The sequence below is a fragment of the Emys orbicularis genome, chromosome 1, assembly GCF_028017835.1.
Source record: "Emys orbicularis isolate rEmyOrb1 chromosome 1, rEmyOrb1.hap1, whole genome shotgun sequence".
Lineage (NCBI taxonomy): Eukaryota > Metazoa > Chordata > Testudines > Emydidae > Emys > Emys orbicularis.
In genome coordinates, this window is record NC_088683.1 from 115,812,700 (window position 1) to 115,934,595 (window position 121,896).

Sequence of the window (121,896 nt, forward strand, 5' to 3'; positions counted from 1 at the left end):
GGCCCTTCTCCACTGCCTCCTGGGCGGCGGCCTCCGATGCTAGGAAGAAGACGACCTTTCCGTACATCTTGGAGGCCGCCACAATGGCCGTGGGCCCCACCACCCTCGCCAACGCCCGCACGTAGGTCTCCACGTGGGGCGAGGCGGGTACCAGGAGGCAACGGATGCCGTGCTTCCTAGTCAAGGTGGGGAAGGGGCCCCGGCCGTTATAGATGGTAGCAGAGGTGGTGGATGGGGGAGATGACGTAGCAGCAGGTGGGGGGGCCGCCGCCACCTGGGCGTATGCCCTGGGGGCCGGGGGAGGGACACCCACAGAGCTGGTGGAGGGAACAACAGGGAGGGACGCCGCGGCAGGTTGCGGGGCCGTGGCAGTGGGGGCACCCCCTGCCATGGAGGGCCTGGTTTTTTTAGCGGGGCCTTTACCCTTCTTTGTGCCCTGGCCCTTCCTGCTGGCTGGGGGGACTCCCCCAGAGTCAGAGGGGGCGAGGGACGTGACAGCAGCGGAGGTCACCTTGTTACCAGCCGCTGCTGGTGTTCCAGCAGGGGTGGTAGCAGGTGGCTCGGCAGCGGCGGTTGAGGTAGAGGCTATGGGGGGCGATGGTGGGGCGGGTGGAGGAGGGGCAGCAGGTCTGCCTGAGGGGTCCCACTTGCCTCGTCCCCTGCCATAATGAGGACAGGGGAGAACAAACACTGGAGGGGGGGTAAGGAAGGGGGAAGCAGGTCAACCACTCCTCCCCGCTAGGCTGCAGGCAGGGGAGGAGGGCGCCAAAAAAGGGGGTGAGCTGGATGGGGGTGGGCTATCAAGGGCTAGGGGTCAGTCACTGATTCGGAGAGGGTTTCCGGCTCCTCTAGTCGCACCAAGGAAGGGGGGATATAACAGTATAGGGGGGTGCAGTGAAACAGGGTCAGACTAAAATGGGGAGGGGCACAAGCGCATGGGAGGGGACATGGGCACACGAGGGGAGGGGCTAGTCAGGGCAAGGGGACACAGGGAGAAGGGAACAACCAGGCTGGGAATGGGGCAGGGGAACCACGGGGCTAGCTTCAGAGGCTGGGGCGGGTCAAACAAAGAAAGGCTGCAGAGGGAAAGGGCGGGGCAGGCAAACAAACTGGAGCTAGCGAGGGGCTGGGGCAAGGGAGAGGGGCAAAAGGCTGCAAGGGGCAAAAGGGTAGGTAGAAGGGGTAAAGCTGGGGGCTTTCTACAGGGGGGAGAGGGTCAGTCCAAAGGAGGGGGGCACGTGCACCCATGTGCGCTTGTAACAAAAAGGAAAGGCAGTTTAGGCTGGCTGCTGTATCAGCCAGGTGGCAACAGGGCGTGGCAAGCCTAGGTGAGCAGCTGAGTCCCAGAGGCAGGAGCTCGAGGCAGATGGTGAGTAGCCGGTGGGGGTGGTGGAGGGGGCAACGATGATGGTGGTGGTGGGGATCGGGGGGGGACACAGATGGGCCAGGGGGCAGGCTCAACACCACACCCCCTGTGTCCCCACAAACACAGTCTAGATCCCCACCACAAGAGCACAGTTCAAAAGTTACTCAGTCCGGGAGGGCCCCCTCCACGGTGGTCTGTAGAATTCCTACGCGCTCCCCCACTGGCAGATGGTCCTCTTCTTCTCCTCAGGGCTCCAGCAGCTCCCCAGCAGCAAACACAGCAGCTCCAGGCGGCAGTCTGGTGGCCAGCAGGAAGGACCCTTCTCAGGTGGAGATGGTGGTGGTGGTATCCCCAGCAGCAGGAGCAATGGCTGGGGTCTCTCCCTCCCCTCCTCTGGGGAGTGGGCCAGCAGGCCCCCCCCCAAGGGGCTGTAGCTGGAGCAGCAGCAACCAAGGGTGTGGGTGGGTCTAGCAGCCAGCCAGCAAGCAGGTAGCAGAGAAAGAGGAGGAGCAGCCCCCTACCTCCCTCCCTTCCTCCAGGTCAGAGGGCTACAGGAGAGTGATCTATTAGTCCCAGGTCAGACAGGGTTTCTGTTCCCTGACTGACCAGACCTATTGGGATCCAGGAAGTGGGCGGGCGAAGCCCGCCCACTGCTAAAGGATCCCCCCCAGCCTAAGGGGGGGGTCCACAGGACCTGGAGACCAAAAAATTACGGGGGACAACTAATAAAAGAACAGGGACAGGAGTGAGGTCAAAGGGTCAAAAGAAGCGAACCAGACGGGGACACCGAGCATAGAACCCCGGACAGCGCCCACTGCTCCTCGAAGGCGTCAAGGGAGCCAGTGGACGTCGCCCAGAGGAACTCTGCCCGGATACGTGAAAGAACGGAGGACCTGAAATACGCCCCACAGTCACAGGAAACTCCATCGGCCAACCTCCTCACTCTGGTTTTATAGATGGCCAGTTTTGCTAAGGCCAGAAGGAGGTTGACCAGGAGGTCCCGCAACTTTGTGGGGCGACGGATAGGGAGTGCATAAATAAAAAGGTGTGGAGAAAAGTGCAACCAAAATCTTAACAAAATATCTGTGAGGAGCCGGAATAGGGGCTGCAGCCTGGTGCACTCTAGGTAAACATGCGCCAGGGTCTCCCTCACGCCGCAAAAGGGGCAGGTGTCTGGGATAGGGGTAAACCGCGCCAAATACACGCCCGTGCTTACGGCTCCGTGAAGGAGCCGCCAACTGATGTCCCCGGTGGGCTTCGGGATCAGAGCAGAATAAAGGCTGGCCCACCGGGGCTCCTCACCCTCCAGAGGTGGCAGAAGGTCCCGCCACTTTGTATCGGGGCGGGACGCGAGGGTGAGGACATGAAGAACATGTAGCACGAGCGTGTATAGATGTTTCCTTGGCGCGGTCCGGAACAGAACCGGCTGCAAATGGTGCAGCCGGCTCATGGCGAATGGACGGGGAGGGGGCTGGTTGGGTCCACGGGGCAAGGGCCCGATGAAAAAGTCTGGAGGGCTCGGAGTGGAGGGTGGGCGGGGCGTGCCCTCTCGCAGGACCCGGTCGAGATAGTCCCGAGCAGCGGGCGGCAAAGCGGCCCTCACCTCCTGAAGCACGCGCCGGGGAGTACGAGGTCTGGAGAGTCCCATGCGCTGAGCGAGCGTCAGGGGATCCAGCCAGTCTCCTCGGTCGTAGTCCAGGAGGTCTCCGACTTTGGTGACTTCTGCTAGGACCAACCTCTGGCGCACCATGGGGGACTCCGCCACCTGCACACGAAGCTGGGGGTTGTGTAGCAGGGGCTCCGCGAGGAGATCTGCCCCCACGGTGGCCGCCACGGACCTGGTCACTGAAAACAGTTTCCAGGTCCGGAGGAGGTCCTGGTAGAAGACCGGCAGCTCGGAGAGGCCTCGCGGAAGACCTCTCGGATGGAGACAAAGGAGCTGCCGGTCATATCGGAGCCCTCGGAAGCGGCGCAGGAAGGCGTGCGCCAATACGCTCCATGCCGGACTACCTGCACCATAAAGGAGCCTCTGCAGGGCCTGGAGGCGGAAGACGTGGACCTGAGCATGCAGACACTTCAGGCCCTGCCCTCCCTCCTCCAGGGGTAGATGGAGAACCCCCGCAGAGACCCAGTGCAGTCCTGACCAAAAGAACTCCAGAATCAACGTCCGGAGGGTGGTCAGGAAGCCCGGGGCCGGGACCAGGGTGTTGAGCCGGTACCAGAGCATGGACAGGACTAGTTGATTGAGCACCAGTGCTCTCCCTCGAAGGGAGAGACACCGGAGCAGTCCCTTCCATTTCCGGAGCCGCTCCGACACCCTGCCCTCTAAACCTAGCCAGTTCTCCGGCGGAGACGGATGTGTGGCAGAAAGGTAAACGCCGAGATAGAGCAGCGGACCCGCGCTCCACCGGATGGCCTGAAGCGCGGGTGGGAGGGAGCTCGCCTGCCACCCGTCCCCTACCACCAGGCCAGAGCTCTTGACCCAGTTGACCCGGGCGGAGGAGGCCGCCGAATAGATGGTCTGGCAAGCCTCCACCCGCACCAAGTCGCCCGGGTCCTGGACCACGAGGAGCACGTCGTCGGCGTACGCCGACAGGACCAGCCGCAGCTCCGGCTCCCGCAGCACCAACCCTGCCAACCTCCTACGGAGGAGACAGAGGAAGGGCTCGATCGCCAGAGCATACAGCTGGCCCGAGAGGGGGCACCCTTGACGTACTCCTCGCCCGAAGCTGACCGGTTCAGTCAGGGTCCAGTTGAGCCTGACCAAACACTCTGCGGAGGCGTACAGCACCTGGAGAAAACTCACAAACTGGGGCCCGAAGCCAAACGCTCGCAGAGTGCCCAGGAGATACCCGTGGTCCACCCTGTCGAACGCCTTCTCCTGATCCAGGGACAGGAGGGCGAACGACAGACCATCCCTACACCCGAGTTCCAAGAGGTCCCGGACCAGATACAAGTTGTCGAAGATGGTGCGGCCCGGGACGGTGTAGGTCTGGTCTGGGTGGATCACGTCCGCCAGCACGGACCCTAGCCGCAGCGAGATGGCCTTTGCTACGATTTTATAGTCCGTGCTGAGGAGCGAGATGGGACGCCAATTCCGTAAATCGCGGAGGTCCCCCTTCTTCGGCAATAAGGCGAGCACGGCTCGCCTGCACGAAAGAGGGAGGACCCCGCCCTGCAAGGACTCGGCCCAGACGGTGACAAGGTCTGGGCCGAGGACATCCCAAAACACGCGGTAGAACTCCACGGTCAGCCCGTCCATGCCTGGAGATTTATTGGTGGGCATGCGACGGAGGGCTTCCGAGAACTCGGCCAGAGTGAGAGGTAGCTCCAGCCAGTCTCGGTCGCCCGCGCTGACCGTCGGGAGTTCATCCCAGAGCATTCTGCAAGCGTTAGGATCGGTCGGATCCGGGGAGAAAAGGCCCGCGTAGAAGGCCCTGGCCCTCCCGCACATTTCCGCCGGATCCGTGAGGGGGGTGCCGTCCTCTGCTAAAAGGCAGGTGACGTGCTTCTTGGCCCCCCTCTTTTTTTCCAGGGCGTAGAAGAAGCGGGAGCCGCGATCCATCTCCCGAAGGAGGCGGATGCGGGATCGAACAAAGGCACCTCGGGCCCGATGGTCCTCGAGGGTCCGGAGCTCTTCCCGCTTCTCCCGGCACGCTCCGCAGAGGGATGGATCACCGGGGCTGGCAGCCAGACGCCTCTCCAGCTCTAAGACCTCCCGTTCCAACTGCCCTATCGTCGCATCCCTCCGTCGGCTGGCGCCCCGGGTGTAGTCACGGCAGAAGAGCCGGGCGCGCACCTTCCCCAGGTCCCACCACCGCCGCGCCGAGGGAAAGGCACGCCGCTGCCCTCGCCAGGCCAGCCAGAACTCCCGGAAGGACGCCACAAAGCCCACATCCTCCAACAAGCTATTATTAAAATGCCAATAGGCCGGCCCCGGCCTCTCCGCGCAAAGAGAGGCTGTCACGGTGGCTAGATGGTGATCTGAAAAAGGGGCCGGCCGGACGCTGGAGGAGTGGGCCCGGGAAAGATGGAAGCGTGACATATAGATGCGGTCCAACCGGGAGTGGTACGACCGATGGACCTCCACCCGGACAAAAGTGAATGTTGAAACGTCATCCGGGTGGTGGTCGCGCCAGACGTCCACCAGGGAGTGATGTTCGACGATCTCCCGGAGGACATCCGCGGCGGCCTGGTGCTGCTCGGTCCCCGAGCGGTCCCATTCCTCAAGGGTGGCGTTAAAGTCCCCGCCCAGGACCAGGCACTCGCGAGGATCCAAGGTGCCGAGGAAGGCGGACGCCTGCTGATAAAAACACAACCTCTCCGGGCCCAATGTCGGGGCGTAAACGTTGACGAGATTAACCACAAGCCCCTCCATGCGGACCCGGAGGTGTAGCAGGCGGCCTGGCACAGCCTCGGCAACCCCCAGCACCTCGGGCCGTAGGTCGGGGGAGAACAGGGTCGCCACTCCAGCCGTACGAACTGTGAGGTGGCTAAAATAGACTCTGTCCCCCCACTCCAGCCGCCAGCTAGCTTCAGCGGCCGGATCCGTATGGGTCTCCTGCAGGAAAATCACAGAGTACCCCCCCTCCCGAAGAAAGGAGAGCACCTGGCTCCTGCGGAGACCCATCCTACAGCCCCGGGTGTTTAATGTTGCAAAGATGATCGGTGCCATGAGGAGGGCTGGGGGGGATCCTCGCCGGCAGAGACGCTCACGGCCTCCGTCGGGCCGCGCAACAATCCGTGACCTACCCCGTGGGCGATTAAGGAGTCACGGAAGAGGCGGACCCGTTGGTAGGCCGCAGCGGCCTGCCTCCCGGTCCTCTTACCCTCCCCCATGAGGGCCCTCGCGGCCCGGAGGATCTGATGAAAATCCCCCCATCGCTGGAGTGCAAGCTGTACCTTGTTGCGGGAGCCACGGACGTCCTCAAGGAACTCCCGTAGCTCCTCTCTCAGCGTATGGGGGGGTGGGGTTACTGATCTAAGGCTTTCCCCCAGTGGGGCCCCTGTCACAGCCCCGTGGCCCACCGAGACGGGCAAACAGGGGGCAGACCCTCGACGTGGCGTCCGATGGGCCGACGCCACGTGGCCTGCCTCAGATCCCGGCTCACTGGGGGGCGGCGGAGGGAAACTAGCAGCCCCTGGTGGGTCGGGACAGGGAAAAACGAAGGCCGCTCCTTGGGGGTCATCCTCTGGGATAAGGAAGGAGACAGCCCCAGGGGCGGCAAAAGCATCACGGGAAGTGGAGGGGACAGGGACAGGGTCGGTGTCAAGGGTAGGGCTGGAATCAGGAATAGGGACAGGGGAAGGGGTGATATTGGGATCGGGGGTCCCAGCAGCCAGGCCACTGGGTGGGGGGGGTAACACCCCGCAAATGGGCTCAGGAATTTGCGGGGAGGGAGGTGGGCCCTCTGCGATGCCAGGCTCGTGCTCCAAGGCAGATGGTAAGGCCACGGCATCTGTAGGTGGAGAAACAACGGTGGGGCCCCCACCCGGGAAGGAGGTCGGCTGCCCCTCAGCCATGAGGGAGTCCCCTTGTGACTCAGGTCCCGGTTGCATGGCACTGGCCGTCGCCTCAAGAGGCTCGGCGACCGCTAGCGGGGTGCCATCTGCAGCCGGGTTGGTGGAAGAGTCCAGGGGCTCCTCGGAGGCGGGAGTGGAAGCAGTGGGTAAGGGGACGGAACATGGGGAAAGGGGGGCTGAGGCGAGGTCGCTCAGATCGAGGCCCGCTGGCAGAGGGTCGTCCTCCCCCTGGGTAACCGGGGTCAGACCCAGGGCCTCGATCTCCTCATAAATGGAGGGGAGATCACCTTCCACCACCCCAGGGCTCTCCCCGTCTGTACCCAAAGCAACGCTCGCCTTGGTGCATACAGGGGCTACAGATTGTAAGGGGGCGAGAGGGGCTCCATCAGGGGCTTCCATAGGAAGGGACACCGGAGGAGGGGTAGTGCTTTCCTCCGATGCTGCCACGTCTTCCCTAGCCGGTAATGGTGGACAAAACCCACCCGGGGGCAAAGCGGAAGGCTCAGCATCGGTGCCCCCCTTCCTGGTCTTCCGGGGGGCTACCGCATCAGATGGGAGGAGCGGAGCTCGAGCCTTCCGCTTGCCCCGCTTCCCCTGTACTAAGGACCAGCCCTCCATGGCATCATCTGGGGGCTGGCTAACAGGTGTTGGGTCAGGGAGCAAGGACGAAAGCTTAGGGACTCGGGGAGGTAATGGTGGGGTAACATGTAGGAGGGAGGATTCTCCCTGGGGCATGCCCTCTTCTATGCCCGGAGGTATCCCTACCTCACCCTCCTCTACAGGCCCTGCCAGAACGCAGGAGGCAAAGGCGTGGCCTTCCCGCTCGTCTAGGCGCACTGGGGGAGATACCCCTTGGGCCCGAGCGGGAGCTTTGGTGGGCCGGAAAGGAGGAGGGGCGGCTTCGGGCGCCGGGTAGCTAGGGGCACCGGCGATGACGGGGCCGGCGCCCTGCCGGGGCTCGGGGGTCTCGGATGTCCCTCCGTGCCGGGCCAAGGGGCAGTCCCTCCGGACGTGTCCCATCGCCCGGCAGAGGTAGCACCGGGCCTCCCCCGTTGAATAATGCACCCGGTAGCGGGCCCCCTGGTAGGGGACCAAGAAGGACCCCTCAAGCGCCGCTCCGTCACGTGCCGCCGGCGGCAGTTGTAACTGTACCTGCCGGCGGAATGAGAGGACATGACGGAGGGCGGGGTCTTTGCAGCCCAATGGGAGAGGGCTGACCACAGAGATCGGCCTTCCCAGGGTAGAGAGGGCGGGTAACAGGGCGGCATTTGGAAGGAATGGAGGGACAGAAGTCAGGACCAGTCGGGCGCCCAGGTCTTCTAGCGGCTCCAGGGGGACGTACACGCCCCCTACCGCCAGGCCCTTCTCCACTGCCTCCTGGGCGGCGGCCTCCGATGCTAGGAAGAAGACGACCTTTCCGTACATCTTGGAGGCCGCCACAATGGCCGTGGGCCCCACCACCCTTGCCAACGCCCGCACGTAGGTCTCCACGTGGGGCGAGGCGGGTACCAGGAGGCAACGGACGCCGTGCTTCCTAGTCAAGGTGGGGAAGGGGCCCCGGCCGCTATAGATGGTAGCAGAGGCGGTGGATGGGGGAGATGACGTAGCGGCTGGCGGGGGGGGCCGCCGCCACCTGGGCGTATGCCCTGGGGGTCGAGGGAGGGACACCCACAGAGCTGGTGGAAGGAACAGCAGGGAGGGACGCCGCGGCCGGTTGCGGGGCCGTGGCAGTGGGGGCACCCCCTGCCATGGAGGGCCTGGCTTTTTTAGCGGGGCCTTTACCCTTCTTTGTGCCCTGGCCCTTCCTGCCGGTTGGAGGGACTCCCCCAGAGTCAGAGGGGGCGAGGGACGTGGCAGCAGCGGAGGTCACCTCGTTACCCACCGCTGCCGGCACTCCAGCAGGGGTGGTAGTAGGTGGTTCGGTAGCGGCGGTTGAGGTAGAGGCTAGGGAGGACGATGGTGGGGCGGGTGGAGGAGGGGCAGCAGGGTCCGCCCGAGGGGTCTCACTCTCCTCGTCCCCTGCCATAATGAGGATGGGGGGAGAGCAAACACTGGAGGGGGGGTAGGGAAAGGGGAAGCAGGTCGACCACTCCTCCCCACTAGGCTGTAGGTAGGGGAGGAGGGCGCCGAAAAAGGAGGGGGTGGATGGGGGTGGGCTATCAAGGGCTAGGGGTCAGTCACCGACCCAGGGAAGGTTTCCGGCTCCTCTTGTTGCACCAAGGAAGGGAGGATAGAACAGCATTGGGGGGTGCAGTGAGACAGAATCAAACTAAAACGGGGAGGGGTACAAGCGCAAGGGAGGGGACATGGGCGCACGAGGGGAGGGGCTAATCAGGGCAAGGGGACCGCAGGGGGAAGGGAGCAACCAGGCGGGAAATGGGGCAGAGGAACCACGGGGCTAGCTTTAGAGGCTGGGGCGGGTCAAACAGACAAAGGCTGCAGAGGGAAAGGGCGGGGCAGGCAAACAAACTGGAGCTAGCAAGGGGCTGGGGCAAGGGGGAGGGGCAAAAGGCAGCAAGGGGCAAATGGGTAGGTAACAGGGGCAAAGCTGGGGGCTTGCTGTAGGGGGGAAGGGGTCAGTCCAAAGGAGGGGGGGGCACGTGCACCCACGTGCGCTTGCAACAAAAAAGAAAGTCCTTGTAAGCTGGCTGCTGTATCAGGCCCAATGGTGGCAACAGGGCGTGGCAAGTCTTGGGGAGCAGCTAAGTCCCAGAGGCAGGAGCTCGAGGCAGATGGTGAGTAGCCAGTGGGGGTGGTGGAGGGGGCAACGATGATGGTGGGGGGGGTTGGGGGGGGGGACACAGATGGACCAGGGGGCAGGCTCCACACCACACCCCCTGTGTCTCCACAAACACAGTCTAGATCCCCACCACAAGAGCACAGTTCAAAAGTTACTCAGTCCGGGAGGGCCCCCTCCACGGTGGTCTGTAGAATTCCTACGTGCCTCCCCACTGGCAGATGGTTCTCTTCTCCTCCTCAGGGCTCCAGCAGCTCCCCAGCAGCAAACGCAGCAGCTCCAGGCGGCAGTCTGGTGGCCAGCAGGAAGGACCCTTCTCAGGTGGAGATGGTGATGGTAGTGTCCACAGCAGCAGGAGCAATGGCTGGGGTCTCTCCCTCCCCTCCTCTGGGGAGTGGGCCAGCAGGCCCCCCCCAAGGGGCTGTAGCAGCAGCAACCAAGGGTGTGGGTGGGTCTAGCAGCCAGCCAGCAAGCAGGTAGTAGAGAAAGAGGAGGAGCAGCCCCCTCCCTCCAGGCCAGAGGGCTACAGGAGAGTGATCTATTATCCCAGGTCAAGCAGGGTTTCTGTTCCCTGACTGACCAGAGCAGGGGCTGCACTAGAGTAATCAGGAACCTGCTAGAACCAGTTAAGGCAGGCAGGCTAATTAGGACACCTGGAGCCAATTAAGAGGCTGCTAGAATCAATTAAGGCAGGCTAATCAGGGCACCTGGGTTTTAAAAGGAGCTCACTTCAGTTTGTGGTGCGAGTGTGAGGAGCTGGGAGCAAGAGACGCAAGGAGCTGTGAGTGAGTGAGTGAGTGAGTGAGTGAGTGAGTGAGTGAGTGAGTGAGTGAGTGAGTGAGTGAGTGAGTGAGTGAGTGAGTGGCTGGCTGGCTGGCTGGCTGGCTGGCTGGCTGGCTGGCTGGCACAAGCGTTATCAGATACCAAGAGAAAGGTCTTGTGGTGAGAATAAGGAAGGTGTTTGGAGAAGGCCATGGGGAAGTAGCCCAGGGAGTTGTAGCTGTCATGCAGCTGTTACAGGAGGCACTATAGACAGCTGCAGTCCACAGAGCCCTGGGCTGGAACCCGGAGTAGAGGGTGGGCCTGGGTTCCCCCCAAACCTCCCAATTGACCTGGACTGTGGGTTCTTCCAGAGGAGAAGGTCTCTGGGCTGTTCCCCAACCCACATGGTGAATCTCTGAGGCAAGAAAATCTGCCAATAAGCGCAGGACCCACCAAGATAGAGGAGGAACTTTATCACACTGGAGAACCAGTAAGTTAATTACATCAGAGACACTGTGCAAGTGAAATTTCATCAGCTGAAAGAAAGTCAGATTGTTTAAAACTTGGTGGGTTTTTTGGTGGGTTTTGTTTCTTTTTCATTAACACCAATTTAACTCGTGTGCCTGAGAAACACTTGGGAGAAGAGATATCTTTGCTGAAGATTCAGTATCTTTCCCCTTTAGGTAAAGACTGAGAATGTTCCTAATCCACATCTGAGACCTCTAAGACTTCTCCAGCAAAACTAGAGAAGAAAACTAGACTTGACATTCCTGATATTTCTAGATGCAGGGGAGAGGGGAGACCGTTTTTCCCTTTCTTTACACAACTCTATCTTTCTTTTCTTTGAATGAAAGCCCATCCCCATCCTTTGGCACGATACTTCTGGATATGAGGTGAGTTCTTCTACCCTTACTCATTGCTGTTGACAATATGGGTGGGACACTCTGAAAGGAGGAAAACAGACATTGATACATGATCATTGCTGCAAAAGTAACAACTTGCAGCCTATGGACTCTATTAACTGTTGATGGAGGAGGAAAACATGGACGTCAGGAGGACCGAGACAATGTCCTTTTGCTAACGGGAGCATAACCTGGCAGAGTTGCATGTGAGGATGGCACTAAAGGAAGGATGTCCCAAGCTATTGGTACAATGTAGTTAGTGACTGAGAGGCTACTTGCCCAGTTTGCCATAAGAGCACTGTCAGATGCGTTGGTTTCATGCTGACCGAGGAAGGACCCATGTTGCATTTCAAAAGCAGCAAAGCCAAATAGCTGCAGCCAGCAAAGTGTGAGATTTCATTATCGATGCCTGCCCTCCATGAGCTGCCAGAAAGCTTTGTAAGTGTCACTTGGTTAATCCCAAGTAAGAGCTGGCAGCTGCAGGCCACCCGAGTGTGAGAATTTAACTTGTGCCAAGAAGGCTGTTTGTTAATGCAGCAGCCACAAGAGCGGGTGTGTCTGGGATACAGTGAGGTTTTAGCATCCCCATGGAGAATACTGCACTTGAGCATCCTACTACCTAGAGTACAGGGAGCCTGCAGATATGCTTTCTGTTTAACCCCTGTATATCCCCCACCTCCCCCCGCCATCCGTCCCTAGTGTCTGTCACAGCTGTGCATGACTTGGGACATTGGAGTATTGGGTATCTCTAATTGTACTGCTGTGATGGCTGCCATCTTGGCTGAATCACCGGGGATTGAATCAGCTGCCTCCAGAGCTAAAAGCACAAACTGCTACAGCTTGAGCTAAAGAGGCAAGGTTCCCTAGTAGAGGCTATAACAGACTCACATCCTCTGTGGATTGGGCACAGAGGCGGACCTATAACACACACTCACCAGTGGATTACATTACTCACAATCTTGTGTTAAACCAGATTAGTTAACACAGTACAAACCCCTGGTGTAGACACTTTTATTCTGCTTTAAGACTATTTCAGGGATGGTCTACACACCATCTGTGCATCGATTTATAGCAATATAATTAAATCAGTGCAATCCCTAGCGTGGGTGCAGTTATATCAGTATAAAGAAGTTGCTATCAGAATGGCTTGTTGTGGTAAATTTAGTTAAAGATTTGGAACCTCTGTTTATTGATATTAACTTTAACTAACCTTTTTTTAAAAGAAGTCTCCCTCTGAAACACCTTGGTGGGATAGGTTTTTGTTCAATCAAGAATGCCCCAAAAATACCCAGCATCCCATTGCAAACCATGCTGTCTGTAATGCCATGGACCGACGGAAGCTGTGATACCTTTAGTGGGATACAATAGAGGTTGTGCCAACTGAACTGTATCACTTTTAATTCATGTAAAAACCATTTGTATACCAGCCCGAAAATCAGTTTAGCTTAAATCTGATCCTGATCAACCTAAATTAAACTGAAATTAGCCTGGTTTAAACCAAAATAAGAGTGACCACACACCCTTCTGCAGCCGCTTAACTAGACCTCTTTAAAATTACTCTTAGGGCTTGGCTACACTTGCAAGTTAGAGCGCGTTAAAGCAGCCCCAGGCACCCTAACTCCCGACGCGTCCACACTGGCAAGGCACGTAGAGCGCCCGGACTCTGCAGCTGGAGCGTTCCTGGTAATCCACCTCCACAAGAAGCATAACGCTTGCTGCGCCCCGGCTAAAGCGCCCGGGCATCAGTGTGAATGAGGTGTTGCATTACTGCGCTGTGATTGGCCTCCGGAAATGTCCCATAATCCACTGAAGTCAAGTGGCCACTCTTGTCATTGTTTTGGAATCGGCTGCAGGAATCCGGATATCCCCTTTCAAAGCTCCTTTTCTGACAGCCGGCATGCTTATCTGCTCCGGGACAAAGCAACCATTACTGTGGAATGCTATTGCTGTGAGTGTGTGTGAGAGAGAGAGAGAGGCGGGGGGAAGCGGAGTCTGCTGCTGATATTTGGAGTTATTAGTGATGCCCCAGCTGTATGAATCAAGAGACCGCATGAAATCTCAGCTTCCATTTAAAAAAAATAGAGCGAGATTCTAACCCTCCTGGTTGCAGAGAAAAGCTTGAAAACATTCAGAGGTTGCACCCCAAACACTCACAAACCAGAAACAAAGAAAAAGAATCCCAATGTGTTATTTTTTTTAAAAAATCATGCTTTTGGGGGGAGGAATACATGACTTTTGTAATGGCAATGCTGTAAATGCAGGTTCAATTTAGTTCCCAGCTTATAAATCGCCCATGTGTGAAAGGGCCCAGTGCCTATTAAAAGGGTCATTTTTGCAGGCCCCTACTGATTAGGCTTTGGAGGTGGTCAGAACAGAAATGTTAGAAGTAACCATTTTAAAATAGTTTCCCCCTCATCTATGAAATCTTCTTACTTTCTGATCTGCTAAAGGTATCCCAGCATCTATCATTCCATGACATTACAAATAACATGGCTCATGTCCACACACAAGGGACAGCAATGGTGCATCGGGGGGTGGGGGGGCAGTCACAGTGTAAATTAGACTTGCTTCCAGCAAATTCCCAACGTGTACCATTAAAAAAAATCCCTCCCATTATCTAGATTCACCACAAAATGGGGATATTATTTTTCTGTTTTTGTTTTTTTAAATTTCATTGATGTGATGTTGATTTTTTTCAAACTTGATAAGAGCAATCTGGAGACGGGGAGAATAGGGCTGGCTGAGAAATCACAGAGAATTTTCTTGGGCTTCATTATTTTTCTGTATGGGTAGGTCTGACTGCAGCCATCTCACCTGCCATCAGCACCCATCTGTCTCTCTAAGAGTCCACCTCAGTTTCAAGCAGCTGCTGAATGACTCAGCAAAAAGGGAAAGGAATCCCACAGAGATGTCCCCCCCCTCCTTGCTTCATAAATACAAATACCAATGCAAATGCTGTTCCAAAGCACCTTCTGAATACCCTGCCAAGCGCCTGGCATCCACACATGGAGCGCAGAGCCCCTTATAAAAAAGAAACAAGAAACCTTTCCCACTCACACACACCCACCCTCCCCCCCCCCCCCGCACACACCTCCTTACCCTCCCATCTGTGGACATCACGGCTCCTTGGAACAAACCCAGTCCTCTTGGATGTTAGTGTTTATGAGGAAGGACAATCCTCCACCACTCATCTGAGTAACAACTCAAACATGTGCTGTCGTTTCACTCGACTAGCTGCTGTGTCACTTTGAGCTGAGGTTGTGTCAGACCTTGCAAGCTGAGCAGGTGTGAGCCTGATGAGTGCGCCAATAGGAGCTCTGTTAGGGGGCTTATTCCTTCACCCTCTCACGTCCCTCGTCCTTCTCGCATGAACAGAGAGCAACAATACCCGAAGTCCGACGGTGCAAACAATTAGATGTTTATTGGGGTGAACTTCCAGCAAGCATGATTCCAGTTTCCTTCCTTAGCGTCCCCCTTCCCAGCTCTGACACCACAGAGCCTTGCCTGCGTCCCTGTTCCCATTCCCTGTTCCCATTCCCCCCCTTAGCAAAACATGATCCCAATTCCCCCATCCCCATTCCCTGTTCCCATTCCCCCTTACTTCCTGATTGACTGCAGACTATATAGTAAAACTTGAGTTCTGCTTAGCTATACCTTAACCAATCATTTTACTGAAATTTAACTAATCAATCCTAACATACTGTAACATGGTTATTTAACCAATTATATCCCACTACCTTAATTGGTTTACACCCAACAAAATTAATTATACAACAGACAGAAACAATTACAGAACCAGACAGAGATTATACAGACAAACAATAGGGAAGTGGAGACTACAGTGATAGAACAATACAGAAATGAGGACTTCACATCCCAGCTATTGGTAAGTGAGTTCTTGCCAGACAGGATGCTATCAAACTAAGTTTCCTTTTAGATCTTCTAGGCTCTTCCCTTTCTCTGGAGGTGATAGGAATATCAGGACAGGATTGTGTTCCTAACAGCCCAATAGCACCTTATTTCAATGTGACTAGTTTGGAATGTGAGGATGTGACCATACACTTCCCAGTTTATGGCTGGCCTCTGCTGCTTAGCTGAAGGCCTTAGCCTAAGAACCAGGCCTCAGACTGTCACAGTAAGAGAAGGCCCTTACAGCGGCAGACAGTGATATTGATTCTTTCTTTTATACCTCTATAACTAGCTAAGTGATAAGAATACACCTAAATCCTTAAAGTATAGGCCTTAGCAGACAGGCCTGACTATCCCTGGGGAGGGATAGCTCAGTGGTTTGAGCATTGGCCTGCTAAATCCAGGGTTATGAGCTCAATCCTTGAGGGGGCAACTTAGGGATCTGGGGCAAAATCAGTACTTGGTCCGGCTAGTGAAGGCGGGGGCTGGACTCAATGACCTTTCAAGGTCTCTTCCAGTTCTAGGAGATAGGATATCTCCATTAATTTAATCTATATCCTAACACTCCACCCCTTTTTTTTCTTTTTCTTTTGGGATCCTCCTGCCCAGGTATTCCTGGAAAAGCATAGGACATATGGCGACACATTTTTTGATAGGGCCAGGCATCAAGGTGGAAGGTGTTGATATTTTATTTGTTCCGCTGCCCCTTGTGTAGTACAGTGCCCTGCACCTTCTCTCGTACGGGCATAACACACCTATTTTAATTAGTGTTTCAGACTTTTTATTATAGTGGGCCCGAGAAGGTTGGGTCCGGGTTGTTTTGCACACTGCAGGGTGGGGAGGGCTTACTACATTACTTATAGGTTATTTTTATATGCAACGTAACACAAGTACAGTTAACAATACACAATTTACAGCAACACCGAGTCCTGACCACTGCAGTATGGTCCATCATTTGAGCCACCACCAAAACACTGCCTCTCCTCCTTTGACAGGGTTAAGATTTTAATGTGTCCACTTGCTGGCAGTTGCAACAAGCTGCCCCTGCAGGTTTTGCATGCTTTTGTTTACATTATAAGTTTATTGAATGTTTACAGAGAAATGGGTTATTCTTTAAACCAACTTAACCACTTGGTATGGAATTAGGCAGTATGCCCTGGTTTGATTATTTACAGCAATAAGATTTACAGATTTATTTGTGCACCAAAGTTTAGATAGCAGCGTGTAGATGTGTGTAGTTTGGTTAGGGGCTGGTGTAATTGTGCCCCCTAGTAATATGTACATTTTCAGCAAAACACTTTATGCACAGTATACCCAATTGTCCACCTCTTGCCATAGGCCATTAATTCTGCTCCTCCATAGTCATAGGAGAGGGGCACAGCCAAACATCTTTTTTGATTTACACCATTTTACACACCCCTTTATTGATTTTTAGTGAGCTCCTCCCCTTCTCATTATTTTTATAGGGCTTGTGGGGCCCACCTTAGTTGCCGTTTTATTTTTAGGCTCCTTTTCTGACAGCCGGCATGCTTATCTGCTCCGGGACAAAGCAACCATTACTGTGGAATGCTGTTGCTGTGAGTGTGTGTGAGAGAGAGAGAGGCGGGGGGAAGCGGAGTCTGCTGCTGTCACACTCAGCCCCCCAAACACACTGTATCTCCCCCCACATACACACAACACACTGCTTGTCACAATCCACCCTCCCCCATTTGAAAAGCATGTTGCAGCCACTGGCACACTGGGACAGCTACCACAATGCACTGCTCTCTGTGGCGTTGCAAGAGCTGCTAATGTGGCCATGCCAGTGCGCTTGAATCTGACAGTGTAAACACACAGCAGCGTTTTCCCTGCTGCGGTCTCCAAAGGCTGGTTTAACTCCCAGCGCTCTAAATCTGCAAGTGTAGCCATGCCCTTAATGTTAACCCAGTGTAACTCTCTCGTTAGATTAAACCCTTATGCCTTGTTGTAGAGAGGCGGTCTGGCTCCCCGCTGCCCCGGAGGGGGACAAGCCTCCCTGGACACCAAAGTGGGCAGAGCCAGTAAACCCTGCGCCTGCCCCTCAGAGGTCAAGGCGCAGGACAGGAAGTATAAAAGCCCAGAGCTCACTTGACGCTCAGCCACCGGAGAGACCAGACGCCTGTGGTGTAGCTCCCAGGGGGGAGACCACGGCGGCTGAACGGCGGACTGGCCAGATCAGCCAATGCCTGATGCTAGCCCGAGACCAGAGATGCTACCAAGCCTACCACTCACCCATTACCCTGAGGAACTGCCAAACCAACCGCTCGCCAGCTACCCCGAGGAGCCCATGGTGTGTGACCCCATGGAGGACGCCGTCTGGACCCAGGTACCTGTAGAGGGGGAGGTGGGAAGTAGCCCGGGGGCAGCCGACCCGAGTCTGGCTGCAACACTGCCAGAGCCAATGTCATTGTGTTGCAGTCAGGATCCCCACTGACACAGCAGTGGGTTTTCTGCTGCTGCTAGGACCCCAGGCTGGGACGCAGTGGAGTGGGAAGGCCTGCGTCCCCCCTGCCACCCACCACGCGGGTAGCAATCTCCCCCTCTCTCCGGCTGATCAAAGCCAAGAGCCTGGGGATTTGCTCTTGAACCTGTTTGCTCAGCCCCTGCCTGAGGGTCTGAGCTACTGACTGTTTGTTGCCCCACCCTGACAATATTGAACCTGTTTGCTCAAACCCTGCCTGAGGGCCTGAGCTATTGACTGTTTGTCGCCCTGCCCTGACCCAGGACCTGGGCCTGCTAATATTGAACCTGTTTGCTCAAACCCTGCCAGAGGGCCGCACAGCCAAGCTAATTCCCCGACACACCTGACCCAAGTAGCGAGGCGGTCTAGCTCCCTGGAGTGGGACGAGCCCCGGCCGAACCGCCCTACACTTGTCTGCACTTAAAAGTTTTGCCATGGCAGCTATGCCAGGATAGAGTGTGATTTTTGTTTTGTTTTGTTTGTTTGTTTGTTACCAATGTAACTATGCTGATAAAAGCTCTAGCAAAGATGCTGTTTTACTGGTATAAGCATGGTTATATTGGTATAATTCAGGGGTTCTCAATCTGCAGGTCAGGACCCCTCAGGGGGTCGTAAGGTTATTACATGGGGGGTCGCGAACTGTCAGCCTCCACCCCAAACCCTGCTTTGCCTCCAGCATTTATAATGGTGTTAAATAGATCAAGTATTTTTAATTAATAAGGGGGGTTGCACTCAGAGGCTTGCGATGTGAAAGGGGTCACCAGTACAAAAGTTTGAGAACCACTGGTATAACTTGTGTTGATTCCCTGGGTATAACCACACTGGCAAAACCCTCCTAGTGTAGAGAAGGCCTGAATGTGAAACACTGGCTGTTGGAATCGAACCTCACGAGCACTTGGGTGTGGGAAAAGAGGATGGGAGAGGGGAGTAGTGGGGCGGGGGGAGAAAGAATAGCAGATTTGGGGAGGAAACATGAGGAGGAGAATGGCCATGCAACGTGGAGAGGAGAGACATTACAGGAGGAATAATAATCCATCTGAGCTGCCACAGTGATGATAGTGGTATCAGAACCTGAAGAACAAAGAGGAGACACAGCAAAAGAGATCAAAATGTAACACATTGGACACATGATGCCTGTCAATCTCAGATCAGACACACTGCCTCCTCCTGAGGGAAGAGCTACAAGGAAGATCCAAAACTTTTGATGTAAAGGAGGAAAAATTGTGGGGCGTGACCCTCATTTTTAATTTTTTTTAACCTTACTTTTTGTTATTGGGAGGACACTCTCCCACTGGCACATATTTCTGGCTGTTTTTACACCGAGTGACTGTGGCAAAAAGTCTAGTTCCCCAGAAAAATTATATCCTTGAAAGAGTGATACTACTTCTGCTACTACTACTAATATTGCCGTTGAGAGGCTGGTATCTTCAGCTAAAGACTTCCTAAGGGTGTGGCCTTTTGGAGATGGCTCTTAGTGCAAGTTATGAGTGAGCAAGTGAGAAAAGAAGAAAACCAGAGCTACCTCAGAACCCGGGAAGGGCAAAGACCTGAATCTGCTCTCAAATCTACATTCGATTGGACAGGCAGATGCATCTTACCAGTTTATTGCTTGGACACTGCAGTGGTGGGATGGATGGATAGATAGATTTTTGTTTGTCTTTCTCTCATGCACAGACAAACGGTGTGAGAGAGAGAAAATGTGTCCTGCTACTGTTTGCTCATGTGACATGCTGGCAGGAAATGAGCTCTTGGTTTCATTAATAGGGTTTTGTCCCCGGTGGGGGAGTTGCTGCTGTCAATAGAATTGGACAGTTTGAAATTGTTTTACAGTCGTTCGATGGGCCGTACGTCAGCCCATTGGCAGGACTCTTGCCAGAATGACCTGAAAGTGCTGCTGACAAGTCTGCCCAGGGTAAATGTGGCACAAACAGCCTCCCGCTCCTCCAAACAGGGAGGGAGACTTCAGAAAGTTTTGCCAAGGTTATAAACCACCTCTATTTATAGCTGTGAACCAGTCTCACATACTAGAATCCCAGCAGTGATGTATTTATTCAACAGGATTCTGCCAGTACACGTACATCAGATTGGCGCACTTAAAAAATTGAAAATACAAGGGCATAATCCTCTCTCAGGCTATCTGACTTACACACATACACACACACACACACACCAGCAAAAGCTAAAACTCACCACAGAGGTGGATACACAGAATTTTGAACACACATAACTAACTAAATAGGTGTCAAATCTGCATGTTTAATAACCGTCAGTGAAAGAGAGAGGCACAAAAATCCTGGGCAAAAGCAAGAGACAATTCTGTTACAAACAATGCACATTGTTTATAGCTCAGCAGCCATGTCTGGAAGCTGAAGCTAGATGAATTCAGACTAGAATTAATGTCCTAATTTTTAACAGTGAAGGCACTTAACCATCGGAACAACTTACCAAGGGTGGTGGATTCTCCATCACTGACCATTTTTAAAGCCAGTTTGGAAGTGTTTCTATAAGATATGCCCTAATTCATTGGCTCTCAACCATTCCAGACTACTGTACCCCTTTCAGGAATCTGACTTGTGTTGTATACCCCAAGTTTCACCTCACTTAAAAACTACTTGCTTACAAAATCAGACATAAAAATACAAGTGTCACAGACACACTATTACTGAAAAATTGCTTATGTTCTCATTTTACCATATAATTATAAAAGAAATCAATTGGAATATAAATATTGTACTTACATTTCAGTGTATAGTACATAGACCAGTATAAACAAGTCATGGTATATATGAAGTTTTAGTTTGTACTGACTTCGCTAGTGCTTTTTATGTAGCCTGTTGTACATCTAGGTAAATATTCAGATGAGTTAACGTACCCCATGGCAGACCTCTGCTCTAGTTCAACTACAGCTATTGGACTTAAAGCAGGAATTAATTCAGGGACATCCTGTGGCCTGTGTTATCCAGGGGATCAGACAAAACAATCACAATGGTCCCTTCTGGCCTTAAAAATCAGTGAACAGGAGCCCCACGAGTGGAGGCTGCCCGGGTGCTGTGCTGAATGAGCTCATCACTTAGCCACACTCCCTTCCTGGGCAGCATCACCCTCTGTTTTTGGTCTGCTCTGGAGTCTTATGCCCCGACTCACAATTGAAAGGCACGTTGCAGTCAGAATGCCCTGCCCCACGCCCCTGGAGACTTTGCATCAGATGTATAGAGGCATTTAAACACTAAAGATGCTCAGAGGTGCCTCATGGAACTTTTAAAAGCACCTTACGTGCTTCTGAAAATCTTTAGGCACCTAAATACCTTTTAAAATCTGGCCCTTTCTGCCACCGTACAGGCTCCCTGGGCCTCAGCATATAGCAGTGAAAGCCTGCCTCGACAGGGTTGCCACCTCTTGTGATTTTGTTGCATCTCATGATATTTGGAGTTATTAGTGATGCCCCAGCTGTATGAATCAAGAGACCGCATGAAATCTCAGCTTCCATTTAAAAAAAATAGAGCGAGATTCTAACCCTCCTGGTTGCAGAGAAAAGCTTGAAAACATTCAGAGGTTGCACCCCAAACACTCACAAACCAGAAACAACGAAAAAGAATCCCAATGTGTTTTTTTTTTTTAAATCATGCTTTTGGGGGGAGGAATACATGACTTTTGTAATGGCAATGCTGTAAATGCAGGTTCAATTTAGTTCCCAGCTTATAAATCGCCCATGTGTGAAAAGGCCCAGTGCCTATTAAAAGGGTCATTTTTGCAGGCCCCTACTGATTAGGCTTTGGAGGTGGTCAGAACAGAAATGTTAGAAGTAACCATTTTAAAATAGTTTCCCCCTCATCTATGAAATCTTCTTACTTTCTGATCTGCTAAAGGTATCCCAGCATCTATCATTCCATGACATTACAAATAACATGGCTCATGTCCACACACAAGGGACAGCAATGGTGCATCGGGGGGTGGGGGGGGCAGTCACAGTGTAAATTAGACTTGCTTCCAGCAAATTCCCAACGTGTACCATTAAAAAAAATCCCTCCCATTATCTAGATTCACCACAAAATGGGGATATTATTTTTCTGTTTTTGTTTTTTTAAATTTCATTGATGTGATGTTGATTTTTTTCAAACTTGATAAGAGCAATCTGGAGACGGGGAGAATAGGGCTGGCTGAGAAATCACAGAGAATTTTCTTGGGCTTCATTATTTTTCTGTATGGGTAGGTCTGACTGCAGCCATCTCACCTGCCATCAGCACCCATCTGTCTCTCTAAGAGTCCACCTCAGTTTCAAGCAGCTGCTGAATGACTCAGCAAAAAGGGAAAGGAATCCCACAGAGATGTCCCCCCCTCCTTGCTTCATAAATACAAATACCAATGCAAATGCTGTTCCAAAGCACCTTCTGAATACCCTGCCAAGCGCCTGGCATCCACACATGGAGCGCAGAGCCCCTTATAAAAAAGAAACAAGAAACCTTTCCCACTCACACCCACCCACCCTCCCCCCCCCCCCCCCCCCCCCGCACACACCTCCTTACCCTCCCATCTGTGGACATCACGGCTCCTTGGAACAAACCCAGTCCTCTTGGATGTTAGTGTTTATGAGGAAGGACAATCCTCCACCACTCATCTGAGTAACAACTCAAACATGTGCTGTCGTTTCACTCGACTAGCTGCTGTGTCACTTTGAGCTGAGGTTGTGTCAGACCTTGCAAGCTGAGCAGGTGTGAGCCTGATGAGTGCGCCAATAGGAGCTCTGTTAGGGGGCTTATTCCTTCACCCTCTCACGTCCCTCGTCCTTCTCGCATGAACAGAGAGCAACAATACCCGAAGTCCGACGGTGCAAACAATTAGATGTTTATTGGGGTGAACTTCCAGCAAGCATGATTCCAGTTTCCTTCCTTAGCGTCCCCCTTCCCAGCTCTGACACCACAGAGCCTTGCCTGCGTCCCTGTTCCCATTCCCTGTTCCCATTCCCCCCCTTAGCAAAACATGATCCCAATTCCCCCATCCCCATTCCCTGTTCCCATTCCCCCTTACTTCCTGATTGACTGCAGACTATATAGTAAAACTTGAGTTCTGCTTAGCTATACCTTAACCAATCATTTTACTGAAATTTAACTAATCAATCCTAACATACTGTAACATGGTTATTTAACCAATTATATCCCACTACCTTAATTGGTTTACACCCAACAAAATTAATTATACAGCAGACAGAAACAATTACAGAACCAGACAGAGATTATACAGACAAACAATAGGGAAGTGGAGACTACAGTGATAGAACAATACAGAAATGAGGACTTCACATCCCAGCTATTGGTAAGTGAGTTCTTGCCAGACAGGATGCTATCAAACTAAGTTTCCTTTTAGATCTTCTAGGCTCTTCCCTTTCTCTGGAGGTGATAGGAATATCAGGACAGGATTGTGTTCCTAACAGCCCAATAGCACCTTATTTCAATGTGACTAGTTTGGAATGTGAGGATGTGACCATACACTTCCCAGTTTATGGCTGGCCTCTGCTGCTTAGCTGAAGGCCTTAGCCTAAGAACCAGGCCTCAGACTGTCACAGTAAGAGAAGGCCCTTACAGCGGCAGACAGTGATATTGATTCTTTCTTTTATACCTCTATAACTAGCTAAGTGATAAGAATACACCTAAATCCTTAAAGTATAGGCCTTAGCAGACAGGCCTGACTATCCCTGGGGAGGGATAGCTCAGTGGTTTGAGCATTGGCCTGCTAAATCCAGGGTTATGAGCTCAATCCTTGAGGGGGCAACTTAGGGATCTGGGGCAAAATCAGTACTTGGTCCGGCTAGTGAAGGCGGGGGCTGGACTCAATGACCTTTCAAGGTCTCTTCCAGTTCTAGGAGATAGGATATCTCCATTAATTTAATCTATATCCTAACACTCCACCCCTTTTTTTTCTTTTTCTTTTGGGATCCTCCTGCCCAGGTATTCCTGGAAAAGCATAGGACATATGGCGACACATTTTTTGATAGGGCCAGGCATCAAGGTGGAAGGTGTTGATATTTTATTTGTTCCGCTGCCCCTTGTGTAGTACAGTGCCCTGCACCTTCTCTCGTACGGGCATAACACACCTATTTTAATTAGTGTTTCAGACTTTTTATTATAGTGGGCCCGAGAAGGTTGGGTCCGGGTTGTTTTGCACACTGCGGGGTGGGGAGGGCTTACTACATTACTTATAGGTTATTTTTATATGCAACGTAACACAAGTACAGTTAACAATACACAATTTACAGCAACACCGAGTCCTGACCACTGCAGTATGGTCCATCATTTGAGCCACCACCAAAACACTGCCTCTCCTCCTTTGACAGGGTTAAGATTTTAATGTGTCCACTTGCTGGCAGTTGCAACAAGCTGCCCCTGCAGGTTTTGCATGCTTTTGTTTACATTATAAGTTTATTGAATGTTTACAGAGAAATGGGTTATTCTTTAAACCAACTTAACCACTTGGTATGGAATTAGGCAGTATGCCCTGGTTTGATTATTTACAGCAATAAGATTTACAGATTTATTTGTGCACCAAAGTTTAGATAGCAGCGTGTAGATGTGTGTAGTTTGGTTAGGGGCTGGTGTAATTGTGCCCCCTAGTAATATGTACATTTTCAGCAAAACACCTTATACACAGTACACCCAATTGTCCACCCCTTGCCATAGGCCATTGATTCTGCTCCTCCATAGTCATAGGAGAGGGGCACACCATTTTACACACCCCTTTATTGATTTTTAGTGAGCTCCTCCCCTTCTCATTATTTTTATAGGGCTTGTGGGGCCCACCTTAGTTGCCGTTTTATTTTTAGGCACCATGGTAGCTATTACACAGGTGCTGGCCTTTTAGTTGAGCATTTTGCATTCCCATATAGATCTCCCCCCTTCCCCCGGTCAGCCTTTTGAAGCCATTTCCCACCCACGTTATGCTAGCAACAAGACAAACACTACAGACAAACAACACAAAACATAGATTTATGGTATTTTGGGTTATTTTTTTGGCTGGCGCCAGCATGCTTGTACACTGTCTGAAAAACAAAAGAAACCATTTCCACCCCCCTAGTGGGGACAGATTATTGCTTAATAATAATACCAATGTTTTTTACAAATTTTCTTGCTAATTGCAGGAAAAACAGAAGAATTACCTTTAGGCTGTTTTTATTTTGTTTTATAGTCAGGCTAGTGAATTACCCCACTTACTGGTCATTTATGAAATCTATGAGGTGGTGTACCTTGGTTTTTTCTTTTGTACAACAGACCAGGTTTTTAATAGTTTTTTTGCTGTACCAAGCTTTAAGTTTATTTTTAGGTAATAGCTGAGAGACAGCTTTAGATTTGTTCTTTGCGCACGCGCGCGCGCACACACACACACACACACACACACACACATACACACCCCTCCCATAAGGTTAACCTGTTTCCCTTATTTTTAGTCTTAACTTGTTTTGTAACCTCCCTTTTCTGGAGGGCCATAATTTGAGTCTTTTAGTAGCTTGTTTGCTGACCAGATGTGTTTATTATTTGCAAGTTTTTTGTGCAGCTACTTATGGGCAGTTTTTTTTCCGCCCCCAGCAGCAGTTCCCTCGGAGACAATACTACACCAATGCCCCGGCACAGTGTTTGGGGTGCTGTCTTTTGAATGATGCAGCAGAATAGAAAATCTTTTTCAAGAGTGCAGGGGCTATACCCCAGGGATCTGGTCCGATTCCAGTTAGGAAATTAGATTCTCTCTCTCCCTGGATTCCCCTTGCAAGATCAGCTGGAAACGATATGCCTCCCTTCATTCTCTGAACCACCGTGCGGTGTGGCTGCATGTTACTGAACACCTGCTGCGCTCCACCTGAGCAGTGGTTCAAGTGGCCCCAGGGTAAAGTTAGCCAAGCACTTTGGCGATCTCTATGTGAACGGTGACTTACAAATTAATGTCAAGCATTCCAATTAGTAATTACGAGTGGGATTTATACTGAACATTTAGTATCTTTGACTTCTGATCCTACACAGGTGCAAACTGCCCCATACCAAAAAAACTAGTTGCAACCTCTATGCAGAATACATTATATTCATCATCTCCAATAAGTAATGAATGTGGCACATGTTCACGGGTTTAAGGGAGACCAAAGAACTTGGAGAATAATAATACAGGGACTGTCAGCAACAAAAGTGCACAGCAAATGTACATATATAGAGAGAGAGACTGAAAAGATTGGAACTACTAAGGCTATGTCTACACTTAAAACATTACACTAGTGCAGTTGCAGCACTTCGGCGTAGACACTACAGGGATGGGAGGGGTTCTCCTTTTGCTGTAGGTAATCCATCTCCCTGAGAGGCTGTAGCTAGGTTGACAGAATTCTTCCATTGACCTAACGCTGTCTACACCAGGGGCTAGGTCAGCTTAACTACGCTGCTCAAGGGTGTGGATTTTTCACACCCCTGAGAGACAGAGCTACACTGACGTAACTCTTCAGTGTAGACAAGAGACAAACAAGAAGGGATATGATGGTGAATAAATAGGCCTGGTCTACACTCAGAATGTATACTGGCATAGCTATGTTGGTCTGGTGTGTGAAAAAAACCACACACGCTAGCAAAATAGCTATGCCAGCAAAACCCCCCGTATAGTCACAGCTATGCTGACAGAAGAGTACTTCTGTTGGCATAGCTAATGTCATTCAGGGAAGGGAGTGTTCCTACACTGGCAGAACTCTTGCTTCTGTCAGTTTACACTACGTCTACACTAGGGGGCCATGCTGGCAAAGGTTCTGTAGCACAGACATAGCTAAACAATGGAGTTATAGAGAAGGTAAACTGGGCACTCCTTCTTAACCTCTCATAAACAGGAACAAGGGGACATTCAAGAGCAAATTTAAAACTGATAAAAGGAAACATTTTTTACATAATGCATTTTTATCCGATGGAACTCACTACCACAAGATATAAGGGGTTGAGAGTTTAATGGGTTTCAGAACAAGCTGAGACATTTAGATAATGAGAACAGTCATGGTAACATCATATATGGACGTAAAAGAGCTTTTAAAAAAATGCTGAGCAGGGATATAAACCTTCATGCTTCAGGAACTAAACCAACCACTAACTCAAGGATTTAAGAAGAAACAAGGGCTTATGAGCAGGTTCTTTCATAACTAGCCACAAATCATCTGATGCTGGCCACTGTTGAAGAGAGGATACTGGACTGGGTGACCTTGGGTCTGATCCGTACGGCCATTGCTACTTTCTTGCACCATTGAAGTCAATGGAGTAAGATCAAGCCCACAGACAGCTATTCAAAGCATTATATAAACACCACCTGTAAGGATAAGTATTGTTTTCCCATTTTATGGATGGGGGACTGGGGCCATGCCTACTCTACAAAGCCATCACAGTTAGTATATCGCTCAGGCATGTGTATACTTGGCTGTGTGTGTCAGCACTGTGTGCGCTCACCAAGAGAGCTTGTGTTGATGCACAGGCCAGTATACCATAGGTAGGTATCCCAAAGTGCCATGTGCCACCGTCCGGTGCACCGTCTTTTGGGAAATTTTTTCAATGCATCATGAGATAGAAACAAGTTGCGCAGGGGTGACTAGAAGCAACAGGTCAAGTTACCCTTATGCAATTTTCTCCATTCCATAATGCCATCCAGATCCCATAATTGTTGAGCTTTTTTTTTTTAGTCCCACAAACCCATGTGGCACTTTTTTGCTGTCCGCCATCTCTGACAGAAGCTCTGCAGTATTGTCATGACCATGGCAAACACAGGACAAATAATCTGCTGATATTTTCAGAGCCACAGAAAGAACCACAAAGGGGGACATGATAATTTCTTCAAATACAGTTTGCTAAGGGACATAGCGAAAAGCAATTCAAGGTTGTTGGTAGCGTTCATGGAGCAGCTGTAGATGGTAGAGCGCTGCTTTGGGGCCCAAGAAATGAGCACTGACTAGTGGCATTGCACTGTAATGCAGGTTTGAGATGATGAGCAATGGCCACAGAACTTCTGGATGCAAAAGGTCACATTCCTGGATCTGTGTGCCGTGTTGGCCCCACTCAAGGACACCAGAATGTGAGCTGCACTGACAGTGGAGAAGCAAGTGATGATCACACTCTAGAAGCTTGCAATGCCAGATTGCTACTGGGCAGTGGGAAATCATTCTGGAGCTGGAAAATCCACAATGGGAGCTATTGTCATGCACATGTATAGATAACACACACGGCCCTATATTGGCACTACCCCACCGTGCCACAGAGTATAGCAAAAAGCCTATTTTTCTATGGTTATGCAAATGTTGATGTATCCCGGGAGATTCTTCATCAATATCAATGTGGGCTGGGCGGGGAAGTTGCTCGATGCCTACATTATTAACAACACAGGACTATTTAGAAAGCTGCAAGCAGGGACATTCTTTATTGACCGGTGGCTTACCAACAGCAACATTGAAATGCCAATAGTGATTCTGTGGAACCCAGCCTACCCCTTGCTCCCCTGCCTCATCAAGTCATACTTTGGCCACCTCACTAGCACCAAGGGAAGATTCAACTACCGGCTCAGCAGGTGCAGAATGACAGATTGATGTGATTTTGGTAGATTGAAGGGACGCTGGCAATGTTTAGTTACTAGATGGGATTTCAGTGAGAAAAATATCTGTGATCAGTGCCTGGAATGGACCACACTGAGAATGCCACACTCAGGGCAGACTGCAAGAAACAGGGCAAACAATCCCCCAAAACTGGTGGTTTATTCTATAATTAGATTTGCCAACCCAGTAACAAAGTGGTTCTGTAGTACCCACTGGTTAACAAGAAGCCAAACAGTCCCCTTTAGGCACTCCAGCCCTTGGCTTCCATCCAGACAAACTGGTCTAATATAGTGAGTGGTTACTGAAAACCCAGTTCACCGTATGTAAGGTTCTACCATTCCCAAAGGATCAGACACTTACCATCAGATCAATATATATCTCAGGTCTTACCCAATTTTCATGCTGTCAACCAATCTTTAATAAACTTTTCACACCCAAGTGACATAGCTAAAGCAACCTTAGTTTTAGGTGTAAACCAGGCTTCAGCTTCTTGTGCCTCCTTGCCTCTGCTCTCCTGAGCTGTGCTGTGCAGTCGTTGGCACTCGACAGGAATCTGGGTCTCAGCTCTACTAACACTTAGTGCTTATTTTGTCCATAGATCTTAAAGCACTTCACAAAGGTGGACAAGAATCATTAATACCAGTTTACAGACAGGAACATTTAGGCAGAGACAGAGACAGTCTTGCCTGAAGTCACACAGTAAGCTACTGTCAGGCTCCTAATTTCCACTGGACCCTGCTGTCCTCTTCTCTTCAGAGACTCTCGGAGTCTGATTCCTTCCTATCCCTACCACAGGACATCTCCTATAATCTTCACCTATGTACTTGGCCTCAGGGGTTAATGCAGCTCATGGCCAGGTTCTGCCCTCTCATTTTCAGTCACTCACAAATTCCCAACCACACTGCAAGGCCCCACACAGAGCTTTCAAACAAAAGCCTGTCAAAAAGATCAGCAGCCAGCAATTTTATCTTCAGTCACCCACTACTCTCAACACACAATTGATGCTATTTGCCCCCACAGCTCCTCTGAGCCCTGGGGAACAATTCTCCCAGGAAATTATCTGTGTCAAAGAGTGGGAGTTCTTAAGCACCTTCACGCCACTGCCAGCAGCACAAACAGAGCAGAGCGAAGTGAAAGGCAAGGAAAGAAAAGACAGGCCAATAACAAAAGAGAGACAGAGACTTAAGAACACGCGGGTGAGAGAAGCTTTCAACCTGGATCAAGGCTAAATGTGACCCGCAAAAGAAAAAAGATAGGGCTGGTGCCCTTTGATTGCTCCTTTTGTGATGTAGAAAGGAAGTCTGAAAGGTTTTTACTCAATTAAAGTTTTTTCCCTGCTTGTTTTTTACATCAGAAATTCAGGGCTTGTCTACTCTATTTATCCTGAAGGACTCCAGGGGTGACTGGAGAACCAGTGAGTTAATTACATCAGAGACACTGTGCAAGTGAAATTTCATCAGCTGAAAAAAAGTCAGATTGTTTAAAACTCGGTGGGTTTTTTGGTGTTTTTTGTTTCTTTTTCATTAACACCAATTTAACTTGTGTGCCTGAGAAACACTTGGGAGAAGAGATAACTTTGCTGAAAATTCAATATCTTTCCCCTTTACGTAAAGACTGAGAATGTTCCTAATCCACATCTGAGACCTCTATGACTTCTCCAGCAAAACTAGAGAAGAAAATTAGACTTGACATTCCTGATATTTCTAGATGGGGGGGAGAGGGGAGACCGTTTTTCCCTTTCTTTGCACAACTCTATCTTTCTTTTCTTTGAATGAAAGCCCCATCCCCATCCTTTGGCATGATACTTCTGGATATGAGGTGAGTTCTTCTACCCTTCCTCATTGCTGTTGACAATATGGGTGGGACACTCTGAAGGGAGGAAAACAGACATTGATACATGATCATTGCTGCAAAAGTAACAACTTACAGCCTATGGACTCTATTAACTGTTGATGGAGGAGGAAAACATGGACGTCAGGAGGACCGAGACAATGTCCTTTTGCTAACGGGAGCATAACCTGGCAGAGTTGCATATGAGGATGGCACTAAAGGAAGGATGTCCCAAGCTATTGGTACAATGTAGTTAGTGACTGAGAGGCTACTTGCCCAGTTTGCCATAAGAGCACTGTCAGATGCGTTGGTTTCATGCTGACCGAGGAAGGACCCATGTTGCATTTCAAAAGCAGCAAAGCCAAATAGCTGCAGCCAGCAAAGTGTGAGATTTCATTATCGATGCCTGCCCTCCATGAGCTGCCAGAAAGCTTTGTAAGTGTCACTTGGTTAATCCCAAGTAAGAGCTGGCAGCTGCAGGCCACCCGAGTGTGAGAATTTAACTTGTGCCAAGAAGGCTGTTTGTTAATGCAGCAGCCACAAGAGCGGGTGTGTCTGGGATACAGTGAGGTTTTAGCATCCCCATGGAGAATACTGCACTTAGCATCCTACTACCTAGAGTACAGGGAGCCTGCAGATATGCTTTCTGTTTAACCCCTGTATATCCCCCACCTCCCCCCGCCATCCGTCCCTAGTGTCTGTCACAGCTGTGCATGACTTGGGACATTGGAGTATTGGGTATCTCTAATTGTACTGCTGTGATGGCTGCCATCTTGGCTGAATCACTGGGGATTGAATCAGCTGCCTCCAGAGCTAAAAGCACAAACTGCTACAGCTTGAGCTAAAGAGGCAAGGTTCCCTAGTAGAGGCTATAACAGACTCACATCCTCTGTGGATTGGGCACAGAGGCGGACCAATAACACACACTCACCAGTGGATTACATTACTCACAATCTTGTGTTAAACCAGATTAGTTAACACAGTACAAACCCCTGGTGTAGACACGTTTATTCTGCTTTAAGACTATTTCAGGGACTATTTCTACACACCATCTGTGCATCGATTTATAGCAATATAATTAAATCAGTGCAATCCCTAGCGTGGGTGCAGTTATATCAGTATAAAGAAGTTGCTATCAGAATGGCTTGTTGTGGTAAATTTAGTTAAAGATTTGGAACATCTGTTTATCGATATTAACTTTAACTAACCTTTTTTTTAAAGAAGTCTCCCTCTGAAACACCTTGATGGGATAGGTTTTTGTTCAATCAAGAATGCCCCAGAAATACCCAGCATCCCATTGCAAACCATGATTTCTGTAATGCCATTGTCCGACGGAAGCTGTGATACCTTTAGTGGGATACAATAGAGGTTGTGCCAACTGAACTGTATCACTTTTAATTCATGTAAAAACTGTCTGTAAACCAGTCCGAAATTCAGTTTGGCTTAAATCTGATCCTGATCAACCTAAATTAAACTGAAATTAGCCTGGTTTAAACTAAAATAAGAGTGACCACACACTCTTCTGCAGCAGCTTAACAAGACCTCTTTAAAATTACACTTAGGGCTTGGCTACACTTGCAAGTTAGAGCGCGTTAAAGCAGCCCCAGGCACCCTAACTCCTGACGCGTCCACACTGGCAAGGCACGTAGAGCGCCCAGACTCTGCAGCTGGTAATCCACCTCTACGAGAAGCATAACGCTTGCTGCGCCCCGGCTGAAACGCCCGGGGATCAGTGTGAACGAGGTGTTGCATTACTGCGCTGTGATTGGCCTCCGGAAATGTCCCATAATCCCCTGAAGTCAAGTGGCCACTCCTGTCATTGTTTTGGAATTGGCTGTAGGAATGCGGATATCCCCTTTCAAAGCTCCTTTTCTGACAGCCGGCATGCTTATCTGCTCCGGGACAAAGCAACCATTACTGTGGAATGCTGTTGCTGTGAGTGTGTGTGAGAGAGACAGGCGGGGGGCAGGGGGGTCTGCTGCTGTCTGAACTTACAAGACAGAATGCTGACACACTCTCAGCCCCCCAAAACACACTGTCTCTCCCCCCACATACACACAACACACTCCTTGTCACACTCCACCCTCCCCCATTTGAAAAGCATGTTGCAGCCACTTGCACACTGGGATAGCTACCACAATATACTGCTCTCTGTGGCGTTGCAAGAGCTGCTAATGTGGCCATGCCAGTGCGCTTGAATCTGACAGTGTAAACACACAGCAGCGTTTTCCCTGCTGCAGTCTCCAAAGGCTGGTTTAACTCCCAGCGCTCTACATCTGCAAGTGTAGGCATGCCCTTAATGTTAACCCAGTGTAACTCTCTCGTTAGATTAAACCCTTATGCCTTGTTGTAGAGAGGCGGTCTGGCTCCCCGCCTCCCCGGAAGGGGACGAGCCTCCCTGGACACCAAAGTGGACGGAGCCAGCAAACCCTGCGCCCGCCCCTCAGAGGTCAAGGTGCAGGACAGGAAGTATAAAAGCCCAGATCTCACTTGAAGCTCAGCCACCGGAGAGACCAGACGCCTGTGGTGTAGCTCCCAGTGGGGAGACCACGGCGATCGGCGGCCGAACCGAGGACTGGCCAGACCAGCCAACGCCTGATGCTAGCCCGAGCCCAGAGACACTACCAAGCCTACCGCTCGCCCATTACCCTGAGGAACTGCCAAACCAAACGCTCGCCAGCTACCCCGAGGAGCCCATGGTGTGTGACCCCTTGGAGGATGCCGTCTGGACCCAGGTACCTCTAGAGGGGGAGGTAGGAAGTAGCTTGCGGGCAGCCGAACCGAGTCTGGCTGCAACACTGCCAGAGCCAATGTCCGTGTGTTGCGGTCAGGATCCCCACTGACACAGGAGCGGGTCTTCTGCCGCTGCTAGGGCCCCGGGCTGGGACGCAGTGGAGTGGGTGGGCCTGCGTCCCCCCTGCCACCCACCGCGCGGGCGGCAGTCTCCCCGGCTACTCAGAGCCAGGAGCCTGGGGATTTGCTCTTGAACCTGTTTGCTTAGCCCCTGCCTGAGGGCCTGAGCTACTGACTGTTTGTCGCCCCGCCCTGACCCAGGGCCTGGGCTTGCTAATATTGAACCTGTTTGCTCAACCCCTGCCTGAGGGCCGGAGCTCCTGACTGTTTGCCGCACAGCCAAGCTAATTCCCCGACACACCTGACCCAAGTAGCGAGGCGGTCTGGCTCCCCGCCACCCTGGAGGGGGACGTGCCCCGGCCGAACCACCCTACACATAGTGGAGAATGGGGGCCCTGATCCCCCGATCCTTGTGAGAAGGGATCTGTGGTGGAGCGTGCCTGAGCGACCACGGATAGGGACAAGCTTATTAAGTTCTTAGCCAAAAGCTAACAACAGCAGCAGGCCACTGCCCAGCTCCAGTAGCAGCAGCAGCTGGTCCAGCAGCTCGGGACCCAACAGCAACAGCTGATTTTGGAGCCGGACGCCAGAACCGGGACCACCAGCAGCAATGCCTGCAGCAGTTGGCGACCTTTCTGCGCCGTCCTGCGGAGCCCCAGCCTGCAGGTGCCACTGGACCACCCAGCCTAGCCCCTCCCATCCGGTTGACAAAGATGGGCCCCAATGACGAACCAGAAGCTTTTCTGGTAACTTTTGAAAGGGTGGCGTTAGTCACAGGCTGGGCACAAGACTAATGGGCTACTATTTTGGCCCCATATCTGACCGGGACCGCCCAAACCGTATATTGGGGCGTGTCCACGGACGTGGCTCAGGACTACACCCGGGTAAAGGTGGCAATCTTAGATGCCTTGGACGTTAACCCGGAGTCCTTCCGACAGCGGTTCCAGAGATTGGTCTACCCTACGGGGGCCCGACCCCGGATTATAGCCCAAGAGTTAAGGGAAGCCTGCAAGCGGTGGCTACCACCCGAAATGCGATCCCCGGATGAGCTCGTTGAAAAGATTATTCTGGAGCAATTCATCCATATACTCCCAGGGAGGGCCTGGGTCCTCCGCCATCAGCCTATGACCTTAACTGCTGCCATCACACTGATGGAGGATTTCCTCGCTGCCGAAGAACCAGTGGGACCGATCACTTGGGCTGTCCCACCAGGACCGGAGCGCCCTAACCCAGAGAAGCCACAAAATCCATCATGGGGCCCGGAGCCCCGACCCCGACCTGCTGAGGGGCCAACCAAAGCCCTCCCAGAGGCCAGGCGGGAACACTGTCCCAGCCTGGGCGCTCGGATATCGGACCCTGTTTTTCCTGTGGGAAATATGGCCATTTACAGCAAGACTGCGCCGAGATGGATTACAGCTTCGGCCAGGTCTGCATGGGAGAAGCCCGCGCCCGATGCTTATAAGCCGCCAAGATTACGGTGCCAGTGGTTGTCGGGGATTCCCCAACCTTGGCCCTAATTGACTCAGGCTGCAGCCAGACGCTGGTTCGCCGAAGCCTAGGCCTCCAGGCTGACCCACGCCTGGGGACGATCCATATACAATGCTTTCACGGCGACATATGACCCTACCCCAGTGCCCAAGTCCGTCTGACCGTGGATGGGGTCACACGATCGATGGTGGTCGGCCTGGCTCCTCGGCTCGCCTACCCGGTGATCCTGGGGCGGGACTGGCCAGACTTTCCGGAAGTCCTCCGCTTCAATGCCGATGAGAGGCACTACCCCAGTACTGGAAGGGAGCCTCCCTGAGACCCAGTCAGAGGGGGAGGAGGCACCAGACCCCAACGGACCAGAAGAAGAGCCCGAGGACTCCCCTCCAGAAGCTGCTGCTGAACCCCTGCTTCACACTGACTTTTGTCATGACCAAAGGGCAGATCCCACCCTCAGTCACACTTACGAGCAACTAGCCACGGTCGATGGGGCTGTAATTGACCCGCACCGGGTGAAGCAGTGGCCACACTTCAAACTGCGACAGGACCAGCTCTATCGGGTAGAACGGGACCCACGCACTGGAGAACCCCAGAGCCAACTACTCATGCCTCCTTGTCACCGGCGGGCAGTAATGAAACTCGCCCACGACATCCCTGCTGCCGGGCACTTGGGCCATGAGAAGACTCTAGCCCGGATACTGACACGCTTCTTCTGGCCCGGCATGCATCAGGAAGTAAGGAGCTATTGTAATTCCTGCCCAGAGTGCCAGCTAACCGCACCCCCGCGGACACCCATGGCCCCGTTGGTCCCCATGCCCATAGTCAAAACGCCCTTCGAACGCGTGGCCATGGACCTGGTGGGGCCCCTCCCGAAAGGCACCGCAGGGTTTCAGTATGTGTTGGTCCTAGTAGATTATGCTACCCATTTCCCGGAGGCAGTACCGCTGCGGAGCATCACCGCCCGAACCATTGCGGATGAGCTCGTAAAGGTCTTTGCTCGTGTATGCCTGCCCCGGGAGATCCTCATGGACCAGGGCACCAACTTTACCTCCCAACTGCTGCGGCAGGTGTGTAGGCTCCTGGCGATCAAGCAGTTCCGCACCTCTATTTACCATCCACAAGCTGACGGTTTGGTTGAACGGTTTAACCGTACTCTAAAAGACATGTTGCACAAATTCCCCCCATAAGAACTACGCCAATGGGACCAGCTACTCCCGCCTTTGCTTCTGGTGATCCGGGAGGTGCCCCAGACCTCTACGAAGTTTTCCCCTTTTAAGTTGTTGTATGGCCGCCGCCCACAGGGGTTGCTCGACCTGATGCGCAAAAGCTCAGAACAAGCTCCATCACCAACCCAGGGCCTCTTGAAGTATGTCCTCCAGCTCCAGGAACTCCTCACTCAGGCCTGGGCGCTCGCCCGGGAAAACTTACGGGTTGCCTAGGAGGCTCAAGCATGAACCTATAACCGAGACACGCAGAGCCGCGACTTTAAACCTGGGGACCGGGTCCTGCTTCTCCTGCCCTCAAGCGAGTCCAAGCTACTGGCCCACTGGCAGGGCCCCTACGCGGTGGTCCGGAAGGTGGGACCCGTCACCTATGAGGTTAACCAACTGGACCAACATAAGAAAACCCAGCGGTACCATGTCAACCTCCTGAAGCCCTGGCGGGAACGCGAGGGCTTATTAATGAACCCTTACCCGCCGGAGCCAGAACTGGGCCCCTATGCCGCCCTGACCCAGGACACCAAGGGGCCTCAGCTTGCAGAGACCCTCACGGACGAACAACGCAAGCAAGCCCGGTGCCTCCTGCAGGCATTCCCGCGAACCTTCACCGGCCAGCCAGGTTACACAACCCTGATTTATCATACCATTCAGACAGAACCTGGGGTAGTGATCCAAGAAACGACCAGGCCCTTGCCGCACCGCATGTGGCAGATCGTCGAGGAAGAGGTACAAGCCATGCTAGAGCTAGGCATAATTGAACCCTCACAGAGTGAATGGCGTATCCCAAGCCTGATGGGATGCGGCGCTTCTGCATCGACTTCCGACGCGTCAACGCCATTTCCAAAATTGACGCATATCCTATGCCGCTTGGCCAGTTAGGGGAGGCTCGTTCCCTCACCACACTTGACCTCAGCAAGAGCTACTGGCAGATGCCCTTGACCCTGCTTCGAGGGAGAAGACCGCGTTTGCTACCGCGTTTGTTACGCACAGCCTCCATGGGGCCCCAGCCACGTTTCAGTGGCTGATGGACCGTGTCTTCCAAACCCATCGAGACGATGCGGTCATCTACAGCCGCCACTGGGAGGATCATTCGGGACAGTCCTGAGATCCCTGCGGGCTGCCGGGTTGACAGCCCACCCAAAAAAATGCTGCATTGGATGGCAAGAGACTACTTATCTGGGCTACACCATAGGGAACGGACAAGTGAAGCCCCTCGTGGGAAAAGTCCAGGCCCTGGCGGCCTGCCCGCCTTCCACCACAAAGTGTCAGGTGCAACAGTTCTTGGGCCTCGCTGGCTATTATTGGCGTTTCATTCCCCATTTTGCGTCTATCGCTGCTCCTTTGATCGGCCTTTTAACCAAGGACAGCCCTCGACGTGTGGTTTGGACCCTGGAATGCGAAGACACTTTTCAGGAACTCAAAAAGAGTCTCTGCCGTGAACCGGTCCTCTACAGCCCAAATTTCAACCGAGACTTCATCCTCCAAACTGATGCCTCGGAGGTAGGTCTGGGCGCTGTCCTGTCCCAAGAGATAGATGGGGAAGACCATCTTATATATCAGCCGGAAATTGTTTCCGCAGGAGAAGAACTATGCGCTGGTGGAGAAGGAGGCCCTGGCAGTGAAATGGGCTTGTGATGCCCTACGTTACTACCTTCTTGGAGCCCCGTTCACCCTTCTCACCGACTACGCCCCGCTTCAGTGGATGAATTAAATGAAAGACAATAATATGAGAATACAGCGGTGGCACCTGGTGCTCCAGCCCTATGCCTTTACAGTTTGCCATAGGACAGGCAAGGACCACGCTAATGCTGACTTTCTATCCCACCTGGGAGGTATGGAAGAGTCTGGCCCGACGAGCGGGAGCCAGACTTAAGGGGGTGTGTGTGTAGCGAGGCGGTCTGGCTCCCCGCTGCCCCAGAGGGGGACGAGCTTCCCTGGACACCAAAGTGGACGGAGCCAGCAACCCCTGCGCCCGCCCCTCAGAGGTCAAGGCACAGGACAGGAAGTATAAAAGCCCAGAGCTCACTTGAAGCTCAGCCACTGGAGAGACCAGACGCCTGTGGTGTAGCTCCCAGTGGGGAGACCATGGCGATCAGTGGCCGAACCGAGGATTGGCCAGACCAGCCAACGCCTGATGCTAGCCCAAGTCCAGAGACGCTACCAAGCCTACCACTCGCCCATTACCCTGAGGAACTGCCAAACCAAACGCTCGCCAGCTACCCCGAGGAGCCCATGGTGTGTGACCCCATGGAGGACACCACCCTGACCCAGGTACCTCTAGAGGGGGAGGTAGGAAGTAGCCCGGGGGCAGCCGACCCGAGTCTGGCTGTAACACTGCCAGAGCCCATGTCAGTGTGTTGCAGTCAGGATCCCCACTGACACAGCAGCGGATCTTCTGCCGCTGCTAGGGCCCCGGGCTGGGATGCAGTGGAGTGGGTGGGCCTGCGTCCCCCCTGCCACCCACCGCGCGGGTGGCAGTCTCCCCGGCTGCTCAGAGCCAGGAGCCTTGGGATTTGCTCTTGAACCTGTTTGCTCAGCCCCTGCCTGAGGGCCTGAGCTACTGACTGTTTGCCGCACAGCTAAGCTAATTCCCCGACACACCTGACCCAAGTAGCGAGGTGGTCTGGCTCCCTGCCGCCCTGGAGGGGGACGAGCCCCGGCCGAACCGCCCTACACTTGTCTGCACTTAAAAGTTTTGCCATGTCAGCTATGCCAGGATGGGGTGTGATTTTTGTTACCAATGTAACTATGCTGATAAAAGCGCTAGCGAAGATGCTGTTTTACTGGTATAAGCATGGTTATATTGGTATAATTCAGGGGTTCTCAAACTGCAGGTCAGGACCTCTCAGGGGGTCGTGCAGTTATTACACGGGGGGGTGCGAACTGTCAGCCTCCATCCCAAACCCCGCTTTGCCTCCAGCATTTATAATGGTGTTAAATAGATAAAGTATTTGTAATTAATAAGGGGGGTCGCACTCAGAGGCTTGCTATGTGAAAGGGGTCACCAGTACAAAAGTTTGAGAACCACTGGTATAACTTGTGTTGGTTCCCTGGGTATAACCACACTGGCAAAACCCTCCTAGTGTAGAGAAGGCCTGAATGTGAAACACTGGCTGTTGGAATCGAACCTCGCGAGCACTTGGGTGTGGGAAAAGAGGATGGGAGAGGGGAGTAGTGGGGGGGGAAAATAGCAGATTTGGGGAAGAAACATGAGGAGGACAATGGCCATGCAACGTGGAGAGGAGAGACATTACAGGAGGAATAATAATCCATCTGAGCTGCCACAGTGATGATGGTGGTATCAGAACCTGAAGAACAAAGAAGAGACAGAGACACAGCAAAAGAGATCAAAATGTAACACATTGGACACATGATGCCTGTCAATCACAGATCAGACACACTGCCTCCTCCTGAGGGAAGAGCGACAAGGAAGATCCAAACCTTTTGATGTAAAGGCGGAAAAATAGTGGGGCGTGACCCTCATTTTTAATTTTTTGAACCTTACTTTTTGTTATTGGGAGGGCACTCTCCCACTGGCACACATTTCTGGCTGTTTTTACACCGAGTGACTGTGGCAAAAAGTCTAGTTCCCCAGAAAAATTATATCCTTGAAAAAGTGATACTACTTCTGCTACTACTACTAATATTGCCTTTGAGAGGCTGGTATCTTCAGCTAAAGGTTTCCTACGGACGTGGCCTTTTGAAGATGGCCCTTAGTGCAAGTTATGAGTGAGCAAGTGAGAAAAGAAGAAAACCAGAGCTACCTCAGAACCCGGGAAGGGCAAAGACCTGAATCTGCTTTCAAATCTACATTCGATTGGACAGTGCCAGGCAGATGCATCTTACCAGTTTATTGTTTGGACACTGCAGTGGTGGGATGGATGGATAGATAGATAGATCGATAGACAGCTAGATAGATAGATTTGTTTGTGTCTGTGCATGAGAGAAAGACAAACTGTGTGAGAGAGAGAAAATGTGTCCTGCTACTGTTTGCTCATGTGACATGCTGGCAGGAAATGAGCTCTTGGTTTCATTAATAGGGTTTCGTCCCCAGTGGGGGAGTTGCTGCTGTCAATAGAATTGGACAGTTTGAAATTGTTTTACAGTCGTTCGATGGGCCGTACGTCAGCCCGTTGGCAGGACTCTTGCCAGAATGACCTGAAAGTGCTGCTGACAAGTCTGCCCAGGGTAAATGTGGCACAAACAGCCTCCCGCTCCTCCAAACAGGGAGGGAGACTTCAGAAAGGTTTGCCAAGGTTATAAACCACCTCTATTTATAGCTGTGAACCAGTCTCACATACTAGAATCCCAGCAGTGATGTATTTATTCAACAGGATTCTGTCAGTACACGTACATCAGATTGGCGCACTTAAAAAATTGAAAATACAAGGGCATAATCCTTTCTCAGGCTATCTGACTTACAGACACACACACACACACCAGCGAAAGTTACAACTCACCACAGAGGTGGATACACAGAATTTTGAACACACATAACTAACTAAATACGTGTTAACTCTGCATGTTTAATAACCGTCAGTGAAAGAGAGAGGCACAAAAATCCTGGGCAAAAGCAAGAGACAATTCTGTTACAAACAATGCACATTGTTTATAGCTCAGCAGCCATGTCTGGAAGCTGAAGCTAGATGAATTCAGACTAGAATTAATGTCTTAATTTTTAACAGTGAAGGCAGTTAACCATCAGAACAACTTACCAAGGGTGGTGGATTCTCCATCACTGACCATTTTTAAAGCCACTTTGGATGTGTTTCTATAAGATATGCTCTAATTCATTGGCTCTCAACCATTCCAGACTACTGTACCCCTTTCAGGAGTCTGACTTGTGTTGCATACCCCAAGTTTCACCTCACTTCAAAACTACTTGCTTACAAAATCAGACGTAAAAATACAACTGTCACAGCCACACTATTACTGAAAAATTGCTTATGTTCTCATTTTACCATATAATTATAAAAGAAATCAACTGGAATATAAATATTGTACTTACATTTCAGTGTACAGTGTATAGTACATAGAGCAGTATAAACAAGTCATTGTATATATGAAGTTTTAGTTTGTTCTGACTTCGCTAGTGCTTTTTATGTAGCCTGTTTTACATCTTTCTATCTACCCAATGGGACTCAGTGCTCAGTCTAGAAGATACCATCAGAGATGCTTAGTTTTGCAGTTCTCAAACTGTGGATTTGTGTCTCCAGAGGTAACATGCTTGTTAACAGCAAAAATGTTTTTAAATAAATAAATAATATAGAGAGGTGAGAAATAACAGACCTCAACCCTATTGTTCCTCTGCAAATTTGTGTACACAGAGTCAATCCCTTACCTCTCTCTTGAAGTGCAGAGTTTCAAAGAAGATTGTTGGGGGCAGAATAGATCTGGACAAGGAGAAGAAGTCTGGAGATAAATGTGAGAAGCGAGGGACATATGCTTTTTTGTTAAAATATTATATGTTTGCTGTTGAAGAAAACAATCCAGAATACTTAACGTTATTGTTTTAGTTAAATAAAACAATTTAAATGTCTGTCTAGTGATGTTTTCCTCCTAATACAGCCTGGCAAGAAAATCCTCCAAATATTGATTAACTTGTTGAATTGGAGATAGTTCACCTCCCAATGACTTCATAAATATCTGCTTCAATTACCTTTGGTAAATGAAATAACCAAACAATCATTCATTTTCTGATATAGCTGCAAAACTAATCTGAAAAGTTTTCAAAATAAACCACGGTTTAAAAATGTATAGTGTATACCTTCTAAAAATGAAACCTACATCTATCTCTGAGTTGTGAAGAATATGTATTAAGGTTATAACAACCAACAAGAATGTACTTTTATGTAGAAAACCATGATTAAATCGAGTCTTCCTGACTAGTTATTTAAATCAATCATGATTTAAATCAATTTGATTTCAATCAAATCCACCCTGCTAAGAATTAATTAATAAAAGAAAAGAATAGAGTTATATATGGTTAAAAGATCATATACTTACCAATATTTGGGAAATCCTTAAATCAGGTTTGTAGCAGTGAAGGAATAGTCTGCTGGTTTGCAAAAGCCCCGCTGGTAACTTCCAAAAGATTGGAAGGTCCTCAGTCCATAGTTCAAAACACTCCTTTCAGTTGTCAATCCAGTCCAGAGAACTGTAGCAGGAAAGAGGCAAAATGGAGATGTCTCAGGTGTCTTTTATATTCTCTGCCATGTGCGTGGAAATTTACCTATACCAAACAAAGCCCATAGCCCCTGTGTATGGAAAGTTATTGACAAAGAGGGAGTCTGAAGTCACATGTCCGCATCAAATGCCCCAATATGTTTGTTAAATCACAGGGGTGGCCATTTGCTCTTTGTTGTCTGAGATGTCCTCAGGAATTGCTATCTGGAGAGTTGATTCTTCTTAGTGGCCCATCAAGCTTGACTAGTCCATTCACAATGGACTGGAGAGACTGGATGTAAACTACCCTGTGGGTGTCACCCCAAGAACAAACACATCTGAGGTACAAATACATCACCAATAGTCAGAACGTCAGATACTGTGATGATACATGGATTTAACCAGGATAATCATACTTGACAGACTAACTTTTCCATTGATACCTTACATGATGTACTTTGTACAAGATTTGTTGCAATTATATAATAATGGGATCAATAATATTATAAATGGTCACCCATCTTTTATACAATGTCACAATATTCCCATGGTTATAGCTGCCTATTGTGTCCCACATAATATCTGTAAGGCAAAGGGGGGAAAGTTGCTGCCTGTGGGGAGGTGGGGAGGCTATTGGCTGAGACTAAACAGCCAGGCCCAAGGGCCATTACAAGAGCCCAACATGAAGCTGTGCAACTAAGGGAGGCTTTGAATGAGCACTTTAAGGTCATTCACAGCAATGTCTCTCTTGGAGTGTTCTCTGGTCTGAATATTAGGGTGCTGTTAGGAACTGTCTGGTGTTTGCTGTACTTTTATAAATAGGACTGGGTATTTTAGTGATCCTATGAATTGTGTCAAGTATCAGGGTGTAGCCGTGTTAGTCTGTATCCACAAAAACAACAAGGAGTCCGGTGGCACCTTAAAGACTAACAGATTTATTTGGGCATAAGCTTTCATGGGTAAAAAAACCTCACTTCTTCAGATGCACCTTCAGATGAATTGTGTGGTGCTTGCTGTACGTTTACAAGTACTCTTTGCTTCCTCAAAGGAAATCTGCGCAACACCCTCAAAAGACTGGTAATTTTGCAACAAAAAAACTTCAAAAACAGACCCCAAAGAGAGACTGCTGAACTTGAATTAATATGCAAATTAGATATAATTAACTTAGGTTTGAACAGAGACTGGGAATGGTTGGGTCATTACACTAATTGAATCTATTTCCCCATGTTAAAATATCCTCACACCTTCTATGGGTTATCTTGATTATCACTTCAAAGACTTTTTTCTCTCTCCGGCTGATGATAGCTCATCTCAATTGATTGGCCTCTTACAGTTGGTATGGCTACTCCCACCTTTTCATGTTCTCTGTATGTATAAATATCTTCTTTCTGTGTGTTCTATTCTATGCATCCGATGAAGTGGGTTTTAGCCCATGAAAGCTTATGCTCAAATAAATTTGTTAGTCTCTAAGGTGCCAGAAGTACTCCATAACTTTGCTACACACTTAAAATCATGGACTCAACAGGAACACCAGTTTTATGGCTCATTACAACAATTTGTAACACACCCCACTGCTTGCTAACCTTTAATTGCCTACTTCAAACCCCTTATGCAAAACAATGTAACCCTCAATTGCCTACTTCTTTTCAAGTGGCCTCCTACAACTTGCGTTACCCCTTTTACTTAACAATCTGTTCCAACTTGTATTTAGCTCAGGCACTCTAATTTCCTTCCCCAGACCTGAAGAACACCTCTGTGTAGCTTGAATGCTTGTACTTTCCATCAACAGATGATGGTCCAATGAAAAATATTACCTCACCTACCTTGTGTCTCCAATAGCTGTGTTTTGTTAACTTTTGGATGAGCTGGGTGCCATCATTAAGTGTAAAGACTGTAAGGGAAAATGCACATACACCCCCCCCCCAGATTCTCTTCCCCGTTTTCAGGCTCATTCGTGTTTACCTGGCAGGACTGTCTTCTGTGATGGAGTCTCGAACAGGTCCTGGCTCACAGCCTCGCTGGAGTTCCTCGCTAAGTCTCTCCGCTCCTTCTCCTCACTTTTCATGGCCGGGGTCTCTAGCTCAGGCTCCTCCGAGGTATCCACAGTGGCCTATGGGTTTCTGGTGGGGTCTATTCCAAGTATGCCAGGCAGTTCAATAAAAAAGTAGCAGATCTGCAGGGCACCACCAGATCTATTAGAGGCCTCCCTGGCCTTTTGGTATTCCTGGCGAAGTTCCTTTGTTCTCATGCGGCACTGCTGCTGATCCCTGTCATACACCTTCATCCCCTGTGCAATCTGCTTGTAGAGGTCCATGGTGCTATGGCTGTGCTTGCACAGCCTCTTCTTCCTACAGACCCAGGAGATCCACCAGCTCTTGTCTACTCAAGGCAGGATTGCGTCTAGTGTCTGGAGCCAGCATGGTTGGCTGTGCCATTGCACACAACCAGGGGGATCTGCTAGGTGTGTTCACCAAGGTGGGCAAGCAGGAAAAGGCATTTCAAAAACACCCAGGGGACTTTCAGGTGGGGAGCATTGGAGTTTAAAATTGTGATCAGAATGGCCACTGTCACAGAGGGGCATTGTGGGATGGTTGCTGGGGGACTGTTAGGGTTGACACAGATCACACAGTGTTTACACTTGCACCGCATTGACCTCAGCAGGTCAACCATGGCTGCACGCTGTGGGGGGAGGTGGTTTTACTGCATCACCATCAGGAGGCACTTACATCGACCAGAGACAAATTTGAGCATAGACACACGTACAAAGCGGTCAATGCAAGACAACTTACATCAACCCATCTTTGTAATACAGACCAGGCCTGGAACACAGAAAGGAGAGGTAGCCTCAGAAGAGACCAACGAGAGCCTAACTGGCACCTTCAACAAAGCATGGGAGTTAGGATTTTTGGACATTTCACTGCGAGAGCTAAAACTTTGTGTCAGCTACTAATAAAGCGTGAGTTTGTGAACACGACCAAACTCAATCTACTCAGAAGCTCGCTGACCCATTGCAGACAGTGGCACACCACGCTCTCACGTACTGCAATATGTCTTCTCTGTAGCATCTGGTGCTGGTCACTGGCAGAGACTGGCTCATGGAATAGATGGACCACTGTTCCGCTCCAGCCTGGCAATTTCTCTGTTCCTAAAAGGTGATAGCTCCCCTCCCCCCTGCACTGGATGCAACCAAGCCTTATAGTGGAAACTACTGTAGTTCTGAGAGTCTGCAGGAGGGGAAAGTACAGTGACTGCGTTTCATAAGTGTGCTCATAGCTTCTACAGCAGTGGTCACCAATCGGTAGATCGTGATCAACTGGTCGATTCTGGAGCCTCTCACATTCAATCACAATCTCCGACAACTAAAAGTCTGGCAGTGCAGCTGGGTTAAGGCAGCCCCGGCCCCATGCCGCTTCAGAAAGTGGTCAGCACGACCCTGCGGTCCCTGGGAGGGCAGGGGTCTCCCAGGGCCGGTGCAAGGATATTTTGCGCCCTAGGCGAAACTTCCACCTTGCACCCCCCCCCCCATGTCCAGCCCCCACCTTCCTATGGCCAAGTTCCCCTCAGGGGCCCAGATGTTCACAAAGTGCAGGGGGCATGGGGAGGTTCTGCAAACAGGGGGGTCGTATGGGGGCTCTTCCAGGGGGTGAAGGTGGCAGAGAGGGGGGTGCACACAATTGTTGCCGGGGGGTGGAGGTGGCCAAGAGGTGGAGGGGGCTGGGGTGTAGTGGCAGGGAAGAGATTGCACAGAGGCAAAAGGGGCTCATTGCAGGGGGTGCAGTGGCAGGGAGGGAGTGGCACAAGGGAGGAGTGGGCAGGAGGGGGTTGTTGCAAGGGGCTGGCAGGCGGGGGAGTGTCTGTGCCCAGGGTTGTTGCAGGGGGTGCAGTGGCAGGGAGGGAGTGGCACAAGCAGGGCCGGCTCCAGGCACCAGCCTGGCAAGCAGGTGCTTGGGGCGGCTGATCCAGAGAGGGGCGGCATGTCCAGGTATTCGGCGGCAATTTGGCAGACGGTCCCTCACTCCCGCTCAGAGCGAAGGACCTCCCGCCGAATTGCCGCCGCAGATCGCGATCGCGGCTTTTTTTTTTTTTTTTTTGGCTGCTTGGGGCGGCCAAAACCCTGGAGCCGGCCCTGGGCACAAGGGAGGAGTGGGCAGGACGGGGTTGTTGCAAGGGGCTGGCAGGTGGGGGGGTGTCTGTGCCCGGGGTTGTTGCAGGGGGGTGAAGGTGGCACGGATGGGTTTGCACAAGGGAGGAGTGGGCAGGAGGATGATGGCAAGCGGGGTGGGGGGTCCCGAGGTTGATTCAGGGGTGAAAGTGACCGTGGCAGGGGGTGGCGGTTGCTGGGTGGAGGTTGCCCAGAGGCAAAAGTGGCAGGACAGGGTGGGTTGTTGGGGCGGAGGGTGCACAGGGGAGAAGGTAGCTAGTCGGTGGGTGTTGGAGGGGGTGGCGCTGGCTGGGGGAGGGGTGCCCGGGTTGCTCCCACATACACCATTCTCCAGGCCAGGGACTGGACCTGCCCACCCCCTGGTGCTCCGCGGGCCCGTGCAGCTCCCCGTGGCCCGGCTAGGTATCTTGCAGGCGGAGTAGACACCCAGCTCCTGTGCCCGAAGAGCAGAGCACAGCTGCGCCTTCTTCCCCGCGCCACGGGCCGAGCCGGGCTCCCTGCCACCCCCGGGGCTCTCAGCGGCGGCACAGGCAGCCAGCGCTCCCCGCGCCCAAGCCTGCTGCCACCACTGCTGAGAGCCCCGGGGGTGGCGGGGAGCCCGGCTCGGCCCGCGGCGCGGGGAAGAAGGCACAGCTGCTAGCGCTAGACCCTCCCTTTCCCCGCTCCGCAACTGGCTGCTCCCCCGGGGGGAGGGACTGGCCGTGCCGTGGGCGGCCCCTCTGGAGTCGTGAGGCGGGGAGCAGCAGCAGCCTTGCGCTCTGCTGTTTATAAAAAAATTGGGCATTGCTTTTTGGCGCCCCCAACCACTTGGCGCCGTAGGCGGCCGCCTAGTCCGCCTAGTGGTTGCACCGGCCCTGGGGTCTCCCCCGCAGCTCCCATTGGCTGGGAAGGGGGAACTGCGGCCAATGGGAGCTGTGGGAGTGGTGCTTGCAGGCAGGAGCAGCGCACTGAGCCACATGCCCCCATCCCAGGGGCTGCAGGGGCGTGCTGGCCACTTCCAGGAGCGGCGTGGGGCCAGGGCAAGCAGGGAGCCTGCCTTAGCCCCGGCGGGAGCCCGGACCCTTCCTGCACCCCAACTCCCAGCCCCTCCCGGAGCCATCACCCCATACCCCCTCCTGCACCCCAACCCCCTGCCCCAGCCCTGAGCCCCCTCCCAGACCCCACATCCCATACCCCCTCCTTCATCCCAACACTGCCCCAGCCCGGAGCCCCATGCTGCACCCAAACTCCCTCCCAGAGCTTGCACCCCTCAGCCACTCCTGCACTCCAACCCCAGGCTCAGCCCAGAGCCCCCTCCCGCACTCCAACCCCCTCGGCCCCAGCCCTGAGCCTGCACCCCCTCCCAAACCCCAACCCCTTCCCCAGCTGGGTGAAAGTGAGTGAGGGAGACGAGCGAGCGATGGAGGTGGGGGAATTGAGTGAGTGGGACGGGCCCTCGGGGAAGTGGCGAGCCTGAGGGAAGGGGCGGGGTAGATCCTGGGTTGCACTTAAATTCAAAAAGTGATCTTGTGCGTAAAAAGGTTGGAGACCACTGTTCTACAGCATGTCACAAGGGAGGGTAACACTGAGCAGCCCAAGGCTGATTTTTCATGGGAACTGCATCCATTTCTCTGGGGGAATTCCTTTCCTTTCTACATGACTCTCCATGCTGAGGCTTGACAAACCAGAACAGACAGCTCCAAACATAAATGTCCTCCTTTGCAGAAAAGGCTCACAGGTAGGGGATACAGAATGGTGCTCGTACTCCAAAGCAATTGAGGGTTTAGGATCTATTGGTTTATTTTTTTTAAAAAGTGTTGCAAGAATCGATCCTGCTGCCCCCTTCTCCCCAGGTTGAATTCTGCTCCCTTGACAACTGGCACTATGGCAAATGAAGCATAAAATAACAGCAAAATTCAGTAGGAAACCAGTAACAGGAATTAGTAAAAGGTCACACCTCCTTCCAGTGCCCAGGACAATGAACTGCAGTTTTCTTCATAGGCTGAGGAGAGAAGTCTCATCTATAGGTTGTGTCCTATGGCCAGTGAAGAGTGGCTAATAAAAACTAACTTAAAACTCAACCTACCAGGCATTTCATCAACTAGAGATTAACCTTAACCCCTCGGATTGTCACTCAGGGGTTTCACCAACTATGGATATTGAGCCCAGGCTTTCTGGCTCTATCCTGGTGCCTGACTAACTAGGGACTGAACTCAGCTCTCCACCCATCTCCATCCAGTTCTATCAGCAGGGTATCCAGCTGGGTTACTGAACAGGAGCACCACTAGCTGGAGATTTGCACAGACAAGAACAGTCTGACGAATCACCTTTATTGTTAAGAGTATTGTTCAGTACAAAGTCTTCCAAAATATACACAAGTCTATGAAAAACAAGTACAAATATTGTACATGGGGGCATATTCTGTGCATACAAGTGCTGTAAACCAACTTTTAAGGCGGGAACGTACTGCTAACAAACACCCCTCCCCCCCAAACTCTGAAATTAGGGCCCTTTCTCCAGCACTTCTGGAGTAACTGGATGGAAATGAGGTGTAGCCAGCCTCCTGACAGGTGGATCCCTACCAAACAGCCTGCTCTGTCACTGGGTTCCTCACTTCCCATGGTCCCCTCTGACAGTAGAGCCTGGTAATTTGTGCTGATGGACCCAGAACTCCCTACATTCAGCAAAGGACATGTCAAATGTATAGCAATGCCCACTTCTTCCCAGGCTGTGAGCCTAGGCTGCTGCAGCATCTGCTGCGTATGAAGCTCGGTGTGTGTCAGCAGTGGGGAGGGGGTGCGGTTCTAGGGGTCCGTGGGCCGGGATGGTGGCTGTGCCCCAAGTCAGGCATAGGGGCACCAGTTTAATAATACTGCGTAGGGCCCCATAAATCCTAAGGATGGCCCTGTCCCTGCATTCCCTTCGGGCATTATCCTGTCAAAGAAAGAGATTAAGATACTTTGGCATTACTTTTTTCTGATTAACTCATCTTGGCTATTCGTTGCCTTACTATTTATCATGTATTTGCCTGGAGGCACTCAGGTTTTGAGCCTGATCGCACTTTGTGCAGTCATTTACACCAGGGCAAAGTGGTGTAAAAAGCTGCCATTCTGATGTGGTATCACTTGCCCTGGTGTAAATGACGCCACAAAGTGCAGTGTAGCAGGGAAACAGGCCTATCGACATCTTTATTAATTCTTCTAGCCAGCTGCAGGCAATGCAGTTAAGCTTTCTCGTGTGCAATTCCTGGAGCCCCTTTTGGCCCCTATGTGCCATGTTTACTCTTAACTAGTATTGTGGGACCTCCCCTGCACTCCAGGCTCTCCCCAAAAGAATTGCCAGCTCTCTGTTAGCCTCATGCTCTTTAGGATGAATTTCACTGGCCCATGTTGATTTGAATTAGCACAAGTTACCCAGATATCCTTCAGCCTGTTCCATCCTGAGTCTGTCTTGTGGTCTCTCCCGTTCCCCATTAACTATGATTATGTTAAGTATCCTGTCACTCACCCTTTGAGTGACAGCTGAAGCCAAATAGCTACTCAGCACTGCAGCCTCCTTGGTATGTGATTGGCTCTCTCTCCCTGGTATGTAGGTGACCTACCTGTGCACTTTCCTTTGTCAGCCTCCTGCTTTTTATGTACTTATAAACCATTTAACTTGTTCCTTTTGCTCACACCCCCTCATTTTGTGCCTTTGCCTTCCTGACTTTACTTTTGAACCTCTCTACTCTTTGCAATTTCCTTTCCCCATTATTTTATATCTACTGTTCCTTTTTTCAGTGTCAGGGCTCTAAAGCGCCTCTGGTGAAGTCACATTGCTCTTTCCCAGGTGCAGAAGGAGAGAGCTGTCCCAGCGGCATCAAAAGAACTGTCGTCCCAAGTCTGTATAGTTAACTACCTGATAAACTTGGGAAGGGAGAAGGATGTCCCAGAGTCACTGACTAGGTGTGCCTCAGGTGTGCAGAGGAGAAATGAAGAGTGCATTGTGAAGAGAAGCCACCTCAGGAACGAGAGGGGGAATCACACCAGAATCATAGGCGTGCACACGGGGTGTGCCCAGGTACACCCTAATCATGCCTGAGCTCCATCTAGGAAGGCTGCTAAGGCTGCTCCTTCCCCGCTGGAGGCTCGGAGGGGGGAGGAGGAAGAGGAGGAGGCTGCTTAGCACCCCCTGGGGAGATCAGCTGTTGGCAACTGCCAATCAGCTATTTAGCATGCTGCAGCAGCTCTCATCAGTTCTTTGGCTGGCTGCAGCCAATCAGCTGTTTCCCCTGCCACTGCTGAAGCTCCTAGACTGCAGGCAGAGGTGAGTGAGTCTTTCTGATTTTCAGGGTAGAGGGAGCTGGGTTAGGCGGAACCAGCAGCCCAGGCACGGCAGCTTCTGGGCTAGCTGCAGAAGGGTGGGCAGCCTCTTGGCAGGGGGCTGGGGGGAGATGGGTGGGCAGCTTCTCAGCTGGTTCCAGGGGGGTGCTGGGGGGAGTATGGGCTGGTGGCTTTCTCAAGGACTGAGCTAGTCAGTCTCAGCCTACCCTGGTGTTTCCTCCCAGGACCTGTGCTCCCCCTTCAGCCAGGAGAAACCAGCTGCAGACCCCCTTAGTGCTGGGCAGGGGGACAAACCAAAGGACATGGCTCCTTTAAGAAAAGTTCTCCCTTGTGTTTGATGAGTGAAATTGGGCTGGGTCCTGCAGCTCGCCCCCTCCCCCTTCTTTACCTGTCCAGAGGGGCTTCACTGCAGCCTCATGCCGGGAAAGTAATGCTTGCCCAGCTCAAAGCTGTCTCCCCCTCCCCCATGCCCAGATCAAGCCTGCCTGAGGGGCTTTTCCTCCAAGAGAGGAAGTTTATCCCCTCCCCTGCCGATCACCATCCCCTCCTCCCAAAAAAGTCATAGAGTGTGTGAAGGAGTCAAAATGGGGGTGGGCTGCAGCCCTGGGATTGGGAAGAGCTGGAGCAACACAGCAGCCACACAGCAGGATGAATGAATGGGCCATTTCTATGCTGGGCTGTTGAATTAAATTTCTCCCTATGTCAGGGCATGTCGTTTCTAGGCTGGCCACAGGGGGTGGGGTTCAGGGGAGACAGAGCTGCTTTGAGTGCATTGGTGACAGCAGGCGCTAAACAGAGCCACCAGGAAGTGGGGAGCAGAGAGAGATGGGAAAAGGGACACAGGTGGAGAGCAAGAACTGGGAAACATCAGGAAGGGGAGATACCAATGATAGACACACTTTCAATAACTAGAATGAAAGTGTATAAATATGTTGAAAATAGCCTCCCCTCCAAACTGGCAGAGTACCCCTCCAGCACCCACACCTCGCCCTTAAGGCAGGAGGGGGCAGAAAGGAGTGAGCAGCTGGTGGGAGGCATTTAGAGGAGGGAGCTGGCAAGAAGGTGGCGTTCAGGGGGGTCTAGGAGGATGGGGCAGGAAGAGGTGGAGTGGGGGCGGAGCCTTGGATAAGGGGGTGGAGCCAGGATGGGGCACCCACCGGCAAAACCAAAAGTCAGCACCTCTGAGTCGGGGTGACAGGGTCCCGCCCGCCCGTGCAGGGTGTATTTGCTGCCTGTACAAACTTCCCCAGCAGCTGCACAAAGTTGTTGTAATTGTGTCACACAGTGAACCCCACGCTGCTACCGTGACCCCCCCTTGCTCCCCTGCCTGGGCCTGCCCAGCCAATCGCTGCCTCCCCAGCACTACACATGACCTTTGACTTAAGTCAGTCATAGCACTCTCCCACCGCTGTGCTCCAGCTTGGTTGATGCTCTCTGCGCCTGTCCCATAAGTGCCATCACGTCTTTGGTCAAGGGGATGTTCGGGGGTGGGATTTGGTGGGGACTCTGTTCTGAGCGGGGGTGTGGAAAGGGGGCCAGGCTGGGCCAGGGGGGTTGGATATGGGCCAGAGGGTCTCGGGGGCAGTCAGGGGACAGAGAATGAGGGTGTTGGATAGGGTGTGGAAGTCCCAGGGGGCCTGTCAGGGGGCGGGGTGTGGCTAGGGGTTGGGGCAGTCAGGGGACAGGGGGGTTGGATAGTTGGTAGGGCCCTGAGGGGTGATTAGGGGGCAGGGGGGTCTCTGGAGGGGGTGGTCAGGGGACAAGGAGCAGGGGGGGTTGGATGGATCGGGAGTTCCGGGGATCCTGTCAGGGGGCAGGGAGCGGTTGGATTGGCGTGGGAGTCGCGGGGGTCTGTCTGGGTGTGGGGGTGTGGCTAAGGGTCGGGGCAGTCAGGGGACAGGTAGGGGGTAGGGTCCTAGGGAGGCAGTTACAGTGGGGGGGTCTCAGGAGGGGGCAGTCAGGAGACAAGGAGCATGGAAGCTTAGATAGGGGGTGGAGTCCTGGGGGGCAGTTAGGGGCAGGATCCCAAGGGGGGGGCAGTCAGGGGGCAAGGAGCAGGGGGGGTTGGGAGTTCTGAGGGGGGCAGTCGGGGGCAGGAAGTGGGAGGGAGTGGATCGGGGTGGGGCTTGGGCGAGGCTCCCTGGGTGCACACCCTAATGAAATGTGCTGTGCACGCCTATGACCAGAATGCAAAGGCGAAATCCTTTCCCATATGCTTTACAAGTGAGTTTCCTTCTCTGTGGTTATGAGCACTTCCTTGGCTGATGGGGATGAGATCCTGTATTCTGCTTTGGGGCTCTCCAATGGTTCAGACACGCTAGCCTGGTGCTTCTTTGGCTGAGGCAAGTCCTCCGCTGGGGAAGTGAGTTGCATTAGCCTCTGCAGAGAGACAGGCAGACAGAGGGAATCTCTGTTAATTAAACTGACACCCAGTAACAATCCACAGTAATTGCTGTGGGCAAAGGCATTTCAGAGAGCTAACGCTCCACTTTCCATTCCTTTCCCCCGTCTTCTCTCTCTCTCTCAAACACACACACACACACATACACAACTTTACTTTTCTGATCTTTAGCCAGTTCTCATCCATGATTATTCAACCCCCAGGCTTACAATGTTGCTATTTGTTTACATTTTGGGACACATGTATCACAAGGCGCACTAGAGATGTATTTATGGGAGGAGGGACGGTTTTCTGTTTAAGGCACAGGAGTGGGAATCAGTACACCAGGGTTCTATTCCTGGTTCTGCCTCACATCTCCAGTGGCCTCAGACAAGCCCCTTGCGACTTCATTTTTCTGTGGTGCTGAGTAGTCACAACTTCCGTTGACTTCAATGGGAGTTGTGGCTCCTCTGAACTCATCCGATTCGAAGGGCTGATAATAAAGAATTGCTGCTCAGTCCCAGATCCAGTTCACGTCAATAGAAAAATCAGCATCTTCAGCTCTTTGTACCCGTGTTATCAACTGTAAACAGGGTTACTAACACTGCCCTCCTTCCAGGGGTCCTGGGACGCTTTCATTAGAGGCTGTGCCATGCTTTGCGATCATTGGATGGAAAACGCTAGGTAATATTATCCCACTTCACACACCTACCCACAGAGCAGTGCCATAGAGAGAGATGCTTTTAGCAATAGATCTCCCCCCCCCCCCCTCCATGTTTATAGCATTCGTCTCACACCCTATACCCTCCCGAGACCCTGCACTCCCTGGGACTACCACAAAGAAGTGTTTCTCAGTGGTTTTCAGATTCATTGAGCATCAAAACATTTCTCTAACAGACATTGGCATAGCTACATGTGTCTTTCTACTCAGACTGTCTGGCTCAGCACACACCACTCATCTGATCACATGCTTACAGACCGCATCACAAACAGGGCTGAGCAATTAACTCATTTCTATAACTAATTTTGACAGTCTCTCTCTCTGTTTGTGAATTGCCTGCCAACAGATTGTTGTTTTTTCTAATTTATTCAAAAATATTCATCCAGTAATTTCTGGCCTGTAGCTTGTTTGGAATTTGAGCTGTTTTTAGCTGGACACATAAGGTAACAATGTTTGCGTTTCCTGATTGGCCCAGTGGAACTCTGGGAGTTAGCTTGCTGGTGTGAATGTCACAATTACCAATTAGAAATGTGCTTTCCATGAACATACTGCAATAGTCACTTGAAATACAGTATGCTGGTCCTTGGAGCTTTGCTGCCAGTACGTGAATTGCTTAAAATATTCATAGGCAGTGAAAGAAAGAGGAACACAAGCACAGTCAGGGAGACTCCGTTTCAAAATCAGAACAATTATTCATTGAGGATTTTTCTTTTTGGGGGGGGGGGGAGGAGGTGGACAGACCCCTTCCTGCATTTCTAATCCATGTCCTTGGAAGCTTCTTTATAAAGAGGCAGGTAAAAAGTCCATGGAAGTTATATCTGACATAATATAAAGTGAGAGGTAAACAAAAAATATCTCTTATCTGTAACTTGACTAAATCAGTCACTTGAGCACACTTATAAATTAGCACTAACGCATCATAATAAAATATTTGGCACCTACAGGAACTTTTTGGCTGTAGATCTCCAAATGCTTATTAAAGGTGGATAAGTATCATTCCCATGTTACAGCTGGGAAAGTTAAGTCACAAAGGCCCCCATCTACCTTTAATATCAGACAGTTTAACATCTTTCAGCTGTGTAAGCTGGTTGTGTTGTAGACTAGGTAGCTGAAGTCTTGTCTACACACAAGTTTTACCATTTTAATTATATCGGTCTCGTTAATGCAATAACCACCCCTCCAGTGTGAGGACAGCTATAGTTTCCCCAGGGACTGCACCTTGATGTGGTGCGTATGCTTGTGTGCTCCAGGTACCCTGAGAGCTATGTTGGCAGGTGTAGAACTCGTGGTAGGGTCACCCAAGACAGAAAGGTCAAAGGGTAGGAGCCAAATTAAAGGCAGTCCACGGGTCTTACAAAAATGCTCTCTGTTACAGAAACAGCCCGGAGACCAGATGAATCTGTCACAGATTTGCAAATACAAACAACTGGAGAACCATGATGTGCTGGATGTAAAACAAGATGGTACTGATCAACCAGCAAATCCAGCTGACATTCTGATGCTGGAGAATCAAATCCACAAGGAAATGGGGTATCTTCACAGCTAAAAGTAAGTCAAGAATTGGGAGTTGGAATGTTAGATCCCCTGCCCAGCTGACCCCCTTTCCCATGGTTGGCTGGAGTTTGGTAAGAAGCAGATGTGGCTACAGGTTTTTTGGCTGCATAGAGTCTGTTTGAGGGCCGTGACCTTGGACTGGAGCCAGCGTCTTATCTTTGGGCTGAGCTGAGGCATTGAGTTAACCCGTTCTCTTCTCCCTTCCTCCCCCTTCGTTCTCTCGCAACCTGCAAAGGAATCTTCCACTCCACACTCACACCTTTAACCCTTTAACCCTTCCCAAAATGCCTTGCAATATTTGTATGTTGCAACAGCATTAGCAACATACAATGCTGATCTGCCTCCGCAGGGGACCCCTTCAGGGACGGGGCCACTGGATTGTGACAAGAGCACAGGTAGATTGACACAAGTTATCAGAGAAATTAAAATCTTTGTCCTAAGTATACTTGGACTGACTGAGATGAGGTGGACTGGACCCATCTAATTATCATTGGAAGGCATGGTTGAAGAGAAGATGATAAACATTGGGAAGGTTAAGTTTAGCAAGGAAGCTATTACAGCACTGAAGGAATGGGTACCTGCACATTCAAGAATACTGACTGCTCGCTTTATGACAAACCAAGCAAAAGTCAAACTTGTTCAGTGTTATGCACCTAATGATTGCGATGAACAAGGCAAAGATTGTTTCTATGAAAGGTTGCAGAGCGTCCTTGGCAAGATCAATAAATATGATATTGTTATCTCTATGGAAGATCTAAATACACAGGTTGGCGATGATAATACTGGATAATACTGGATCTGAGCACATTATGGGCAGAAATGGCATATTAGAACAGACTGACAATGGAAAATGTTTTTATAATTCTGTGTCCTATGCAATCTATGCATTTCACACAGAGAAAGACAAACTGCCGTGGAGATGAAATGATGGCTTCGCACAGAAACAGCTTGATCATGTTGCCTTTAGTAGGTGCTAGAGAAGATCACAGTTGAACACCAGGCTGTATAGGAGTGCTAGTATTAGAAGTGACCACCATGTTGTTATTGGGACAATCAAAATAAAACCAAAAAGAACAACACTCAAGGCAGAAGGTATGTATGATACTAGAAAGTTAGTAGATCCAACAGTGAAGGCACATTTCAAGATGCAATTTAGCAATAGATTTGAAGAGTTAAAGACACAGATGGATGACAGAAAAACAATGGGAGTTTTTCAAAGAAGCAAGTCAGGATGCATCCAGGACTACCATGTGAGATGAGACTATCTAAAAAAGAAGAATGGCTCCAACCAAATACATGGAAGCTAGTTGAATAGAGGAAAGAATTAAAGAAGAGAAAGCAACAAGAATGAGACAGCAGTAAAAGAACTATTCTGCAACAAGAATATGCGGACAGAGACAAGGAAGTTAAAAGATTAGCCAGAAGAGATCATAGAGAATGGATGAAAAATAAAGCAAGAGACACTGCGGAGGCACATAGGAGAGAGGATTCTACAAAGTTTTCTCTAGTATCTAAACAATTGACATCACAATGCTCTAATCTTTGTAGAATTGTGTAGAAAAGCTCAAGACTGTATGATTTCAACCACAAAGGATGGACAGAGTGCCCATTGGATGGTACATTTCCAGGCTGTGCTAAACCAGCCAGAACCATTAACACATACTGAGAAATGTGAAGACATAGCGGTCTTATCTATATCACTACAAGTAATCGCCTCGGAGGAAGGAACTAAGGCTATAAACCAGCTGAAGAGTGTTAAAGCACCAGGCTAGGATAAAACAAATGCTGAAATGTTAAAAGCTGGGGAGGAAGAGATGGTCAATTACATGTGCAGGCAGTTGAAGAGTGGTCTGGAGAAGGGACACCCATCCAAAGATTGGAGAAGAGGTGTTATCTGCAAAATCCCTGAAAAGGTAGAACAGCTTATTTGTGATAAGTAGAGAAGGGTGATACTCCTAGCTGTACCTGGGAAAGTGTTTTGTATTATCATTTTGAATGGGATGAAAACTGCTATTGATAAAGTACTCAGGGAAGAACAGGCTGGATTTCAATCTGGTAGGTCATGTTCGGAAAAGATTTTCACCTTGAGAAGATTAATTGAGAAAGTTGCATCACATGGGTCAGCAGACTGAGGACTCAGTGATTCATAGATGCCAAGGGCAGAAGGGACCATTGTGATCATCTAGTCTGACTTCCTGTATAACACAGGCCATAGAACTTATATTTTAGAAAAACATCCAATCTTGAATTAAAAATCATGAGTGATGGAGAATCCACCAGGACCTTTGTGATCAGACAGAGACTGCTAAGGTGGTTTGGCCATACCATCAGGTTACCCGTAGCAGAAGCACAAGGTATGTCTTAAATTGGATTCTTCCTGGGGGGAAAAGAAGACATGGAGGACAATGAATGACTCATTGCAGGATGACTGAAAATGATGTTGCCATCATGGAGACTACATATTATTGAGTCAAACAGCTTGCTCTGGACAGACAGCAGTGGGGAAAATGGGTTGCCTCATGCACCTCTAGGCTCAGGAGATTCCACAGCTAAAAGCTAAGAACAGTTCCACTAGTATAAAAGTGCTTATACCAGTCTAGCTTATTCCAGTGTTGGAAGGGGATTAAGGTATACCCACAAAAGGCACCTTTATACCAATATAACTGCATCCACATTAAGGGTTGTACCAGTATAACCATTCCAGTTAAAAACAACAACCCTAACCGAAATAGCAATACTGCTACGAAATCAGTGTGTAGACTAGGCCCAGGTGTTAAGGGCCTTTCCAACTGCATAAAGCTGGTCCAGCTGATAAAAGACCCTTTCCCTGTGCAGAGAGGGCCAGTAAAGCCAAGTCACTTGCCTAAGAGCACAGATGTAGTCAATACTACAAGGCAGGTCTCCTGACTCCCAGTGCTGTTTCCAATCCAGGAAGCTGCATTCCTTGACTGTCTTCTCTGCCTTCCTCCCTTCCCCATTTGCTCAAGGCTTCTTTTCCCCCTCTCCTCTGAATGGGGCTTTGCCTTGTAACTCATTAGGCACCTGAGGTGGGCACTAATCAGCACTGCCACACAGCCTGTCACTTCTAATTAAGTTAGAGTTCCTAGCCAGGAAATAAGAGCCTCATGGGCACAGATTCACCATCCCTGAGGTGACGGAGCTGGAAAGGACATTGTGAGCCCGGTTTTTCCCCCTGATGCAATAGTACTGCAGGGTTCTCCTCTCCACCCATCTCATGTAGCGAGATTTGAATAACTCCCCCCAGCTCCCTAGAGTTACATTCCATCCTCCCCAATTCATTTACATTTCCATCAGCCTGAGCTGTCATTCAAACTGGGACAAACAGGGGGAGAGCTGCAGTGGCACAGGAGCCAGCAAACAGAGCTGTAAACAGGGGAGTTTGAGTGGGAGTTTGCAGGGGGAGTTTGGGGGAAGACTAAGAGAGGCAGGCAGAGGATCGGACAGGTTAGTGAAGGGAGTGTGCAGTGTTCTAGCAGTGTTTTGGTGCTTGTTGGGGGTTTGTTTTGCTGTGGGTGGTGGTGGTTTGGTTTGTGTTTCCTAGATTTACAGGATTTAGGTGGGAAGCCTATGACAGATTCAGAGGCAGCAGTGGTAGTGACCCAAGCAATGGAAGACACAATGAAGATGACTGGATGTGGAAGCTGAGGCATGTACATGATCCTGGAGGGGGTACCTGATAAGAGTTTCGTCTGCACGAAGTGCCGCCTGATAGAGCTGATGGGAGAAAAGATCTGAGGACTGGAGATGCAGGTGGAAACTCTGGTTGAGTTTAGAAAGGGGTTCGAGCGGATGATAGAGCAAAGACCTGAGGAGTCTGAATGGAAAAGCTCAGACTTGCAGATATGAAACAGGACCAAAGAACTCTGAGGGGAGACTGCTGGGTGAGGAAAGTGGACAGTGGAAGCATGTGACTAAGAGAACCAGGCAGAGGAAAAGACAGGCTAATGAAGGAGAAATAGAGCTCAGGAACAGGTTTGCGGAGTTGGAAAATGAAGAAGAAGGGGCACAGCAGGTGGTTGCTGAAGGTGAGAGGTCAAGGAAGAAGAGAAGAGCAGCTAGTCCTATAAGAAGAAAGGAAGAGTCAATGGAGATAACAACACCAAACATGAGCCCCAGGAGGATACGCGATGGGTTGCGGAGGATTGCAAGGGTGAATAGGAATCGAGAGGACTTGCAGCCAGAGGGGACAGGGGATAGACCGGAGAATTGCACCATCACCAGGAAAAGGCAGATCTACGTGATTGGAGACTCCTTACTGAGAAGAATAGACAGGCCTGTAACCAGAGCTGATCCAGAGAACAGAAGGGTGTGCTGTCTGCCGGGTGCTAAAATACGGGATGTGGACCTGAGGCTGAAGAGAATCCTAATGGGAGCGGGAAAGAATCCGCTGATTGTCCTTCATGTGGGAACAAATGATACAGCTAGATTCTCACTGGAACGTATCAAGGGAGACTATGCCAGGCTGGGGAAGACGCTTAAGAAAATCGAGGCTCAGGTGATCTTCAGTGGGATTCTGCCTCTTCCTAGAGAAGGGCAACAAAGGTGTGACAAGATTATGATGATCAACAGATGGCTCAGGCAGTGGTGCTATAAGGAGGGCTTTGGGATGTATGGCCACTGGGAGGCATTCATGGACAGAGGATTGTTCTCTCGGGATGGACTTCACCTGAGTAGGGAGGGAAATAGACTTCTAGGATGGAGGCTGGCACAACTGATTAAGAGAGCTTTAAACTAGGAATTGGGGGGAGATGTCCAGGTAATCTCCACGCCGGATTTTAACATTGAGAGGGAAGAAAACAAAGAAAGAAAGGATACAGCCGTGGGTAGGAGAATGGACATACGGAGGAAGGGTAGTGTAGATACCATTCTAATAGGTGATACTGGTGGTAGAATGTCTGGGCCTAATCAGGTAAAGAATGTGAGCGAAGCCAAACAGCAAGAATTAAGATGTTTGTACACCAATGTGAGGAGCCTAGGTAACAAAATGGAGGAACTAGAGTTACTGGTGCAGGAAGTGAAACCAGATATTATACAGATAACAGAAACATGGTGGAATAGTTGTCATGGCTGGAGTACAGGTATTGAAGGGTATGTGCTGTTTAGGAAAGACAGAAATAAAGGCAAAGGTGGTGGAGTAGCCTTATATCAATGATGAGGTAGACTGTAAAGAAATAAGAAGGGATGGAATGGATAAGACAGAGTCTGTCTGGGCAAAAATCACATTGGGGAAGAAAGCTACTAGAGCCTCCCCTGAGAGAGTGCTTGGGGTGTGCTATAGACCACCGGGATCTGATTTAGATATGGATAGAGACCTCTTTAATGTTTTTAATGAAGTAAATACTAATAGGAATTGTGTGATCATGGCAGACTTTAACTTCCCAGATATAGACTGGAGGACAAGTGCTAGTAATAATAATAGGGCTCATATTTTCCTAGATACGATAGTTGATGGATTCCTTCACCAAGTAGTTGCTGAACCAACAAGAGGGGATGCCATTTTAAATTTGGTTTTGGTGAGTAGTGAGGACCTCATAGAAGAAATGGTTGTAGGGGACAACCTTGGTTCGAGCGATCATGAGCTAGTTCAGTTTAAACTAAATGGAAGGATAAACAAAAATAGATCTGTGACTAGGGTTTTTGATTTCAAAAGGGCTAACTTTAAAAAATTAAGGAAATTAGTTAGGGAAGTGGATTGGACTGAAGAACTTGGGGATCTAAAGGCAGAGGAGGCCTGGAATTACTTCAAGTCAAAGTTGCAGAAACTATCAGAAGCCTGCATCCCAAGAAAGAGGAAAAAATTCATAGGCAGGAGTTGTAGACCACGCTGGATGAGCAAGCATCTCAGAGAGGTGATTAAGGAAAAGCAGAAAGCCTACAAGGAGTGGAAGATGGGAGTGATCAGCAAGGAAAGCTACCTTACTGAGGTCAGAATATGTAGGGATCAAGTGAGAAAGGCCAAAAGCCATGTAGAGTTGGACCTTAAAAAGGGAATTAAAACCAATAGTAAAAGGTTCTATAGCCATATAAATAAGAAGAAAACCAAGAAAGAAGAAGTGGGACCGCTAAATACTGAGGATGGAGTGGAGGTTAAGGATAATCTAGGCATGGCCCAATATCTAAACAAATACTTTGCCTCAGTCTGTAATGAGGCTAATGAGGAGCTTAGGGATAATGGTAGGATGACAAATGGGAACGAGGATATGGAGGTAAATATTACCACATCCGAGGTAGAAGCCAAACTCGAACAGCTTAATGGGACTAAATCAGGGGGCCCAGATAATCTTCATCCAAGAATATTAAAGGAACTGGCACATGAAATTGCAAGCCCATTAGCAAGAATTTTTAATAAATCTGTAAACTCAGGGGTTGTAGCATATGATTAGAGAATTGCTAACATAGTTCCTATCTTTAAGAAAGGGGAAAAAAAGTGATCCGGGCAACTACAGGCCTGTTAGTTTGACATCTGTAGTATGCAAGCTCTTGGAAAAAAATGTGAAGGAGAAAGTAGTTAAGGACATTGAGGTCAACGGTAATTGGGACAAATTACAACATGGTTTTACAAAAGGTAGATCGTGCAAACCAACCTGATCTCCTTCTTTGAGAAAGTAACAGATTTTTTAAACAAAGGAAACACAGTGGATCTAATTTACCTGGATTTCACAGAAGGCATCTGATACGGTTCCACATGGGGAATTATTAGCTAAATTGGAAAAGATGGGGATCAATATGAAAATTGAAAGGTGGATAAGGAACTGGTTAAAGGGGAGATGACAACGAGTCGTACTGAAAGGTGAACTGTCAGGCTGGAGGGAGGTTACTAGTGGAGTTCCTCAGGGATCGGTTTTGGGACCAATCTTTTTATTACTGACCTTGGCACAAAAAGTGGGAATGTGCTAATAAAGTTTGCGGATGACACAAAGCTGGGAGGTATTGCCAATACAGAGAAGGACCGGGATATCCTACAGGAAGATCTGGATGACCTCGTAAACTGGAGTAATAGTAATAGGATGGATTTTAATAGTGAAAAGTGCAAGGTCATGCATTTAGGGATTAACAACCAGAATTTTTGTTATAAGCTGGGGAGGCATCAGTTGGAAGTAACAGAGGAGGAGAAGGACCTCGGAGTATTGGTTGATCACAGGATGACTATGAGCCGCCAATGTGATATGGCCGTGAAAAAAGCTAATGTGATCTTGGGATGCATCAGGCGAGGTATTTCCAGTAGAAATAAGGAGGTGTTAGTACCGTTATACAAGGCACTTGTGGAAGCAGAAAAAGAACTGTCAGAAAAGAACTGCAATGCATGACAGTTTGTTAGCAAGAGTCAGGCTAACTGTAGCCCTGATAACGCGAGATTTGTAGAAGCGAGGATTGTGTGAGGCGGGTGAGAAAGTACTGTGTGAGAAGTTATTGTGACCTTGTATAGATAAGGTGTAGAAGACCTTGTGTAGATAAGGTATAGGAAATATTGTATGTTGGCAAGAGTCAAAACAATTAAGAAATAAGATATCAAGATGGCTTATGTATAACAAAATGCAGCTGTCCCTCATTATTGAAAGGTATAAATGCTTGTTGTAATTAGGTATCAGTGAGAGAGACCTGCTTGGCTCTCTCCCTCTGCACAATTGTGAGAGTGAATAAAGCTTCTGACTTGCTGTACCCAAACAAAAGAGTGAGAACTCAGTCTTTCTCCGACAATTTGGGGGCTCGTCCGGGATGGCAACGCCCTCAGAGGCACCGGCAGTTACTACGGATCGTTCCCCTTCGAACCCCATGGCGCCACAATAGAGGTAGGAGACCTTTTGAAATCTCTATTGGGGTGTCGGAGGAGGACTGTCCGTGGGGCCGTCTGTCCCTGTTGGGCTCACGCCATCCGAACTTATTGACTGTGCAGCAAGGTCAGATGCTGAGCGGCGTAGGGGAATTGTTTGCCGCCCCCTGTATGCATATGCGAGGTGCATAGGATTGCACCTGTGTTGAGGGGTTGTTACCGCCTCAGCAGGAGGGGTTTTTACCGCCTCATAGTCCGGACAGAGGGGTTGTTTACCGCCTCAAGAGGGGTTTTTACCGCCTCGAGTGATGCATCGAGGTACTTGGGAATAGTACCTGAGGTACTTGGGAATAGTACCTGGAGTAAGGCCTTGGGGTGTGTGTGTGTGTGTGTGTGTGTGTGTGTGTGTGTGTGTGTGTGTACACCAGTGTGAATTGAGTGTTACCGGAAGACGCCCAGAGTACTCTGCGAAGTCTTTTGGCTCGTGACCAGAACTACTCTAACGCAAGCCCGGTAACTAGAGGATCTTGTAGGAGATCCGACCCACGGTACGCTAACTCGGCCTGGCATCGTCCGGCGAGGAGGCTGCCTGGGTCTAGGAGTGTGTGAACCCATCTTCCCTCCCCTTTTCCTCTCCGTGTGAGCCACTGACAGTCGGACCATCTCACTGGATGCAACAGAGTAAGCGGCGCCGTCTCTCTGAGATTAGCCGACGCTCTTTGCTGAAGGAAGGTGTAGGAGGTCATGGCTATCCTCGTTAGTCTCTCCTGTGTGAGTACCCTGTAGGGAGAGATCCTTAGTTTATATGCCGCTAGCGCGGACAGGGCATCCTCCTCCCTGTGTGTGTGATTGGAAAATGGGTGGGGGGCAGTCTAAGGATTCCCTCTCACCCCCTAAGGGTACCCCAGCTTATTTTATGTACGTACATTATGGTCCATCAACCTGCAGGTATTTAGAGAATTGGAATCATTACACGCGTGAAAATTCATCTAAACAATGCCCACTAGAAGGTACCTTCAATCTAGATAAGATCATACATCTCAGAGGAGTTTTTAATCACCAAAAAAGAAAGCCTCTGACACACAATGGGAGCAATTTGTCTATTGAGGAAAGGAACGGGTTAATTTGAAATTCAGCTTGGTCCAGAGATAAAGAGAAAGTTAATCTGCGTTCAAGGTCAAGAATCAATGCAGACCAGGCTAAGTACAAAGAAAAACTGCTTTCGGCCCCGGCTGGCTGTGAAAAAATACATTTGCAAAGCTTAACTGTCCAGTGAGATCCAACAGTCTGCCTTTGCGACCCTGGAGCCGGCGTGGTTTGGGGACGCTGAAGAAGCCACAGGCAGCCGGCCTGGACTGGAATCACTGAAAAGACGCCCCAGGAGACTTCAGGGTGTAAAAGAACTGCCCTCCCAAGAGAGGAAGCAAGTTGGAGATTGCACAGCACCTTCTCTGAACGTTATACACAGATGTGGCCAGTCTGGACATACGTGTGTGAGTATGAAAGTGTGCCTACTCTCAGCCGCAGTAAATCTGAGAACCGGAGAGGGATTTAGCATTCCTCTCTCCACCCCGGTTGACCGGGAAGGGTGTCAGGTGGATCTACCCCAGTCGTAGCAGGACTGGGCAATAGAGAAGTTGGAGTAATAGGAAGAGTTGTGTACTTGATAACTAGAATTGAGCAATTAAGAGCATAGATCATGAACCAGGCAGCAACTCAAACCTATGCCCAGGGCAAGTTGCAAGCCTTGAGACAGGACTTCCAGGCAGAAAAAGGAAGCACTGGCTAAGCAAGTACCGGTCCTTCAGGGACTTGTCAGAATTTAACCATTTGTGTTTGCATATGCTGTAACAGCAGTGTGTTTGCCACAAGAGAAAATTGAATAGTTAAACGCCAATGGGCCATGCGTTTTGCCCAAGTGGCAAGCCTCACGAAGGAGGACTCGGGTAGCCTTGTGAGTAAGAATGTTTAAGAGAAGAGACCAGGAAGGGTGGGGGCTAGTTGAGAAGCCCACCCTCCTATCTAAATTGGTAGTGAAAAAGCCGGTGCCCATGGAAGGGACGGTTCAGCGAGAAAAGCAGGATTGGGCCCAAGCGGGCAGGCAATAGATAGAGAGATTGGAAAACAGGTTGGAAACTTTGAGGGCATAGTGGAAGGAAAGGAGTAAGTAATTATAAGCATGGGGATTTCAAATCCCCAGGATAATAATTGGAATGGTAAAATCTGAGTTGAGTTGGGTGTCGTTTTGGGAGACAAGCAAGTGATTTAAGAAAAGAGAGTGAAAAGTTAACTCTGTAGTTGCTAGAGGGAATCAAGCAGTGAAACTTGGTAGGAATGTCTGTAAGTAATTCAGGCAAGAGGTTATTTAAGTGGAATTATTCGACTATGAATAAGTTAGTCAAATGTGCTGAAAAACACTCCTGCTGTGTACAATCTGTGTTTTATAAGTTTGAGATGAATTGGTATTGTTTTAAAGTTGCAAAAACCGAAAATACTTTTGCCAGACACAGGAAACTAGTGTTGTTTAATATGGTGTTTAGCATTTAATCCTTAAGGTGACTTAATGCTTTACAAGATTTAAAATGTTTTAACTAAAGACCAAAGGTTGTGGCTGCAGCAGGGTAGTCAAAGCCAGGAGAATAAAAGATTTGAATTTGTTTTTGGGTAACAAAATAGCAGATAAAAAATCTGGTAAAAAGATAGAGAAGGACAGTGCCCCTGGCTCTGTGTGGTCGAGCTGTCACTTTACTAGGGGTGCATGGAGATTTTGTAAGCACAAAAGAAACAGTTACACCTTGTGTAGAAATTGATGTGGCTAGTGTTATGGAAATTGAATTGTGGAGAGGATGTGCATTTTCCCCAGAACATGTGCAGTGTACATTGTAGCAGAGGTAAAAGAAATGCAAACCTACCAGTATAGGTTGTGTTGTCTTTTTCAGATCACTGGGTGTTTGAAAGCAGGAGCTAGAAGTAAAAGGCAATCAAAAGTCTGGGAAAGTTAATTGTGTCCCTTTTAAAGTAAGAATCTTTAAGCTGTGGATAGCTTTGGATCTGGAAGCAAGCCAGAAAGCATCTGTATTAATGCAATTTTCTAACTAATAAGGTAGAAGCCACTGAAACCTGGGCTGCCTATGAAACAAATACAAGGAAATATGGGGTAATTCCTCTGTTTTGTCTAAAATCAACAAGAGTATGTGTATATAAAGGAAATATTTTAAGCAATGACTGACTACCCAGAAGGGGTAGACCTCTGTTCTTTTGTCTTTCAGATCATCAGAGAAAACGGATGCCAGCTGAACAGCATTCAATGTACCATGCATTTACTGGTACAATAGGAATTATTTTTGTGTTCTTTGTCCTGTCTTGTGGGGTTTGTCTTGTGGCCAGAATTGTTGGGTTTAATAATTTCATAAGACAGTCTAGTTCAAAATTAAATAGAAGGGTTAAATCAAAAAGCAGATACTTGTTTTATTCAACTTGGAATACAAAGTGTTTGGATAAATCAGGAAAATGTGATATACTAAAGTCTAATATATTTGCTTAAGTAAGAAAAAGAAACTTCATTGGCCAGATTTTTAATTGAAAAAAATGGTTGTTAAAATTTGCATACCAACAGTCTTTGGAAGCAAGGACATGGAAGGTTAACCCACTCCCCATATTGCCCATGGGATCCTTCTGGCTACCTCAGATTTCTAGCCAGAGGGCTGGGGAGGGAGGAAAACTATTGGACACCTGAGGTTGTACCGAGTGAACTCCTCAAAAGTGGGTGTGCTTGTCCTGGTTTGTTGCTCCAAAGCTCTGTAATAAAGTTATTTTACTGGAAGGGTGTACATGGCATACATTGAATAATAAGACTAATGTACTGTATAATGGCAATGTGTATGTGTTCATTGTTGGGAAAAGGTGTATGAGTGAAGAGTGGAAGTTTCCTTTGTAGGTTAAAAGAAGCCAAGAAGGGGAGAAGGAAAAAGAACAGAATGAGTTAACTGAGGAAAAAATAGCTAGCAAGCTCAGTCCAAAGATAAGACGTTGGCCCCATCCAAGGATACTACCCACAGCTAAGACTTGGCTGACAGCCAAGAAAAGGGGGGGCCTGAATGTGCCCAACAACTATGATATCTGCAAAACACTGCCAGGCATTAATGAAATGTGTTAGGTTTCTTTTCTCACAGATAAAAGAAGTGCTACCCAAAGACCCTAGCAGCCCTGCCATTCATTGAAACAAGGAGACTGAGTCTATGTAAAGTCCATCAACGAAAGACTGCTTTGGCTCCATGCTGGAAAGGCCCTTTCCAAGTCCTGTTAACCACCAACACCGCTGTAAAGTGCCAAGGACTGCCCACCTGGAACCATGCTTCTTACTGCAAAAAGACCCCTCCACCTGGAGAGGATTCTCCAGCTGCTGATCAGCCTATTTCTCCTGCTAGCTCTGCTGTGCCTCCTGGACAGCAGGGAAGGAGGACAAGGTGAAGTGCTAGTAACCTCTCCTTTGTCCACTGACAGATCTACAATGCCTTTGAATTCTTTTACAGGAATCACACCAGTACAGGGTGAAGTGCTAGTAACCTCTCCCCTGCACTATGGTGAATCACAACTGCTTTTGAAGAAGAAAAGAAGAAACACTCGCTCTGCTGAAACCACCAAAGTCCAGGAATTCCTGACTACAAAAGACATTAAGAACTGGCCCTGGTGGAGAAGACGGAGCATCGTTTATTGGCAAGGAGGGAACTGTGGGGACCGTTCCTGGGAATGCGGGGTCCAGTGGTGGGGTGGATTCTTTCCAGGATCAGGACTTTGTGCTTATGGACAGGTACCTTCAGGGTGCACTGCCCTTCCTAATTGGCTTTCAGAAGATGAATATCAAAACCGCCTTGCCACCACTAGGACTACACCCACTAGTCCCTTGACCCCTGCCACCACCACTGTAACTTACCCAGATACAAACCGTACTGTATATTCCAATGAAACCCATTGGCCAAGGCTTTCACATCTTAGTGATTTACTGAAATTTTGTTCAGAGAAATTATTCTTTAAAGTTCAGGATAATGTATATGAGCAAACAATTGAATGGAAAACAAATGGATCAGTAGAGATAGAAATACATGATATCACTACCAGCGAACCCCAAGAATTAATAATTGCAATTGATGGGTTCTATAGTGAAGTAGATATGATGGTTGTTCCTGGAACTTGTACTGTGTTAAATGAGAGAGGCCCTTATTGTTATTTGGTCACCCAATTAGTGAATAATCAGACAAATACCCAAATTGTTCACAGGGGGCTGCCATTAGATTAGCACAACAGAGGGCTTGGGTTATTTCCTCTAGAAAGAAGAGAGACTTGACCGGATCCCTGTGGGATGGGGCCAATAGTGCAGCAGCAGTGTGGAATATTTTTAAGAACCAGGAACATGATGAGAAATTGGGCCAACTAGAGAAGGCCATTGGCCTTGTTTCTGGAGCACAACTAACCCAGGTACAGGCTGGAGTTGGTGAGTTACATGTTATTTCCGCCCTTAGTTCTATGACCCAGAAGTTGCTGACAGAGATGGTATTGAATATCACTGAGGCTGGGAAGGCATTGCAGTGGGATCTAGCATGTTCAGAGACTCAGGATTTCCTGAATGACCAGCTGATGTCCATTCGGAATGATCTAGAACATCAGGCTTGGCCCACTGCCCTTACAGACACATCAGGAGTACCATCTGATCTGTGGCCATGGAGACTTACTTGGAAACTTTCTGGATGGAAGTGCGGACGTTCTCAGTGCTCCTTCCAAGCATATGGACCGGTAAAGGGGTGTGGGCTCCCACATACCGTATCCTGCCGGGTCCATGGGGAGGATGCATGTGGGATTGGATAATTCACCGAGACATCTGGGAAATTAGACCACCTGATATGCCCAATCGATTTTTAGTCAGTGCTCCTGGGATTACACCTCACATTTGGATGGGGTTAGGAAGTCAGTGGACATTTTGGCCATTAGAACCCCACAGCTTCAGTGTAACCGTAAACTGGAGCCAGGAGAAGTTGTCACTGTTTATGACTACGTTTGCTGGGAGGGTAGGGGACAAGGAACTACCCTGACAGGACACTTACTTTTTCAAGCTAACGATAGCTGTGTGTATGTTAATGACACCACATTACAAGACATACATTTTAATCTCACTACCACTGCAGGCAATCATATTATTTACTGGCCTGCAGATAGAGCTTTCCAAGTAGCCCTTAGGTTCCAGATACCCTTTAATTGGACTAGTTTAGTACCTGATAGATTTCAGAATTTGTTTTCACTGTTACCAGAGATTCAGAAAATCTCTGAAGTACAAGGGCAAATTCACATGCTTCAAAACATATATCAAGTTGAAAAGTATGCCTTTCAGACTGCTTATAGAGTATCCACTTTATGTACTAAGTATGATGTATTGTGCTTTGTAAATAAGGCTGTACAACAACCCCATTATAGTTTTGCTATGGGAATGTTATTGCTTGTATTGTTATTAGTTAGCTTAGGATTATGTTATTGTTGTTGTAAAAGATGTAATAATAGTAATACCTTTCATGTTCATGCTAATCATGCATTGTCATTACATCCAATCAGAACCGCTAAAATTGAAACATCTGATATAGAATCTGAAGTCCAGGACTTGATGCAAATAGAGGTTTGAGAATGTTTGTTGTACTAGAAGTACAAAAGGGGGGGTTGTGGAAGCAGAAAAAGAACTGTCAGAAAAGAACTGCAATGCATGACAGTTTGTTAGCAAGAGTCAGGCTAACTGTAGCCCTGATAACGCGAGATTTGTAGAAGCGAGGATTGTGTGAGGCGGGTGAGAAAGTACTGTGTGAGAAGTTATTGTGACCTTGTATAGATAAGGTGTAGAAGACCTTGTGTAGATAAGGTATAGGAAATATTGTATGTTGGCAAGAGTCAAAACAATTAAGAAATAAGATATCAAGATGGCTTATGTATAACAAAATGCAGCTGTCCCTCATTATTGAAAGGTATAAATGCTTGTTGTAATTAGGTATCAGTGAGAGAGACCTGCTTGGCTCTCTCCCTCTGCACAATTGTGAGAGTGAATAAAGCTTCTGACTTGCTGTACCCAAACAAAAGAGTGAGAACTCAGTCTTTCTCCGACACACTGGTGAGACCTCATCTAGAATACTGTGTGCAGTTCTGGTCTCCCATGTTTAAGAAGGATGAATTCAAACTGGAACAGGTACAGAGAAAGGTTTTCCATTCCTCGGATCCTCCTAGTAGCCTATCTTATGAAAGGAGACTCAAAGAGCTTGGCTTGTTTAGCGAAGGCTGAGGGGAGATATGATTGCTCTCTACAAATATATCAGAGGAATAAATACCAGGGAGGGAGAGGAATTATTTAAGCTCAGTACCAATGTAGACACAAGAACAAATAGATATAAACTGGCCATCAGGAAGTTTAGACTTGAAATTAGACGAAGGTTTCTAACCACCAGAGGAGTGAAGTTCTGGAACAGCCTTCCGCGGGGGGGGGGGGGGGGGGGGGGGGCAAAAAGACATATCTGGCTTCAAGACTGAGCTTGATAAGCTTATGGAGGGGATGGTATAATGAGATTGGTCTTGGACTATTAGCGGTAAATATGCCCAATGGCTTGTGATGGGATGTTAGATGGGGTGGGATCTGAGTTACTACAGAGAATTCTTTCCTGGGTGTCTGGCTGGTGAGTCTTGCCCACATGCTCAGGGTTTAGCTGATCACCATATTTGGGGTCAGGAAGGAATTTTCCTCCAGGGCAGATTGGCAGAGGCCCTGGGGGTTTTTCGCCTTCCTCTGCAGCGTGGGGTACGGGTCACTTGCTGGAAGATGCTCTGCACCTTGAAGTCTTTAAACCATGATTTGAGGACTTCAATGGCTCAGACACAGGTTTGATACAGGAGTGGGTGGGTGAGATTCTGTAGCCTGCGTTGTGCAGGAGGTCAGACTAGATGATCATAATGGTCCCTTCTGACCTTAAAGTCTATGATTCTATGAGAGATTTTGCTTCCCCAGGTCTACACAAGGAAGTAACAGTGTGTGTGGACCTTGGAATAGGGGGTGGCCGCCTCCATGGCCCCATTTCCCCCCCCCCCCCCCACACACACACACAGACATCTTAGAACCTTGCATAAGGCTCTCCACAGGTTCAGGTTCCCTGTGATGGAAGAAGACGGGATTGGGCAGGGAAAAGGCAGCTTTGTATAGACTTGGAGCAAGTTATATATCCTGCCCATACTGACCTTGGAGAGATTGCCTGGGCCAGGGCAGGGTTAGGTACTACACCTTGTGAAGAGTTATCTGGGGCAGCCCTGGCCAGGGGAGACACTGGTAAGGAGTAAGGGGGAGATCAGAGGTAAAGAGCCAGTGTCTGATCCAGGACTTGCACTTGGCACAACTCAGGAGGGTGCTCTATGCCACCTTCACTCCCCCTGATCCTGGGGGCAGGTGATCTCCAGTGGAAATTAAGCCCAGAAGCCTGTGTCCTCAGGGGGCCTTTCTGGAAGCCAGGGATTGACATAGTATAGAGTTGCCTCAGTAAAACTCCCTTTTCCATTGACACTCTTTGCACCAGGGAGTGGGAGGGGTAGAGATAGATGCTGCTATGACAGCTCTGTGCCACACTGGGGGAATCCTCCACTAGCCGGGTAAGTCAGCATTATGGTTCCCTTGCATCATCATAGTCATGCATATTGGTTGCACATAGAACTGCGGATCTGGCCTGCTCCAGGAAGGCCGAGGTGCTTATTGGTCCCCTGGGAGCTGAGCAAATTCACGGGAACCTTCCCAGTGTAGCACCGGCCGCTGCAGGTCATTCTGCAGCAGACAAACGCCAGGCCATCCAGACCAAATGATCGGGGAGGACTTAGCCAAGGAGATCCTCACTGAGATGTCCTCCTCTGAGCCCCATCCTGTGAGTTTTATCATAGGAGGCGATCCTGACCACTGTTTTGTGTATCGCCCATGGACCCATAACTCCTCATACAGGCAAATCTTCCAATGAAGTCACTGGGAGTTTTGCCTGAGGAAGGGCTTCAGGATTTGGGCTCCTATAAACTGGCAGCTACCAAATGAAAGTACCTTTGTCCCACAAAGGCTCACCACATCAACTTCAGCCTCAGCTTCAAATGACCCTGCTGCTTCCCCATTTTCTCCAGCATCCAGTCCAAAACGTTCCTCTTTCTTTTTAAAACTCTCCATGGACTTGTTCCAGCCAAATGCACAATTCTGGTTTCTCTTTGCACTCCTTCCAAATCCCTCCATTCATCTACACTGGCCTCTTGCCTATCCTTTCATGGTCTCAAATGATATTGGCAAGAGAGCCTTCTCTTACACAGCTCCTTCCATTCTCATCACATTACAACTCTCAGCTAGAGAATCAAAGGGCTGACAGGAAAAGGGATGCATTGGAAAGAACTGACAGATATGGTCACATGCCTATAGAGGAGAGGTAGATAGGAGACATTTCTACTTGGTCACCACATTGATTCACTATATTCTTTTTGAAGCACTTCCAAACAGTTCGGGCCAGATTCTCCATTTCCCTGCATCTCGTGTCATTTTACACTAGTGCAAATTACTCCCATTCTAACTTATGCCAACTTTACACAGATGTAACCAACGAACACGGTGCCAGGCCTCAGTGAACCAGGTCTATCCCTTTAAAGAAATGTTACGCACTGAATTGTCTGAATGACATTCACGATCGTGAAAACTGCTGTACTGACAGTGCCACAGATCAAGGACAGCATGGGCAGCATAAGGACTGTCTTCATCCCCACTGTCCCACTCATGTGTCTCAAATGTGATCCACAGTGACTACCTCTGGAAGCAGGAGGGTACTTTATTTCCCACACCTCTATTCATCTGTGGCCTCTCTGCTAAGCCTCTTAACAAGAGGTTCAATTAGGGCCAGTTGCTGAGATGGTTTCGTACTAGTACAGTAGAACCTCGGCGTTACAGACATCGGAGTTATGAACTGACCGGTCAACCACACACCTCATTTGGAACTGGAAGTATGCAACCAGGCAGCAGCAGAGACAAAAAAAACAAAACCCAAATACAGTGCAGTTCTGTACTAAATGTAAACTACTAAAAAAATAAAGGGAAAGCAGCATTCTTCTTCTGCATAGTAAAGTTTCAAAGCTGTATTAATCATAGAATCATAGAATATCAGGGTTGAAAGGGACCTCAGGAGGTCATCTACTCCAACCCCCTGCTCAAAGCAGGACCAGTTCCCAACTAAATCATCCCAGCCAGGGCTTTGTCAAGCCTGACCTTAAAAACCTCTAAGGAACGAGATTCCACCACCTCCCTAGGTAACCCATTCCAATGCTTCACCACCCTCCTAGTAAAAAAAGTTTTTCCTAATATTCAACCTAAACCTCCCCCACTGCAACTTGAGACCATTACTCCTTGCTCTGTCATCGGGTACCACTGAGAACAGTCTAGATCCATCCTCTTTGGAACCCCCTTTCAAGTAGTTGAAAGCAGCTATCAAATCCCCCCTCATTCTTCTCTTCTGCAGACTAAACAATCCCTGTTCCCTCAGCCTCTCCTCATAAGTCATGTGCTCCAGACCCCTAATCATTTTTGTTGCCCTCCGCTGGACTCTTTCCAATTTTTCCACATCCTTCTTGTAGTGTGGGGCCCAAAACTGGACACAGTACTCCAGATGAAGCCTCACCAATGTCGAATAGAGGGGAATGATCACGTCCCTCGATCTGCTGGCAATGCCCCTACTTATACAGCCCAAAATGCCATTAGCCTTCTTGGCAACAAGGGCACACTGTTGACTCATATCCAGCTTCTCGTCCACTGTAACCCCTAGGTCCTTTTCTGCAAAACTGCTTCCTAGCCATTCGGTCCCTAGTCTGTAACAGTGAATGGGATTCTTCCGTCATTAGTGCAGAACTCTGCACTTGTCCTTGTTGAACCTCATCAGGTTTCTTTTGGCCCAATCCTCTAATTTGTCTAGGTCCCTCTGTATCCTATCCCTACCCTCCAGCATATCTACTACTCCTCCCAGTTTAGTGTCATCTGCAAACTTGCTGAGAGTGCAGTCCACGCCATCCTCCAGATCATTAATGAAGATAATGAACAAAACCAGCCCCAGGACCGACCCTTGGGGCACTCCGCTTGAAACCGGCTGCCAACTAAACATGGAGCCGTTGATCACTACCTGTTAAGCCCGATGATCTAGCCAGCTTTCTATCCACCTTATAGTCCATTCATCCAGCCCATACTTCTTTAACTTGCTGGGAAGAATACTGTGGGAGACTGTATCAAAAGCTTTGCTAAAGTCAAGGAATTAAGTCAATGTTCAATTCTAATCTTTTGAAAGAACAACCATAATGTTTTGTTCAGAGTTACGAACAACCTCCATTCCCAAGGGTTCATAACTCTGAGGTTCTATTGTACTGGATGGAGATCATCTATTCGTTTCACACAAGCCAATGGGAAGCACTCACACAGTCTTCAGTCACTGATGACCTGGGCTGTATTTGAATCTGGGACCTAGAAGTTCTGGACCTTCTTTTACCTTCTTTAGTGATCCCCTGGTTTTCAGCAGGATGAAAATGACGTAGAGTGGAATGCACATCATGGAAGAGAGAGCCATCAACCAGCCCAGAGCGTAGCCCCACGGAGGGTACACGTACCAGTTGTTGTATTTGAGGGGGGTGTACTTGATCACTGAAAATAGGAAAGTCACCTGAGGAATGAAGAACATAAAAGTCAGAATAGCAGATGGGTACATGGTGAGTCAGAAACAGGTGGTGAGAGATGGTTCCTGACAAGGGATGTATAAGCAGTAGAAGATTTGTGGTCTCCTTACCTAGTTATATCTTTGTTTGTAAGTGTTTGGGAGTTGGAAATAATGTCATGGGTATGTACACTGCTGTTACTTACCAGCCTTAACTGAGTTTTGAAACATTTTTTTTGGTTTTTGGAATTTTCCCTCCCCCCTGTGCTGTTTTCCATTCACCAACCCCTCCCCTCTCCTGAACCTTTGGGATGTGAGTCTTTGTGCTCTTCTACCTCCTATCAGCCACCTTTCCAGCCCCTATCCAAATCCTTACCTCGCCTTGCCCTCTCCAACATGGATCCTCTAAACCTCCAGGAAATTCCCTCTCTCTCCAATGTATGTGTAGGAGGAAGGTCCTTATTTGTAAGCTCTCTGTAGTCAGGGTGCAGAAACTCTGGAGCAGGCAATCAGGGGCTGCAGTTTGGGTACCTTCTCTGGTGACTCTTGGCTTAGTCATGCCTCTGACAGGACTGACTTTTGAGCTCTGAGAACAGCCCTGGGGCACCCAAGGCCCTCTCTGAAAATACTCGTTGAAAGATGATCTCTCAGCCAGCACCCAGCCCTATAGAGCACTCAAACCACTGAGCTCTCAGCAACTCATGCATGACCAAGCAGCAGCTCTGAAAACTCCCTGATTGTTTTCAACTCCCATTGGAGCCCTCAGGTGGCAGCTCCAAAAGCTATTTGTGCCTATCCAAGCTGTTGAAGATTTTGGCCATAGTGCCTGATCCTGATCCCATTGAGGTCAATGGCAAACAAATGTCATGACGTTCATGGGAGCAGGATTAGGCCCATACTCAACTACCGGGAGTCATAGAAATGTAGACAGAAGAGAACATTTCAGAGCAAGGTAATTCTTTAATGAGCTGAAATTCAAAAATGATTTGATCAGTTCCCTTCAGGCTTTGCAGATACATTCTCCTTTGCCTGCAGAATAAATACGCCAATTTTCAGGCTAAATGAAATTTCCAGACCTAAGACAAGGCTTTACAATGGAAATTGATTCCAGCTTCAACTACGGAGAAGCTACTGTTCCTCCACGGCAATTCTATGAAACAATAGTGCACCCTCAAATTCTCTTCTTCACTCAGATTCTAGGATCCCTGTACAAACTTGCCTCACCATAGTTTGTACCTACCAGGCAAACACCAGGGGTGACAACCTGCCAGCACATCTTAATCAGCGGCCATGGCCGATAACCAATCATGTCCTCGATGTTGTCATAGAAACGGTCTGCACCTTGACCACCAGAGGAAAGGACAGAGAAAGAGAGAGGTAAAGGGGGTGAGAAATTTTGTTCTTCAGAAATTACTCATGCCAAGTCCAGGTTTAGTTATGCTTTACTAAAATGGAAGCTCTAATTCCATACAGCAGGGGTTTATTTGGTCCTCCAGGTGTTCAGAATTTCTGGAATTCAGGCCACTTATTTAGATGCCTAAATATGGAGATAGCAAATAACGCCCCTGCACCTATGGGGCAAGAGGGGCAGTTGTCCCTTGCTAGACCTTGGTTTTCACCCTCACCCATGCTCCATTAGGTCTTCCACTTTTTGCCCTCCCCTTCTCCCACCCCCACCCCCCCTTGGGATGTGGTCATCAGGAAAGCAAATTTTGCCCACCTGAATTTTTCTGAAATGACCCCAATGGCTAGGTGTCTCACTTTAGGCACCGACTCTTAACAATTTGGGCCTAAAAGAACTCCCTAACCTAGCTGAACCCCTGCCCCCGCAGAATAAACCTGTGGGTATACACAGGCTTTGTAATGTGCCCCGTAGGTCAACAAGAGACAATTCTGTTAGATTAACTGTGTGGCTGTGGGTGATGGGGCTCTCTGAAGAATATTCTGCCCTAGTAACCAGATGGATACATCTGGGGCTTTCAGCTTAATTGTCCTAGCTGGTTTCTAGGGCTGGTCCAATATTTTCCCTCAAAATGTTTTTAAGGCAAATTGGGTTTTTGACAAAGCAAAATTTTCCATGAAGTGTCAACTTTCCATAGAAAATTTTGACCTTTTTTGTTTAAAATCTGAAAACTTTTTGCTGAAATAAAAAAAGAAATCTATTTGCAAATGTTGACATGGTGCTTAATGGGAGTTGAAGTGGATGGCTCATGCCATCATTCTCTGTGGCTGGGTTCCCCAGCTGTATTACATCTTCCATGATGCACCACATCCATGTGATTCCCATGATACACTGCAGTGGCTCAGTAAAGACAGGAGATTGGGGCATATCAAGGGATAGATAGTCTGGCCAGGGAGCCCACTCTCCACCCCTAGAGGAATTTGGACATGAGGCACCAGAAAACTCCCATGAGTCACGGAGGCAGCATTTCTGAATTTCTGATTTTGGCCACAAATATTCAGTGTGGTGGGTTTCTTTTTTCTCCTGAAAAGTTGAAATTTTCCATACGGGGGGAAAAGCGTTTTTTGGACCAGCTTTACTGATATCACTTTCCAGGTTCAAAGAGGACCATGGAATAGTCTGTGTGACATTGCACAATCTTTCCACAGGAACACATTGTGATGTTAAATACAGCCTGGGCAAATTCATCCCTGGTGTAAATCTGCTGAAGTCAATAGAGTATCATGAACATAACATAAGAACAGCCATACTGGGTCAGACCAAAGGTCCATCTAGTCCAGTATCCTGTCTTCTGACAGTGACCAATGCCATGTGACCCAGAGGGAACGAACAGAACAGGTAATCATCAACTGGATCCATCCCGTCACCCATTCCCAGCTTCTGGCAAACAGAGGCTAGGGACACAATCCCTGCACATCCTGGCTAATAGTCATTGATGGACCTATCCTCCATGAATTGATCTAGTTCTTTTTTGAACCCTGTTATAGTCTTAGCCCTCACAACATCTTCTGGCAAAGAATTCCACATGCTGTGCATTGTGTGAAGAAAAACATTCATCCTGGATTTCTCTACAGGATCAAGTGGAAGGGAAATCGTGGATGACTGGAGAAAGAGCTCTTTTTCAAAAGCAAATATATCAAACGATAGCAAGGAGAACACAGAAGACATCTCTGCACAGGAATCCATATTCTACTAATTATATTTAGTAGTATCGTTAATGTTTCCTTTTCCAAATGTATTCCAGATAAACACCTTTTTCTGTAGTTCCAGCGCACCCATTGCAAGCAGTGGATGATGTAGTGGAACACGGTGGGACCTGACATGAATGGATTCGGAGTGCCCTTGAACACGAGGTTTGCATGATCTATCTTTCACAAGCAAATGACAAAGTAATCAGGCTGAAGAAGGATTATATGCATTACGGGAGGGAATGCCCTAAAGATCTCCCCAAAGCGATCTTCGCTGGAAGGAACAGAGGTGTCTGCTTTTATCCTGCGCATCCTAAGAGTTGCCAGACTGGAACAAAGCAGTAGTCCATGAACCCTAATATCTCCTCTGCAAGTGACCAGTGTTGGATGTTTTAGAAGACATAAAAACCCCATTGACAGTTCCCCTACTTTTGCAAACCTATATCCAGAGGGGAAGTTTCTTTCTGAACCCAGCTGGTGATCTGTTTATGCCCTGAAGCATCAGGATGCAGAGCCCTTATAATGTTTTCTCTAGCCTGTAAGAACCGCAGATGCTGTTCAAGTTCAAATGTGTCTAATCTATTTTTGAAGTTATTAAATTTTGGTTTTCTCAAGACTATCCAGCAATGGTGAGTTCCTCAGGTTAATTATATGGTGCATTAGGGAAAAAAAGATTTCCTTCAATCCATTTTAAATTTGTTGCTCTCTGTCTCCCCTTGTTCTTTATTATGAGAAAAGATAAAAAGGTGCAATTGCTCATACAATAACTACCATCCTCAGGGCTTGTCTTCACTACCCGCCCGGATCGGCGGATAGAAATCGATCTCTCGGGGATCGAATTATCGCGTCTCGTTGGGACGCGACAATCGATCCCCCAGTCGACGCGCGTACTCCACCAGCCCAGGTAGGAGTAAGCGCCGTCGACGGGGGACCCGCGGCGGTCGATTTGCCACCGTCCTCACAGCGGGGTAAGTCGGCTCGGATACGTCGAATTCAGCTACGCTATTCGCATAGCTGAATTTGTGTATCTTAAATCAATTTCACCCCCCCCCCAGTGTAGACCTAGCCTCAGTTTGATTGCCCTTCTTTCTCTAATTTGAGATGAACTCACCAAAGCCGAAAGCAGAATTCAACTATACAACCCATTCATAGAGTAGCATAATCATCATTTGCAGTCCTATAGAACCTTTCATTTGAGGATCTCAAAGCACTTTACAAAAGTAGATATTATTGTCCCTATTCTACCGAGGAGCAAGCTGAGGCACAGAGAAGCCAAATAACTTGTCCAAGATCTGCCCAGCTAAGCAATAGGAAAGCCCAGAATGGAAAACACGGCCCAAATCCTTAGCTGGTGCACACTAGCATAGCTCCAGTTGAGGATCTGGCCCAAGTTCTTCAGACTCTCTGTTCTCTGAACTATCCACTGAACAGCCGTGTTGTCTGTTTTATTCTCTCTTTTCTTAATGCAGCCTCAATCACATCTTCAACTAGCACCACACACTGAGCGGACATCTTCACTGGCATGACCATAGTGATGCCTGGATCTCTTTTCTGAGAGGATGAAACAAATTCAGAAGCCATCAGTGCAGGTGTGTATTTTAAATTATTCCTCCCAACATGCATTTCTTTGCACTTGTCTACACTGGAATTCATCAGCCATGGTGTTGGCTCATTTCAAAAGTGGCTCAAAAAGTCATTTCAGTTCAGGATGGGATAGAGGGGAGCGGGGGAGTAGAAGTGTGAGCTACCGGGACTTGGGAGTCTGCAGATTAAATTATAAGCAATCTGCACAGTAGGCAGAGACATAGCTCTGAAATGTCACATGCAAATGTAGAACAAGAATAGATCGTAGTGGACGGGAAAGCTGCTAAAGTGGATGCTTGCCTCAGATAACCAGTCCCTGTTATTCCAAAGCAGAAGGCAGAGCTGAGGAGAAGACTCCAGATTCCCCAGCAGCTTCTTGTCCATCCTGAACAACATCACGAAGAGTAAGAGGCCTCTCTATTTGAAAAGATCAGGTTGACACTTAACCTTCCATGGAACAAAAACATGGGCTCTAAGGAAAGTGATGAAGAATGAAGCAGAGAGACGGTGCATGTGTGAGTGGGAAGAAACCAAGGGACAGTTTACTGACCATGAAAATGCTATAGTCATGGGCAAGAGTGAGCTGTGTCATGAGGTGGGAGAACTGGGAACCAGCACAAGGCACGGGCAAAGAGAATTCATTGGAGGTGAACAAATGGAAAGACACTGGCAGTCTCCAATGCAAACCTTATGTGGCAATATTTAGACCAGGATAAAATCCCCAGAGGCCTTCACCTTTCCCAAAATAGAGGGAGACTGATGAGGAGACATTGAAGACATGAGTTTGCAAAGCATAACCAGAGAGAAGCTAAAATATGGCAGTCTGGCAAAGAGGCAGCAGAGCCCTCTAAGCAACCCACCCATTGGATGGCAGGGAAAGCACAAGTACCTGTTCAGCAGGCTGAAGCTGCAGAAGGGAAAGGAAAGCAGAAGAGTGAGTGGAGGCATGAGAGGGGAAGGAAAGAGCACCAGTCAGGGATCATGTTATGAAAGAGAAGAGGCAATGGCAAAGATTAGTTGTCCAGGAATCCACGCTGAAGATGGGAGGAGGGCCAAAAAAAAGTGTTATTCATTCTTATCTGTTAATTACACTGCTGTAGCACCCAATCACGATCAGGGCCCCATTCTGCTGGGCGTTGCACAAACACACGGGAAGACACCGAGTCCCTGCCCTGAGAGTTTACAATCACAATGACAGCAGAGCTTCTGAAACACAGCACCCCAGGGAGGCGGGAAGAACTCTCACGCCTCTCGATGGGCTTGGTGCAGCTGGGGCTAGGGCACAGAACTGCCCCCTGTAGCTCCTCAATCCTAGACTGTGTAAACACAGGGCCTGTTCCTGGCATAAATTAGATAAGTCTGGTGGATTCTCTACTAGACTCTAACTGCTAATGGTCCCAAGGGGGTGTTATGGCAGCCAGGGGTCACTGGGGCTATGCTCCCTTCCTCCGGCCTTATCTCCTGCACAGACTACGGGGAGAGGGGTTGGCATAAAGTCACTACAGCCACTATCCCCTCCTGAGGTTCTCCTATGCAGGTGGAATCCTCCAGTGGCTGGCTACACTGCTTGCCAAAGGAGCAGTGTAAGGTATCCCGGCTGCAGTCACAACAGAGAAACAATGGCTCCTCTCTCTCCAAACTCAGTCTGACTGCGCTGCCTCAGCTTCCCTTTGGAAGGTTCTCTCCACAATCATAGGAGCTAGAAACCTCTTCTCCTCCACACCCAGGGGCGGCTCTAGGCACCAGCAAAGCAAGCATGTGCTTGGGGCAGCCCATTTGCAGGGGCGGCAGGGATCCAGCATGGGAGCTGAGAGCCAACAGGGGGCCCTGGGAGCTGTAGTTCCTTGGTTAGCTCCCTGCCTATAGAGCCAGCCCTGGAGCAGGGAAAGAACTACATTTCCCAGCATTCCCCTGGCCACTACCAACACAGTTCTCCTGTGTACAGTACTATAAAATCCCTCCTGGCCAGAGACTCCAAAATCCTTTTACCTGTAAAGGGTTAAGAAGCTCGGGTAACCTGGCTGACACCTGACCCAAAGGACCAATAAGGGGACAAGATACTTTCAAATCTTGGGGGGGGGAAAGGCTTTTGTTTGTGCTCTTTGTTTAAGGGGTCGTTCGCTCTTGGGACTGAGAGGGACCAGACATCAATCCAGGTTCTCCCCATCTTTCTAAACAAGTCTCTCATATTTCAAACTTGTAAGTAAAAAGCCAGGCAAGGCGTCTTAGTTTTACTTTGTTTTCTCAACTTGTAAATTTACCTTTTACTAGAGTGTTTATCTTTGTTTGCTGTACTTTGAACCTGAGACTAGAGGGGGGCCTCTGAGCTCTTTAAGTTTGATTACCCTGTAAAGTTATTTTCCATCCTGATTTTACAGAGATGATTTTTACCTTTTTCTTTAATTAAAAGCCTTCTTTTTAAGAACCTGATTGATTTTTCCTTGTTTTTAGATCCAAGGGAGTTGGATCTGTATTCACCAGGGAATTGGTGAAATAGGAATTTACAAGCTGAATTGTTTTTTTTCTTTTTTCTTTTTACATCCTCGGGAGTAGCTAGTTAGAAAGTCTCTGTTAACTCAGCAGCACTCAGCAGCAGCCTGAGCTAAGTGCATCCCAGTTTCAGTCAACTGCAGAGGGGTGTGACCCAGCACAAGAAAACAGGAAAATGACTACCAAAGAAGTAGCTAACAAAATAGAACTGGCCAAACTAGAAGCAGAAGAAAATGAAAGAAAACATCAGAGACTGCTTCAATTAAAAAAACTCGAGACAGAGCAGAAAGAAAGAGAAGAGAAAGCCAAAGAGGAGGCCCACAAGAGAGAGATGAAGCTGGAAAAAGCCAAAGAGGAGGCGAGAGAAAAAGAGATGGAGGAGAGAGAAAAAGAAAGGAAGCATGAACTGGAAGTAGCAAGGGCTAGGCAGGATGCACCAGCCCATCCTAGCAACTCCTCTCCAGGTACCACTTCCCATCCCAGAAAATTCCCCACCTACAAGGCAGGCGATGATACTGAGGCCTTCTTAGAAAATTTTGAAAGGGCCTGCCTTGGATACAGCATCACTCCAGACCAGTACATGGTAGAGCTGAGGCCGCAGCTCAGTGGACCCTTAACAGAGGTGGCGGTTGAAATGCCTAAGGAACACATGAACAGTTATGAACTTTTTAAAAACAAGGCCAGACTCAGAATGGGGCTAACACCCGAGCATGCCCGTCGGCGGTTCAGAGCCCTAAGGTGGAAACCAGACGTGTCGTTTACCCAGCATGCCTACCAGATTGACAAAAATTGTGATGCCTGGGTATCAGGAGCAAATGTTAAATCTCTGGAAGATCTGGTTTCCCTAGTAAAAATGGAGCAGTTTTTAGAGGGTGTTCCTGAGGAAATAGAAAGGTACATCCTAGATGGGAAGCCCAAAACTGTAACCGAGGCGGGGGAGATTGGAGCCAAATGGGTGGAGGTGGCAGAAAAGAAAAAAACTAGTAGCAGTTGGAGCGAATACCAGAAGGGGCAAGCCGAAACAAAACCTTACCACCGGGGACAACCCAAGGCCCCACCCACATCCCAAGGGAAACCCCAGACGCCTTCTCACCCCACCACACCAGTCTCCATCAACCAACATCGCCCCGGTGATACCTTAGCAGGGCGATGTTTTAAATGTAATGAACTGGGGCATATAAAGGCTCACTGCCCCAAGGGAGGGAGTGAGGAAGCTGAAACCTCATGCTGCAGCCTGCTATGAATGGAGAGCTGCACTGTGAGTAGGGATTCCATATTTTAACATTCAAAAAATAGGACACTCCACGGGGAGGGAGGGTAGCCCCACCCTGCCTCCATCCACTCCCTCCGACTGCCCCCCACAGAAACCCCAACCCATCCAACCCCCTTGCTCCCTGTCCCCTGATCACCCCCACCTGGGACCCCTGCCCCTAACTGCCCCCCAGGACCCCACCCCCTAGCTAAGCCCCACTGGTCCTTGTCCCCTGATTGCCCCCTTCCGGGACCCCACCCCCTATCTAAGCCCCAATGGTCCTTGTCCCCAACTGCCCCCTCCTGAGACCCCCCCAACTTCCCCCCTAGGACCCCACCCCCTGCCTGTCCCCTGACAAACCCCTGGGACTCCCATGCCTATCCAACTGCTCCCTGTCCCTTGACTGCCCCCCCCCCGGAACCCCCTACCCCTTCTCCAACCCCCCAGCCCCCTTACCGTGCCACTCAGACCAGCTTGTCTGGCTTCACGCAGCGCCAGACACGCTACTGCATACATGCTGCCGTGCTCCCCTGCGGAGCCACAGGCCCCCCTCCCCTCCCCCCCAGCACCTGCCTTCCAGATTTGAACACCTCAAAATTCAGGAGTGCTCAAGCTCAGTTTGGGCAGCTGTTACTTCATTTCTCCCAAATCAAATATACTGATCCACTGTAACTTGCTGTAGAAAAAGTAGGATAAAATTGAGCAAGAAATGCTTCCCAGTGGGTATTAGGACTGGAATTGCTATTTTCAACAGCCATTGCCCTTTTTGTTTGTTTGTTTGTTTAAAAGGAAGACAGTGATATTGCATTGGCAAATTCCCCATAGAAAGAAAGAGTGGAACAAAAGAATAATAAAGGCACCTCAACTTTTCCTCATTTATGTAGGACAGTCTTATAATATGCATCCAGATATCCTCCAATCACACAAGCTGAAAATTGTTCCACTTTACTGCAGTTCTGTAACCATATGGGAACCAATCCTGTCTGTGTTCTGTGCACATCTAAAATTCCTGCTGAATGACCTGCCCTGGGAGCGAGTTACCAGTGACCCAGGGCTGTGGCGGAAGGAGGGTGCAGGTGGGGGGGGGGGGTGAGCCCAGGGCTGGGGCGGCAGGAGGTGTGTGTGGGGGCAATGGTGGGGGGTAGGGGGAACCCAGAGCTGGGGCAGCAGGGTGGGTGTGTGTTTGTGGGGGAGAGCCCAGGGCTGGGGCGGCAGGGGGGTGCGGTTGGGGGGGTGAGAGCCCAGGGCTGGGGCGGCAGGGGGGTGCGGGTGGTAGAGAAGAGCCCAGGGCTGGGGGGGCAGGGGGGTGCGGCGAGGAGCCCAGTGCTGGGATGGGGGGCAGCCAAAATTTTTTTGCTTGGGGCGGCAAAAAACCTAGAGCCGGCCATGTCCACACCCACCCTCCAAAAGAGCTTAATTCCTGCAGGAACTGATTATGGGCTTATCTTCATTGCAAAGTTTCACTCAAGTTATAACTCGAGTGTTGCCGCTTAGAGATCAGACATTTCCAGGCCTGGGGTCTAATATTGAGCCGTGCTGAGCACCCACATCCCTCCTTGACTTTAGTGAGAGCTGCAGGCAGTCAGCACCTCTTAGAATCATATCTGACTTAATTGCTCAGACCAGGTGGATCATTATGTCCGGTATCTGATGGTCAGTGCTAGTGCTCCAGAGAAAGGGATAACCCATGCAGTTAGCCAGAGGAGTAATGCTCCATGAGGGTGGTGAGGGGGATCCCTTGTTCTTTGTCAATCTTTATATGCAGGAAGGAGCCCAGAGCTGTCGTAGCTGGACACACATTACAGAAATTAGTGAGAGTCCCATAAAGGGAGCTACTCTCCTCCCTCCCTCTTACTAAAAAGGGAACAGATCCTGGGGCCCAATCCCTGTGTGACTCTGTATCTCCACCAGGAGAAGGTCTGTTTGAGGGATGCATCCTAAAGGTGAAGCTCCCCAGGCGATCTTGTGGAAGAAAACCCGGGCTGTGTTTAAATTCTAGGGGGGAGGATTCCATTCATTCTATGGCAATGAGATTTCATTCCCCCTATTGCAGGGCTTCTCAAACACTGCCAGGGCATGGACCACATTTACAGACAGACGGCCTCCTGAGCATCACGCCTCCCCGTTCACAATTGCACAGGCCACATCCCTTCCCAACTGTGATCATATAACACCCTGGTGACAACCTCACCGATTGCTCATGTAGAAAAGACTTACTAGCAATGAAGTCAGGGCACTCTTAGCAGTCTGTAATGGGACATAGCAGCTGGGAACGAAGAAGAAAGCCAGCCCTGTTGGGAGCCACTATCCTGCTGAGTGTTAGCATGCTGCGTATTCACAGAATCATAGATATGTGGGGCGGGAAAGGACCTCAAGAGGGCATCGAGTCCAGCCCCTGCTCAGAGGCAGGACCAAATGAACCTAGACCATCCCTGACAGGTGTTTGTCTAACCTGTTCTTAAAAACCTACAGTGATGGGGATTCCTCAACCTCCCTTGGAAGCCTGTTCCAGTGCTTAACTACTATTTATAGTTAGAAAGTTTTTCCTCATATCTAACCTAAATCTCCCTTATTTTACAGTAAGCCAATTACATCTTGTCCGACCTTTAGTGGACCTGGAGAACAATTGATCCCCAACTTCTTTAGAACAGCCCTTAATATATCTGAAGACTGTTCTCAGCCCCACCCCACCCCTGCCTCGTCTTCTTTTCTTAAGACTAAACATGCCCAGTTTTGTTTTGTTTTTTTAACATTTCCTCATAGGTCAGGTCAGGACAATACATGTTGTGATTGTAATGGCTTTACTCTAATTTGCACTTGCTGGCTTCATTTCTAAGAGTGTTCAAATGGAGTCAGTAGCGGGAAAAAATGGGGGAGTTGGTTTAAAAAAAGTGACTAATGCCAGTTAATGGGTTTTCCCCTGGCTATGGGTCAGCAGCACCGATTCTCTGGCTTACATTGCAAAGTATTACAGCAGTGGCGCTAACACAAACACACATTCCAAGCTTCCCTATTGCCAGGGATTATGATGCCATCCACCAGTAAGTAGCTTCCTCCTGCCTGTCAGCAAGGCATTGTTACAAGGATTTGAGATTTCAGGTCCACAGCTTTAGTCCTGTAAACAGACCAGGCTGAGTCAAACCCACTGATGGCATTTGCCAAAGGGGAAGCACTAATGTAATTTTTTCCCAGCTCTGAAAACCGAGCGTAGAATAAGTTGATAAGTTTTCAGAGCTCTGGATTTGAAGGCTGATGCCCCAATAACATGCTGCAGGGAGCATTCTCCAAACAACACGTACACACTGGGATTAACTGTTCCAGAAGAGAGCTCACATACAGTCCTCTTGCTGCATCAGAGCTGAGATTGAAACCATGAGGACTGTTTTAGATAACCAGAGCAGATAGAAGGTGAAGTGATGCCCTAAGGCAGCATTTTGGGTGGTCCTGCAATGAATCCATGCTCTGGTTTTTGCATTTGTATAAATCTCTCTCACACAGACACATGCACACACAGAGGGAGCAGGCACAAGCTTTTGGTGTCCAACCTTGTTCCTCTTCAAGTCATTGGGAGTTTTCTATTGATTTCACTGGGCGCTAGATCAGACCTTTAATTTCATTTGTAACTGTGGCCAGACACTATGCAAATGAGTTTTATGCGTGCTAATTCACAGTGTGTATGTATATGGAATTTCAGATTAAATAAATTGTCAGGATTAAATTAACAGAAAGACAGAGGGAGATTGCATGACAGGTCAGCCATAAAACGGCAGCCAGTGCCACTCCTACGTGGAGAATCCTCTTCTGCTCTAAATGAGCATAGTCTGTGTCAGCCAGAAAGGGCTAGAGGTCCACTGGCAGAACAGCACAGTGCGTGGGAGACAGAACCTATGCCTGAATGAGCAGGAAGACTGAATTCACTTCTCTTCCTGGGAAAATCCCTTTCAAAGCAGAGATAAGAATCATTCCTACACTAAGTGTGTGGGGACTGAGGAATCCCATGGGTGAACAGATTAAATGGGAAGCACGAGGCATTCCTGCTTTTCCATGGGGCTGACATGGCTATTCCCATCCCTCCCATAGCAGCCTGGGTCCTTGTGTTCCACTTACCATATACCCAGCCAACACAGATGACTTCAAAAATGGCCAGGAACAGTAGGCACGTACCGCTGGCAGCATAATAATCAAACAGCTGGAAGATGTACATTCCACCCTGTGTCAAGCAGAGAAAGGGGAGACGTGGAGGGCTCAGCAGAAGGGTATGTGCAAGAGAAAATGGAATTTGAACAAATACAAAACAAGGCTGAGGGACAGGGGAACTGCACACAGAGCAAAGGGGTGTTGGAGGAAGGATCTCTCTCTAGGCCTGTCCACACTAGGACATTATACTAGGTACCACCAGGCACTAAAATGATGGTCAGGCATGGGGCCAGGATGATGTTTCACAATCATTTCATAGCATGATTTCACTGTCCACAGAGAACAGGGATTTGGGGTTTTTTTAAACGCTGCTATAGACCATTCTCCCTGGCAAGTTTATCGCACTGTTTCTGAATGTGGTCCTTGGCTATGTTGAGCTTTGGGCATAATCCGTAAAGTTTAGATCTAGGTGTGAACTACCCTGAAGTTCAGTATGTTTAGATGCCGGGTTTCTAGTTCAAGCCCATCTCTACATGTTGCAAGGATCCCAAGCATAGTTGGAAGCCCTATGGAAGCAACGGCCTTTGGCTCTCTATTGTGCAATGACAATGGACTGAGCATTTGTTCTACTCTCAGGAAAACTATTTGTACAATCTGACTCTCTCTTGTGTTCTCACAACTTGTCTTGACAAGAAAATAGCACCTCCAAGAAAAGAAAAAACTGGAGTAGATACATTGGAAAATTATTCAACCCTTTGAATGGCCACTGAGACAGAAGAAAAGCTTTCCTATTAATCCCACCAAACACTGAGCCGGCTTTGTGCAGTGTTTAGATTATCCCGCAGTGATGGGCAATGTGTAAAAGCCCCAGGGAAGTTAGATAGGTCCTGAAGTCCTGATGCAGTTTTCACCCAGTCCTTACTCAGGCTAAACTCCTATTGCCTTCTGCGGGAATTCTCCCCAGTAAAATCTCAGCAAGGACCTCTGAATTTTCAGATGACTGCAGGAATGCCATCTAAGAGAGGTTAAGGGTTGTATCAGATAGCAAGATCCTGCCGTCTCCAGAGTGTGGGGAGCAGCTATCAAGGACTTCTTTCCTCTAAATCAGTGGTTCTCAACCAGGGGTACACGTACCTCTGGGGATACGCCGAGGTTTTCCAGGGGGGTACATCAACTCATCTAGATATTTGCCTAGTTTTACAACAGGCTACATAAAATGCACTAGTGAAGTCAGTACAAACTAAAATTTCATACATACAATGACTTGTTTATAGTGCTCTATATACTATACACTGAAATTTAAGTACAATATTTATATTCCAATTGATTTATTTTATAATTGTATGTTAAAAAATAAGAACGCAAGCCATTTTTCAGTAACAGCGTGCTGCGACACTTGTGTATTTTTATGTCTGATTTTGTAAGCAAGTAGTTTTTAAGTGAGGTGAAACTTGGGGGTACACAAAACAAATCAGATTCCTGAAAATGGTACAGTAGTCTGGAAAAGTTGAGAGCCACTGCTCTAACTTAGTCTAGGACCTGCTATCAACAGCCTTCATACCCCCAGTCATGTTTTCCATGACAGCCAGCCAACTGTGCCTTTCCTTGGAAGGCCTCCACCATGGCAAAGAGTGGCAGCATTCACATCTCACGTGTAGCTCCTCTACTTTTGACCTGAGAGCCATCAGGACTGGAGTTTGGATATAAAGTTCCTTTCAGGTGGCCCTTCCCTGGTGCTCTGTTCAGGGGTAGGCAACCTATGGCACGTGTGCCAAAGGCAGCAATCGAGCTGATTTTCAGTGGCACTCACACTGCCCGGGTCCTGGCCACTGGTCTGGGGGGCTCTGCATTTTAATTTAATTTTAAATGAAGCTTCTTAAACATTTTAAAAACCTTATTTACTTTACATACAGCAATAGTTTAGTTATATATTATAGAGTTATAGAAAGAGACCTTCTAAAAACATTAAATTGTATTACTGGCACGTGAAACCTTAAATTAGAGTGAATACATAAAGACTCGGCACACCACTTCTGAAAGGTTGCTGACCCTTGTGCTAGGTTATCTCTGAGACATATCCCAGAGGAAGGCTCAGCTATACAGTACGACAACATCTCAACTGGCACTATATAAGAAAGAAGAACTACTGGTTCTGATATGCACCAGCTAATAAAGTAAACTAAAGAGAGAGAGAATAACTAACAGTGTGAAATACAAACTTGCTGCAGATAATACTGCTCCAAACAAATCCATATCCCGCTCCCCCACCATATACTTCCCTTCTTACCTCAGTGACTAGCATCAGGCTAAGTAGGTAGCATATGACTGCAACGGCCAGGATCAGCAGCTCCCGGTGCCCTTTCTTCTGGAGAACTTTTGGGTACATGTCGACAATGGCCGTCACCACGCTCTCAACAGAGACGAACTGCAGAAGAATTCATGTCAAGAAACCAAGAACCTAATGTCTCTCTTTCCCTACCTATCCTCTTTCCCTATTCCATTCTTCCACTCAGGTAGCCTCTCTCCTTTTTCCTACACCTAAAGCATGAACGGCTTGGAAACAGGGAGGTATACCTGCATCTGAGTCCCAAAGGAAGTGGAGTTACCACTGGTGCAACATCAGGAATTGAGCACCCTGGAGGAGTGACTGGAACCACATCTGGAACTGAGTGAGATTATCCCAAGCCTTCCACCTGGAGTAGGGAGGATGTTCAGGTACAACAGAAATGACACACGGAACATGGAGACATAAGGGAATTGCACCTCACCACAAAGGATTATCAAGAAATAAATTGTGTGTCACAAGGAACCACTGTGGTATAAAAGAAGTTACTGCCAGGAAGCAGCTACTCTGGAGGCAGGAGACAGTGAGGGTACTGCAGGTCACAAGTCACACCTGGAATCAAGAACACTCGTAGTACAGTGGGAGCTGCCATTAAACTACAGTTACAGATGGGGCTTGTCACAATACAAAGGGAGTCCTAGTGGACTTAGAGGAGATTGACACAAAATGTGTAGTAAAGTGCCTGGTTCATGAGGGATGACTGCTAGCCCCTAAGGGCAGACTTGGCGGGAAGGACAAAGAAGTGTGGCTGCTGGTTGTCACTGGATTGTCAGAGACTTATGCTGGAAGGTACAGGTGCTGCAGATCACTGTTAAGGAGTAACACCTAACACCAGCTGACTGCTGGGATGTACTGGCCAGCTCTAAGTATTATCATTCTGAAGTAGTAACATGGATGTGTGACAGGTGTTCCAGGTGGCTGAGAGACACATCACCATTTCCCAACCACGAGTTATGATCTACATGAGGCTCTCAAACATGTGACAGACACCTTGGAGTTAGAGGGAAAGAGGAGGGTTATTTACTATACCTGGCTGTCCAGTCCCAGGAAGATCAGCATAAGGAAGAATAGGCAGGACCAGAGCTGAGACAAAGGCATCATCATTACAGCCTTTGGATACGCAATGAATGCTAGGCCCGGACCTGCCAATCAGATAGCTGAGTAAGGATGAGGTTTCCCCAATAACACGACCCAGCAACACAGAGACCAGTTTGATGTGCTGTTTAAAAAACTTAGCCTGCCAAGACCTCACTTCCCCAGAATGTATCGTGCAATGGTCACTGACACACGGGATAATAACTGCTGACATGGGCTGAGAGGCTGGTTTTGGAAAGAAGAATCAGGGATTTCAAAACAACAGGGAATGCAGCTCTGCTTCTGGACAGTGGCACTAAGTGCATCAGGATAGCAGAGAATAAAGCAGTGGTTCTGGATGACAGGGCCTCTGACTCCGCAGAATAGGCAGAGGCTGTTCTGGGCAACTGGACTGGGGACACTAGCAATTACAGAGGATGTACCTTGGTTCAAGGTAGCAGCACTGCTAACCTCATGGGTTGGCTTCATATTCAAAGGTGTCAATTCCTAAAAAGTCCACCCATGTTTTAAGTTTTCCTTTTGGCCCTGTCACATTTAGAAAGCACCTACCTGACTCGGCCACTTCTGAAATGGGCACGCCCTGTTCTTGTGCCATGAAGCCCAGCACAGAGAAGATAGCAAAGCCGGCCACAAAGCTGGTGGCACTATTCAGGAAACATAGTATGAAGCAGTCCCTGTTGGGGAAGAACCAAAGAGAGAGAGAGAGAGACGGCATTGTTTTCCTCTGCAAATTTACCACTTTGGGCAATTGCTTTTGTGATCAACTTTTTGAATGGGACATGAATCCATGCACTTGCTTACACTAACACTAGCCTGAGACTCTTCCAGAGGCCAGCAGCCTCCAGAGGCCAGCAGCCCAGAACTTGGCAGCCTACAGCCTTGACCCATGGCACTACAAGAACTACATGATTATACTTGGCAATAAAAATGACGGAGGGCTACAGCCATATATTGTAAGCAGGATGCCCCAGTGAAGGCACTAGGGACTTGGCATAACAAGGGGCAACAGGAATCACCATATGAGGGTAGAGCAATGGAACAAATATTGAGAGAAAAAGGATCCTTAAATAACAAGGGACCTGATCCAAAGCCCTCTGAAACCAATAGAAAGACTCCCATTGACTTGAATGGGCTGGGGATCAGTCCTGAGAGGAAAAGGGAACTGGAAGCAAAAAGCACTGGATGAAAAAGAACCTGTCATGCCAGACAAACCTTTCTGTTGCTCTTTCTGATCGAATTAAAACACACACAGGGCGCACTAAAGGGGCTGGGATTTTAATAAGGCATTTGATGCCGTGGGGCAGATTCTCTTCTTCTTTAGACCACTGTGAATCTGGTGTAATTCCCCCGAGATCAGACCCAGGTAACTGAACTGAATTTGGCCACATGCATTACTAAATCTTATTTCCATATCAGATAACATTTTACAATACTCATATCAACTCAACAATGGCATCTTCAGGAGTCTCGTGCCCCCTCTCCCTGCCCAGATGGAAGAGTGCCACCGGCAGAGCCACCAAAGGCATTTCTTGTAGCCCCTGGGTTTTCCTGGGTAGTCTCCTACCCAGTCGCTGAGCCCTGCTTAGCTTGTAAGAGCTGACAAGAGCATAGGACGAAATGGCATGGGCCCCACGCATGATTTCGAAGCAGTGAGTGCCACAGCTCCAACTACATTCTGCTCGGCTGCCCACACGGCCCTCAGCTGGATGTGAGAGGGAGAGAGAGGCACAGGCTGCTCCTACCTGTAACAGTTGTTATTGTACTTGTTGTAGCTGCCCAAGGCTGTCAGGCACCCCTGGCAGATAGCATAAGAGAAGATGATCTGAGTGCCTGCATCCATCCACACCTAGAACAGAAAAGGACAGTGATTTCCAGCCATGGCTAAGGAAATAGATGGTAAAGTCCTGTCAGGGTACACACACTTCGGGAAGCAATCTGTCAGACATAGAGAAATCCACATCAGGCAGAGAAGGGAAGAATCCATACAGGGTGTGACGTGTCTCTGGATTGATTGTCCCAGCTTTGGGGACTGGAGTGAAGATTCCACCATGAAAAGGGAGGATTTTCCTTCTGGACCCCAATGGCTTCTCTCAAATAATCCAAGGAAGAATGGATTTGAGTGGGGAAGGTAGAGTGATTTTTAAGCCCTCAGACAGGGGCAGTCAATATGCAGACCGTGCCTATTGACTGCCAAATCTGGACTGCCAGACACTTTCGAACGGACCGCAAAATCTTTGTATTTGCTTATTATCATCATTATTGTTATGGAGGTGTGAAAATATTTCTCTGGACTCTGGACCTGGACTATACCTTGACCAAGAAATTTGGACCTTGACAAAAAGTAATTGACTATCCCTGCCCTAGGGTGTCTGTTGCATAATCTGTCCTTCACCAGCTACCCTGATGGAGGGCATATTCCAAGAGGGCTGTCATCATCGTTCCCCCGAGACAGTGATTCAGGGGGCTAGATCAATCCCAAACACCATTCATTTTTTCTAAGCTAAAGGGCCCGGAGAATGTACAGAGAGGGTGCATGGGGATGTGGCATGGTATAAAGACTGTACCAGCACAAGTTGGAGATCACGTAGCTGCTTGGGAGTGAAAAAACCATGAGTATCTCACAAAGCCATCCCAAACAAGTGCCAATAAAACCTTTATATGACACCACACCACCCGGTATTCCCTACACATGAGGGTGGAAGAAGATCAGGACAACGGGAGCAGCCAGGAGATGTTGGGTTCATAGTATCTCATCACCACCATTAACTCATCCCGGCACCCATCCAGAGCAGCAGAGTTTGTTGTTATTTCAGCCTTCAGCTGCTGGCTCCTCCTCCACTTCATTGATAGCACTTTCTCTCACACCGTGTGATGCTAGTGTACAGAGCCACAAAGATGGGCTGCAGTGCTCAGAATCTTCCACACAGCCAGGGAAGGATATTAATAGCAAGTTAACAGCCAGGAAGGAACACCTTGTCCAGTATCCTTGCTGTCCCCTAAACGGTGCCCAGCAGGCTTCCAAGTGGCTGCAAATTGGCAGGCCTTCAAATACACGCAGCCAGCCACTGCTGTTTGAATTAACTGAGATCCCTCATGGATCCAGACCTACTGATTCACCCAGGAACCTTCCCGCACTTCCCCCCCTCCCCCGCCCCATTATAATCAAGGTCCAACCTTCTCCACAACAAACTGGACCCAAATTCTGCAGCAAGGTGTTTGGCTCCTGCCGCTCTCCCATGTGGCAGACCAGAAATTCCATATCAACTTCATTTAGATTAGAAAATGGAGGTTTTTAATGAATTAACTGAACACGAATAAAACACTCAACCCCTGTGTTGTTTATTTTCATATTAAAATTCCATTTAACTTAAGCTGTCTCCATGTTTTCAACATGTCACCGATTTTTGTGTTGACAAGACATAACTGCATCTGAAAGCTGGAGGTGTTAGCAGCTGGGTAGGGAGCAGTTGGGCCTTTTGCCATCTGGGAAGATGTGGGAGACAGTTTGAGATTGTGGGTAAAGCCCATTAGCTGATTGCTTCTGCTACAATAATCAGCAGTGAAATAATTAACATTTAAATACCCTCCATTAGGTCTCAGAATTAACACCCCATTGGGATGCATGGAACAATAGTTTGGAGATCTGCAAACTCAGGGAACTAACACTGAATGCAAGTTACACAGTTTCAAGCTTTTTCCCCCCATACGGACAAGGGCTAGAAACAATGTTTTTTAAATTAAAGCCGAGATTCTGGAGCACAATTCTGCAAGAAGGTGCTGATTTCACAGCAAATGCCAGAAATGCCGAATCTCAGAATAAAGGGGCTCCTGTTTATAAAAACTGACCAGTTGTAGCTCCAATAGTTACCTACTGCAGTTTGTCTTATACTAGGAAGCTCGTCTCCCCGAGGAAGCTCCAGCCTCTTCCAAGAAAAGCTCAAGCTGGGCCAGAGAGCGTGAAGAGGGAGTTTTTTTTCTTCTTTTGTTCAACATCATTTCACTTAAGGCTCAACAAAACCATCTGTCATACACTGAATATTTCATAGATGCTTCTGCATTTGCCAAGCCCCTAAACGGCAATGACCTAACACATCCATTTGTTTAAAATATCCTGACAAAAAGGCTATATTTGTGCTGGGCTGAGATTCCCCCATCAACCCTTTTAAAGAGGCCTCAATATTTTGTCGGTCTCTTAGGGGAGGGAAGTCCAACCTGATCTAGATAGCAGTCAATTAAGGCCTGATCCTGTGAGGTGCTGAACCCCTGCTTTTCCCATCACCACTTTGTTGGAGTCTCTCCACACCTCACAGTATCAGGCTGTATTCACTCACCTGTGGGTCTGCAAGCCTGGAAATGTCTGGCTTCAGGTAGAACATGATCCCCTCAGCAGCACCAGGCAGGGTGACCCCTCGAATCAGCAAGACAAAAAGCATCAAGTAGGGAAATGTGGCAGTGAAGTAAACAACCTGGAAGCAGAGAGAAGGATAAAAAGGGGATGTTGTCACCCTATAGATTATACATCCAAAGCAAATCCCCTAACTCTATTATTAACAACACCTGAGTCTTTAAATCCCCAAAGCCTCTGCTTTCACTGAATTCTAATTAAAGGTCATGAAAATGTTTCTATTCATGGCCAAGATTTCCAAAAGTGAGCAGTGAATTTGAGGGGGACAAGGCAGCAATTTGAGACACCCGGCAGAGGTCTGATTTCCCAAGAGTGATTGTTCACCACACTGAAAAATTCAGACTCTTTAAGGCATCTCAACTTGAATCTGAGAGCCCCCCAAATCTTGACGTATTTTTGAAAGCCTTGACCACAGTTTTGTAAAGCCCTCCTATCCTCTCTTTTGTGTGGGAAATGAAAGGCATTGGTTTAGGGAACGGTTTGAGCAGAATGAATCATTCGTCAAGCCCATTTTTCTGCTTCTGGAATTGAATATCAGTGAGCAAGCTGCAATTTCCCTAAAGGTATTCATTATTCAGATTCATTCAAATAATATCCTTTTGAATTTTTGTTCACACTATGGATCAATCGTAAATATTCAAACGTCAAACTGTGTTATTGACTGTGATTGGTCAAATAAGTCAGATGGTACTGTTTCTGTTCCCTGATTGGAGGAGCACACAAGCACTGCTGACACTGAAGTTTGTCTCTGAAATTCACATTTTGTGAACATTTATGCTAGTAAACCAGATTTATTCGAAGTATGAGGAAAGTAAACACAAAAGGAACACAAATGTGGCTAAAGTGAACTGGTTTTAAAAAACTACTCATTCAGACTTTTCATATGAATTATTCTCCCAGCTCTAGGATCTGGTACCGGGCCTTTAAGTATTGACTATTAAAAAATAACTTTCAGTCAAGAGTTGACTTCCTGTTGACTACAAACGTCTGTAGATGATCTCTGAAAATAATCTTACACCACTGCAAATATTAAACCAAGGTATGTACTTCTTAAGAGATTCTGTGATCTCTCTACTGCTTGTTCATAATATGTCAAAGCACAACTTTTTCAGGTGGTAAGAAACAGAGCAGAACAGTTAAATGACTTGATAGCATCCCATCAGATTAGTAGATTTTAAGGCAGAGAGGACCATTATGCGTAGCACCGGCCATACAATTTCACACAGCAATTTCTGCAGTAAGCCCATAACATCTGACTGAGCTAGAACATTTATTGTAGAAAAACATCTAGGCTTCATTTAAAGATTTGGAATAATGGAGAATCCACCACATTCCTAGGTAAATTGCTCCAATGGTTAATTAGTCTCACTGTTAAACATTTGCACCTTATTTCTAGTCTAAATTGGTCAAACTTCAGCGGCCAACCGTAGGCTCTTGTTATGACTTTGCTAGATTAAGGAGCCATCTACTGTCAGAAATATTCTGCCCATGTAAATACATTCTCTTTGTTAAGATAAATAGATTGAGCTTTTTTTAGTCTCTCACAGTAGATATGGTTGGAAAAAATTTGATCAAACTATTTTTGCCCATCAAAATATGTGGATTTGTGAAAGATGTGGATCTTTCTCTTGTCTCCCCTCTGATTGACTGACTTTCTTTGCTCTTCTCATAATGGACTAAATTTAGACCCAGCGTAAGCAGCTGTGACCTCAATGCAGTTGCACCCACCCATGCCAATCCGAGTATGGCCCTATGTCTTGTGTGTTCCCTGCCTCCTTTCTTCTTCTTCTCTGTATCATGGAAAAGGCTAAAAAGGGGGGGAAAGAGATATAATGGCAGCTAGGAGGAGGTTTAGGGACTAAGGGGACAGACTTTTCTCTTACTTTGCCTGTGGACTTGACTCCTTTCCGGATGCAGAAGTAGCAGATGACCCAGGCGAGCAGGAGGCAGAGAGCCAGCTCCCAGCGCACAGTGCCCAGATTGTGAATACCGTCTGTGAGCCCCAGGGCTCGCTTCCTGCCAGTGCAGGAGGAGGGAGAAAGGTTAACATCCCAGACTTGACTCTTCCAGCAGCCCCCCGCCCAGAGTTTTCATACACATCCCATAGCACAGCTGCCCAATCTCCCCCATCACTCCTCCTTCCAGTCACCCTAGCCCTGACAGCAATACTGTATTCTTGGTCACCACAATGCCTTAGGTGTCTCTGGGATCCCCTCGCAGCCTGGCCCCTGCAGTTCCACCTCACCCTTTAGTCAGCCTGGGCTCTCCAACTCTCCCAAAGCCCTCAATAGCCCCACTGCAGCCCCCAACCATTCACAGCACAGTCACTCCCGATCTCACATCACTGCCATCCCTTTGGCTGCCTCGCAGGCCACACTCCATCAGCAGCCTCCCCTGCAGCCCCCCGGTATCATCAATGGCTCCTAATCACCTGCTGGCTACTTTGTTTCCTCCAAACACCCCATGTTCTATGGCTCTCTCCAGGAACCCTTATGGTTATGGCCCTCAATCATCCCTACAGGTTCCCCTCAGCACCCAGGCTCCCTAAGGCTATGTCTACATGATGAGCGGGGGAGCGGGGTGATTCCCACTTCACCCAGCCATACTCGGCCTCACACTCACCTGAGTTAGCACACTGACAATAGCAGTGTAGTCGTGGTAGCATGGGCAGGGGTGGCTTGTGCTAGGAGCCCCCACTACGTACCCATGGAGTTCAGGAGGTTTGTACTCAGGGCAGCTAGCACAGTGCTGTCTCTGCCCATGCTACCATGGCTACACTACTATTTCTACTCTTTTACACACACTAGCTCAGATGAGAGCTGGCATCAGTATATCTACAAGAGCTGGGACCACACACCCCCGTTCATAGTGTAGACATAGCATAACGGGGACCATGTGAGAACTGACCACCATGTCCAGACAGTTCCCCTGCAGCCTCTCACTACCCTAATAGCTGACAACTCTATGTCCTCCCGGCCAAACCCCCTCCCCTCCCCAGAACTCTGCCAGCTACAGGGGAGCCCCTAATGTTGTACTGAAATCACAATGGTTTTTGTAGCTATTGGTGGATGTGCCCAGGGCACCGGAGCCTGACACTGAAGTCCCAGCTCTTCCTCTGGCTCATCCTGTGGCATTCGACAAGTCACTTCACCAATGGGGAAGCTGAGACACAGCAAAGAAAAACCCGCAGCTGGCCCGTGCCAGCTGAGTCAGCCTCACCCGGGGGGGGGGGAAAGGGAAGGGGAGGAAGGGCTGCGGGGCTGTTTCACTGCAATGTAGATTCCTGAGCTCGGGCTGGAGCCCAGAATCAGGGACCCTTCCACCCGACAGGGTTCTAGAACCCAGGCTCCAGCCCAAGCCTGGACATCTACACAGCAATGAAACAGCCCCGCAAGCCTGAGTCGCCTGGCACAGGCCAGCCGTGAGTGTCTAGTTGCTGTGTAGACATACCCAGACAGGCTAAGTGGGATAACGGATACTGATCACCTTTGCAAAGCACTTTGAAAGTGATGGATGAAAACGTGCTATTGTGATTGAGCCCCTGATTCCCACTTGCTTCCCGTGACTTCCCTAGATTGGGTGGGGGCACGGTTGTGAGTGCGAGTCCTTAGAATTACAACTCCCATACTGTTCACACCCCCCTGAGGGCCAGTGCTGGATGATTCCCTACAGTGTATTCTGCAGCATTTCTCCTTTCAGGACTCCTCTCGGGTGCTACGTCTGTTTGCCCTCTGGGTGTTTTCACGGGGTGCATTAGGTACCCAGCAGTAAAGAATCACAGAAAAAGTTGCTTTCCTCTAACACTGAACAAGGAACTCAATTAGAATAAGGGGAAAAGCTACATTGTCTCTTCCTGCTTCACCGCAGAGCATCTTTGCAGAATCTCTTCCAGCCCCCTCCCACCTGGCCTCCTGCTCTAGATAGATCATCATACTTGGTGTGCGTACATGCGTGCCCGCTGGGTGTCTGTCAGGGCGGCCCTGCCAGCAAGTGTTCAGGCCCTGTGTATCCGCAACCTGCGGGTGCTGAGTGCATCTGCCATGTCAGAAAGAATGTGTCCATGTGCGTATGTGCATGTGTTCTCGGTAAGGGTCAATGTCTGACCTTTGGGGCTGTGTGGTGCATGGGGTGAGACAGCGTGTGTCTTGGGAGTGCCCACGTGCCCCATGGATTTCTGTCAGTCAGTGTGCCCAGTCAGTATGCAAGTTTGCATGTGCAGTGAGTGTGCTCATGTGCCCCATGATGTGCAATGTGCCATAGGTCTGGGCTCCGAGATGTGGCACTTGCACATCTTTTTTGGCCTTACAGAGACTCCATTTGGAGTATTCACACTGCTGTGACCGCTTGAGGAGAGAAGAGTGTGAAACCGGGGTACGTACTCCCAGAACTCAGTAACTGGGGAGGTGGCATTAGCAGGCGCTGTCCAGTTCTCCATGTTAGAGTGATTCAGAAAGTCCACGCAGCGATCTACAAAGGAGGAAGCAAGTCGGTGAGCCTGGAGAATTCTCATGTTTCTCAGCCTTTGTGCTCCCTCCCGCCTCCTCCCTGTTCACTGCAGCTGCATGCTGCCCTGTAAAACTTCACTCTCCCCCCACCCCTGCCAGAATCCTAGTCCAGGAACAGCCAGAGGGATGAGGGAAGTGGAAGCTCCTTACTGAATAGAACCCAGATGGCTGTGGAATGCAGGGTACTGTGGGGCAGCGACTATGGTTACCCAGGCTGGGAAGTTACTTAATGTTAAGAGATAGCTCAGAGAGGCATTTCCCTGGCTTTCCCCACAAATAAAGCTCTGCTTCTGGAGCTGCGAGAGTCGGATTCCCGCTTTGGGGAAGGCAGTGACCCCTGTCAGGGGTATGGCCAGGGAAGGACTGTGAGTCGACTGAACATGGAGAGGGGAACTTTCCTAGATCCGCAGATTCCACGGCCAGAAGGGACCACTGCGACCAGCCAGTCTGGCTTCCTGGATGACACAGGCCATAGACCTTCCCCAAAATAATCCCCAGAGCAAATCTTTCAGAAAAACATCCAACCTTGATTTGAGACTATAAGAGTTTAGCCAGGAAAGCTTATTTTACTCAGGGAACGAGGAGGGGTGGGGGTGAGCTGGAATAAGCTATACTGGAAAAAGCACAATTTTGCCAGTATAAGCTGCAACCACATGAGACGTGCTTTGCCTGTACAGTACACTGGTGCAGCTATCCCGACAGTGCACTCCTAGCAGAGACCTGGCCTGAGTGAGCCAAAGACTGACTGAACAAACAGTTCTCTGCTGTGACGGAGGCTGGCCCAGATGCTTGAGGGTCTGAGGTGCAGTGAGTGGGTTGTGCTGTACCCTGTCACACTAGATAAGGGCAGTGCCAGCTCCAGTGAAAAGCTCCTTCCATGGCTTAGAGTGGGGTGAGGACTCCAGACTAAAGCTGGTCTGAAAATGGGCTTTTTTTGCTGCTGAAAATTTTCAATTTCCCGTGAAAAATCGAAAACCAAAACATTTTGATTTGGAAATGCTGCCATAGAGTTGTAGTTTGGATGCCGCATGCTCCTGCTATGAGCTGAGTTCCCTGGTCAGACTATCTAACCCATGATGCACCATGGTCTCTCCTCATGGTGTCAGGAGGCTGTTGCATCCTGGCCATGGTGCATCATGGGAGAAGTAGTCTAGCTGAGGAGCCCAGGCCATAAAGAAGAATGGGCACATGAGCAGGGCTGGATTTCCCATTGGGCACAGTAGGCACGTGACTAGGGGCACCTAAAAAATTTTTGCCAGGTCCCAGTACGAGTGGGGCCAGAGTCGGCTGAGTGAGAGACAGCCCCATGCAGCTCTGCTGGATCGCTCCTCGCTCAGCCCAGCAGACACAGTCACCTCCCAGTGGGGCTGGTGAGTGGAGTCGGGGTGCAGAGCAGGTCTCTGGGGGGTTGTGGAGAGGCTCTGGGTAGTGGGAGGGATTGTGGAGGGGCACTGGGCAGTGGGGGGTGCGGGAGGTATGCGTGGAGGGATGCCTAAAAGTTAAAAATGGCAGTACCCCCACTGCCCGCAATGGTTAGGAGCTCCGAGCCACTGTGAGGGTACCCCACAGTTCCCGTCTGCTGCCAGGCAGCGGAGACCCCTGGTGCTCCCCGCCAGAGGTGGATAAGGGGTTTGTGGGGCTCTGGGCCAGAGCAAGTGGGGGACACTCCCCACCCCTTACACCTGCAGTCCCTCCCAGCCCTGCTGGGGAAATGGGGTCAGAGCACGGGGGTTTGCCCCGCCTCCCCCCCCCACCCCACTACTCCTGCTGGGGAGAGGGGTCAAGGTGCAGGGGGCTTCTCTCGCTCCCCATCAAGAGCTCCGGGTGGGTGGGAGGAGTGGGGCAAGCCCCCGCGCCCTGAGCCCGCACCCAAGCAGGAGTGCCGGGGTGGACAGCAGAACAGGTCAGGGCACCAGAGCACCCATTTTTCCAGGGGCCCCTAGTTGACTAGGACCCCTGGGCATGGGCCCCGTTGGCCCAGTGACTGATCTGCCACAGCTCCCAACTGCCCGGATCTCCGAGCTGCCACATACGGTGGGGGGACCCTGCTGCTCCTGGCTGCCGTGGGGGGGGGGGGGAAGCCCCGCTGCTCACAGCCTCCGTAGGCAGTGGGGGCCCAGGAGCGCCAAGTCATGGGTGGCAGGAGACTCTGGAGCTCTGAGCCCCTGTGAGGGGGGGGGGCTCAGAGCCCGGGGGCCCCGCAGCTGCCCAGACACCTGGGAAGGTGTGCGGACCCTGCCTAGGGGCATGCAAGGTGTAAATCCAGCCCTGCACATGAGGAAACCAAACAACACCCATTTGGCCCACAACTGCATTTTGAAATCAAAATATTTTAGTTTTCAGCTGAATATTTCAATGAAAATTCAAAATTTTCCACATAAAGCAAACAGTGCAAAGAAAAATGTGTTTAATCAAATACCCAATTTTCTGTCAAAAAGCAGTTTTGATGGAAAGTTTTCAAACCCAGATCCTCTTTCCAGAAGCAGACTAGCTGAAGTTGTACCTGAGTTCCAAGGATTATTACAGGTGGCCCAGGGAAGCACAGCAGTAAAGGAGCTGAACAGGTAGAAGATAGCCCAAGATAGGATGACGATGTAGTAGATATTCCGATAGGATTCGATGACTTGTGAGGCGTATCCAATTCCTAAGAGGGAAAGTGACAGGAGTTACAAAATGGCCCCAGGCTAGCCCCAAATATATCAGACTTTAGCTTCAAATAGTGCCATAGGCCGTCCCACAGGAGTTGCGGGCAGAGCAGATTAATGAGCAATTTGGTTCACCAAATAATCCTGTAAGACTCAGGTTGAGGGTGGGAGATCCAGATGTGGTTCATCATGGTAAGGAAATCAGAAATAAAAAGGGTTTTCACTGCTAATTACATCCCACACCCAAAGAATGGGGCCAGAGCAAAAGCATAGGGTCAGGAAGGTGGTGGAATCTCCATCTTTATTGGTTATTAAAGCCCAGCTTGACAAAGCCCTGGCTGGGATGATTTAGTTGTGGTTGGTCCTGCTTTGAGCAGGGGGTTGGACTAGATGACCTCCCGAGGTCTCTTCCAACCCTAATCTTCTATGATTCTAGGAGGTAGCTTCTAATCCTGGCTCTGCCAATATTAGCAAATGCCACTCTGAGCAAATCACTTAATTGTTCTGTGCCTCAGTTTCCCCCTCTGTAAAATGGAGATCATAAAACTTCAGGTATCAGGGGGTAGCCGTGTTAGTCTGTATCTACAAAAACAACAAGGAGTCTGGTGGCACCTTAACAACTAACAGATTTATTTGGGCATAAGCTTTCGTGGGTAAAAACCTCACTTCTTCGGATGCATTTTTACCCATGAAAGCTTATGCCCAAATAAATCTGTTAGTCTTTAAGGTGCCACCAGACTCCTTGTTGTTTTTATAAAACTTCAGGATAGTTCTGAGATTAATTCTCTGCGGTTTTAAAGTAGAGCTGTCCAGAAAACAAGAATTCCATTTCACAAAAAAAGTCCAGGTTTTATCATTTCTTTTTGTTCTGCTTCATAACAAGAACTAGACCTTTTGAAATTTTTCACACAAAAACCCATGAGACGCAGAAATTCCATCGTGGACCCAAGAAACCCATTCATTGACTCACCTTCAAAGAGAGGGCAGATCTTCCTCCAGGCGGTGACCCCTCCCTGGCTGGTGTACTGTCCTAACGCTGTCTCCAGGAAGAACATTGGGATCCCACAGGTGAAGAGGAAGATGAGGTAGGGGATAAAGAAGGCACCTGCAGAGAGAGAGAGAGAGAGAAGCAGCAAATGGAAGAATCTTTACTACTCGACATTATCATCATCACCCATTACCAGGTACACTAACAAGCGAGATGTACCATCAAGGCTCAGGTAAACACCCTGGAATGTAAATGTCTAACTGAACTAAATGGACCTGGTGGGCCTGCAAAACTGTGCAGATCTTGCAAGAGAACAGCCTCTCGGCTTTCTTCTTCTTGTCCTGGAAATACCACAAGCACCCCCGTCCTCGTGCTATTTCAGCACTTCTGCGTCTGGTCCTGGCCAGAACCTGGAAGAGCAGAATGGCAAGAAGACAAAAAAAAGCCACAGAAAATAAACGTTGACTACACTTTTCCAGCCCTTAAAACCGGTTTGAGCAAAGGTTTGGGACGATAAAAGGAAATCTTATTGTATGCAAACTGGGTCCTCCTTACCCAGCAGTCACAGGACAGCTCTCTCCAGTTGATTCTAAACTGCTGCCAGGGTCTTGGTTTAGTCTCCAGCCTTTCCTTCTCCCATCTCCTAATTTGCCTTTCCAAAGAGAGCAGCTGGACTCCACACTTCAGAACCCACCCACCCCAGTCTAATGGCAGACATAAGGCAGGCAAATACCATTCTCCTGGTTGAAACAACAGCCCTCAGGGCCTCATCAGACACAAGGAACAAATGATAAGTGAATATATTCCCATCCTTTGCCCCAGTCCTCTGATAAAAACACAGATGTTTGGAAGAAAGATTTGGGCTCCTTCTCTCAAAAGCAAATCTGGTTCTTCTTAGATCTGTTTCTCCCTTGCCAGAATCAGTCATGCAGACCCACATTCCTTCCCATTATGGATAATTAACAATTGGGTCTAAATAAAGAACATTTCTCCTTGTTCTTATGCCAATAATGTTAAAATAAAGAGCAACATCAAAATGTTCCCTAAACACGGATGTATTATAGTTGCAGGGGACGTAAGGCCAGCAGACCCTTCACATCTAGACAGGATCAGTCCAAGTTCATGAAGTAGGAAACATAGATCCTGTACGTATTCAGCTAAAGGCAGCTACTCCTTTCACAGCCACATAAAAGACCTTCTGTCAGAGTTCTTCTGAGACAACAGTATTATCCAGTACTTCATTAGATGAATCCTTAGGGAGATCCCATACCCTGTTTTCTGATTCTGATCGTCCTAGTGGCTGATCAGTGTAATCAATAATCATTTATAAGAGTGCCACCTTACATTTATAAAGCTTCTTTCCGTTCTGAAGTTCCCAAAGTGCTAGCCAGGATATCAGGGTTAACATCTATTTTTGCAAAAAATGACATGGACGCTTTCATGACTGTACAAGTGGTCAGCCGACCCCCAACACAATTCTGAACCATTGGGTCTCAATGGGAAGGGTGCTTTGTACTAGAACGTGAAAACCACTTTCTGCAGCATCTTGAATTTTCTGTGGTAGTCTCCCAGCCAAGTTTTGCCCAGACCTAATTGTGGTCAGTTTGAGAGACCTAACAAGATCACAGCCTGATATGTTACAGCTACATTAGAAATAATCATTGAGGCAAATAATTTAGTAATTTTTAATGCAACAGAAAGTATGCAAGTAGCCTTTTCAGTGACACTGGTCAGGATAGACACTGCAAGGATTATCAATCCTGATACTCCTGTTTCACCTGGCAGAAGAGACCCAAATGCAAGGTCACTGTGACCTGGCCTTTACTGACTGGGAAGTCAAAGGGGGAGTGGTATATATGACTGTAAACATTATCTCAGGACCTGACCGTGGAATGGGAGCAAAAGGTGTGTTCTTAATACCTTACAGGACTATATTATTTTAGTTTTCCTCAATAAACCAAAGTCCAACCATTTTTATAAACAAACTGGTGATGTTCAATTATCTTCCCCTCCCTCCTCCCCCCCCCCCCTCTCTTTCATTTTACGGTCACTAGAGAATCTCATTTTTAACCATGTAAAAGATCTTACTGCAGTTTTACTGGACTAAGGAATTAAACAAGTCACACAAGAAGCAGCAGTGAAGGGGGATGAACTCTTTCTGTGGGAATGTTTCCCCTGGCCAGGGGTTACCTACTTATCGATCTATTACCGGGGAAGAGGTAGAAGTGTCCTTTCCTTTCTCATCCTCCCAGGCACACCCTCCTGAAGCTCCTCAAATTCATCTTTACCCCTGGGACAAGTGCCTTGCCCTTTGGCTTTGAAAATCTGGTGACCTTACTCAGTTTTAGAATTCTCTGGGGACAACACACCTCTGTTTGGATAAGTGTTTTTTCCTGTCAGGGTTACCAGAAATACCAAAGTACTGTGAAATCATGGGCCAGTCAGGCCTGAAGGGTGGGTTTAGTGGGGACGGGAGCATCACCTGGCTCACAGAACATACAGGATAGGGGGGCAGTTGCCCAAGTGCCCTTGAGGAGGAGCCCAGGCCCTGAAGGAGATAACAGCAACAAAGTGTTTTCCCCTGCCAGAAGATCAGCTGTGATCAGAGAGAGCTTGGGTATAGCTGGGAGGAGGGAGAATGCATGGGGGCTGGGAAGGAAGGGTCCCAGGGACTGTTGGGTGGGGGAACTGACAGGGTGGGTTCCCGGGCGGATGGAGCCCCCAAAGGTTCTGATAATTCAGCTGTATTTTAGATAAGCATCTCACCTGTTGGCTGCCTCTACAAATGGCAAACCTAGAGGTTCATCCATTATTAAAATGGGGAGCCTACTGAAAGCTGGATTGCTCCTCTCCATCTGGCAGAGCTACTCTGAGCATCCACCTGTGGAGTGAGATTTGTCTCCCACAGCTCAGCTTACCTCGCTGTGAGATTGCTTCACTGGAGGTACGGGGGGTGGGCGTGCTCTCTATGTATGGGCGTGTATATATGAACGGATGAAAGTGTCTGCTCTGGTGCTCATATTCCTGGGCCAACATCTCACATAAACTGGGCTTTTATGGACTTACCACCTCCATTTTTGTAACAGAGATAAGGGAATCTCCAGACATTGCCCAGGCCGATGATCTTTCCAGCCATGGAGAGCATAAACTCCATTTTATTATTCCACTGGCCTCTTGGCTCCATTTCTGGCTTCTCCTTTTCGAGCAGCACCATGCCCCCATGGGGCTCAGCCTCCACAGATGCTTTACTCTCCAAGGCCCAACAGAGCAGGGGAAACTGGGAGGGAAAACAGAACACAGACTGTAAGAAGCTGTTACAGGACACACAGGTGAAATGAGCCTGGAAGGGACTCAGCCACCCAATTGGACACATTTGTATTGTTGTGACAGAAGCCTCAGCTCAGGGCAGTTCCCAGCGTAGTCCAGGGAAACTCCATTTGAGAACTAGCTGCACCATGGAAGGGCTGTTCCTTAAAAGTTGGAAGCAAATTGATTCGTCAGCTGAAATGGAATCCTGGCCCCACCTTCATTTCCACCTCCCTTTGACTAGACCTACCTCATCCCCATCCTCTTATTCCCAATAGCCTCCCTGTCGCTGATGACAAAACCTTTTTTAAACGTCAGGGCCGCCCAGAGGGGGGGGCAAGTGGGGCAATTTGCCCCAGGCACCGGACCCCACAGGGGCCCCCACGAGAATATAGTATTCTATGGTATTGCAACTTTTTTTTACAGAAGGGGCCCCCAAAATTGCTTTGCCCCTGGCCCCCTGAATCCTCTGGGAGGCCCTGTTAAATGTCCGGATATAATTTTATGACCAATAATTCCAGGAAAGGGAAAAGCAATCAAAGTAAATGCTGTGGGGAGATACATTGATCAAAACATCCATGGGGATCAGGAAGAATTCCCGCAGAGTGTGCAATATTGTACAATTGACCAGGTGAATTACAGGGTGTTTGCCTTCCTCTCAAGTAACATACCTGATACTGGCCACTGTCAGAGGCAGGATAGTGAATTTGATGGATCAAGTGTCTAAACAAGTATGGAAAATCCTATTGTCCTATTTCCAGACATTGCCAGGAGTCCTGAATTACTATTTTTGACCCAGTAGCCAACACAGCTTATTACATCATAGCATGTCATGGAAGCAGAATGTAAACACACTCCATTGACCTAAGTCTCCCTCAATAACAAGAGAAAAAAAACGGTTACCTACCTTTCATAACTGTTGTTCTTTGAGATGTGTTGCTCATGTCCATCTCATTCTAGGTGTGCATGTTCCCATGTGCGCGGCCGTCAGAGATTTTTGCCTTAGCGGTACCTGTAGAGCTGGCTGTGGCGCCCTCTGGAGTGCCGCGCTCATGCCGCTATATATCAGGCACCGCTGACCCTATGCCCTCTCAGTTCCTTCTTGCCAACAACTCTGACAGAGGGGTAGGAGGGTGAGAAATGGAATGTACATGGGATGTTAGATGGGGCGGGATCTGAGTTACTACAGAGAATTCTTTCCTGGGTGCTGGCTGGTGAGTCTTGCCCACATGCTCAGGGTTTAGCTGATCACCATATTTGGGGTCAGGAAGGAATTTTCCTCCAGGGCAGATTGGCAGAGGCCCTGGGGGTTTTTCGCCTTCCTCTGCAGCGTGGGGCACGGGTCACTTGCTGGAGGATTCTCTGCACTTTGAGGTCTTTAAACCACGATTTGAGGACTTCAGTAACTCAAACATAGATTAGGGGGTTGTTACAGGAGTGGGTGGGTGAGATTCTGTGGCCTGCGTTGTGCAGGAGGTCAGACTAGATGATCATAATGGTCCCTTCTGACCTTAAAGTCTATGATTCTAACACATCTCGAAGAACAACAGTTACGAAAGGTAGGTAACCGTTTTTGCTTCTTCGAGTGCTTGCTCATGTCAATTCCATTCTAGGTGACTCACAAGCAGAATGAACGGAGGTGGGCTCAGAGTTTAGAGTCTCACAGCTTGCAGCACTGCTTTGCCAAAGCCAGTGTCATCTCGCGCCGGCTGGATCAACACATAATGTGACGCGAACATGTGGACAGACGACCAGGTCTCTTGGATCTCTTGGATCGGCACATGCTCCAGGAAGGCAGTTTATGACGTCTGCACCCTAGTCAAATGAGCTATCACGATCACTGGCGGGAGCACCCTTGCCAGCTCGTAGCAATAGCGGATGCAGGCCGTGATCCAAGATGAGATTTTCTGGGCTGACACTGGGCAACCTTTCATCCTGTCAGCGACAGCAACAAACAACTGTGTTGACTTACAGAACGGCCTTGATCTATCAATGTAGAAGCCCAGCGCCCTTCTGATGTCCAAGGTATGCAGCCTGCTCTCCTCATCCTTTGCATGAGGCTTTGGACAAAGAACTGGTAAGTAAATGTCCTGACCAGTGTGGAACTGGGAGACAACCTTGGGCAGAAAGGCCAGGTGTGAACGCAGCTGGACCTTGTCCTTGTAGAAGACCATTCAGGTATAGGGCACCAACTCCGTGGGTGCTCCAGCCCCGGAGCACCCACGGGGAAAAATTGGTGGGTGCTCTGCACCCACCGGCAGCTCCCCGCCCTGCCCCAGCTCACCTCCACCTCCGCTCTGCCTCCTCCCCTGAGCGCGCCGCTTCTCCCCTTAGCTCCAGCACTTGCCGCCGCAAAACAGCTGTGTCATGGCGGCAAGTGCTGGGAGGGAGGGGGGAGGAGGGGAAACGCTGCGCACTCGGGGAAGAGGCGGGGCCGGGGTGAGGATTTGGGGAAGAAGTCCAATAGGGGCAGGGAGGGGGCGGACTTAGGGCGGGGACTTTGGGGAAGGGGTTGGAATGGGGGCGGGGCATGGGCGGGCCAGGGGTGGAGTCGGGGCATGGCCAGGGGGCCCGAGCACCCACCCGCACCGGGAAAAGTTGGCACCTATGCATCTAGGGCGGCTCCGACGTGAGCATCCTGATCTCGGACACCCTATAGGCCGAAGTTATAGCAACCAAAAAAGAGACCTTCCAGGAGAGAAGCAGGAGGGAGCAGGAAGCCAAGGATTCGAAGTTGGGGGCACATGAGCCTGGACAGCACAAGATTCAGGTCCCAAGGGGGGACCGGGTCTCGTACATGCGGGTAAAGGCGCTACAACCCCTTCAGGAAGCTCCCCGATATGGGATGGGTGAAGACTGACCTGCCTCGAAGCAGAGGGTGGAACACCAAAATGGCCACCAGGTGTACCTTGATCGAAGATAGAGACAGACCCTGGTGCTTAAGGTGCAGTAAATAGTCCAGGATGTCCTACAGCACAGCCTCATCTGCACGAATGTGTTGGTCCGTGGCCCAACACATGAACCGCTTCCACTTTGCCACATATGTGGCCCTGGTGGACGGTTTTCTGCTGCCCAGCAAGACCTGCTGGACACCAGCAGAATACCCCCATTCGTCCGCACTTAACCATGCAGCAGCGAAGCCGTCAAGTGCAGCAACACCAGGTTCAGGTGCAGCAGGTTGCCATAGTTCTGTGACAGGAGATCCGGTCGAAGAGGCAGCTGCAGCCGGGTGGCTGCCGAGAGACTCAGCAGCATGCTGAACCAGTGATGACAAGACCACGCCAGGGCTATGAGAATGATCAATCCTTTGTCTTGCTTTACCTTGAGCAGGACTCTGTGTATTTGCAGCACTGGTGGGAAGGCGTACATGAGCGCTCCCGACCACAGAATCAAGATAACATCCGACAGGGAGCCCTTGTCCCTGCCCAGCAGAGAACAGAACACGTTGCACTTCCTGTTCTGTCTGGACACGAACAGGTCCACCTGGGGAGTCTCCCACCTGCAGAAGATCAGACTGACCACCTGTGGATGAAGTGACCATTCATGGCGAGATGAGAAGGTCCTGCTGAGGCGATCTGCCAGGACGTTCTTGGCTCCGGGCAGGTGGGTGGCTGCCAGATGAATGGCATGTTGCACACAAGTCCCAGAGGCTGAGAGCTTCCTGACAAAGGGCCGAAGACCTGGCTCCGCCCTGCCTGTTGATGTAGTACATCACGGCTGTATTGTCCGTCAGGACCTGCATCACCCTGCCCTTCAGGTGGGGCAAGAATGCCTGACAGGCCAGGCAAACCACTTTGAGCTCCCTCACATTGATATGAAGGGCCAATTCTCTGTGAAGCCAGCGGCGCTGGGTGCTGAGCTCACCCAGTTGGGCTCCCCAGCCCAGGTCTGACGCGTCTGAAACCAAGGTAAGCGACGGAGATGGGGACACAAAGGAAACCCCCTGCAACACCAACTCCCGATCCAGCCACCAGTCCAAGGACGAAGGACGTGGCTCTGCAACATGACCACTCGGTCCAGGGTGTGAGTTCTGGAAATATAGACTGAGGCCAGCCATGCCTGCAGAGGTCGTAGATGAAGATGGGCATGGTGGACCACGTATGTGCACACGGCCATGTGGCCCATCAGTTGCAGGCACATGTAGGCTGTGGTAAGCGGATGGCTTGAGGCGGGTGCATACCCAACGAGCGAAGGGTAGCCCTGGCGTCCTTCAGCCTGTGCAGTCTGGTGTCTGTCTGATCCAAGAACAGACCAACTCCATCAAAGGGGAGGTCCTGGATCGCAGCCTGCATCTCCTGGGAGAGGCCTGCCGTCTGGAGCCAGGAACTATATCACATGACCACCGTCGATGTGACCACCCTTGCCACCGAATCCACCGCGTCCCAGGCCATTTTCAGGGAGCATCTGGCCACCACGGTGCCCTCTTCCACCAGAGTGCCAAACTCTTGGGCCAATCCCTGAGGGAGGGATTCCTGAAACATTTTGAAACCGTCCCAGAGATTAAAATTGTTTCGGCCCAGCAGGGCCTGATGATTCGCCACCCAAAATTGCAGGCTGGCGGTAGAATAAATCTTTCTCCCAAATAAATCAAGTTTTTTAGTGTCCTTATTTTTGGGAATTGAGGGTGAGGGGGAACCTGCTTGTCCTTTTCATTGGCCGTAGAAACAACCAGCGAGCCAAGGGGCGGGGGAGAATAAAGGTATTCAAAACCTTTGGCCAGCACAAAGTATTTTTTCCCGGCTCATTTCAAGGTGGGTGGAATGGAGGAGGGGGTTTGCCACAAAGACTTGGCTATCTTGAGGACCCCCTCATGCACAGGCAGTGCGACTCGGCCGGGCGTAGAGGCCGAGAGGACGTTGAGGATGGTGTACTCCTGCTCCGCCATCTCTTGCACCTCAAGCCCCAAGTTCTCGGCCACACGCCAGAGAAGGGCTTGATGCTCCCGAAAATCATTTGGCGAGCTAGCTTTAGAAAGTCCCAACAGCGCCTCATCTGAGGACAATGAGGAAGACTGGACTGCCAGTGGGGGTACTGGGGTCTCAACCACCTTTGGAGAAAGAGGCTTTAGGGTGGGCTCAGGTTCATCTGCCCCAACCTCAGAACGGCCTTTCGGTACTGGGTGCAGTGCGGGTGGGGCTGCTGCCCGCTGTTCTGGCGCAGCCACCGAGGAGTGATGTAAAGGAGGCATCGTCACACCCTGTACGCCCCACCGGCTCCAATACAGCCACTGCGCTTGCCACTGGCCATGCTGCCATTGCGGTGCTGCCAACGAGGGAGCGGGCTCCTGTGCCCAGCCACATTGATGAGACCGTAGCGATGGGCTGAACTGGCCCTCCGTACCGGAGGAACCACCTTCCAGCGACCAGGGAGGAGCCGTCAATGCCTGAGTTTGTTTGCTGGTCGTGCCTACCGGTGACCGTTACATGGGCGTAACTGAACAGTAACTGCAGCGTGGAGAGGGGAACTGGTGCTGGGATGGGGAACGTTCCCACCATGCCAGTGATCAGGATCAACGTCTAGAGGACAACTATCGAGACAGCGAACGGTGCCGGGAAAAGTAAAGGGAGCGTCGGCCCAATGCCGGAAAGTAGCGCCGCGGGGATCTGGAAGCTCGCCTGGACAACCAGCGACACAATTGGAATCTGCCTCGGGACTCTTGACACAGCAGCAAAGATCGACACCTTCTGTCCTGCGACCAACTTTGGTCCCGTGTTCCCTGAGGGGTCTTAACGGTGGGTTTGCCCTCTTGGGGAGCCTGAGCCGGGTCCTGCAGCACCAGGGTAGTCAGCGGAGCAGATGGAGACCTGGGCGATCTCTATGCCGTGGGAGCCTGAGCTGACAAAGGTGCAGGCAGGAGTGCGGGTCCCATATCACTCCCAAGAGTCAGTGATGGACCTTTCAGGGGGCTGGGCGCCCCAGTCAGGGAGGGACAATCATGTGGCTCTGGAGCAGTCTGGTGGGCAGGTCCGAGTCCCTTGATAGATGACCCCAGGCCTTCTTGCTCGGTGCCGGGGAGCACTTCCTGGTCTTCTTCTTCGGCACTGGCGATGGTGAACAGTGCCGGGAGGAGTCGGGTGCTGGTTGTGCGCTGTGCACAGAGGCCAAGGCACTTGGTGCAACCTGCCCAGACGGCTTGGAAGCTGGGTGGAGGGCGGACTCCATCAGGAGAGCCCTGAGGAGGACGTCCCGCTCCTTCTGGGTGCGGGGTCGAAAGTTTTTGCAGATCCGGCACTGCTCCTTAACACCTGACTCTCCCAGGCACTTAAGGCAGCTGCTGTGGGGGTCACTCACAGGCATAGGCCTGCTGCAATCCGAACAGGGCTTGAACCAAGTCGGGCATAGGGGCACCAGTTTAATAATACTGTGTAGGGCCCCATAAATCCTAAGGATGGCCCCAGGGGTGGGGGGATCCTTACATGATTTGCATTAAGCGCAGATTTCTAGACAGAGATTCAGCTGCGACTGGCTCACGGGAAAAGTTTCAGCTAATGAATTATCCCAGTGAAATCCTAGTCATGGCTAAAGCTCATTTGTGGAATCATGGAACAGACTTTGCCCAGAGTCCTGGTCTCTCGGCACCAAAGACGGGTCCAAGTTGCAAAGTGAGGATCAGGAATCAGCTCTAGGGTTTCCACTATTGCCAACCCCAAGGGCCCAAAAATCAGGAGTCCGGCCAAGGCAAACACTCGTGATATTAGCATAAAAAACATGATTTTTTAAAAAATACATTTGGGGATTTTTTTGTATTTACTTTTTGGTTTGTGAGTCTTTAGGATGCACTCAGGTCACATTTTCAAGCTTTTCTCCACAACTATGAGAATTAGAGAATTACGTGAGAATTAAGCTCTTTCTTTCTTTCTCGCTCTCTTAGTTATGTATTTATTTTTTTACAATCACAACGCCTCCAGGGGCGGTCAGAAAAACAACAAATATCATGAGACTCATAAGAAAATCATGGGGGGGTTAGAAAACATGTGTCACGGTTCAGCCCACTAGAGACAGGCCTGAGCCAGAAAGCTCAGACCTACAGCTGGATCCCAAAATCCCCAAAGGTAAGAGAGGCTCTGGTGAGGGGTCCTCTCTACTTTGTACCTACTTTCTGAGCCAAATCAAGCCCTGGTGTAAATTCTTGCTTACAGCAAGGCTGAATTTCACCCATGGTCTTCATTACCCTGGCAAGACTAATTATAGAGCACAGTGAAATTGGATAACTATGGACTTCATTATTTTTTTTGGCTGCTCTAACAGGTGGTGCCTTAATAGTGTGTTAACCGGGTAACGCGACAAACATCAATCATTCTCCATGCATTTTAATGGTGAAATGCACACCAGGGTAAAGATGAAGCAGAATTTTGCTTGGAAAAGGAAGGGAGATGGGAAATGGGCAGGGGAAGAGGGGAAGCTGACACAGTACTGTACCGTAGAGAACATTATCATCACTGTGTCTGCAGGTTGCACAATGCAAATAAAATGATCTGATAAACGCTAACTCTCTGTACATAATAGGCCCAGGGCAAAGAAAGGAGCAGACAGCTGAGAAGGCAACTTTTATCTAAGTTTCATAACAAAGCTCTCAGTACTTGGGATAATGCATCTTTTCTCTACATTTCAAACAAATAAAGAAATCACAACATAAATTGTGGGGCAATGTGCTTTCTCCTATGGGCATGCATAGCAAAGCAAGGATGGAGTTCACTTCTGCAACTGACTGGGGGCTAGAGGGCCCCATCCTGACCTGCTCTCTTTGACAACAGTATGCAAAACCCCCATTGACTTAAATGCAAAGAGGATTGGGCCCTGAGCAAAGTAGTTGATTCTGTCTTTTCTAAGAGAGATTGTAGCAACAAGAGTAAAAGCATGGGTGGTAGAGTTTAAGAGAATTCTACCCTACTGTAGAATTCTTTAGGATGGTTTAAAAAAACCCTTCGTGTGGCTCTCACTCCCTGTTGAATTCTAGAGTAACTTAGAATTCCTGTAGACGTCTATTAAGGGCTTGATCCTGCAAGGTACTGAGTGCAGCACTTAAGCATGTGCTTAACTTTAAGCTTGTTAGAGGTCCCATGGTTTATGTGCTATGCTGGATCGGGGCTCTTATTTCTAGCAACATACAGGATCCAGCCCCACAGTTCTATAGAACAGTGCTGCCTAGTGGACAGGAGACCTGGTTTCCACTCCAGGCCATTGACCTGCTGGGTGATCTTGGGTAAGTCACTTCCTGCCCTGTACCTCAGTTTCCCCATCTGTGAAATGTGGATAATGATACTGACCTCCTTTGTAATGTGTTTTGAGATCAGCTGATGAATAGTACTATATAAAATCTAGGTATTATTATTATTAGGCACAGATGTCCCTTAAACTTTTGTTATCTACAGAAATCCCTAAATTGTCCCAGGTGTTGACTGCTGAAGCACAAGTGCGTTTCCCTGTGGCTCAGTGGGGTGGGGAACCTGTCAGACCCCCACACTGTCACCGTCAGCCAGATCTCCTACCAACATGTCATTCTGAAGTCTAGCCATTTCTGAGAGCTTTCTCCTGACAGCCTTCCCTAAGCTTCCCAAGCGCGCAAAGCGTCTTTCACTGCCACTTCATCTGCAGCAGATAGGCCACCCAGCTAATAATTTCATCGCAATGCTTCTGCACAAGAGCAAGGAAGGAGAGAGAAAGTTTAGAGGCCTCTCGTTTGATCTGTCACAGTCTTCACTACGCTCCAATTTGCTGTAGCCCAGTGCACATCATCACGCAGGATGAGGCTTTTGTCTGTGCTGATTGGAGATGTTGTTCGATGCTGGGAGCAGGTGGCTTAACTTCATTTATTTCAGATGGACCTGAAGCAAAACCACAGAGTCAGCCTCCTTTTATTCATATCTCTTTGTATTATGGAAGCCCCTAGGGGACTCTGGTTAAATGAGGGCCCCATTATGCTAGATGCTGCACATACACCATAGAAAGAGAGAGTCCCTACATGGACAAGGCCATGGGTGGGAGAAAAGAAGGCTTATCTCCATTCTACAGATAGTGAACTGAGGCAGAGAGATTCAGTCACTTGCTGAAGGTCACACAAGAAATCTGTGGTAGAACCAGGACTGGAACTCAGATCTCCTCAGTCACAGCCCAGTACCTTAACCTGGCAGGGAGTCAAACTTGTATTTATTTCGGTTTGGTTCAGGTCCGGGTCCAATTGTATTCTGTGTGTTCAGGTTCAGTTTTGGTTCCAGCCACTCAAGAAAAAAAAAAATTAAACACCAGTTCAGATCAAATTTCGAGTAAATTAAAAGAGTTGAAACTTAAAATTGAAACTATTTTTATTTTTCACCATTTAACTTTGGTTTTGTGTTGTCAAATAAACACGTCTTTATGAACAATTTTTTTGCGCAAACTAATATAACATCTAATATTTGCTGCTGCATAATATTGGACCTCTGCAGTGACAGGATACATTTGAGTTTGGGGCATGGGCCTTAGCTCGGGGAGAGCAACTGGAGGGTGGGAGGGGCTGCCCCAGGGATTGGGGATGGGAGGGAGGTGGCCTGCCTAAGGGGGAGAAGGGTTGGGGTGCCAATACCTTTGCCTGTGGGCTTGAAGAGTTATTGTTAACTTCTGGGACAAGGTAACATTCCACCTCTTCTCTCCCCAGGGGGAATCTCAGAGATGGTTCATGGTTGGGCAGGCTGCTCCTAAGTTTCTCTCTCCCTCCCTACTCTTGTGGGCTAGCATCCTTGTATTCTCATCTCATTCTACTGGCACAGGCCTTGCTGTAGCAATCACAAGCCTATTTGTTATTGTGCTGTCTCGTTTGAAAATAAGATCACAGTAGTTTAAACGCACTGGGCTTAAAAAATGCCGGACCTTTATTTTAACCAGTCACCCAATTTTTTTTCCAGTTCAGTTTAGGGTGACCAGATGTCCTGATATTATTGGGACCGTTCCGATATTAGGAGCTTTGTCTTATATAGGAGCCTATTGTCCCCAATAGGACCCTATTGTGAGGCACTGTACCTTAAAATAGCACCCTGTAACCCCAGTACTCATCATTTGTAGCTGGTTGTGATATTTCATACACAGCATGCCTTGTAAGGTATCATATGAGAGGTCATGATCTGCTGAAACTCATTGTTCTGTCACAATATGTATATCTGTAGTGAGTAGGAAGTTATAAGATTTTGCCATATGGTTGTTATTGAAATATGTTGTGAGGCTGGGAGGCATCTACAGCTAGCTCTCTAGTGGCAACAAAAGAGGGGGCCCACACCTAGGCGAGTGTGAAATGATCATCACCAGCCATTCACCAGCAGGGGAACTGTAAACAAGGGATTTACAATTCAATAAGACACAGTCGCGTAAGCACCACACAATGGGGATTACTCAACTCTGTGACTCAGCAAGGCCCACCAGGACATGCCTGGGCCAGTATTTTCCCTGGGACATGAATTGAGAATATAAAATATGGGATGGTGGCATCATAGGGTCTCCTCTCTCCTCCCCCACCTGCACTGAAGGCAACAGGAACGCTGGAAAGACAAAGACTTTGAACTGGGGAGATTGGTCTCAGGCTGAGCAGGGAATTCAGCCTGTGTATTAAGAACTATAACCTGCCTGTAATATCCAGTGGGGCAAGAAAAGCTGCTTGACTCAAAACTTACTGAGTCTGATAACGTTTAGGATTTGGAATCCGTGTTTCTTTTTATTTCTTAGGTAACTATTTCTGACCTTTATGCCTACCACTTATCATCACTTAAAACCTATCTTTCTGTAGTTAATAAACTTATTTTAATGTTTTATCTTAACCAGAGAGTTTGTCTGAAGAGCTTGGGGAATCTGCTCAGATTACAGGCTGAGGCATGTCCACCACCCTTTGAAGGAATGGCGAACTAATTAATGAGCATGCACTGGGGTGGGGGAGATTTGCTGGTTTTTCCCTGGGTATGGTTCATGAATGGCATAGAGAGCATTCATGCAATTTAGCTGGGTGCGTCCCTGCATGTTGTTGACTAAGTGATCACAGCGCTTGGTGGGGTTTGCTGCTTGTCACTAGCAAAACATTGTGAGAGAAAGCCCAGGCTGGAGAGTCAAGGGGGCACAACAGTCCCACAGTCCCAAGCTGCACCCCGGGGGTCCCATCACACCTATTCCCCACCCAGCTCCCATCCCAATTTTTCACACTTGCTATCTGGTCACCTTAGTTCAGTTCTGGTTCAGTAGGTAGGACAAAATTATGGGTCAGGTTCAGTTCCAGTTCAAATAAAAATAGCGGTTCAAAGTGGTTCTCTAGTTTCAGTTAGTTCTGGTCCCTCTCCCAGTGGCGCTGGAACATTTTTAATAGTGGGGGTGCAAAAAGCCAGCCCCCTTAACCCTGTCTGCACCCTGCTCCCCAAAGCTGGGGCTGGGAGCAGGACTGTCTCTCCAGGAGGGGAGGAACCGGACAGGCATAAGGGGGCTGAGTCTGGGGCCAGCAGCCAAGACCCTGGGTGCGGGGCCAGCAGCTGGGACATCCGGATGCGGGGCCGGAACCCTGTAGGGGGGACCAGGAGCAGAGGCCAGGTGCGGGGCTGGGAGCCAGGACCCCACATACGGGACAGGGAGCAGAGCTCCACGTAAAACCTGGGGGTGCTGCAGCATCACCGTACCCATAGTTCCTGCCCCTATGCCCATTCCCTGACCAAAAACTACCCTGAACCTCAGAGACATCAGGACATGGAGCTGGACTTTGCAGATGCCCTTCTCTCTATAATAGGCCAAACCAAACTGCAGTGACTCTGCGGTAGTGTATACAATAGCAAGCATGGGATAAACACCTAGGCAGACAGATGGCAAAGAGTGCTGTCTACTAACAGCAAGCTGCAGTGCCTTTGTAGCCTAATTTTCCTATAAAAAAGATGAGATTAAAAATATACTCGTTATGTCAGATGGCATCCAGGCTCTCTTCCCCAAGTAACTGGCAGGGCTGCAAGTGACACAGATGCTCAAGGTTGTGTAGCTTACTCAGTTAGCAACAGCTTCTCTCTATCTCTATCTCTCTCTCACCAGTCACTATCACGCAGCACAAGTTATGCTGCCTTTTGTCAGTTCACCACCTTTGTTTTGCCTGTTGCTTCTAAGAAAAAATCTCTGCACAACCCACAGACATGAGACCCTATTTCATTCCTTTCCCTCATGTTTTCCGGTCAGAGGAGACCCTGGATGGTTTCTTGTTTCCTTTTAACACTGTCCACTCTCAGGTACCAGCAGCAGCCTCGCCACATCATTTTCAGACACAAAGCACAAGGCATTCTGCATCTCCTAAGAGGCTAGTTTTTCCCATCTCCACCTGTTTTCTATCTCAAATACAGTGGTGCAAGTAGAAATCATGTCTTGCTGGTATGCTGCATTCATGGGATGGACACAAAGGGGTGGCACATGACCTCCCCAAGTTACCCCTCCCTGCCCTGCCCCCAGACCGGGGCCCCCACGGTCTCCCCGTCCATCCCCTTCCCGTGATCCACATCCGTCCCACATTAGCTGGGGGGGGGGGGTGTCTGTCCTCCCACTGCGCTGGGAACCACAGTGGGGAAAGGAGCAGAATATGGAGCCGCCAGGCAGCCCCACACTGGCAGCTCCTCCGGTGTGGCTGCTATGGAATTAGAGAAAGAACTGACAGGGATTTGAAGGGGATTTCATATTCAAACAGTACCCTTATGTGAGCAAGAGTCAGGCTAGCTGTAACCCTAATAACGCAAGATTTGAAAAAGCGAGGATTGTGTGAGGCGAGTGGGAAAGAACTGTGGGAGAAGTTGTTGCGACCTTGTTTTAGATAAGTATGGAATGTAATCTATAGTCTAAATAGAGGTGAGAAAAATAAGATATCAGGATGACCTATGTATAAACAAAATGCAGCTGTTGCCCATTATTATCTGTAACAAAAGGTATAAATGCTTGCTGTAATTGTTTACCTGGTGAGAGACCTGTTTTGCTCTCTCCCTCCATGCAATTGTTAGAGATAATAAAGTATCTGACTTGCTGCACCCAACCTAAGAGTGAGAACTCTGTTTTAATCTGACACTGCTGTACCACCCTCAGCCTAGCCTCCCCACTCCACTCGCCCTGTCCTCTGGCAGTGCTGTTGTACAGACCTCAGGCAGGAGGACTCAGGAGATGCAGCTGCATGGAAGGGCTGGGGATGGGGCTGATGGCGTGCTCCTCCTGTGTCTTTCCAGTACACCATACCAGCTATACATATCTTACTGGTACAGCGTACCGGACAGTACCACCGTACTTGCACCACTGCTCAAATACCTCGAACTGGAGTAAAAGTCACTTGATAGGAGCAATCTGCAGTCTATTAACATAAAGATGCTCCCAGTCGGTACTTCTCAGAGACCATCATTCTCAGTCTCTTTCCTTCTTCAGAAAGCGCCTCCACCAGTAAAGTTTTCCTCCCATTTACATTAAAAAGATTCTATGCTCTGTAAAAATATCCTGGATCTGTGTTACAGCCACCTCTTCTGTTCTGTTCCTGATTCTCTGACCACGCTCGCTGATGCCTTTTATTGCAGCTTTCCAAACTCAACACCTCTATCTGGTGCCTTTATCTGCATCTGCAGGCAGCTTGTCTGTGTGCAACAACCAGTTTGTCAGCTTCCAAGGCAGGTGGGCAGTTTCCTATCTGGTTGCTTTAACACATGACACTGCACAAAAGAACTGCAGCTGGGTGGGTCAGCATGCAGCCTGAAACACTGTTTGCAGGTGGCCACTTTTCACCGGAGGGATTTATTGTGAGAGAAATGGGGAACCACATGGGGATTGAAATTCAGACAGCCACTAAAACAAACGACCACAACCTAGAGGTAGCAGTAAGTACAGGCTACACCATTCAGCACATGGCACTTCTATAAAGCTTCTCTTCTTCAAAGTCCAGTACTAGAATGAGCTGTTCTGTTCTCTCACTAGCCACATTTTTGTTCGGTATGTGTACAGCCCCTAGCACAATGGGGCCCTAGTCCTAGGCACTATTGCAATAATTAACAAGAATAACCCCACGCAGAACTAAACACAGCTTACCGCTCCCAGACCAGACACTGCAGGGTGCATCTGAAAAGAACTAAGAAATTATTACATACATTTATAATGGTGCCTGTTGTTGTAGCATTTGATATCACACTATTTAACAAACCCTTCATTAGATTGACTTATAGGATAATGGGGAAGTGGGAAGATCATTCATAAGTACCTCAGAGACACAAAGTGGAAAACTGTTTTATTATCATCTCTATAAACTTGTATTCAATTCGCCCCTTCTTCTCCTCAATTTGTTTCAAAAGCTTTTCTATCAGTTCAAGTGCTGATGAAGTGGTTGTACTGTCCCAGCATGTTGCCATGAGATGTTTGCAGAAGCCTCTTCAGTGACTTTTCAGTCGGGTTGAGCAAGGCACAGGGAGAAAGCATCACATGGTAGTGACCGTGAGGGTTTGAAAATCTGAGTGGCAGTATGCCCTGCTGAACCCGAGCACCGAGGCAGCTTGAGCAACCAGTCCTGAGAGCAGATTTTCAAAGGACAAGCACCACCCACTCTCTCTTTTGAATATCACCCTTGTTGTTGAGGGTCAGATTTCCAAAGGCGCTGAGCACCTACAGCTCCCATTGACTTCAACTGAACATCAGAACCTGAGAGCCCAAGAGAGGGCATCCAAATCCTCTGCTGAACAAGCAAAAAAGGAAGATGATCCTCCACATATTTTCTCCCCCACCCTCCAGCAAACAAGGTGATTGTTTTGTTAATGTTGTAGGATGAGGGGGATTCTGCTGTCTTAAAGTTCACATCTACATTTGAACACTTCAGCCACATAATCTCGAGGTACATGAGACCCTGACAAATTTTAACACTGAGCAACAAAATGGCAAATGAAACTTACCATTGAAAAGTACAAGGTAATTCTTATTGGAAGGAGCCATTGCCCACTGTCAATTCTGAATGAGCTTTAAGTAGTATAACCTCGATAGTATTCATCACCATGCATTTTTGACAGGTTTCCACGCCCCATTTAGGGCTTATGTCTCGCCTTTCCACCCCGTTTCCATTGGCACCAAATTTTGGCGCCGTCGGCCATTTTGAAAAATGTGTGTGTGTGTGTTTGACTAGTGGAAGTGATGTGTGTGTTTGTGCTTGGGTACATTTAGAGAAAAAGGTTGAAAGAATAGAGTGAGAGAGTTTAAAGATGAAAAAAGAAAGTTTGAGAAAGGTTTAGAGAAAAAAAGGAAAGAAAGATTATTTGGGGAGGTTGAGTCAGAAGAGAGGATGGTAAAGACCTAGTTTGGTAGGTTATTCAAGAATAGAAAGATAGAACTTAAAGAAAAAAGGAAATTTTTGTTTTTAAAGGGTTAGTTTAAGAAAAGAATTAAATAATATTAAAAAATGGTTTAAAAAGAACACATATAGCCAAAAAAGGGAATTTACTAAGGCAGAGCCTGTTTAGTAAGCCCATGGTAAAAGAGTTGCTAAGAAAAACACAATTAAACTATTCACTATCAGGGTAGGTTTAAAAAGAGAGCTTTTAAAAACATTAAAAGCTAGGTTTAAAAAGGGCA

The 121,896-nt window shown here is 49.1% G+C and overlaps 1 protein-coding gene across 1 annotated transcript; it reads right to left on the minus strand.

Annotated features, from left to right (window-relative positions):
• Window positions 1–52,490: 52,490 nt before the first annotated feature.
• On the minus strand, window positions 52,491–106,246 carry LOC135895239 (sodium- and chloride-dependent betaine transporter-like). The gene is made up of 14 exons (XM_065423316.1): window positions 106,099–106,246; window positions 103,015–103,149; window positions 101,903–102,043; window positions 99,274–99,361; window positions 96,778–96,910; window positions 94,821–94,955; window positions 92,232–92,335; window positions 91,039–91,163; window positions 90,424–90,536; window positions 89,338–89,475; window positions 87,021–87,123; window positions 75,678–75,778; window positions 74,276–74,446; window positions 52,491–52,652 (listed from the first exon to the last, which is right to left on the minus strand). The coding sequence occupies exons 1-14, from the start codon at window positions 106,244–106,246 to the stop codon at window positions 52,491–52,493; spliced, it is 1,797 nt and encodes a 598-aa protein (XP_065279388.1).
• Window positions 106,247–121,896: the final 15,650 nt, after the last annotated feature.

Bases quoted from the DNA above. Each gene is read 5' to 3' on its own strand.
- LOC135895239 (XM_065423316.1), bottom strand. From the start codon at position 106,246: ATGGTGCTGCTCGAAAAGGAGAAGCCAGAAATGGAGCCAAGAGGCCAG. The intron at 92,336-94,820 runs GTGAGTGAATAC...TTTCTGTTCTAG, and splicing joins CCAGGCTTGCAGACCCACAG to GTGTGGATGGATGCAGGCAC. The intron at 91,164-92,231 runs GTAGGAGCAGCC...CTTCCCCAACAG, and splicing joins TACAATAACAACTGTTACAG to GGACTGCTTCATACTATGTT.